This window comes from Camellia sinensis, chromosome 14 (genome assembly GCF_055761805.1).
Source record: "Camellia sinensis isolate YWXY chromosome 14, ASM5576180v1, whole genome shotgun sequence".
In the NCBI taxonomy this organism is placed as follows: Eukaryota; Viridiplantae; Streptophyta; class Magnoliopsida; order Ericales; family Theaceae; genus Camellia; species Camellia sinensis.
In genome coordinates, this window is record NC_138974.1 from 46,146,505 (window position 1) to 46,290,683 (window position 144,179).

At 36.5% G+C, this 144,179-nt stretch overlaps 6 protein-coding genes and 1 long non-coding RNA gene across 23 annotated transcripts in view; 4 read left to right on the forward strand and 3 right to left on the reverse strand.

Moving 5' to 3' along the window:
• Positions 1 to 5,872: 5,872 nt before the first annotated feature.
• LOC114322885 (Leucine-rich repeat protein kinase family protein) lies at positions 5,873 to 12,013 on the forward strand. Of its 2 annotated transcripts, none has more exons than XM_028270330.2 (16): positions 5,873 to 6,466; positions 6,850 to 7,390; positions 7,468 to 7,922; positions 8,006 to 8,123; positions 8,236 to 8,304; positions 8,405 to 8,473; positions 8,563 to 8,631; positions 8,798 to 8,869; positions 8,990 to 9,058; positions 9,135 to 9,373; positions 9,453 to 9,658; positions 10,175 to 10,301; positions 10,400 to 10,468; positions 10,597 to 10,786; positions 10,867 to 10,999; positions 11,583 to 12,013. In XM_028270330.2, the coding sequence occupies exons 1-16, from the start codon at positions 6,385 to 6,387 to the stop codon at positions 11,796 to 11,798; spliced, it is 2,724 nt and encodes a 907-aa protein (XP_028126131.2). In that variant the 5' UTR covers positions 5,873 to 6,384; the 3' UTR covers positions 11,799 to 12,013. The 2 variants fall into 2 exon arrangements, with proteins under 2 accessions (XP_028126131.2, XP_028126132.2); XM_028270331.2 differs by having other exon boundaries at positions 5,876 to 6,466; positions 8,012 to 8,123.
• A 12,344-nt stretch (positions 12,014 to 24,357) lies between these two features.
• Positions 24,358 to 33,575, forward strand: LOC114311404 (phosphatidylinositol/phosphatidylcholine transfer protein SFH9). 6 transcript variants are annotated; one of them, XM_082905710.1, is made up of 16 exons: positions 24,358 to 24,500; positions 25,237 to 25,281; positions 25,384 to 25,684; positions 27,600 to 27,699; positions 28,895 to 29,161; positions 29,259 to 29,336; positions 29,466 to 29,567; positions 29,650 to 29,699; positions 29,794 to 29,893; positions 30,079 to 30,168; positions 30,251 to 30,307; positions 30,867 to 30,948; positions 31,749 to 32,140; positions 32,270 to 32,344; positions 33,066 to 33,234; positions 33,347 to 33,575. In XM_082905710.1, exons 2-15 carry the CDS (start codon positions 25,275 to 25,277, stop codon positions 33,117 to 33,119), a joined length of 1,755 nt encoding a protein of 584 aa, XP_082761836.1. In that variant the 5' UTR covers positions 24,358 to 24,500; positions 25,237 to 25,274; the 3' UTR covers positions 33,120 to 33,234; positions 33,347 to 33,575. The 6 variants fall into 6 exon arrangements, with proteins under 6 accessions (XP_082761836.1, XP_082761839.1, XP_082761838.1 ...); XM_082905713.1 differs by having other exon boundaries at positions 24,377 to 24,500; positions 31,752 to 32,140; XM_082905712.1 differs by having other exon boundaries at positions 24,416 to 24,868; positions 31,752 to 32,140.
• Positions 33,576 to 36,416: 2,841 nt separating this feature from the next.
• LOC114322882 (Homeodomain-like superfamily protein) lies at positions 36,417 to 40,456 on the forward strand. Of its 2 annotated transcripts, none has more exons than XM_028270327.2 (2): positions 36,417 to 37,625; positions 39,833 to 40,456. In XM_028270327.2, the coding sequence occupies exon 1, from the start codon at positions 36,625 to 36,627 to the stop codon at positions 37,621 to 37,623; it is 999 nt and encodes a 332-aa protein (XP_028126128.2). In that variant the 5' UTR covers positions 36,417 to 36,624; the 3' UTR covers positions 37,624 to 37,625; positions 39,833 to 40,456. The 2 variants fall into 2 exon arrangements, 1 of the variants encoding a protein (XP_028126128.2); XR_014350586.1 differs by having other exon boundaries at positions 36,428 to 39,695.
• Positions 40,457 to 43,550: 3,094 nt separating this feature from the next.
• On the reverse strand, positions 43,551 to 63,074 carry LOC114322883 (chromatin modification-related protein EAF1 B-like). Of its 9 annotated transcripts, none has more exons than XM_082905724.1 (23): positions 62,669 to 63,074; positions 59,903 to 60,103; positions 59,688 to 59,742; positions 59,470 to 59,567; positions 57,821 to 59,372; positions 57,588 to 57,707; positions 57,213 to 57,368; positions 55,726 to 55,917; positions 55,442 to 55,522; positions 53,319 to 53,376; positions 52,706 to 53,217; positions 52,574 to 52,621; positions 52,112 to 52,160; positions 51,796 to 51,992; positions 51,627 to 51,680; positions 51,452 to 51,532; positions 51,110 to 51,247; positions 50,824 to 50,940; positions 49,428 to 49,528; positions 49,028 to 49,243; positions 48,549 to 48,930; positions 44,516 to 46,231; positions 43,551 to 43,971 (listed from the first exon to the last, which is right to left on the reverse strand). In XM_082905724.1, exons 2-22 carry the CDS (start codon positions 60,043 to 60,045, stop codon positions 44,600 to 44,602), a joined length of 5,982 nt encoding a protein of 1,993 aa, XP_082761850.1. In that variant the 5' UTR covers positions 60,046 to 60,103; positions 62,669 to 63,074; the 3' UTR covers positions 43,551 to 43,971; positions 44,516 to 44,599. The 9 variants fall into 9 exon arrangements, with proteins under 9 accessions (XP_082761850.1, XP_082761847.1, XP_082761849.1 ...); XM_082905721.1 differs by having other exon boundaries at positions 44,516 to 46,240; positions 52,103 to 52,160; XM_082905723.1 differs by having other exon boundaries at positions 52,706 to 53,232.
• Positions 63,075 to 84,022: 20,948 nt separating this feature from the next.
• Positions 84,023 to 88,315, reverse strand: LOC114322881 (Pentatricopeptide repeat (PPR) superfamily protein). Its single transcript, XM_028270326.2, has 3 exons — positions 87,737 to 88,315; positions 85,488 to 85,894; positions 84,023 to 84,957 (listed from the first exon to the last, which is right to left on the reverse strand). The coding sequence occupies exons 1-3, from the start codon at positions 88,133 to 88,135 to the stop codon at positions 84,243 to 84,245; spliced, it is 1,521 nt and encodes a 506-aa protein (XP_028126127.2). The 5' UTR covers positions 88,136 to 88,315; the 3' UTR covers positions 84,023 to 84,242.
• A 42,031-nt stretch (positions 88,316 to 130,346) lies between these two features.
• On the reverse strand, positions 130,347 to 131,948 carry LOC145806716 (uncharacterized). Its single transcript, XR_014350186.1, has 2 exons — positions 131,812 to 131,948; positions 130,347 to 130,559 (listed from the first exon to the last, which is right to left on the reverse strand). It is a non-coding gene; the product is annotated as an uncharacterized LOC145806716 (long non-coding RNA).
• LOC114300289 (UDP-glycosyltransferase 87A1) overlaps positions 131,813 to 144,179 on the forward strand; it is a 13,719-nt gene continuing 1,352 nt past the window's right edge. Inside the window, exons 1-2 of one of the 2 annotated variants that reach the window (XM_082904404.1) lie at positions 131,813 to 132,282; positions 135,461 to 136,407. In XM_082904404.1, coding sequence (XP_082760530.1) covers positions 131,814 to 132,282; positions 135,461 to 136,344 — 1,353 coding nt within the window. In that variant the 5' untranslated portion in view covers position 131,813 and the 3' untranslated portion in view covers positions 136,345 to 136,407. Of the gene's footprint in view, positions 132,283 to 135,460; positions 136,408 to 140,353; positions 140,872 to 144,179 lie in introns of those variants that run through there. The other variant, XM_028245160.2, reaches the window with a different exon arrangement.

Here is a 144,179-nt window from a genome sequence, read left to right on the forward strand (position 1 = left end):
CCATTTTCCAATTTATAGGTCGGCCAGGAATTTGAGCTTGAAAATCCTCAAAGTTCCCAGAGACCCAAAAGAAATCATCATCATTAAGATCTTTGTCCGGAGTGTGTTTAATTATCTTCTCTCGGCGGCGGCGAATTCTAAGGTAATAGACCCACCCAGCATTCTTTGAGCCAATAGAGTATTGATGAAAGATCTCGGCCAGACCAAGATTTAGTCCGGTTTGGTGGTTTAATACGGCTATTCCCATTATAATACGATATGTATTGGTGGACAGTTGGGTGGGGCACAACCTAGTCTGTCTAAGAAATTCGCAGATTAGCGGTTGGACAGGAAACCGTAGTCCGGTTTCTATTATGGATTGAAGGGTAAAAGGGACGAAGCCTTCATTGTCCCAGGGAGTAGCATCTTTCTTGGCCAACACCAGTTGGACATCATCAGGAATCTGGTAATCTTGCCTAAATTCGGCCATGCCACCAGGGGTTTCGACTAAATATCTATACTTGCCCATTTGTTGTATAATTTATGAGTAAATTATTTCGGTACAAAAATTAGGCTCAGTAGCTCGGTTGAGCACACGCAGGAATGCCTGGGCAACCTAAGTCTGCAAGGTAGAAAACAAAGGGGTTAAGCACAGATCGTTGGACCGCGCTACAAATTATAAGCAAGATATGCAAATCCTACTTCGGCTTAGTGAGCTGGTTCTACCTCGGTTTTATCAAAAGGTTTGTTAGCTCGGTCTTGAGCAGATTAGACCGGTTTATCGTCTAGGGGCAGCTTTCTGAGTTCGGTCTAAAAAACTAAGAAAGCTGGTCTAGTCCCAAGGCCTAAATCAGTTGTGGAATGAATAAAGTTACTTCGGTTAAGCTTCTAGGGGCGGCTTTCTGAGTTCGGTTTAGGAACCAAGAAGACCGGCTTGGCCCCGAAAGCTTAGTTCGGTTGACAATCGAAGTTCCTAGTTTCCTATATTCAAAATGTGGTGGTCTTATTTCGGCTAAAGTGAGTTAGGCTCTGGTAACCCATTGAAGTTTTTAAGTTCTAGTTCGGTTATTGACTACGGAGATCTACCTGTGGGGGCAAACAGGATCCTAGTTCGGTTACTATGTGATTTTGGATCTAGGGCTGGTTTTCTACATAATAGTTCATATATACATGGAGTTCTACTGGTTTCTTCGTAAAAGTACAAAAGCAAAGCAGACAAATGGAGAAAAATGTTTGCAAAAAGCATACAAAACAAAAACAGATGAAAAAACAGGCAAAACAAGAGGGATAGGCGTGTTTACCCGTATAAGAGAGAAGCTAGAGATGGAGACGACAGCAGCAATGGAGACACGAGCACAGCAAGAACACAGAAAGGAAATGAAGAATGGAAGGTGAAGTGATTCAAGGAAAAGAGAGGTTGTTTTGTGAAAGAAGAGAGAGAAAAAGGCGGAAAGAAAAGGCGGGAACTGTTTCAAAATCACGAAACACGAAGACGGCGTGACAGCCGTCCTTAACCAATCAAAACATGCCACGTGTCATAAGAATGGGAAGCGTTACAGACACTATGATTGAAGAGACGTTTTTGACCGGACAAAACAGGGCCCGGAGTAAAATTTAGCTCGGCTGAAAAATTCGAGGATTTTTAGCTCGGCTGGAATAGCTTAAAACGACGTCAGCTCGGCTGATGGACTGGTAATCCCAATCATGCTATGCAGATGGAATTAAGGGGCAATTGAGAGGGTAATTTTTGGGAAAAATTGGGCCGAGCTGCGAGTTGGGCATTGAGGCCCAAAACGCGAAGGACTAAGTAAGAAGACCGCAATAGATACTCCGGCCCAGAAGGGCAAAATTACTTCGGCCCAATGAGGTGAAATTACTTCGGCTCACGAAGGGTAGAGTTACTTCGGTTAGAAGATTGTAAATGAACTTCGGTTTGGGAGCAACTTGAAGTTATACCGGCCTTAGAGGCATACCGGTTTGAGAGTTATACCGGTCGAGTCGTTGGTTCGGTCCGAACATACCACGGTTCATGTATGAGAGAACCGAGATATGGTGTAGCATGAAGAAGAACCGAACAACTGTTAGTACGGCCTACTTTGTGGCTCGGCATAGCCATTTTTACTTCGGTCAAATGGAAGTTCGGCCATAAAGAGAACCATCCCACTTGGTTTAAGCAGTGGGGGAGGGTGTGAAAGGATAAGCATTATCCTTAAGAGTATGAATCCTAGGAGGACTCTGCATGGAGAAATACAAGTCCTACTAGGATTGAGCCATATGAAACTTATAAAAGCTCACAAGCATCACCTTGGAGGAGGTAATTGAACACAATTTTTCTGAGAATTTAGAGCTTTGTCTATTTGTCAAGTTTTCTGACTTAGGCATCGGAGAGGTTTCCGGCACACACCCGCCGGCTAGCTCACGTTTGTGTTTTCAGGTGACAAAGCGACGTCGTACGGAGGAGCGTGGACTTGGTCAACAGGATTATACGAGGAGAATTATTTCCTCCCCGTACAGTTTCTATAATTTAAAATTTGTGTCATTTTGCTCCATGACTTTTTAATTGTGATTCATTTAATTTTAAATTTTGAATATTATTTTAAATAAGGACAATAAAAAATATTTCTCTTACAAACATTCTATTTTAAGAGAAAAGTCGTCATATAACTTATATAGTTTCAAAGTTGTTTAAATTTCTATAAGATTCTCTCATGTTCCAAATTCTTCTAAAATATTCTAAAACTTTTTGGATTTTCTTAGAATTTTCTAGAGTCGTCTAAAATTGTCCAATATTGTAGAATTTGGTAGAATACTCTAAAGAGTGTGTTGAATCTCAAGTGTTAAAAAAAGAAAAAGAAAAAGAAAGAATGAGTAAATAAATAAATAGACAATTTTTAGTAGCATAACCCAGTCAATATGGAACTGCTGACTGACGTTGCTGCGACTTTTCTCTTCTATTTGTTTGGTGTGAATTCGGGTAGCTCATTTGTGCTAATGTGGTGTCTTTTGACGATGAAGAAATAAGTGAACTTTTGAAGTTCCAAACAAATTTTTATAGAAAGTGTTTTGTGAATCTTCATTTTTGTTGGTCAATTTTAGAGGAGAGTTTTACCTTTAATAATTTTGTACATAGCTCTGTTTTGTCTTTTCTTACATTGGTGTCCGATTAATATTTTTATCCAATAATACATTCAAACAAAGACATCACTTTTGCATTTGAGTATATTTTTACAACCTGATCAGAATATGTAACATATATGATTATATTGTCGGTATTTTTTTTTAATAATATAAGAAAAATATATAACATAAAAATGAAAAAAAAAAATTTTATTAAAAGATGAAATACAGAATAAATGACACGACTAAATACAGAAATAGATTACATTACATTACTGAAAGAATAAATTATTAACATGGATAACTAAAAATTAGAACTCGTTAAGGTAAACTAAATTCTAAAAAATTAAATAACAAATAATAAGAAAAGAAGTAAATCGAAACCTGTATGATACTATAGTTTTCTTAAAACAGATTTACCGTATCTCGATGGATGCTGGAGGTACACTAGCGTCTGTCTCTCAAGATACGACGATCAAAACCAGTTAAAGCATAAGCACTTTTTGAATAATTTTGACAATCTTGACAATGACTGCACTCTCTCTAACAAGAACTAAAGAAGATAAGAAAAATTTTATTTGGTGTAAATCATCTCCAACTTATTAGTTCAAACATCATCTCATTTTCCACCACAAAATCTCTCTAAAAACAACCTATTAAGTTGAAGGTAAACGGTCTCTATTTACACTAGTAGGAGAGAGCCTGTGCCATAAAAGCTAACATCAATGGAGTCATCAAATGTCATCAACTCTAACCATTAGGGTTAGAGTTACAAAACTTCAAAACTTCAAAACCATTATATAAATCATAACGTGTATATAATGTAAAAGTTTTGAGAATTAAACTAACAACAATGATTCATCCCCCCTTTTCCTCCCACCCCTTTGACCCCCTCTCTCTCTCATTGGTTACCTTTTCTTTTTCTTTTTCTTTTTTTTCCTGCTCCTCCAATCACCACCCGCCACGTGGCAAAGGGGGGTGAGGGGGTGACCCCCAAAAGGGGGTCCCAAGCATTATTCTTAAACTAAATAGGTTGAAAAATAGATGCAGGTGTTGGGTCACAACTTGATCCAAGTCCAATCTTAAACACAAGCACAAACTAAGCTCAGCCCAAAACTCAAGACTAGGTTCAAGTTCAAGTCTAAGACCAAACTCAGTACATGCACAAGAACAAGTCTAGACTCAGTCCAAACTAAGACTAAGTTCAAATTTAAACCCAACTTTATTAATACCCATTTTATGAGACAATCCTCATTCACAATTCAATGGTTTCGGCTTATTATTTTTGTATTATAATGTTTTCACTTAAAAGAATACAAAATCGTTCAGACATACATGACCAGCAATTGGGTCTCATTTTAATTTCTAGTTAAAATTGCCAAAAACCCATTATTTTCCAACACTTATCACCAAAATTTCAAACTTAAAAAGATGCAACCATTAATTTAGTTATTCACGTAAAACACAAATATGACTATTTTTATCTTGGTTATTTTTATTGTTCCTCTTATTCGGCACTCTAACAAAAGAGTATAATTTCAAAAACTAAGAAAGAATTTTTTGCGTTTGATAAAAATTTAAGGCCAATGATAATTCATAGTGATGCATGACAAGGAGATCAAATCTCCACTCTAAATGTGAAATTTTAGATAATTTTTTTGGATGGATAGACTAATTATAATTTTTTTGTTACAGTGGACTAATTATAATTACTACCTCCTAAGTCAAAAAAGTAAAAATAAAAAGCTAGGAAAGAAGCTATAGCTTAATCATGGATGGATGCTAATTGGTAAAAAGTAGTAACAAGATTGATTATGTTCGTGTGTTCTCTAAGATTGATGATTGGGAGCAATTTATTCCCTTCATGAGAAAGATACAAGCAATGGATAGTTAGAATGAATTTGAAAGCAAAGTTAAAAAAATGAATGAATCATTTCCGGAATGCTTTGCTGGTCTTATAAGCACCTTAACTTTATGTCATATATTATTATTATTTCTAATTAACCTCAATCTTATAGAATTATGAATTTCAAAGTACTAAAATTTTAGTCCCTATATCATACATAGCCTAAGGCACCGTTTGGGAAGGTGGGTTGGAGGTTTTTTTGGCTATTTTAGCCACAAAAAACAAAATAGACTATTTTAGTCATAACAAACAAAACATCACATCTAACCCATAATCATTACATTCTTCTCTCACAAAAAAACTCAAAAAAGCCAAAAAGCCAAAAAGTCCTTCCCAAACCAAGCTTTTAAGCCCAGGCTAAAATAGCCAAAAAAGCCAAAAAGCCAAAAAGCCGACCCACTTCCCAAACGGAGGCTAAGTTAAAATTTATAGTAGACCCTCTAAATCACTTAGTTATTATATATTTTAAGTTTTTATTTAGAAATTTATTCATAGATATTAATGCATGAATTAGATTTATTCAAAAAAAAATAATTTAAATATTAAAATTTATTATATTTTGTGTATATATTGTGTTGTGTTGTGTATTGATATATCATTACTCATATATAAATAAATAAATTTAAAAAATAATAATAATAATTTTTTTTATAGCCAAAATTGTGAAGAAATTATAAAATACTTTTAAAATATTATGTGTTCGTACTCCTTAACCAACCACCATTAAATATATCTCTTAATGTTTTTAATTATCCAGCATAATACTTCCCTCACCCACCTTTTTTTTTGTCAACTATAATATTATAAAATATTACATGTTAGCCGGAATTGTGAGAAAGATGTTAAAAAAACAACTTCATTAATTGTTTTGAGTTTTTTGAACTCGGCCGGCTCGGTCTCCATTCTCCTTAGAGAGAGAAAAAGCGAGAGTGTAGAGAGAGAGAGAGAGAGAGAGAGAGAGAGAGAGAGAGAGAAGGTGGAGGAGGAGGAGGTTGGCGGTGTTCTTGATTGCAATCACCAAGTCGACCATTTTTTTCTTTTCTTTTTGTATCACTTTTACTTTTACTATCACCTAACGAAATACAATCATGATCATGATCATGATCATTACTCTCACTATCCCTTCATCATCACCACCTCTCTCTCTCTACTCAAACAATTCCATTACAACCCATTTTACAGCTCAAAACAGAGTCCAATTCTCGAGTTACTTAATCCCCAACCCATTTTGTCTCCGTACCCATTGCTTCTCTTTCTCTTATTCTAATCTTCTTTTTCAGTCCAGCGCTTCACACCCATTCAGTGTTTGTTTGAATGGGTCTGAGAGGTTGTTCCATTTTTTAACCGAATCGACACTTGGGTTTTCTTGAGCTGTCCATTTCATGGGTTTGTGCTGCTGGGTTTTCTGGTTCGGGTTCATTCTGTTCTGTGCCTCCAACGAAGTTGTTTTCAGTGATCAAGATGGTATTGCCATTGTTCTCTTTGTTCTTTCCTTTTTTATTGCATTTCTGGTCACTTAATAGACATGAAATTATTAGCATTTGGTACTTGAACTGCGTACCTATTTGAACTAAAGCCTCTCTAATTTCTGTGGTCTTGCCTTTTATTAGTCATATCTTTATGTGGGTTTAACTCCATTTTTACCATCATCAATTCCCTCTGTCGCATAAACATGTATGATAACCATCGAATTATGCTTTCATCAGCCTCTTATATGAATATATTAGTGCTTTCCTTATTCTATCAGTGCTATCTTTTTTTTCTCTTTTCTTTTTATTTATTTTTGCATTAATGTATCTAAATAGTGTCAAATGTAAATGTTGCTTACATGATGGCAATTGGAACAGGTTTCTTGAGTTTATCTTGTGGTGGAACAACCAGTTTCATCGATTCAACTAACATAACATGGGTCGCAGATAGTGATTATATTAGTACAGGCAACAGTGCATCTGTTAATTATGTTGAAGGCATGTCGTCTTCTCAAGTTCCCGTCCGTTTCTTCCCAGATTCTCCAAGTCGAAAGTGTTATAGGTTACCTGTAAAGAATGTCTCATCCTCAGTTCTTGTTAGAGCCCAGTTTGTGTATAAGAACTATGATGGACTCTCAAAACCCCCCAGATTCTCTGTTTCTCTTGGGACAGCAATTAGTACTACTATAAACCTTGCTAATACTGATCCATGGACCGAAGAGTTTGTGTGGCTGGTTGATAAAGACATTCTCCCGTTATGTTTGCAATCAATCCCAGATGCTGGTTTTCCTGTTATTTCTACGCTTGAAGTCCGGCCACTTCCTGAATCAGCTTACAGAACTGGATTGGGAGATTTCCCCAACAAGTTCCTTCGAAAAAGCTATCGAATCAATTGTGGATACATTAATGGATCACTAAGGTATGAACTTTCACCACTCATTACTTTACATAAATGTTCAAATATGTGTAAATTGTAACGGATTTATGTGAAAACAGGTACCCTTTGGATCAGTATGATCGAATATGGGATGCTGATCAGGACTTTTTGCCATTTCATATATCATCTGGGTTCAAAATACAAAGAACCTTCAATTTGTCAAGTCTGGAGGAGACTCCTCCAGCTGCTGTTCTTCAAACTGCAAGAGTTTTAGCTCGGAAGGAGGTCTTGACTTATAATTTGCCTCTTGATGATACTCTAGGAGACTACTACATTATCCTTTATTTTGCTGGGATTCTTCCTGTGTCCCCTTCATTCAACATGCTGATTAATGGGGATGTAGTTCAATCAAACTATACTGTGAAGAGCTCTGAAGTGAGTGCTCTGTTCATTACAAGGAAAGGAATCAAGAGCTTAAATATCACAATGAAGAGTATTAGATTCTACCCTCAAATCAATGCGATTGAGGTGTATGAGATTGTTGACATTCCTTCAGAATCTTCCTCAACTACAGGTGCCCTTATCTTTTTACTTCTGCATGCTTTATGTGTGTTTGTCAACTCCAGTTTACTCCTGACAGTCGATATCTCTTTGCAGTTTCAGCCCTTCAGGTTATTCAGCAATCCACTGGATTAGATCTGGGATGGCAAGATGATCCATGCTCTCCAACACCATGGGATCATATTGGATGTGAAGGAAATTTTGTTACTTCATTGTATGCCAGTATTGTGAAGGCGATTTGTCGTGTTTTCTTTTTTCTTTTTCTTTTTTTTTTTTTTTTTGTGTCCCCGGGTGTCATTGATATTGGCTTTTCCACCTTGTCTTAGGGAGCTTTCTGATATCACCTTGAGGTCAATCAGCCCTACATTTGGTGATTTGTTGGATCTTAAAAAACTGTAAGTTCTTCAAAAGTAGAACATTGCTTTGATATGAATAGTTTCTTTCATACTTCATAATCTGTTCCTTAGATTAATATTTTCTGGTGCCATTTTTCAGGGATTTGCATAATACCTCACTTGCTGGGGAGATACAAAACTTGGGTAGCCTGCAACGTCTTGAAAAACTGTAATGCCTATCTCCTGACTAGGGTAATTAAAGAACTTTTGTTCTTATAGATTACATTACTCAAAAGATTGCATAATGGAACACTGCAGGAACCTGAGTTTCAATCAGCTAACATCTTTCGGTTTTGATTTGGAAGACTTGATTAGCCTCCAAACCTTGTAAGTTCAGTTCTCTGAATATCCCAAGAGAAACTTGGTCTTTCAAGTTTTATTACATTGTCACATAGTAACATAGTTCAAGACATGTTCAATACCTAAAGACGTACTTTTGTTCTTGTTCCAGTACATGGACCTAGGTAATACTAATAATGCCTTCTTTGTTTAGGGACTTGCAAAATAATAGTTTACAGGGAATAGTTCCCGATAGCCTGGGGGAGTTAAAGGAACTTCATCTCTTGTAAGTGAGCTCAATCGGATCATATGATAATAAAGAGAAAATTGTTCTTAATAACAAACTTGATTGAGAAATTGATGGATCACCAACCATTAATGCATTTCTTTCCTCCACAATCTTCAGGAATCTGGAAAACAATAACTTGCAAGGCACTCTCCCAGAGTCACTGAACAGAGAAAGTTTGGAAGTTCGGTATGACATCGGTATTTTTGTTGTTGTTGTGTCCATGCCTTAGATTTCAGCATCTTGAAGCGTTAATTCTCCACAGGACATCTGGGAATTTGTGCCTTTCCTTCTCCTTATTGACATGCAATGGTGTTTCAAACAATCCTTCCATTGAGGCACCGCAAGTCACCATCTTTACCAGGAAGAAGAAGCATGATGTCCATAATCATTTGGCAATTATACTCGGTGCATTTGGGGGAGCTTTACTCGCTCTTTTCATTATTTCTATTTCAGTATTCTTGTATACAAGGAGAAAGAAAACTGAAGCCACATATACAGCAAGTACGAATACTTCAAAATCTTTTTCACCATGTCAAATCATTGCCTTACTCTTATGAAGCACTAATTTAATGATGGTTAGGAGCCGAAACCGAGATGCGAAACTGGAATGCCGCAAAATTCTTTTCCTACAAAGAAATCAAAGCAGCTACAAACAACTTTAAAGAGGTGATAGGCCGTGGTAGTTTTGGGTCTGTTTACCTTGGAAAGCTTCCAGATGGTAAATTAGTAGCTGTGAAAGTGCGGTTTGATAAATCCCAACTTGGAGCTGATTCTTTTATCAATGAGGTTCGTCATCTAACCTTCTTAGCATATTATTTGATCCATTATTTTCACGAAGTATTCAAGCTGAAAGATCTCCTCAAGAGTGCTGAGCTGTCATAGATTAATGTAATTGTGGTTTCTTTCTCAGTCAGTTAGGTGCTATGAACCTTTGAAGCTTAAAGTTAAGGAGATCCTCATTATAAATTGTTGTTAATGAATAGCAATCAGTTTTAAGTTAATAAACATCATTTTATTTTATTTTCTTGGTTAGTATTATATTATCCTCAGTGATCCCAATATAAATTGTACATCCTTCTTGCATCCATGGTCATATATTTGTATGATTAGATATCGGTTCATCAATAGTCCAAAGGAATTGCAAATACAAGGGATTAAAAGTGAAGTGCAAGTCACATTGTTGGGAAATTTTATGTATTTTCGTGAACTGCTGGCTCATTTATGAACTTGTGCGTTAATTTTTGGATGATAGAGTCAATTGTAAAATTGCTTTTCTGTTTTCATTTTATGGATTATTTATAGGTGTCTCTTTTGTCACAAATTTGTCACCAAAATCTTGTATCACTGGAAGGGTTTTGTCATGAGTCAAAGCAACAAATACTGGTTTACGAGTATTTACCTGGCAGATCCTTGGCTGATAACCTTTATGGTATGTTATGCAAGGCCAGAAAACAGATTTTTTTTTAAAAAATGTTTTCTTAATTTTGTGAATCCTCCAATTTATTGATTATAAGTTTTTCGCTTCAGGAGCAAGCAGTAAAAGGGTAACCTTAAGTTGGGTTCGCAGACTGAAAATTGCTGTTGATGCTGCAAGAGGTATTCAACGTCTAACCAAAGGTTACATAGGAAAAACTTGAAAGGAAAGCTAGGACAGGCTAGAAATTCATTGTTTTTTTAAAGAGAAAAACAAAAATACGAAAAAACTGAACCTCATTTCTCTGAAGGGTTGGACTACTTACACAATGGGAGCGATCCAAGAATCATACACCGTGATGTGAAATCGAGCAATATCCTTATGGACATTGAAATGAATGCCAAGGTCTGTGACTTTGGACTCTCTAAGCAAGTAACCCAGGCAGATGCAACTCATGTGACCACCGTTGTCAAGGGCACTGCTGGCTATCTTGATCCCGAGTAAGCCTTTGAATTTTGCTTTTACATCTTATTTTTTAATGATTTGACTCTTGTTCTCACCCTTTCGCATATGTGCACAGATATTATACCACCCAACAGCTAACTGAGAAAAGTGATGTCTATAGTTTTGGAGTTGTTCTATTGGAGCTCATTTGTGGTCGAGAACCACTAAGGCACACTGGAACTCCAGATTCCTTCAACTTGGTCTTATGGGTAAACTTCAAATTTCTTTATATTATGCTTGCTAATCAATAGTTTGTCAATATAAAGCTTTATCAGGAAACATATAGACACTTTTTTGTATAAATCCTGGTTTGACATATTATCTTCGTTGACTTGAATCAAAGCCTTCAGTTGTCCCATAACTACTTGTCTAAACAGACATTCCCTTGAAATGAATAACCCTTAACAAGAACCCTTGCTCTAAGTTATCAATTTCTTGTGCAATTAAAACAAATATGAAAAACCAATTGGAAATAATCCATATCCTTTTTTTTTTTTTTAAAGGATTTCTATGTTTGGGGATATTGGATAAATTTACTGGAGTATGTCTTTTTACTCGGGAAACAGTAACACAACTATTCTTTTGTTCCTTTATTAAATAAAGTTTGAGATAGATTTGTAGTGTGTCCTCCATAGAAGTTATGGCTTGATGGCATTATTCGTGGAGACGAATTTTATTGCAATCATGTTGCACTTCTACACATTACCTGTGTTTGCTTATTCTTTTCTAAAAGATTTACCGAAATCCTTTGGGATGAACTACGTATATCTGTGTTTCTATTGGCAACTGCAGGCAAAGCCATACTTGCAGGCAGGTGTTTTTGAAATCGTGGATGAGAACTTAAAGGGAACATTTGACGCCGAGAGCATGAGAAAGACAGCATTCATTGCTTCGAGGTCTGTAGAGAGAGATGCTTCTCGGAGGCCTACAATAGCAGAGGTATTGGGAGAGCTGAAAGAAGCCTACAACATTCAACTTTCTTATCTTGCTTCTACTGGGGACATTTGAATGAAATCCAGTCAATACCAACATATTTATTTACCAATATTGAAGCTTTGTGCAAGGTTTTTCATTGGAGTATCTCAAAAAGAAAGTTGGTCTCTCAGCATAGTTGACAAATATATTTCAGAAAATGTTTGTTTGATGATGGATATATAATTAATTTATGCAGATGTATGTATATGTATTTGGTTTACTTTTATTTAACTGAAGTTAGTACCTTACCCAGGAGCATATATATATATATATATTTATGGAAGCAAAGCAAGGAGCATGTCTTGTGAAGTTTTGTATGCCACAAACCCAAAAATATATATATATATATATATATACTTTAAATTTTTTTTTTTTTCCTGCTTAACACCCACCCACAAAAGAAGAAATAAAATAGTGTCCATTTGTTAGTGGAAGAGACCAAATTTTGGGATATTAAAACCATGTGAGCTTCTTGTTCAAAAAAAATTCCTTCTTTTCTTCAACATGGGTTGTCCTGGAACGTCTCCAGCATGTTAGACAAAATGAGAGTAAAAGAAAGTGCTTTTTTTTAATTTTATTTAGCTGGTTTTCATATAAACTTGGCTAACATTTTTTTCTTTTCTTTTTTTATAATTTTAACTAGTAAAATATAGAGTACACTGCAAATTTATAGTAACATATAGAGAAGCAACAACAAAATATAATTATACAAAATTTTGAATAGTCAATAGATGGAACAATTCTCCAAAATAAAATAGGGTTGGAATAAGTTTTTTGCAATAGATTAGTCAGATTAGTTAAAATATGAGATAATTATATCGTTGGAGATGATCTTTAGGCTGTGTTTGGATTTAAGACTTTAGAAAAAATTTGTGAAGAGAAGAAAAAAATAGAAAAGAAAATGTAATAAAAAAATAAATTTTATTTTATTTTATTTATTTATTTATTCATAAATCCATTCTCAAAGCTAGCTGGTTCCAGATAAAATGCCTTCCTTGGCTTGATTCAAACTACAAAACAATAGGCAAAACATACAAAATTATTCTCTAATTTATCTTTGCTAAAAGGGCATCTAATTAGCAACACCAATCATGTACTTTCTGATGTGCTGAACGGTGTAGGGATGGCAATTTAAATCCGGCCCGACGGGAACCCGATCTCCCGACCTCGAAATAAGTGGTTTTTCCCCGAAAAATATTCCCGCGGGGACGGGAATGGTATTAAAAAATCACTCCCCGATCAATTTTGGGCCGGGGACGGGGATAACTGTTCAAGCCCCATACCCGGTCCCGCCCCGCCCCGCCCCGTCCCACCCCACCCCCGACCCCGGTTTGTTCCCCGAATTAAAATTACAATTTCACCCCTATATATACATATAAAACCCAGACCTAAAACATTACCCTCACTCATTCAAACTCACTCATATGCTGCTGCTCTCTCCTCTCTCTAACCGAGGACGCTCTGCTCTCTTCTCTTTCTCACCGACGAGGCTTTGCTGCTCTCTTCTCTCTCTCACCGACGATGCTTCTCCCTCACCGCTGCTGTGCTCCCTCACCGCCGATCCTCCCACTCTCTCTCACACATACGACGGCGACGAATCATCCTCTCTCACCGGCATCGCGGCAGAAATTCCTCTCCCTCTCACGAAATCTCCTCTCCTCTCTCTTACGGTATCTCCTCTTCAATTGTGACTCTCTCTCTCTCTCTTTGATTTTTGCTTTTGTTCTACAGATTTGGTTCTTCAGATCTGGAAAATAATGAAGCAGATCTGTTTTTTTTTTTTTTTTGGATAAATAAACTCAGATCTGTTGGTGATCTAATATATAAGACGAGATGAGTTATTTTTGTTGTTGTTGTAATATGTAAGATGATCCAGATGATGTTGTTGTTATTGTTGTCAATGATGTTGATGTTGTGGTTGATGAGATGAGTTGATTTTTTTATTTTTTTTGGTCGGGGAGTCTTTGGGGTCGGGGAAACCCGATCCCCGTTAGGGGCGGAGGCGAGGGCGATGGTTGGTACCCCGTCGGGGATCGGGGCCGGGGACGGGGAGGGTGATCCCCGGCCCCGCCCCGCCCCGTTGCCATTCCTACTTAGTAGAGCACACTTGGATAGAGTTTAAGATGATTTGAATTATTTATTTGCGTAAATTACACTGATACCCCTGAGGTTTATGTTTATTATAATTTTTTTCTCACCTTTTGAAAATTACATCTCCCCCCTGACATTTAAAGTTTCATTACAGATTCCCCCCTCAGCCCTTTTAATTTTTTTAAATATCAATTTTACCCTCATTGGATAAATTACATTGACACCCCTCACATTTTAGAAATTACAATCCCCTCCTAAGGTTTAAAGTAGCATTACCAATTGCTCCCTCGGTTAGTATTAGTTGGAAAAAAAATTATTGAAAAAAAAATTAATTGGAAAAAAATTAATTGAAAAAAAAATTAATTGGAAAAAAAAAATTTGTTAGTAAAATTTCAAATTTTTTGTTTAAAAACCAACGTAAACTCATTTTTTGAATTTTCGTTTTTTCTTCAAATTTTCAAACTTGGACAACTATTTATAAACCAAAAAAATTATCAAACAAGTTTTTATGACAGTTTTTTAAAATTTTTGTAAATATAAATTGAAAATTGAAAACTGAAAACAAAATGGTTACCAAGCAGATCTTAGATGGTAAAAATGTCATAAAATTAACAAATAATTAAATAAGTTACCAACGTAAGAAATGACTTATCAAAAGATTCTTAAGCGATGTATGGTTTGATTTTTAGAAGAAAAAAAATTAAAATTTAAAATTAATTTGGTTAAAAAATAAAAAATAAAAAATAAAAAAATATATTTTTAAAACGAAATGAAAATTATTTTTTTATTTTTTATTTCTTAACCAAATTAATTTTTAATTTTTTTTAAAAAAATTCTAAAAATCAAACCATAAAATTTTTTTGATAAGTCATTTCTTATGTTGGTAACTTATTTAATTATTTGTTAATTTTATGACATTTTTACTATCTGAAGCCTGTTTGGTAACTATTTCGTTTTCAGTTTTCAATTCGTATTTATAAAAATTTAAAAAACTGTCATAAAAACTTACTTGATAAATTTTTTGATTTATAAATGGTTATCTCAGTTTGTAAATTTAAGGAAAAAATGTAAATTTAAAAAATGAGTTTACGTTGGTTTTTAAACAAAAATTTAAAAATTTTACTAACAAATTTTTTTTTTCAATTAATTTTTTTCCAATTAAATTTTTTTTTCAATGAATTTTTTTTCCAACTAATACTAACCGAGGGGGCAATTGGTAATATTAATTTAAACCTTAGGGAGGGAATTGTAATTTCTAAAATGTGAGGGGTGTCAATGTAATTTACCCAATGAGGGTAAAATTGGCATTTAAAAAAATTAAAAGGGCTGGGGGAATCTGTAATGAAACTTTAAACCTCATGGAGGAAATGTAATTTCTAAAAGGTGAATGGGGGAACTGTAATAAATATAAATCTCAAGGGTGTCAGTGTAATTTACCCTATTTATTTTATTAACAAAAAAAAAGAAATAGAAAAATTAGTTTAAGGTCTCTCTCATATTTTTAATAATAGAAGAGATCTACAATATTATTTTTTGATGCCTAAGATCTCTAAACCCACACCCATATGTCAGATTAGAGAAATTTGATTCTCTCTCTCTCTGATCTTCATTCTATCCAAACCAAACCCTCTCTTTTTGTGTACATTCCTCTCTCTCTTTCTCTCTCTTTCCTCATTTCTTCTCTCTCGGTCTTCATCTCCGACGCCGCTGGCTTCACTTTTGCCTCTGTCTCTACCACACCGTCGCCGAAATACCGCGACCTGAGCCGAACCACCGCGGATCTGAGTAGCAAACCACCACTATCTAAGTCGGATCACCGCGATCTAAGTCGCGAACCACTGCGATCTGAGTCGTGAACCACCACGATCTGAGTTGGACCACTGCGATCTGAGTTGAAATCAACGCCAACAGTCGAGTTGCAGACGACGACACGGCTAGACAGCACCAGTCTGTTCATCTTCATCTTCTTCATATTTTTGTTCATTTCTCAATACCTATTTGTTTCTCGATAACATTATCAAGCAACAAACGAGTTCTTCTTTTGCGGAGGTCTCGAAGATCGAACTCACCTGGGAAATTATCTTTGCTTTTTAATGAGATTATCAATTGAATTATAGCAGTCAAATTTCACGAAGGTGTGTATATAGAACTTTAGTTAGGATGATAGTACATTTTCCCTAGAAGAAAGTCACTTGAATATATATGTATGAGTTTTTTTCTTTTCTTTTTTTTTTTGACTTGCCAACTAAAGCTACTGAAACCAAGTTACTGTGTTGACTAGTGAAATATAATTTGGAGCAACTTTATTATCTTAATATGTGTGATATGCTCTGTATGTATCATTGAATTTTTTATATGTCATCGTTTAGATCTATTGGTTTGTCAACAATTTGGAACCTGCTGTGATATTTCCATATCACTTTTATTGGTAATTAGTTAGAGAATTGCTATGGGGCTGTAGAGAAGTGCTCGTAGAGAGATTGTTTGAAGATGATCAAGTTTGTTGAATTTCTCTAGAGTTGTGGCTGTGTTTTTTTTTTTTCTCTTTTCTTTGAGCTGTTGTTGACTCAAGTGAGATTATAGGTGGCTAGTTTGCACTTGTTGTATCTGCTTGTTGTCCAACTTATTCTAGAAGGGTCAAATCGAGCCATTGATGGGGTGGAGTTGATACTGTTATTGTCCCATGCTACCTTCAATTAATCATTTGTCTTGTTGTGCATTTGTGTTGATGTTATCAAAGTGCTGTTGTTTCTATGGCTTTCACGGTGCTGCTACAGCTTCTTATTTGATGTAGAAAGAAGAAGATGATGATGATTATGATGAATGCTATCAAAGAATTTATTTGAAGAAAGAATTTCTCTAGAGTGGTTTAAATTTTCTCTAGATCAGGTAAGAACAAAGTAGAGAAATTTTAAATTTCTCTGGAGTGGTTTGAATTTTCTCTGGATTAAGTAAGAACAAAGCAATGAAATTTTGAATTTCTCTGCAGTGCTTTGAATTTTCTCTGGATCAAGTAAGAACAAAGCAGAAATTTTTTGAATTTCTCTGGATTGGGTAAGAATTTTCTATGATTTTGATTGAATTTCTCTGGCTTGGACCTGAGAAATTCTCTGAGTTGAATTGAATTTTCTTTGATTTTGATTGAATTTCTCTGGTTTGGACCAGAGAAATTCTCTGGTTTAGAATGAAAATTCTCTGTGAAGTCCAGAGAAATTCTTTGTGAACCATAATTTTCCTGTGAAGTTTAGAGAAAATTCGATTAGAAAAATTCTCTGTGAACTATACTTTCTCTGTGAAGTCCAGAGAAAATTTGTTCAGAGAAATTTTCTGGATCGAATTTTCTCTAGATCGATATTGAGGGACCTTAGATATTATAAAAATATTGGGTGTCCTTTATACTATAAAATCTTAATACTAAATATCCTCAAAAAAAATCCCAAAAAAAAAATGATAAAAATTAATAGTTATATGATTCCATCACATATGTTTCAAAAAAATAAAAAATAAAAAATCTCTCAAAATCATATTTATTAAATTCTTTTAAAAATAAATATAATTGAGATGTGGTTTGGGAAGTGGGTTGGCTTTTTGACTTTTTTTGACTATTTTAGCTTAGGCTAAAAAACTTGGTTTGAGAAGGACTTTTTGGCTTTTTTGACTTTTTTGTAAAAGAAGAGTGTAATGATTATGGATTTGATGTGCTGTTTTGTTTTTTGTAGCTAAAATAACTTATTTTATCTTTTGTGACTAAATTAACGAAAAAAACTGAGTTTAACTATTCCCAAACGGAGCTAAATTATATAATTATTGATATTTAATTAATTTAATTTTTTAGACGGATAACTTTTCTAACCAAATCAACTGTTGAGATCATCTTAGCGAACTCGTTGTGGCCCCCACACAAAACACAGCAGGACCTGCTACATCAAGGTCAGTAAAAAGTAAATTGCAATTAAAATTGGCATAAACTTCTAGAAGAATGATGCCTCTGATAATTAGTGGTAATTTAGGGGCTTTAAGTGAAATCTTAAAGCTGTTTTTTTTCCCTAATATTATTGTGAATAATATTTATTAAAATTTTAAACAAAATTCTTTTTTTTTTGTTTAGAAAATTTGATTTCTTTATTAATGTTGTGCTTAAAGTTCTGATACTTAATCCATGTGTATTTGAGGAAAATATATGTTCTAGAAAACTTAGTGGCAGCTGTAGAGTGCTGTTAATTGCCCCAATTTGAGGAAGATTAAATTTAATAGATAAATGTGACAAAATATTGAAAGAGGGCATATGCTAAAAATACGTTGGGTACTACACCCCCTATATGGGTTCTTTCGGCTTGTTCTAAATAAAAATGTATGATGGACATTCCAACAATTAGATAGAATAGAATATGTTGTCCAATCCTAATTAAGTATTTAGTGTTTGGTTCGAAGTCCATGGCCTATCTAAATCCTCTTAGTTTGATGAATTTGAACCAAGTTCAAGTCTCAGTTCATATCTTGGATGGGTTTGCCTAGGCTAAATAAGGTTTGAATTTGGGGTTTGAAGTCGGTCCGTGCAAAATGTCTCATTGATCTTGTCAAAATGTCTCGTTGGTCTTGTCATGCGAGCCTCGTAGAAAATATTTATAAAAATAAAAATTTAAAAGTATAGACTTGAATCTCGGCTTGTTGAGTTGTCTATTGGGTCCACTCGTTGACCTATAAAATGTAGTTCGCTACTCTATCGAGGCTAAGTCCAATACATGAATGGTATTTATTTGATTTGATTTTTTTTATTAATAAGTAAATATTAATAACAAAAATATATCTCATTTGACTTTTCAATAATCAGTTTATTTGACTTATAAATCATAAGAATAAATTATACTAATTAGTTTAATATAACTATGAAAAGTTCCATCAATTGCATCAAATAGGGGCATAATGGGTTATTAATAAACTTAACTTCGAAGTTGCTCAAAGGTTTGGAGGTTTTAGGCATGTTGAAATTAATAAAAAATTTATGGTGATAAAAGGTTAGTGTTAGTGGTACCACTCTAAAAGCCAAAAAAAAGAATAAAAAATAAAGATGAATAGTGTGTGATGCGGTTGAAGTGGGCTCATGAATCTCATGTGATTCACAAAATTATAGGAATTAAAATTACAACAGTTAGATGATATGACCAACTTAATTAGTAATTTTTTTTTTCTGTTGTGTTTTACCACTATATCCCTATTTGTAAATGTTTTGTAACTGTTCATCATTTTGAGTAGTTAATAAATTTAAAATATTAGTGAGTGTGAAAGCATTTAAACAAATAAAATACAGGATTTGATCATATATACCCTTTCTCTTAAAAAGTCAGATTTTTGATAAGGCACGAAAAAAAATTTAAAAAAATATGACAAGTTAGGTATTGCATAATTTTCTTTGGTGATTTCTTCCCAAATAAATATTGTTTGTTTAGACTTGTATGATTTTGGTAAGTATTCAATTGGTTAAGAATGACCAAATCTAAGTATTAAATTAATTTTGAATGCTATATGATGTGTCACATTAGGTAAGACATTAAATGAAGGACGTGAAATACAATATATTAAACCAATGTATTGGTGTTATATCAGTAATATTAATATTATTATAATTTGTTTGTTAAGACAAACTTGTAATTTTTAATACAATGTCTCTTCTTTGATGCTACAAATTGGTGATTATAGTACTATTCTTTGACAACGGCATGATAATCATTGATATATATACACATAATCCAAATCGATAGTTTTATACGGTAGTCCAAAAGGGCTCATCCTCCAAGATAGATTAAAAATACCTATGGCCTAAACATTCTAATAGCGGTAAAGTAGGTCAGATTCAATGACTTATCTTGAGAATTAACGGACTGACCTCACCGAGCTAGTTGAGAGAGTATCGAGTTGGTTAGGAGGGCTTATCTCTAACTTGACTTGGTTATCATGGTTAGCTAGTTGGGAAAACTCACATTGCAATTTGCATAAGAGTACATTGATTATTCGCACAAGAAGAAGGATACATAGCGAGATCCAGGGTGTTTCCTTCCACTTGTAACCATCATTGACTAGTAGCATAACTTATGTTTAATTTTAATCTCTTAGAATGATAGTAATTCACGTGACACTCCCTCATATGAGGAGAGATTAACATAATTATTACCTCATGTGAAATACTACTCTTAGGCCATGTTTGTTTGGGCGGACTGGATTAACATTCCCATGACTAATAGTCCTAGGATTACGAATCCGTTGGATTATGTATCCGATCTTAACTAATAGTCAAGCTTAAAATAATTAATCCCTACTTTAATTGTTTAACCAAACATCGGATTAATAATTTTATTGGACTATTAGTCCAATCCCAAGCTCATGTCCACCCAAACAAACATGACCTTAGAGTATGTTTGATTGACAGGATTAAAGTATGGGATTGAAATTATTAATCTGTAGGCCCAATAATCCTGTGTTTGTTTTGAAATTTTGTTTCAGGATTATTAATTCAATGGATTATTAATTCAACAAATTTGTAGGATTATTAGTAATGAGATAAGGGTGCGATTATATATCCTAAATTGGGACATAAAATAAAAAGGACTCTTTTACCTACTAATCCAATGCAAATCAAACAATGGATAAAATGATAATTTATCTTACCAATCCAATTGGATAGTGTACCACACTAATTTGATGCAATTATTAATACCTTCACTATTAGTATTGTGAATTAAACATGACCCTATAGACTAGTCTATATATACACATCTAACTATACTATGAAAAACATATAATTTTAACTTGATCAATGGAAGACCTTTAAACAAGACAGTCATTCTAGTATTTTTAAGAGTTCATTTTCAAGTTCTTGCTAAGGAAAGAACCAGTCCATCGTCACTAAGACTAGATCCATCTTTGTCTCACTTGGACTATGAACTAGTTAAATACTGATATCATCAATCACATTTGGACACTAATTTTAGTTACAATCTCATAATTATATTAGTAACAGCACAATACAAAAGACTGCAAGTAATTTTTAGTGTTCAATTTTTTATTTTTTTATTTTTTGTTACAGAAAAATCCTCATATCCACTCGTAAGTTCAAAACAACGTCCGTGTCGAAATCACCAAAGTGTTCTATTGTTCGTTAAAGTGTTCAAATTTAATTATCATAACATTATTAATTAGAGAAAAGTGAAAAATAAAAATTTAATCTATTTAATTTTTTTTTAATTTTTTTTCTCCTAATTCATATAATTGATTCAAACACACCAGACCAGGCGTGTTTTTTAGAACAAATTTTTTTATTAGCACAAAAACAAATCACAAAATTAGAGGTAAGGGTTGTTTGGAATGATCTAAATAAGTATATTTTTTTATTTTTTTTATGAAATATGAGTTGAGTTTAAAGTGATATGATAGATAGAATATGTGACTTAAATAAGAAGATATAACTTATATAAAATAATAATTTTTTAATTTTTTTAAGAAATGTCAAACTTAACCTAAATAAGAGTAAAATCACCGCATAAAAGAAAGAAAAAATTACATTTGATTTCATTATCGGTTTATATATTATTACTTTTTTGAGGGAGTTACAGACTTAGGTCAAGTTTGGCATGTCTTGAAAAAGACAAAAAGTTAAAAAGTCATTATCTTATTTAAATCACATCATCTTATTTAAGTCACATCACCTCTCTAATACATCACTTCAAACCCAACCCAAACTCAACCCATATTTCATAAAAAATCAAAAAGTACACTTATTTAAATCATCTCAAACAACCCCTTACAGTACGGTGGCGGCTTCCCTATTAATGTGCTATTGAAGAGTATCTTTCCACATGTCATAAAGATTGATGGAATTAGGATTTCCTCATTGAATTTTTTTACTTGGGAGTTCATTGGGTCTATTTTTAAGTTTAATTTTAATAATTTGAATGGTTAATATTTTAAGATTTGATCAGTATATTATATCTGTAAAAAATTAAATTAATTAAATATCAGAAAATATGTGTTTGAAAAACTCGAATTAAAAATTATTTTTTAAAAATATTTAATAAATAATTTTCCGAACACATGCTTTCTGATATCCGATTTACTTGATTTTTTAGAAGTATGATATAATGAACAAATCTTAAATATAAACGGTTCGAATTATCAAAATTAGGCCTAAAAATGAGCCCTATGGACTTGAAAGTAAGAAATACAATAACGGGATCCTGCTTCTCTTATGAGCTCAAAATTTTCCCACATGACACACTTGCACTAACACCAAACACCCCAATTGCCTGTGCCCTATTTTGAGATGGATTAAAACTACTTCTCATTTTCACTTTTTTCTTTTTTTTTACAAAAAAAAGTTAAAAATATAAATTAGTTTAATAATGATTATTTTTTAACCCACTGAAGAGTATTTTTCATCAAATTTTAATAATGATTATTTTTACTTAAATCTGATAAAATTAAAGATCAACTCTTTTTTTAAAATATAAATTAATTATTTTTTAAAAGATTTGATTCTCATTCAACAATATTATCCAACAAATTTTAATGAGAGAAAGGGTAAAAAATTGAATATGATGTTATGGCATGGTGGCGTTGCAACACCTCCACTTACAATAACTCTCGTTCGTTAACTGACGACGACACCTTTCTCACCAACACCACATTTAAATAAAATAAAATAAAATAATTATAAATATATTTTTAAAATTTACTTAAAATACGTATTACTTTTGTAATTTTAAATTCTTTTAAATATTTCATTGCCAGAATTTGTTATTTAATTAAATTAACAGAAAAAATTAATTTCCTAACTGCTATTATATATAATAATAAAATTATTTGAATTGTTAATTAAAATATATTTAAATAAATATTAAAAATTATTAATTAATTTAATAATTTATTAATTGAGAGGATAATTTTTGGGAAAGAATTGGGCCGAGCTGTGAGTTGGGCCCTGCGGCCCAAAGTGTGAAGGAATCGGTAAGAAGCCGTAATGTTATTTCGGCCCAGTAGAGGTATAGGCACTCCGGCCCAGGAGAAGTGAAGTTATTCCGGCCCGGGAGGGATGTGGTTACTCCGGTTCAAGATGGTGTAAAGCTACTCCGGTCTAAAGGTAACTTGATGTTAGTCCGGTCTCACAGTTAGTCCGGTTGCGGTGTACTATTGTTAGATCGGTCGGAGCTTGCTACTCAGAAGCTTGGTCTCAGCATACCATGGTTGAACGGGAGAAAACCGAACTAAGGATAGTTCGGCCTACTCTGTGGCTCAGCATAGCCAGTGTTATTTCGGTCACATGGAAGTTCGGCCGTGGTAAAAACCATCCCACTTGGTTTAAGCTGGGGGAGGGTGTAAAAGGATAAGCATTATCCTTAGGAATATGAATCCTAGGAGGACTCTGCATGGAGAAATAAAAGTCCTACTAGGATTATGCCACTCGAAACCTATAAAAACTCACAAGCACCACCTTGGAGGAGGTAATTGAACACAATTCTTTCTGAGAGCATAAAACTTTGTCTATTTGTCAAGCTTACTGACTTAGGCATCGGAGAGGTTTCCGGCACACACCCGCCGGCTAGCTCACGTTTGTGTTTTTAGGTGATAAAGCGACGTCGTACGGAGGAGCGTGGACTTGGTCAACAGGATTATACGAGGAGAATTATTTCCTCCCCGTACATTAATAAAAAATCATTTGTTATGTAACTAAATTTCTTCTGACTTGTTTTTGGGATAAATTATAAACACATCTAATATTTATTTAAAATATGAATTATTTTTTTAAATAAAATAAAAAAACAAAAGAAAACTCAAATATAGAGAAGTGTAAGTAAGATTTATACCTCTACAATTTTTTATTTACACTCACAAAAGCACTCACACCTCAATATTTATATATATATATATATATATTTTTCTATCCACTCCTGAGCTATGTTTAGTTATGACTTTTTGATTAGACAAAGTGTAAAAGATAAAATTGGTTACATAAGAAAAAATATCACATTTAAATTATAATTATTATATATTTTTTTTCATAAAATTTAAAAAATTGAAAATTAAAACCAAACAAGACTAAAAAAATTAGATTAAAATAATTAAAAATTAAAAAATAGACTATTTTAAGAAATTATTTAAGATAATTTAAATAAATATATTTTTGAATTTTTATGAAATATAAATTAAATATGAGATGGATTTAAAGTAGAAAGGTGATATAATTTAGGGCAAATTACATATACACCCCTCCAGGTTTGACAAAATTACAGATACCCCCCTGAGGTTTCGGAAATTACATCCCGCCCCCTGAGGTTTGTATTTTCATAACAATTTACCCCCTGAGGTTTATATTTTATAACAAATTACCCCCTAATTTCTTATGCAAATATAGCATTCAGGGGGGAATTCGTAATTTCTCAAACCTCAGGGGGGTATCTGTAATTTTGTCAAACCTGGAGGGGTGTATATGTAATTTGCCCTATAATTTAATGCCTAACTCTTAATTTTTCAGGCCTAAAGTATCCCCCTTCTAAAATTATATTCCGTCCAAGAGGCAGAATAAAAAACAGCTGACCGAACAGAAACAGCCGACGGAGTTCCGCAACTTGGACGGAACACTCTCTTCCGCTTCAGGTAAAAGCGGCCGTTGTACGCTACTTCGTTTTCTCTGTCTCTCACTCTCGCACTTTTTAAACCCTCCCTTGAGAGCGACGATGCCCTCATAGATACCCCACCTGCGATCTTCCTTTACGAATATAGGCTATGATATTTATATATTCTTATTTTTATAGAGAGAGAGAGAGAGAGAGAGAGAGAGAATGTATCGCCAGGCCCTCTCGTAATTCCAAAGCTAACATCACAACTGCATTTCCACCGGCATTGTAGTATTCCTAGAGAGAGAAAGCAATCTCAACTACGCCTGGTTGCATAACACAATTGAGAATTTATTCCATCTCCTCATTTCTGTTTATCTTCCTTCTGCGAATGTGGGATCTTCTAAGGTGTTTGTATTGGATTTCTTATCGATTGTTGATTGCATGAGTATGTGAAATGGCTAATAACTAATCTTGATTTTTTTTTTTTTTTTTTTTTTTGACGATTGTTGATCTTCGTTGGATGTGATAGTTCGGTTCTTGATCTTCGTTTCTGGATGTTTACGTGAACGCGTTTACCTTTTTTTTTTTTCTTTTTTTCTTTTTTTTTGTGCGGTGATTATGCTGAATTTTGTCATTTTAAGTTCAATCTTGATTGAATTTGACTCGTTCAACTGCTTCTAGCTTCAATTGAGAATCTTTTAGATCTAAGATATTTTCCTCTTCAATTCTCATTGTTGTTGAAAACTCACAAGTTTTCGTCTTGTTTGTTGCAGAGATATTGCCGATTTGAATTGCTTTTGTAGGAAATACAATGCCAGGTAGTTTTGAGTTTAGACTGATCTCAGCTGTTTTGGATCGAATTGAGTTTGAAAGATTGCGTTTGTTTTGAATTTCATCATATGGATGGTTGTTTTATTTAGGAGAAGTTGTACTTATTGAGGAAGAAGAAAGGGCAAAGAGATCTGAGATCGAGACCTCTGAGGACGAGAAGAGAAGAACTCGGATCAGATCTTTTAAGAAGAAGGCCATGAATGCTTCATCGAAATTTACGCATACTCTTAGGAAACGCAGTAAGCGTGTTTCTCCTTGCCGATTTGCGTCAATTTCAATTGAAGATGTTCGAGATGAGAGGGAAATGGAGGCGGTGAATGCGTTTCGCCAGGCCTTGATTGCGAATGATCTCCTTCCGGCTCACCACGATGACTACCATACTATGCTGAGGTCAGTGAATCGCTTTTCAGATAATTAATCGTATAATGAAAAACATCAACCACTATTATAACAGTAATTATGAAATGAAAAATGGACCGACTCTGTTGCAAATTGCAATTCTGTATTACCTTAGTCCACGATATATATATATGTTCAGTATGAAAATTGGATAAGGTTTGCTTCAATGCTTTGTCCATTTTATTTTATTTTTGATGCACATCATTACAAATTGGTCGTATTTACGCAGTTAAGATCTTATCATTGTGCCCTCTCTCTAATTTTCTCTGGCTTATATCAAAGGTTGTACATCACTCTGTCAAAGTGTCACCATTTGGGCCTCTAATGTTTGCAAACCCTGATTAAGACAATGTTAATATTCTTAATTACGTGAGGTTGAGAGCATCTAGATAACCTTTTCCTGTTCATGGGAACATGGACTTGTATGCTGGATGAATGTCAAAATCCTGTCTTAAATAGTGAAACTTGACAACCCCCAATGTGGCAATATGTATATATATATATATTTTGATACCCGAACACCCCAAGGCAGTACCCTATGAATCCACCCTTACAAGCCAAACCGGGGGAAGCTAGCCGATCCACCTAAACCATCGGACTTTCACTTGAGTAGTAGGGGATTCTACCCTGATCAATAAGGTGAGGAGCATACTCCCTTACCAACTAGGATGACCCCTTGGTGGTCCCAATGTGGCAATATATTAATAGTTTAAATACTGAAATCATCAAGAATTCTCTTGTTGTCTCTGTTTTTCTTTATGAAATTGTGGACCACTTCACAGTTATGAACCGTAACTTAGCTTGATACCACAATTAAATAAAGTTAGCCATCTTTGTATCAATATTTTTCAGTTAATCTCTTGAAGAGTGCACATGTTTGGCTGCAGGTGGTTACCTACCTCTTAACTAAGGTTTTAAATATTATGGAAGTACAACCACATAACATATTAGCATGTTATGGATTGAACTTGTCTTGAAGTAGCTAGGCATTTTGTTGGAAGTACAAGTTTACAAGCAACTGAAGGAGTTTTGCATAGCATCTCCAAATGAGTGCAAATTTTCATAAAGAAATGCAAAATATTTGTGAAGTTGAACTAAATATTGGTCAAAGGTGGTGCCTATGTTTCTAAATGAGGCCTTTGTTTAAGACCTTTCAATACTTTGACTCCTTTAGAGTCTTCTTCATGGAGATAGTGGACTATTTAGAGAGTCCCTTCCCTTTGCAGCTCTAGGATATTTGGGTAAAGTTCAAGGTCTAGATGGCAAGGCAACCATTTTCTAGATTTTACTCCTTTTGTCCTTCTCTCTATTTGTGTGTGTGTGTGTAAACTGGAGAGGCTTGAGATTGGGAAATGTAGTGCTTTTCAGTGACTTTTAATTTTTTATCATACACTGAGTGGAAAGTGCACATAAGATCAATTTGGAGGTGCTCGCAAATTGAAGAAAGTGATCAAATAGTTTTTGTCTTCGTTTGGGAGTGGATATGGTTGAGGCACAAATTTGAGAGTTAGCTTGTTGTATTCTATATATTGAAGCTAGACAGAGAAGCAGGTTTTAAAGGTAGTTTGAATAACTACAGGAATTCGTTTAAGTCGTTTAAGTCATGATCTCCGTTGGCCTGAGTGACTATCCGCAATATATCTTGGCATTGTCTGAAATACAAGAAATTCTTACAGGGAACATGTATGCATAAAAAATTGAACTGAATTATAGTACATGGGGAATTGTTAAGTTGATAGTTTCAACTAAATATATGGATTGTGTTTTTGACTAGGCTTAATTGTTCAAAAAAGCTTATCTCAAGCAGTTTGAATTGTGAAATTTGGTAGATTATCTTCTGTTAGAAACTTCTTTTTCCTATTCTATTCTTTCATCGCGTTGTTACAAGTAACATGCATTTTTACAGATTTTTAAAGGCAAGGAAGTTTGACCTTGACAAGACAGTCCATATGTGGGCAGAAATGCTCAACTGGAGGAAGGAGCATGCAGTAGACTCTATTTTGCAGGTAATAACTGCAATCATGGCAATGTTTTCACTTTACTAAAAGCACTTTATTTCAGTGCATAAGACCATATCCCAGTCTGGACAAGGACCTAGGAGGGGCAAAATGAGGCACCAAGACTTGTTTGGGATTTGTTATTGTTTAAACCCTATCTTATATGTATGTGCTACATGCAGCAATTCCCTACTTTAAGTCCTTATAGCATAAATCCTAAATAAAACATGGGATCTCTGGCATGCTACTCTGGTTTCAGATAAACACACTTATGCCAAATTTTGCTGTGTTGAATAAGTTACTTGCATTTTATGCGCTACAGTTATGTAAGTTACCATACCAATATCATGTTTTTATGTTGTGCTCTGGACTTCATGTTTCTTTTTTGAAACCGCATGGTAATAGTTAAGAAACTTGGCATCATCCGAATGTTTAAAAGAGTGAATTATTGATTAGTTCTTGATGAATTATCTCCTCTAAAATGTTGTGGATCTTTCTGTTGATCCTCAATCTGTCGAGATAACTCTGTGCTGGCAATGCCCCTGTAAATATAATTTTTGGATGTTTGGGGGGAGTACATTTCCTAAACCAAGGGAAGAGTTGCAACCAAATTCCAAAATGTAGGCACTGACCAGAACATATGGTAACCTGTCAAAGTTGTAAAATGAAATTTTTTAAAGGAACCAAAATTGGGGTTTGAATTAATTTAGAATCTTCCAATCTTCATTATGATTCTGAACAAACCACTTTGTTGTTTAGCCAAGTCTAATAGATTGGAATGAGGCAGCTTCATTTACAACAACTTGTCAAGTTGGAAAGTGTGATATTGTCGAGTTAACTTTGCTCTTCTTTTGTAAGGGGATTTTCACAAGTTCCTATCTCACTTTTTCTAAAAGTCAAGCTCTTCATTTCTTTTTTTCACTCATACCTGCTTTATCTGGCAACTTCATGTATTACTCAAAATTCTTATATCAATTTGTAAAACAAAAACCTAGACAACCCCCCCCCCCCCCCCCCCCTTCAAAAAGAAAAAGCATATTTCTGATTAGTTTTGATTTTTAGACCATTTTTATGAGCTCTTTCTGATTGACAAAAAGCATCTACTTTGTTCTGCTTGTTATTTAAGCATATATATCTGTCTACTTATTAAAAAAATTAAGCATATTTTTCCGACATTCTAACAGATGCCATGACACATGTTTAGGACTTCGTATATGATGAATATGAAGAAGTTCAGCACTACTATCCTCATGGTTACCATGGTGTGGACAAAGAGGGACGTCCTGTTTATATTGAAAGACTTGGGAAAGTTGAAGCCAGTAAACTCATGAGCACCACCACAGTGGAGAGGTTCTTAAAATATCATATTCAGGGGTTTGAGAAGACTTTCGCTGAGAAGTTTCCTGCATGTTCAATCGCAGCCAAGAGGCATATAGACAATACAACAACGATACTTGATGTGCATGGGGTGGTTAGTTCTGAGCATGACAAGATATCCATATCATTTATGAGTTACATTTCCAGTCTGAAAATTTTACATGATTCTTATTATTTTATTGATTGTGCAGAATTGGATGAATTTTGGCAAAGTTGCACATGATCTAGTTATGCGCATGCAGAAGATAGATGGTGACAACTATCCTGAGGTGCCTTAAATACTATAAGAAACTAAATTGAATAGCTCCTCCTCTTTCTTTCTTTTTTTCTCTCCTTCTCCCCTCCCTTCTGTTAATGTTTGCTGATTCTTTTTCTGATTATTTGTTCATTCACTGCAGACGTTGCATCAGATGTATATTGTTAATGCTGGTAGTGGATTTAAATTGATATGGAACACAGCAAAAAAATTTCTTGATCCGAGGACAACAGCAAAGATACATGTAAGATGAATTTATATATTTTTGTACACCTTTTAGACTATCATATGACACTATCATGAATGTTTGTATACCGATTTCACAGGTTTTGGGCAACAAATTCCAGAATAGGCTGTTGGAAGTCATAGACTCAAGGTGGGTTTCTGTTTTGTGTTTTGGTATCTTTTACATGATTAGAGGTCGGATACTAGGCCTCTCATTTGTATTTTTGCACCTTTGTTTTAAACAGCCAATTGCCAGATTTTCTTGGTGGAACCTGCAAATGCCCAAACGAAGGTGGGTGTCTTATATCTAACAAGGGACCGTGGAGTGATCCAGAACTGATGAAGGTAAGTCATTGTCATTTGGCAACTCCTATTATGTCATAAAAGTGGAAGTATTATTGGCACAATACGGATATGACTCCCTTCTAAAAGTATCGGTGCTTCATAGACTATGAACTTTATGTTGCTATAATTTCTTTCAAAGTTTATTATTTCACAGTACTAATGGTATATGTAACTCTTGTTCCCAGTTGGTACATTTTGGAGAAGCCATAAATCGGAGAAAAACTACTAGTTTTTCTGATGGTGATGATCTAGAAGCCAAGTGGTTTGCTTCTAAGGTGACATTTTGATAATTTAACTACATATGCTAACTTTCAATCACCTTATGCCAGTAAACAGAAACTTTGCTTCTTTGTACAGGTTCGAAGTAATGAAATAGTTTCTCATGTCATGCAACCAGTGCCACCTCAAGACAGAGTATGTATTACTGAATTGTCCTTTGCCCCCTTGTAACTTTGTAAGCCAGATTTAGTCAGAATATTATGTTGAGATGAGCTCATTAACTGTTGCAAGTGTTATATGACCCAACATCATCATTTCTTTTAACTAGGAGTAAAACATTAGTTGTAGTCACTATTATTCTAAGAAGCATGGACACTTCTAACATGGTGTTGTGTCAAGTTGGGCACCAACACGACACTCATTGGCCACTTCCCAACACATATCCAAACATGTTCTACTATTTTTAAAATGTTTCTAAACTGGGACATGCTTGAGACACTTAGAGAACACGTGTCTATCGCTTAAACACACATGAAACACATTACAAGTTTGAATAAATATTTGGAATCTAATAATAAATGGTTCTGTTTGAATTGGTTGACTTATTGATTTATAGGCAGTTCAAGGTAAGAAATGTGCTCAATAGGTGTGAGAATTGAGCTCCACATGATCTTCGTATTTTTATGTACAGTAATAAGATGGAAAGCATTCATTCATTTTTGTAGCTTCTTGTTTTGTCCCTTCACTGTTTTAGGAAAGGGAGAACCTTACTTCCATTTGCAGCCCAAGTGAACCAGTTGGTACAGGAGCTAGAGTTGAAGATGTTCGTTCACAAAGTAAGTTATTGCGCTTGTGTGCTTATGAAAAGAAAATGAAAAAAGGAGCAAGTGATCACTTTGCATTTGCTATTTGTTCCATATCAAATGGTCTGACAAATGTAGCATCTATCATGGTGGCTGGAAAATCCAAATAGATTTAACTGGCTTTCTAGTTAAAACTTGGGAGTGGTCAACCCACCCACTTGCTAGAATAAAGAAATGGAAGTAAGATTAGTTAAATAAAAATAGTAGGTAATAGCTGTACGTTTTTAGTGAATGCAATTGATGTTTCTTCCTAACGTTTTCTAATCATCAGAATTAAAGTTTTCCCTCTGAATGGAAAAGGTAAAAACAAAAAAACAAAAACTGCCGAATCACCTTGGATATGCCAAAATCAGAAGGCATGTTTGTTTATCAGAGGCTTTTATCTCCATTGCTGTCTTTAAGTTGCATAGTGGTTCTCATTAAAGATCTAAATGGCTTTCATAGTTGACAGCAAAGAATGGGGTCTACAATCTAAAAGGGGGAGGGGTTGGATTAGGGTTTTGTTTCATACAACTAAAAAGAGCAGGTTCAAGAATGTGTTTGACATTCAAAATTGAGACCAATGTATCATAGTGAGGCTTATAATTTTTTTAATCCCTTAATTTTCTTTAGCATCTATGTTTGAGGCCCCAATGGATTGATCTGTTATAAAGAAAGAATAAGGATTAATTGATACCCAACCGTGCTATAAAATTTTGTTGACTTCTCATTATCATTTAGGTTATCACAATGAATGCAAAGCATTTACGTGTTCATGGCTTTGGCCCTTTCAGCAGATGATTTAACCAGTGACATTACACAAAGAAGACGGCTGAAGAAATTCGTAACAAGTTTAGCGGTCAACTTCATATTCAGATTATTTGCATGTATACATCTTTTAATCCCAGGGTTCGGGAAAATTTTTGTTGGCCATAATGCGGATAAGCAGTCAGAAAAGCAGCACAAACCTGAGTTGCCACAGTCAAGTTCCCAAGAACAATGTATTTCTCGGGCTAAGGGAGATGACTTACTCCATCCATGCTGGCAGAGGTTGCAAAATTTAGAAGCCAATGTAACTGAGCTGCTTAATAAGCCTACAAGAATTCCTCCAGAGAAAGAGGACATGCTTGTCGAGTCCTTGAATCGTATAAAATCCATAGAGTATGACTTGCAGAAGACAAAGAAAGTAAGATGGCTTCTTTTATTGCTCGTAAACATCGCACGATGCTAAGATCTCTTACTATTGTCCTGATTTTCAACTGTTGAGTAATGGAAGTAATTTCCCCCCCCCCCCCCCCCCCTCCTCTTTCTGTAGGCACTACTTGCCACTGCATCAAAACAAGTGGAGCTTGCTGAGTCGCTGGAAACTCTGAGGGAGAACAGCATGACTGTAAGTTCCTATTGCCCGTAGGAAAATGCAAGGATTGTTCACTTTCATTAACGCTGTGTTTGATTGAGGGATTTGGGAAGGAATTTGAAAGGAAAAAGGAAAAAGTAAGTGAAATTCGAATAAAATATACCTACGTTTCATCTGGTTTCACACTCTTTTCTCTTTCCTTTTCCAAATCACTTTCCAAATCCCCCAACCAAACACAACGCAAATGTGGACATTGAGCGAGGATTAAGCATTTATGCTATGTTTGGTTCACGGGAATAAAAGTGAAACGGAATGGAATGTTCATTCTTTAGCCTCTTTGCAGAATGTTCATTCACTTACAGTGGTGAATGATGATTCCATTTGCAATGTTTTTTCATCATTTTTTAGTGAACCAAACATGAGAATAAACATTCTAATAGAATGATCATCCATCCTACCTTCATTCCAATGAACCAAACACTACATTACTATCAAAGAATATCTTCATGCCACTATCACTACGGTCATTATCTCCTGAAAAAGACAAGATTTGATATTGCAAGTTATCTCAGATTTTTTTAAAAATATTTTTGGGTCTAAACTTTTGACTCTTGCTGTGTGCTGTTTTTAATACTAATAAATTGCTTTATTTTATTAGTGTGGTTAGGGTAGATTTCAAATTTGAGAACCTGTTCTCAGCACCACCTTACATCATTACATGCACATTCTGATAATATTCCTTGCTGATAAACAGGCACCAAACTCATGTTTTATAAGAAGTTGCAAGTCTTATTCCCATAGACAATGACCATCATCGACTTGGATTGAATTTTTGCTGAAATTGTTTGGCAATGCCCCTTACCTCCCAAAAATGCTTGGCCTCCTAACTTCTCACAGTAATTTGAGATGCAAATTTTGCTGAGGTAAGTTATTTTCTTCCCATCTAAAAAATAAAAATAAAAAAGAAGTTAATTTTATCCTCTACCTTTCTTGCTTTCTGGCATCTCATATCATTAAATTTTTATTTTTTTTCAGGTCCTCAAGATGGCGGTTGCAGATGCTAGCTGCCAGGTTGTGGACTCGTTTCTCTCAGAAAGTTTACGACAGCGTGGGTTGCTTCTTTGTGTACATAATATGATATACTTTGACCTCATTTGTTTCTAATAATGGAAATACAATTTACAGAGCTGAGGCTGTGGATTTCAACAATTTGATATGAGACTAAATTTGTTGGCCATAATGTTTAATTTCTCATTTTGGAGCATTACGTGCATACTACTTTTCTCATTTATGAAATCTCTAAAAAATGTGATGATTTCTGTTCTTTCTGACTACTGTTGGATGACAAATTCCATTAAGCATCAAATTTTTAATCACATGGAATATCCAAATTGACAATGGGTCAAGTCTATATAGTTGAAATTTATATTTACAAATTCCATTATGCATCAAACTTTTAATCATGTGGAATATCTAAATTCACAATGTGTCAACTCTATATAGTTAAAATTTATATTTTCATGGTTGTCTTGTCTAAGACCAACTTTAGGGTGGTTTAGAATGATCTAAATAAGTGTATTTTTTAAATTTTTTATAAAAAAATATTTAGAATAATAAAAAAGTAATATAAATTAAAAAAGATAAAAGATAAAAAAATTATATATTTATTAGTACATCCCAAACAAAGCTATATGAAATAAAATTACTAAAACAATGATGTGTTTTGTTTTTTTTCACCTTTAGTTTAGTTAGTGGTTAGGAGTGATTTAGTACAAAAGTCAATGCTGTTGTGGTTTCGGTTGGGTTTTAGGTAGGTATTTATTTTGTGGGTCATGGCACACCATAGATCATATAGGCCACATCAATTAGATATTTTTTTTCCGTTTTAACACTTACTTTGTGGCCTATAATCTTTTGTTGCAGCACAGAACGCTTTGCTCCAAAGGGTTTACCTTGGTGACAGTGGATCTGGTTGGCTCTTCTTCGTAGGGCGTTCGTGGTTTAGTTGTGATTGGAGAATTTTTAATCTGTTATTCGTCTGTTAGATTGATAAATTAAAAAAAATTAATTTGTATTTGTATGTCAAATTGGTGTATGTGAGTTGAACAGATTGACGGATTGATGTGAATCAGTTTGATAATTTAAACTTTTATAAATTTTGAATATAATACAACAATTTGTCAATTTTTTTTTTGAATAATAAACCAACTCAACATAATCAAAAGGTTATCAAGTAAATTATCAAATATTAATAATAAATACATATAAGAAAACTATGCGTTATTAAAATTATTTCATTATTTTTTTTTATTCAAAAACTATTTAATTTGATTTTTTTAAAAAATAACAAATTTAAGCCTTTTATTTTTCACACAAAAATATCAAATATCAACACGTGCCATTTGATAAAAGGATTCCCAAATTGAAAACACAACGGAATATCTAGACTCTTTTTTAATTAAAAACGGAAACAAAACATCTAAACAAATTAAAAACACAAAGTCTTATAAATTAATAGGAGTGCTTACAATTTAGCGGTTCGGTTGCGGTCAAAGAAACTTCAAATCTACTATCCGTAAAAAACTAGGCGGATTAAAAAAAAATCAATCCGCAATCGTCTGCTTATCATCACGTATCTGTTCAAAATGCGATGAATCAATTGGCTCAGTCAATTTGGGCGAATTGAACTATCTGCTAAACGCTCCTACTTGTTTGTTTGTTTCCTTTGTTCTGAACTGTCAACTTTGTAAATCTCTTCTCTCTTTTTAGATTGTTTAATTAGTTGTACTGTCTGCCAATGATTTGTTATCCTTAAATTACTATGTTTTTTTGATATCAATACAATTTATTAGATTAGGTAAAAATTTTAAAGAACATAAATCTGAGACATAATTTAATAATTAAAATTGTACTAAAATAGAGAGAGAATAAATCCCGTACTTGAAAGTAGGCTTTTTGCTCTGAGTCAAGAGCCTCTCTTTGCATGCTTCTAGTTGCGTCCGTCCTTGCAGGGCTTTCGGGCCTATTTTTAGGCCTAATTTTGATAATCTGAATCGTTCATATTTTATAATTTATTTAGTATATCGTACCTGTAAAAAATCAAGTTGATCGGATATCAGAAAGTATGTGTTTGAAAAATTGAACTAAAAACTATTTTTTTAAAGAATTTAATAAACAGTTTTCCGAACATATGCTTTTTGATATCCGATCAACTTGATTTTTTACAGGTACGATATACTGAATAAATTATAAAATATGAACGGTTCGAATTATCAAAATTGAGTCTAAAAGTAGGCCCTACAAGGATAGGCGCAAATAGGAACTTGCCAGGAGAGGATCTCATACTTTTGCTCTTGGCCTTCGCAAAAAGTGTAAGAAAAAGAAGATGATTTTGATCAATCCAAAATCCCACCATGTGTTAAAACTTGCACTTGGATGGGTACTTCTAAATACATACACAATTTCTTTGTACATCCAACCTTTTGAATTCTGTTTCATAAATAATGGGGTAGAGGAAATTTGTGAACCTAACCTGAATCTCATAAGTTAATGTTAATATTTATGTTAAGATACATTATCTCTATTAGTAGAAAATCATAATGAAATTTTCAAAATTCAGTGTTGGAAAAACACTTCTCTATTTTATCATTGCTCCAATAAAAAAAAATTTTCCAATAAAGAAAAAAATTTCATTCATAAAAAAACAAGAACTACAATCGTGTAGGTAACACAGCACAAGATCTTTATCTTTAAATTTTTATGTTCTTATATTCTAATGTACTCTTAATTATTGAATTATATTTTGAGATTTGTGTCTCAAAATTGTCACTATAATTCAACGATTGTAGCTATATTGATCGCAAGTGATACAAATTTAAAAAATAAAAGAATCATTTACCATGCTTTAAGTCTTGCAAGATTTAAAACTATATAGTATATATTGTTTTGCTTGGTTTCGTTTGTAGAATTTATTTTAACACTGTATATCCGACGAATAATTTTAAATTATTACTATTATTATTATTTATCAAATTAATTATTATTTTTATTATTTTAAACAGGAGGCCAAACATACATAATAATACCAGCTGCAGGAGCCCAAACCCAAGCCTGGGCCTGTTTACAATGGGTTTCCCGGACTTGGGAATTCGCGCGTTCCGGGTCCATAAACTCCCCCTCCTACTATCTGGTCTGGCTCACCAACTGCCAACCACCACCACCGCCATCCTCAACCCCCACCCACCGCCCAACCTCAACTCCACCAAATCCTTCTCCTAATCTCTCTCACACCCAACACAACACCACTCCAATCAATGGCGGCGACACCACCCTCCTCAACCCCAGCACCACCATCACCGCCAACATCACCATCACCGCAGCCACAAGACCAAGACCAAGACCAAAACCACGAACCCTCCTCCTCCCCATCACCAACACCAACACCCTCAAACCCAGAGTCCCCAAAACCACTCCAATCCATCTCTCCTCCAAAGAAAATCCAGCCCTTGCCTTGGACCCACCCAGAGACAGTCAATCTCATCCAAGCCTACCAGGAAAAATGGTACTCCCTCAAGCGCGGTCAGCTCAAGTCCAACCAATGGGAAGAAGTCGCCATCACCGTCGCAGCCCGCTGTGGCTACGACGAACCCTCCAAATCCGCCATCCAGTGCCGCCACAAGCTCGAGAAACTCCGCAAGCGATTCCGCGCTGAGAAACAGAAACCCTACCCTCACGCTTGGGAGTACTTCGACCTCATGGACTCCATGGAACGAGGTCCTCTCCCTATCTCCGCTCGCCCCATGGCCATGGTTCAATTCCACAAATCCAATCCCAACGACGAAGAAGACGATGACAATGATAACGATGAGGAAGTGGTTAATGAAACTAATTGTATTGATACAAGCAAGAGAAATAAGTCTAAGAGCATTAATCACCTTGTTAATGCGCCTTCAATTGATTGGAAATTGAGGAGTGGTAGTGATAGGGTTTCGGTGATTCGGAAGCCATGTGAGAGGTTTGAGGAGGAAGAAGAAGAGGAGGAAGGAGAGGACGAGGAGGATGTGGTGGTGGTGGGAGGAGGAGGGAGGGAAACGGTGGTGGAATTGGCGGCGGAGATAAAGGCATTTGCGGAGAGGCTTGTTAAGATGGAGAGTAAGAAGATGGAGATGATGAGGGAAACCGAGAGGTACCGAATGGAGATGGAGAATAAGAGAATAGAGATGATACTCGATTCCCAGCGCAAGATTGTTGATACCATTGGTAGGGCTTTTGGCTCTCATAATAAGAAGTTAAAGATGGCTCAAGATTTTTGAAGGTTCTTTGACTCACTTTCTAATTGTTTTGCAGCAATAATTAGTATTTTTTTAATATTATTATTATTATTATTATTATTATTAATTGCGGCATGGAAGATTTTGATCTATGTTAGTCATTTTTCATTGCTTTGCTAAATGTTTGTACAGTCAAGACTAGATAACTCATCTTGAATATTGTAGTTGATCAAGATTTCAATGGAAGTAGTTCTTTGGTTTTCTGATCTGCTATGTGATCTTTATTACAATGTTTTGAGTACATCAATATATATATATATATATATATATATATATATGTATGCCTTTTGTTTACAATTTTCTATTTGGATACTGAAACTGTATCTTTTCACTAGATCATCCTGTGCCGTGCAATGCAACAAAATCATCCAAGTTTTGTCACCTTCTGCACCTCATTTGAAAAAAATAAACAAACATTTTTTATGCATAGAAATAAAATGTTGGTACAAGTTTTCTTTCTTTTTTTTGACTAGGTAAAATGTAGGTAAGAGTGTATTATTTTGTCGACAGAATTACTCCTGTAAATCCATCAAATCCTCCCTAGAGATTGTTGAATTTTTTCTAACGTAGCCAAAATTCTTCATTGGTTGTCTGTATATCTAGAAGTTGAACTAAGCATAAGCGGATTTTGCTGAACAGTTGCTTTGTTATTGGTCTTTGGATCCAGTTCACCCGTTAGTCTTTTGTGCTTTGTTTAATCAGGGCATATGTATGTAGCCAAGCTGGGCCCAACTTTTCTGGTTTGATCATGGTATATTTACATGCTTAGTATCTGACTCGTGGATGAGGGAAAATAGTATGGCAGTAGTATGAAGTTTGTGTCTCATGAGGGAGGCTGGCTGGATGTGACAAAGGGTCTGAGGAGGTTCCTACCTCCTTCCAGAGGTGGGAAGTCCTTCAAAGAAATGGATGAGTTCCTGCCTTGACCAGACTTCCTCCTCAAGGTCTTGGTGAAGAAAGATAGGAGGTAAAGCGGGAAGGCCCTTCAATGCTTTAGTGAGACTTGCACTGGAAGCCACCTTTACATGTTTTTCAGAGAAAAAAGGGCTTCGGCAGCGACAAGTCGTTCAAGAGTCAATGTTGACTGTGATGGGGGAGAGCAGGTGTTGTGGTCTTGAGCTTGCAAGAATGAGAACAACGCTGGTAAATGATCCAACCAGTTAGGTTGTTGCTTTGAGCCTTTGTTGTGTTCAAATGTAGGTGGAGCCTGGTGGCGGTGCAAGTAGGTCAATGGTGTTGCTTCCATGGCCTGTGAGGATCTAGAGAATTCGTGGACTGTGGTGGTGGGGAATTGTTGGCTGGGCAAGGGAGAGATTAACAGATAGAGGGTGTTTGATTGCACGGAGATGTGCTGAGAAGGTGATTCAGCACAAGAGGGGTTAATAGAAGTTGCAGGGATGGAGGTGGAGGCTGTGGAACCCTTGGTATGTACTCCTGTGTCTGTTAGCTCTTGGAGGGGCTGACTTTGGGATACTGCCCCTTCAGAGGATAAAGGGGGAGTGCAAATGAAGTGGTGTGTTGGAGTTTGTCTAAAGGTAAGCAGAGGAGGCAACGTTTTAGGTTAAGTGGAGTGTGTCAAGGTGTAGGACTAGAGTTAGAAGGGTGAAATAAATCAGTTGAGGCTAATATTATAGGTGAGGAGTTGGTGGTTCGGAAGAGAAAGACACCTATTAGAGGAGTAATAGAGGAGGTGGGGAGAAAGGACTGAACCATCAAAGTGGGTAATGAAAAGGTTCAATGGACTTGGTAAGTTTCTTGTGTTTCTATTTAAGGACTTAAGGATCAGACCTTGAAGCCGTAAATGGTGATCAAAGCTAAAACAAGGCCCATAAAGGGATAATTTGACAAGAAGGCTCAATTGCGAGCATAGCTAGACATGGAAGGATGTTAAAGAATTTGGTTAACACCTATACCATCGGTTATGATTGTAGAAGAAAGGGGTTTTAGTGGAGGGAGGTAGAGGAATTGATGTAGGTTGCCCCTGGTTTTGGTTAGAATCTTGGATAGTCTAAATTTTGTGGTCTTCATGGCTTGTGTGAGGCTTTGAGCTGATGGTGAGGGTTTTTTATTTGCTTTGTGCTTGATTTAATTTAAATGTCATTTATTTGTCACAATATATATATATATATATATGCATGCATGTATATGTATGTGGTTAGGCATTAAATTTTTTTTTTTTTGGGTACACCAGAAGTTTAAAGACAATAAAGGAACACAGATGTTCAACAACAACACAAAGCCTTTGATACTCCACACGCACACTGCTTGGCTTCTAACAGCATCTGGGGGGTCCTCCATCACAACTAGCTGGTCTTGTTGGTCCGCTTTCATCTTGGTAAGGATATCTGCACTTTGGTTGCCCTCTCTCATGATATGGCAGATTGAACATCTACACCTCTGAATGATGTGCCTTGAATCTTCCACAATGCTACGTAAAGGAAACCCTTTCGGGGAGCCTTCAGTCAATAGTTCCTCTTCCACAATGCTACTGTGGTTAGGCATTAATGTTTCAACTGTTGCTGCTTATACTTATTTCTGATCTCACCATACACTTACCTGGGACCTCACCTACGCAAGGATTGTATCATCTTGTTAGCAGGGATCCCTTCCTTGAAAAATTGAATAGCAGAAGTCTGTTAAGTTGAATGTAATTTTAACCCCCCCCTTTTTTTTTTCTTTTTTTCTTTTTTTCCAGATGCTATGTATCCAATGTTTTAAATTCCTTTAAAATGCTTCTCCAACTTCGTGTTCCCACTAACATTTCGGAAAGGTACTTTTTCTTGAGAGCCACAGACAATGTGATGTAGATTCCTTACTTTCTTGACTGGTTTTGGAGGCTTGTGCTTTTTAATGATGCAAAGTTATCTTAGCTTAATTCAACTAAATATTACGTCCTACAGCAAAAGAAAGATGTGTAGTTTGTTGGATACATTTCTTTCTAATCTCCATGCTATATGAATCAATGCCTCTTGGAGTATAGATTCTGTTGAACCACAATTGATGAAATTCCTTACAATTACTCGTGAGATACAGTCTTTTCTGCTATCAAAGAAACAAAAAATCCAGTGTGTTTCGTATGGGCTTTACATGTAAACTCAAGCTCTTTGTGATGTTGATTGAGGAGGACAAGGGTTGTTCATGATTGCATTTTTGCGGGAAGACCAATTCATTGCTTTAATAGAATTTCTAAATGGTGACAGTTATCCTGTAATTTTATTTTTAGGACATTTAGGAGAAATACACGAAATACATAATCACACAACTCACTGGCACTACCAAGCCAAATGGGGAAATGATTTAGCAGGCCTTCGCTTTGGACATCTTGGACAAAATTGGAAGAATGAGGTGATTGGCTCTGCAAGTCAGTAAGGTCTCACTTTCTTGTTGGCTATTAAGTCTAAAACGTTGATGGTATTCTACCAAGAAAAGTATTTTGTTCGACATCTAGAAACAAATATTTACTATGGTTCTGTTAGTTCTTCTTCTTCTTCTTCTGGTTAATTTTAGAATACTGTATATATGTATAGTGCTGAATTTCTGATGTAGTAACCAAAAGTCTGCAGTTACTTTTTTAAATAAAATTTCTGTTTAAAAAAAAAATTGTTGCCGGCTCATCTTCATATAGTTATTTGTTCTCTATGCATTCATTTGTCCCCTCGTCTTCTTTTTCCTAAAGAGCTTAAGTTGTATTTCTTCATATTTTTTTGTGAAGAAAATATTTGTTATTGACAGTCTTTGCTTTGTTGCCCATAAATCTGCCAATCTTCAACTTGTGTGCAAATGTAAACAAGTGAGCAGGCTTATGCTATAGCATTGCATTGCAATGCAAATGTTAGAACCATTGGAATGATAGATAACATGTGTCACTGTAGAGCATACTTGGGTGGATTTTTCTTATTTGGTTGCACTAGTGTTGTAAATTGTAATGCTTATTGGGCACACTTGTGCAAGTGATTCTAGGTTATTCAAATATTAGAAATTTGAGATAATGGAGGTTTTAGTTTGTTGACAACTAAGGTTGTTTTTGGTATAGCTTATAAGTTGATTTTTTTGCTTATTACAAAGAGGCATGATAAAAAATAGAAATGTTGTGACCTAAATAATCTAATAAGCTAATAAGTTGGCTTTTTTTAGTTCATGAGTTTTCATTTTTAATATGTGGGCTAGACTTCAGTTATTTGCAAGATTAGTTCTTTCTTTGTAGCTTAAGCACTTTAGTTAGTCGATTTTGTGGCTCTCTCTGCGCAGTTCAGTGGCATACATGTATAGTTCCCCTTCAACATAATGCTAGCATATCTGTTGCGTTGTTGAAAAAATGCATAAATATTGGTTTAGAGCTACTGTAATTTCATAATCCATTAATTTTCTTTTGATGTTTCTTGGTTTTCTTGAACCTTTTTCTGTAATAGCTGATATCAAAGTAAATGCACAATGCTAAGAACTCCATGAAATTCTTCTATGCTTACAAATTTCCAATCATGAGTTGGTCCAAGCATCCAGCAATGGTTCACTATGCAGGAATTTTTTCTACTTCTTGACTAGTTTTTTATTTGATAAGGTTTTAGCAATACCCTTTTTGATTGAAGCAAGAATGTTAGAAATTAGGGATTTTTTTTAAAGAAATAAAATTAGGAAAAGCTAGGTAGCAGAAATTTGGTGTCAACATCCAACTCAAGTGAAGAAAATTATTGGCTTGTCAGTCAGTATTATGCTTCTCTTGCAAATCATTATATATATTGGTTCTACTGATATTTTAAGAGAGGCTGGTGAATCAGGTCTTGCTTGCTGCTGATGAGCTGTTCTGTAGCTTCTTTTTGTTAAAAAAGAAGACAAACGCAGTATGCATTTTCCATGGAAGAGCCTCTCTCTCTCTCTCTCTCTCTCACACACACACACACACACACACACTGCATATTCATAAGGAGTGCAAGAAATAGCAACAGTATGTATTTCTCTCTGTGCATATTCATTGGTAGTACAAGAAATGGCAACAGTACGCATTTTCCATGAAAGAACCAATCAAGGAGAAGCTCATTAACGAAGGACTCCGGCAAAAGAATCAATCAAAAAGAGAAGCTCATTAACATAATCAAATTCAATAAGATGCGTACTGTTGTCATGTAAGAGCATCTCCAATGATAGTAGGCATTTTACCTATCTAAATATTACTATAAAGTATGTATTTTATTTTATCTATCAACTGTTTTATGTTTTTACTTCAACCATGCTCTTTATTTTAGCTATTTATCAAAATACTATTAATTTTATAGAATGCCACGTCAACAACAAAGATGGAGGGAAATAATCCTAATGATTGAATACATTTTGCCTAGCGTTGAAGGCTAGCTACATGCAGCTAGTGAATATGAGTTGAGCCAAAATGTCTAATCATATGCTTAGTGCATTGGAATTGAAAAAAGTGAATCACACTAGGCATTTTAACTAACAAGTATTATATGCCTAGTGCATTGGAGATGCTCTAATAGCTTAGAAAACACCAGCACTCAATTTCATTTCCAAAACACTTGGGCAAAATAAATAAACATAAAGAAAAAAGAAGAATGAGAAGAAACACAACCAGAGACCAAAATACTGCGAATAGGCCCACTACGGCCATGGATTTGGAAATCTTTAATTTTCCTCACAATTTTCCAACATAAACAAACCACGACAAATGAAATACCTTGTTTCCCTCCTAGTTTCAACGTTCTAAAGAGCCTAAATGTTGATATGCCTACACACTTTCTTCCTAGTCTGTCTTTGAATTCACTGCTTTTCTTCTCTCACTCTCTTTTTTTTTTTAATTGAGAACTGATCATTCGATATGTATCAAATCAAACCTGTCAATAGAAAACCTGGCCCATTCCCCATTCTCCACAAGAATTGCACAGGTGCCCAAAACAGTGACAGATGGAAATTGTTCTACATTGATCAGGGTATGCACCAGAAAATTTGTATTCACAAAATTTCCCAAAGGCTTCTGGCCAGTGGCCATAATAATGATGGCTACCCCCTTAAATCCAAAAGGGAAATAATACAAAAGCTAATCTGGGGGCACCAATAGATGAGGCCCCTCCATTCTGAACAGGGGAACCAATAAAGGGAAAATCTAAAAGAATATTAAATAAAAAAAAACCTAACACAAAAGGAGAGATGAGACTCCTGTACACGTCCCTCTATCTCCGTCTCTATCTTCCTGAGGTTTAAGGCAACAGTAATATACATCATACCAAAAAAAATTGACCCTGCTAGTAATTCTTCAGTAAAGTCACAACTTGAACGATCCCCGCCTGTCATCTTACATTTCCATGATGGGGAGATGACCTTGGTCTGCAGAAAACACCATTCCAAATCAGCCTCTTTCATTACAATCAATGTGTAAGAAAATGTCGAAGCCCCCTAAATCATGCTAATCCTACAGAGGCAAGTATATGCAATAAGGCCAAAAAAGCAAATCTCTTCTTTAAATACAAGGGATTTGCCAATTAATTTTTATGAAGAAAACAATGTCTTATGCAAGAGAAGACAACTAAGAGGTCCGGAGAGATTCAATTAAGCAATAGCACCGGTCACTAGTGAGAAAATAAGTAAATCCCATATATCAAGGTATTATTGCCAGGTTCCAAAACTCTTTCTTTTCTTTTCTTCTTCTTTTCTTTGTCTTTCCCAAAAGAGATATTTTGATGATCTTAAAAAATATATGAATATTAGTTGATTATATGAACAAACAGAAAAAGGACATGTCAAAAAGGCCTGCATATAACTTGCCCCAATAAAATATGCCCACGTAACACCAGCCTATGCAAAGTAAACCAAATATGTGCATGCCAGGCGACAGTTGCAGGTATCAAAAATCAAGGAACCTCAAAATTACCTGTACAAAGCTATAACAAGGGCATGCCAACCCAACTCAGGCAGATCATCCGGTCCAGGTATTGCCCAATCCATTGAAAGCACTTCATTCTATTCTAGAGTTAGTTGGTCTGATATACAAACTGCCGTTCCCTGCTTGCAGATGCTGCGTCTGCTGCTGTGACTGCAGTTGTTGTGGCATCTGTTGGCGTGGTGATTGCTGCTGCTGCTGCTGCTGTTGTGGTGGTGGGGGTAGAGGTGTTGAAGGTGGTTGTAGCTGTGACTGGTGCTCCGGCCACCGTGCACCACCGTTATGCCCAAGAGGGGGCAAACTACCCGATGACTGTCCCTGCCCTAGCCCTTGGCTGACCATCGGCATAGGTTCACTCCCAGCAGAATTTGTCAAAGGCGGACTCCCATTAGGAGCCAACTGCATTGCTGAATTTGGCATACCAGAATCATGCATCTGATCTGGTGCTTTCCATTGAGTGCCCGAAGACGAAACAACTGGTTTTACAGTAGTTGTATCAGTAGTGAATTGAGGCATTGCTGTTGCTGTACCCATCTGAGGTGAGTTGCTCACAGGCTGCTGGTCAGGTTGAGCTTGACCAGCTTGCAACTTGCTTGGTGGGTCAGAATTCGATTGGCGATTTTGTTGAAACACTCTTTGAACAATCGGTTGAGTTTGATTCACTGACTTTTGGTGTGGCTGTAGTTGCTGGTGGTTTGAAGAAGTCACAACCGAGTGTGAAACTGGTAATGTTTGACCAGAAGTGGCCGGTGCAGCATGTCCTTGATTGCTATTATCTGAATAAGGCATCTGCTGAACTTGCTTTGATGAAGGGATTGCTTGGCCAGAATACATCTTTTGCTGATGAGGAGGCATTAAAGATTTAGATGGTTGAACGGGATTTAGCCCTGACCCAGGATATAAACCCTGGCCTTGCATCAAATGCACTACCTGTTCTTCTTTCTCAGCAGATTGGCCAGCTGGAGTTGTGGAAATACCATTCAGAAGAGAGGGATCGATTGTGAGGTTCTGATGCATTAGCACGTTCCCTCTACCTATTCCCTTAATAAGTTTAGCCTGCTGTTGAGACTGTGACTGTTGACGCTGCTGAGGGTGGTGCCTGCCAGATTGTTGAAATGACTGCTGCTGCTGCTGCTGCTGTGGTTGACGTTGCCGTTGCTTTCCCATCTGATTAGTCAACCCACTACCAGCAGTTTGAGGGTTCCTGTTTTGCCCATGAGGCGGCATGTGAAGCTTCTGCTGATGCTGTGACATAGGAGTCATTGAGGATGAATGAGTCGAAGGCAGTGATACTGGGGCAGAAGTAGTTTGAGGTTGAACCTGGGAACTATTTTGCATAGAAGATGATATGGGCAGTTGAGACTGAGATTGTACATGTGGCATCAGAGCATTGGATGCAGCAAATTGCTGCTGATGTTGCTGCTGCAGCTGTAAACGCTGCTGCATTTGCCTCTCCTTTGCAATGCGCATTGCATAGGCTTGATGTTGGGTGCTCGCGGCATGATTTGGTCCTTGAAGGTGAGGATGATGAGAATTGCTGAGCACATGAGCCTGCTGTGGGTGGAGTGGATATGTCTGAGCAGGTGGAGACGTCTGATTGGAGAAAGCAGAACTCAGCCCAACAAAAGGAGGGACTCCTTGGCTGTTCCCTTGGGCAACCTGCATCTGAAGCTCTGGCACCATCATTTGCCTTTGATGCTCTGGATTCTGGCCAGGCTAAATGACCATATAATCAATGTTATCAAAGAAACCAAAAGTACAAAATGCAATTTTTAACTGTAAATTGTTAGAAATGCATTCTTACTTGTAAGATGACTGTTTGGCACCACGTAAGGGTGAACATGAAGTAGAAAAGAAACACCAAGTACACAACAATCATTTATTCTACACCTAGACCATTATTTTGACAGTTGCGAGCATACAATATTAAGAAAATCCACATTTACATGAGGTATGGAAGCTATGAGAAAACACTCAAGTTATAGCAGTAGCATGAGTGCAACAGATGGTCTAGAGTTGTAGAACAACCAACACTTGATTAAGCAATTTTCAGCATGCTTGGACTGCCTGTTCATAATCTAGATCCTGTAGACAGTATCATAGTAGCACAATCTACTATTAAAAAAAAGAGAAGCTAGAGGGGTGGGGTGATTGGGCGAGGGGTTTGAGGATTTTTTATCTCAATCTATGATTTGACGATGTCAATCCACAATTACAAGTTGATTACACTGGACCGCCCAGCAGGATAATAACATTCATTCTCACTATTGGAATAGGTCGGTGCTATGGATCTCAATACAATTATGTTCATATATAGATCCCTACCTCCTATTAACTCCTATGATTAAAAATAGGCATAATAGACCAAGAAGAAGAAACATATCATCCACTCTTCCTCATTGCACATATAATTCAGATAATATTCTCTTCATTGAAGTAGAACATCAACAAGAAAATAGGTAGGGACAAATTTCCCATCATTTGTCTTTTTTACTTCCAGAAACACAAAAATCGGAATCATTGAAATCTCTATTGGATTAAAAGAGTATTACTCACTGGTCACTAGAATAAAATGGCTTTTAAAAATGAAGATATTCTCATTGCAAATATTAAAAACACATAGCATAACGATCTATAAAACAATTCCTTACCCACTTGCCAACACAAACCAATCATCCTGTATATGGTCAAGATTGACGTTCACAATATTCCATACCTGAGGGTGACTATATTCAATAAAATTCAACCATTTGTGTCCCCCACATTACTAAAATGCAATGAAAGTAAGCATGTGGCTATGATTCCACACTCATGGTACACACCAAATGCCTAAACCACACAAGGCACAAGACTCGGGGGAGTCAAATCTCCAATATTTTCCAGCCACACCATTCAGTAATTATTTTCATGTAATTAAAGGTTTCTCAATCCATTCAAAAATCATGTTCACTCTAAGCATGTTTTAGATTGGTTTCAAAGAAAATTGAAATCAATGACACGTAATATAACTATCTAACTACTTTGAGGTTGTTTCTACTTCAGCTTTTCACATTTGAGCACCCACAACGCAATAAGTTTCATGCCCGTCAACCTCATCACAGACAAGCCTCGATTGATGATACACCAATACACCTCAGCTGTTGAACAATTATAACATCATATTAACATTACTATGTTGTCACTAAATAATAGTGTTAGTTTGATATACATTGTTGAACTTATTTCTAAACAGCTCAAGCTTTTGGATGATTAATGATCTAACATGGTATCAGAGATTTGATTCCAGGAGATCTTGGGTTCAAGCCTTCTCAACCCATTATCTTTGTGTGCACTCTATTATATTTGTCTTCGTGCATTTTATTCTCTTAGTTTGCTTGCCTCTTGACATTTGACACAGAATCACACATGAGGGGAAGTGTTAACTCGATATATATTGTTGAGCCTATTTTCAAACAGCTTAAGCATTCGGGACAATTAGTGATCTAACAAGAATTTAAAAACCGGATGAATGTTGGGAGTAACTTCATATTGTCTTATTCCTTTTGATGTTAGAGATGAGGCCTGATTGCTCACATGTACAACGTTTGTTATAACCAACCTAAGACACCCCCATCCCTACCATCAATGCGACATGCATCATTGATTCTGATTTCTGAAATTGGTCCCTTCAAAGAAATATCTACTTGACTGCTTGAGGAGTTTAGAGCAATTGATGACTTTAAATGTCAGCATATTCTGCCAGGAATATTAATCACTACTTATTACTCTGAAACCTAAAAAAAGCAACCATCATTAAGGGGGCAAAAGTGGTTTTTAATATTAACAGCTTTGTCCAGGCATCTGATTTATTATTTATTTTTTTGACCAGCAAGTCCAGACATCTGAATTGAATTTAAAACCAAATACAGCATTAATGGATGACAATGTAAGATTTTTCATAGAAGCCATTTCCTCTTTTTAATGAATAAAGATGATTTGTTATAGAAGTTCTTAATCTAAAAAATGAAAATAGTAGAAAACTTACCCGCATCATATTTAAAGCATCCCGAGGTCTCAACATTGAGTTCCCTTGACCAGAACCAACTCCAGAGTGCATATTAACAGGGCTCGGCATCACTGCCATACTGGAAGAAAGCAAACCCCCAGAGTTCAATATTGATGATGGGCCAATTCCTTGAAAACTGGGCCTTGCCATTGGCATGTTTCTATTCGTCCCACACATAACGCCCATGCTATTCCCACCAGGCAACATGCGAACACCACGATCAGTTCCTGGAAGAGCCCCAGAAACAGAAAGGCCAGGCTGCTGAACGTTTCTACCAGATAACATCTGATTATATTGCTGCATTCTCTGCTGTTCATCGATGGCTAAAGATGCTGATCTAGGAACACCGTATCTACCATCCCTAAGTGAAGTACAGTGCCACAACATATTTGACAACAAAATCAGAATCTGATAACAAAGACAAAATCATAATCTTGAGCTACAAAATATTATCTTACCTAACCGGGGCATTAAGGGGACCAGATGGTGACGGAAAATTATTGCCAAGAACAATGTTTGAAGATCCTTGTAATGAGGAATTTGCACCAGAAATGGGAACCACAGATGCAACAGTGCCCTGATTTGGTATTGTTAAAACACTAGTATGAGAGCCTTGGTATCCAAGGGAAAGAACATCGGGGCTTGATGTAGTTGTATCACAGAGATCAAGAGGCCTTCATTGAAACATTTGAAAGATAAGAACATTCAGTAACAATTTCTGAGCAAAAAGAAAAGAAAATAAAACTTAGATCCAAAGAAAACAGGAAAGAAGGAAGGATACTAAATTACAGTACTCCATATGAGAATGAAAGAGTACACAAAAGAGACACTATAAAGCACAGAAGCACCAAAACTTACGTGAGTGGAGGCCCTCCATTGAGGTAATTTGGGCAAACTTGGGAAAGAGCAATTGTATGAGAATGGTGTGGCTGGATTGGTTTTAAATCCTGGTTATCATTCTTCAAAAAAGACAAACCAAAACATAGCATCATAATCATGAATAAATTCAAAAATAGCGAGCTTAAGAGGTAGCTTTTGGACTCTTATCTATTATTTCCACCCTTTATGATGTTCAAAGAACATTTTATTTTATATCACTACTTTTTATTTCTACTTAATATTTTTTCCGCCTATCCCTTTTAAAACTCTATTAATCCAAGCAAGGAACATTCTCCATAATGCCAATCTCAAATAATAGTATTTCTGTACAAAGAAATAAATCAAAATATAAGTTCAGGTTCAGTGTGACTAATAAAAAGTTTTGGATTCATGAAAATGCCTCTGCATGGAAGTGCACAGATATCAGGGGTCAAGAGTTTCAACAATTTACATATACTGTATAAAAATTTTATTCGATTCCAGTTCGAGTCATCTTGAGATCTTTATGACTTCAGACATCAACCTTTGCCAATACAATTTCAATATTTTTAAAATTTAATCTCAACCGTGGCCAAGAAAACCATGAAAGAGACTAATCTACAAGCAATGCATACAATCAAATAGTGTTTCCCTTTGCACAATGGCCTCGTTTGGGAAGTGGCTATTTTAGTAGGCTATTTTAGTTTTTGGCTATTTTAGTAGGCTAAAATTTTTGTGTTTGGGAAGATGATTGGATTTTTTTGTGGTTGGATGTGATGTTTGTGAGAGAAAAAGTGAAATGATTATGGGTTTGATGTGATATTTTGTCTTATTAGTTATTTTAGCATATTTTGTCTTTTTGTGATTTTTAGCCTAAACTAGGTTATTTTTTTTCTTCCCAAACACCCCCAATGTTTGTTTCTAGTTCTGTTAAATACCTCAAGTAACATAATGTGAAATTTATTATTATTATTATTATTATTATTATTATTTTTTTTTTTTTGGTACTTTTAGACAACGGCATTGAAGAATTCATCAACTACTGGGTAAGCTAGGAAACAGCAAAACTTTGCACACAACTGGGCAAAGTAAGCTCTAAATTCAAACACGAGTCAAATGGAAATGATGTGATATAAGAAGTTCAATAAAATGCCTGAGATGCAATGTAAGCTTGAGATATTCAGAAAAATCAACAGAAAATTACAGAAACAGAGTAAAGCACCACACTGAAGAAATAATGTGAAAAATGCTGAGACGCACCAGTTTGACATGACATAAATTAATTAATTGAAGGAAAAAATAGGAAACAGGGATAGTTCAAACATATGCAACTGAAATCCAAGATCATAATTGGATCTTAATAGATACTAGAACAATTCTTAAAACACAGATGTACCTTTATCCTATGGTAATGCTGCTTTTGCGAAATCGTTATGATTTTCCCAAAATGAGATTTGATCATATCTTCTTCCATTGGCCCCTGCAAACGTTGAAACAATTGTCTGGCACTGCCCTGTATGACATGAAGCACCAACAACCAACAAAGCAGTTAAAATAAACTTGAACTCAATGGTTGATGCATCGTGCCAAAAAGCAGAGATAATTGATGTTAAGTTTAACTTGACAGGAATGATGGGGAAAACTTTTGAATAAGATAAAAGGAAGATAATAAAGAATATTGCCTTAGGAATGCCGGGTAAGGTAGACGGATAGGGTTGAGAAGACCCTGAATCTTCAGCACTATCAGCCCCATCACCAGCAGTTTTATCCATTAAAATTTTATGGCGCTCCTTACATTCCTTGGGCTTCCGGCATATACACTGCACATATTAACAAGATAAGCATATCAAATGCAAAGCAACGTTAGATGTTTATATAAACACACACAAATGCACATATACACATAACAGAACAAACAAAGAAAACAGAATTGCAAAAAAATAATGGATAATACTTTTTTTCATGGCTAAAAGCTGGTTTAGAAGGCAGGTTAAATGGCACAAGGAAATTCATAGTAGATTTACCTTGAATTGCAAAGTACTGTTGATAGCATCACTTACAAGCTCCCAATGTGGACCCATATCATGTACAAGGACAACAAGGGCCTAAATTGTCAAAATCATAAAATTTCAGATCATGACAATATCTCCACAAACAAAGACAGATTATGAATTCAGGGATGAGAAAGAAACTATTAACCTGATCTTCAAATAGTGACCATGGACCTCCTGACCCTGGTTGCCCAGTAGGCATCTGCAAAAAGAGAAAATGCTCAAAATTCACAGATAAATTACATGAATGAAGCTAGAGAAGGGGCAATGGGGATATGATAAAATCATGTTGTCAACTAAGTCATCCCCATATGTACCTTCGACGATTTGGTTTTCCTTCCCCGATCCCGGCCACCAAGGATTTTAATGAGCTTATTAGGGTTGGACATATTACTCATCTGGGAAGCCACAGGAGAAGGAATTGTCCCGGACATTGGAGTAAGATTGTCAAAAGAATTATCCAGTGATTGTTTTGTCATCTTTGGCTTCTTCATAATGTGTTGGCCAAACAAACCTTCAAATAACACAGACAAAAGTTGTAAAGATAACAAAGAATACCAAAGGCAACGCATACATCAAACAAACCACTATAGTGTATATGAGATGGGGAGAAAAAGACTTTACCACTCCTACCATTAGACTCAAGTTGATGACTGTCCATTCTCCTTTTTGAATGATCCCTCTGCATTTCAAAAGGACATACAAGGAAATTGATTACAATTCTAAGGAATAGTTGTAAAGGATATCACCCTTGTTTGGCTGATCAAATCATTGACTATGGAAGAGAACATCAATCAAGCTATAGCAATAACAAGTACTTGGGAATACGAAAGGGCCATATGCCCCCTCCACTGAGAGGGGAGGAGAGGTGTTTGTAGGATAACTAGCACATTATTCTACAGGATTACTATTAGCATAGTATTCAGTTGAATAATCTAGGAGAAAGAAGAGAGAGAGGTTTCCCAATATGTTCCCATCAATAAAAATTGCCTTTCTACTTCCTGTTTCTTAACTTCAGATCTAAACAGCATGTTCATATTTAAAGCACTGCATGCATCACGCATAGCCTACAATGATAAATAAAACAAACATTACCTGCTCAAAATTGTTATCAAACTGCCATCTGTGCTCATATGTGGAACCCTGCAACCATAATGAGAGGAAAGTCAATATAAATTTGAAAGGATAATGAAGTCCAAGCATATGTTGGAAAACATAGACCAATACCAGATGCTTTGCCTTCTTTTTCTTTTTAGGTTTTGATACTTCTGTTGAGTCAAATGGTAATTGCTTTTCAAGGTCACCCACAGACTCAACTTCCAAACTATTCCGGATCTGGAATCCACCATGCATAGTACTCTGGTCATCCTGAAAAGAATTGGTATCACCACTGGAAGCATCTGTCTTGTTTGGACCCTGAACACCCCCAGAAGTGCCACCACTAAAAGGATATAAAAACCTCTGCCTGGAAGCTGTCCGAATACGTTTTGTAGGAATTGAACCAACATTAAGAATGTTGGCAGGCTGTTTTCCCATTAACACAGACTGCTGAGTCCCAACTTTATTTTCCAGGCATTGCATGATTGGTGAATTAGTTCCCAGATCATATGCTCTTGCATCATTAGATTTTGTCAAGTTCTTCCTTTTCTTCTGGCCAAACTTTGATGGCGTGTTACCTTCAAAGCCTCCAGGCAAATAATAAGTGCTTGTTTCACCTTCATCCTCTTCATATGCACCACCTTGAGATACAAAGTCTAAAAATTATGGAACTAAAGTTACTGAGTATACAAAATTAATCAACAAGAAAAGCAGAAAGTTACCATAAAAGTCAAAGCAATACCTGCCGCAGCATCATACATAGAAGTCTCTACTTCTTCTTGGATGCAACTGCCAGTTTTCTACGAAGAAAAAAAAAGAGAGAAGAGAAAGATTCAAATGAATAAACTAAAGGAACTAGGGGGAGAACGATAAAAATTTAAAAGCATAAAAATAAAGAAAGCAACCAGTAGCATAAGTTTTTGCCCATCAAACAGTACCAAAGAACATGCTATATGAAGAATGATATTCATGTCATCTCCAATTATATATATTTTTTTCCATAGAATATAGTAGGTAGAAGAGGACTGAAGACCTACAATATCATAGGTCAAAAGACTCCTAAAATGTTTAAGGAACAATAGCCTCCTGGTACCTGTTTCATGTGCATGATTCTCTTGACTGGAATTTTAAGTTAAAACAACAAATATTTTCACTAATTCCGCTGACATCACTCACATTAACACCACTCCATCTAAGCTAGCAGTACACTCCACAATCTTTACTCATCCTACTCGCCTATTCAGTAACAAAATGAGGTAATTCATGGGCCTTGAAATACTTTTTTGACAAGTAAATTTACATTAGAAAAGCACCCAAAAAAAGAAATCGGGGATGCCCTTGAAATAATTTTCAAATACCTGATCTACCAGATAATATTGGCAATTTTACTCACGCCATAACCACTGGAACAAGGATCCTAAAATCTCATGCCAAAAAAGTTGCATGTTACATCAAACTTCAAAGATATTATAAATGAGTTCTAACCACCAAATTCCACTGACGAATGTAAAAAATGTATACTCAACTCTTATTGTTCTTAAATCATGGAAGCATCATCAAAACCCAAAAGTATTTATTTTAGAAGCAAGTTTATATTCCAAATATTTTTAGGTTGTTAATTATGCCTGGACACAGACTTGTTCCTATTTGCTGTTGTCCAATTGTTCTCTATTTGCAGAAATATCTAACTGATTTTTATGCCCATTCCACCTTGGCCGTTGCTATCTAGTTTCTGGAACAAAGTAACCTCCATTTCAGACAAGGACTAGAGCAGAATTGCAGAAATAGATTTAGTAGTATGCTATTGAAGCTCCACTCAAAAAACTGATTAGCTCCTAAAGAATATCTGGTAAGGAACATTAATATCTAACCACCTTCCATCAAGCTAATTTAAGTTGGACCTCAAGAAAGGTAGTTAGCATGCAGTTTTCAGAATTCAGAACCTCATGAACTTATCAAGCCAAGATCAAGCCTGTTTAAAAAATTAATTAGCTCAAAGAAAGGGATTTGGCTCAACTCATCTATCTCACAAATGATCTTAGGCATGCTTGGAAGTAAGCCAGTCTCAGCAACATTCAAGAAGCTAGGTCTATCTGAAAGCCCTAATAGTGAAGATTTCTTGCCCGACAAGCTTACTCGATCTCATTTTCCATTTATAACAAAGAACATTCATCAAAATCGTCAGAAGAAGTGAGTGCTTTTGGAAAAATAGAAATATAAAAACAAATGTCAACCCCTCCAATAGCATTGGCAGTATGCCCGTGCTCCATTTCACACACAATCTCTCCCTGCACCATGAAATTTCTTAATTATTCAACTTAAGTGGGAGTACAGGATGATGTGGCAAGATTTACTTTAATCATATTTGAAAGACAGATGGGGGGATTAAAATTCAGTCATGGGAATAGAAAGAGGGAGCGAGCGCAGAATGGCCTCTTTTTCTCTAAATATCAAGAGAGAGCTGCTGACAAAGAGCAGAGAGATATTAAAATCGCATCAATGATGTACATTTAACCCTCCTCAAAAACTTGAGCTGCTTCTTCACTAATCAAAGTTTCTCATGGAAACTCAAACATAATATCCCGGTAGTTATTTTTTATTTTTTTTTATTTTTTTTTAAAATATATGAATCTATGATCATTGAAAAACTATATTGTAGACACTACCTTGACAGAGTGGTAGAGTTTTCTAGAATAACATAAATTCTTATTTTGACTAAATAGCTCTACAAAAGAATGGATCATATAGACTTGGAAAATGGAAATATTTGTATAAGTTATACATTTTTATACATTTTGTCACCACTTGGTGGAAAATAGTTAATTTATCCCATATAACAAACACAGCGATGAGCAATATGTTTACCTCAACTTTTGCTAAATGAGATTCTATTGAATTTCTGTATGTTTCCATTGCACCAGGGGACACCACGTAGAAGAGGTTTTCCTGCAAGGAAAAAAACTCAATGTCGAACTTTAGAATGAAAAGACAAAAGTACAACAAAAAGGAATACAAAATTTCTCTCCCAGGTATCAAATTCAGACATCCTAAAACAGTTTGATCAACTCATGAGAGTGAGAGAGAGGTTTCCGGGGTCAAATTTAATTGTTTAACCAATAGGGCAAAAGTATGCAATTGTCAATCCATACTTCTGTAAGGTGATCCTTCCACGACATTTCTTGAATGCCCAAATCAGATACCCTGTCAGGCGTTGCCGGAGCTTCAGCCAGGCCAAGCAGCACAAGGGAGGTATTATTCTTCAGAAACCTCACTGCATATCCGTGAACAGCACATACAAAATCTCTTCCAGAACATTGCAGATCTACCTCTTTGCTCATTTCCTGGCCGCCACCACCACCACCACCACATACAGATGAAGAAGAAAATTATAATTCATGATGTAAATAAAAAAATAAAACAATTCAGCCTACAAAAATCAGTAAAATTAGCTGCAAAATGTGCAATTTCACCAGAAAACAACCACAGACAAATCAAATGATCACCTAGATCAAATTTAAAGTTAGAGCTCCAAGTACGTGACAATTCAAAAAATACTGGACATATTAGTAAAACTCAAAACATCCTTGAGGGCGTCATTCCTGGATACTAGAACTGAAGACCTTCAATTTAGAAATATTATGGTTGTTGCCCACAGAATAGTGTTAAACCCAAGTACCACTATGTGCCAAGTCCTTATAAATGCTTCTTCAACCTTCCTCTGGTATATTGTAGGTCAGCCAAACTATTATTCATAACATCAATAACAATAATAACTTTAAAGGAAGACTTATCCACACACATAAAAAATAAAATAAAATTACAACAAAAAAAACTTGTGGTTTGGGGTTTGCTTATTTAGTGAGTTTTTAACTTTTTACGAAAAGATGTGCAGAAAAGTAGAGAGGTGATGTGACAACTTATAGTAAATAAGCAAATAGGTGCACTTATTTAGTGCATTGCCAAACAACGGCAGATCCGCACAGGCATGCCTTAGCAACATTCTGTTCTCGTAATATTGGTGAATAAAACTTTGACTATTAGTCCCCTTGAGGAATCTTCTTTCATTTTAGAAAATAAAACTAGTTGCTTTGTGCAATGTATAGAAAACTACAGCAGAGCAATATTTCCATAACATCCATATTCAAAATAGAACTATTCTATTAGTTCTAATTTAAAAGGCTAAGGATTGAAATTTCTTGCTATTATTTTAGCAAATAATAAACAGGTGCATGTAATCAGGAATCAAACTTCTTAAAACCTCATGGATGGACAAAAAAAATCACGAATAGATACTTCTATATCTGTCTTTTCACTGCGTACCTATTTATCAAACAAGGATACATTGTGCATGATAGACATGGTTTAGAAAGAGGAACGGGATAAGAAAAAGGAAACGAATTGCACCACTTTCAACATGTAATAATTGAATGAGATAGAAAGATTAAAGCAACAACATGAACCTGGTACTAAAATCAAGCAAACTAAAAACCATTAAAAAATGGAGTAAAAAACCACCACCTTATAGATTCTTTAAATGTGTTCTCAGCAAACCCATTACCACCACCCTCCTTGATCAAGATAAATAGTACTTGCAGGTTTCAAGAACAAATACCAGGATATTACTATTTAAAAGTACCTCTGCTGAACGCCAGAAATCCATTATAGCTTGTGCTAAGGTGTGGGCCACTTTTTTTTGCTTCCAACGTAAATTTTGTTCTTCAAATCTTAATCGATAAGTAGAAGCAATTCGATGGCATACTTGAGCAGCAGCAGTAATCTTCCAAAGACGCTCCTATTAGAAGAGGGATTGTTGTAAATTAGGAAGGCAGGTAAAACAAGAAATTAGTACTTGAAATAGATTTCCAAAACAGATACTTGTACTTAACATGGCTGGATAAATCTGCAATTAATATACTATACAGATTAGAGAAACTGTACTGGAATAAACATCCTAAAAAGCAACAGGCAAATGAGGGAAAAAAAAACTCCAGAGTTTGTTTAAAAATCAAACCTGAGCAAAATCATTCGCCAGCCATGCCATTTCTTCAAGGACAAAATCCCAGTGAGATTTCCGATGATTTTTAAAGGGCAAGGTACCAACCGATAACTCAGCAATCCTTTTACGCTTCGCCTGTTTACTACATTACATCAGACCTTAGGGCCTAATGATGAAGGCAACCATAAGGTTCCTTCAATATTAAACAATTAAATATCAGAAAACAGACTGAGAGGTAAGAAGATAACCTCTATGATCCGAGCCTCTTTTAAAATAGAATCTTCATGTGCCTTGTTTGTCAATTTCAAGCGGGTTTCAGAACAAGTTTGTTGCTCAGGAGCACCAGTGGAAACCCTAACAGATAATTTAGTCTCCGAAAGCCCAGAAATATCCATAGAACCCTGAAGTCCACCACAAGCACTTTCCTTTTGGGGATTGGAATTATCATGAGCAGATGAATCAGCAGAACCTCCAAGTCTACCAGTGCAATCAAATTCATTTTGAGGATTCAAATTATCAGTGAGTGAATTTCCAGGTTTTCTTTCTGTCTCTGATGCAGTATTGCCATCTACGTCCATCCCATGAATGCTGGTAGGACACTTTACCTCATGTTGTGAGCCAGATCCATTTCCATGTAATTCTTCCTCAACTCTGAGAATAAAACCATTGCTTTGGTGGTTTTGGTGGACAGAATTGTGCTCATCATTTATGAAAGCATAACTGTCATCAGCTTTCGTCTCATTCTTTTCATTTAACATTTTATCATCACCTTCCATATCTAGTGCACCTGCAAACACTAAGGTTTGTTCCTTAGCATTTCCATTAGTATCAACATTTCTTAAATTATTATGCGGGTCACTGTCATTATTTCCATCTAAGCTAAGGTTGGCTTGGGTGCAAGAGGATTCTGAGTCTAAACCCTTTGTGCTGAATGCAGCACTGCTATTTTGACCTTTAATTAGTATGCCTTTTCTATCTCGCTTGGCATCGGTAAACCCATTCAGTGGAACAGAACTAGTTTGATTCTCAGCTTTTTCTGTAGTTACACAAGGCAAACAGTCAATACCAGCTGAAACTACCTGTTCCCTTCCACTGACAGATTCAGGCCCTCCAGAAATCATAGCAGAAGTTTCCTGTGTATCAACTTGTGAGTGTTGATTATGTTGGATATCCTGCAAGTTTTTGGAAGTATTAAAATCAGACAGCGGTTCAGGCAGACCAACTTTGGTCAGTCCAGTAGTTGATTCAACAGCCTGTACATTATCCAACGCCACATCCACCCAACCATCAGAAGGTAAAGCCTTAATAGCCAGATTACCATTTGGACTTGTAGGCTTTGAATTACAAGTCGAAGAAACATTCAGGTCCTTCTGGTTTTTTGTATCAAGTAGCGACCCCGTCCCATCCTTTGGACCATGGCGTGAAGGCAAAGAACAGACATTACCACCTCGAGATGGAACCATATTGGTTGAACTTGAACGAGCACCATCACGATTTGATCGAGACCTGTTTCTTCGCTTATATGCTTGATTTTTTGGGAGGCCAAAGGCATCTGATTCCCCTGATTCTTTAGCATTTTGACTCCCGTCCAACTGAGAAGACTGTTCTGATGGAGCAATGTTACTCCGGGAATGATGTACAGAGTTTCTTTCACCTTCAAGAAATTCACTTTCACCATCAAATAACAAGAGATTATCAGCACAATTGGGTTCACTAACTGTATGATCCCCCAATCTACCACTACTTTCAACAGAATCTCCATGTGGTGAAGCAGTCAACGCAAAACTACCTTTCGCTTCACTGTGGTACCAAAATAGAACATTAGCCAGCCTATAAAAGGGAAAAAAAATAAACTGGGAGGATCATTAAGACCAAATAAAGCAACCAAAGATGAAACCTGGTCAAAAACTGTTCGGGAGGCTGATCAGTCAGAGAAGTAGATTGGACACTAACAGAAGCTCCATTTCCAAATTTGAAGTCCAAGGGATTGCCACCCTGTTGAAAAGAAGCAACTAATCACCCAGAAGTATTAAACTTGTACCAGATCCATATATTTATAATAAAAAAAATTCAGGGAAAGAGGTAGAGAGAGAAAGATGGGTCAATTTGTCATACTTTCTCCAGAAATTCTAGCTCTCTTCTCCTTTCCTCGCGCACATCATGCTCCTGCCTGTTATCAACAATTACCACAGTTTGTTTAATTACACAGACAACAAAGAACTAAACCAATAATAATAACAAATAGTAGTAGTTATTGTTGTTGTAATCTTGTAGTAGTAATAATAATCTAAGGAGTCAGGCAGTAAAGCAGAAGGGGTATGCAATATTACCTAAGCTCTGTTTGAGCCTTCTCAATTGCTGCTCGCCGCGGAGAGGCTTTGGTACCAATTCCAACTCCGCCGTCAACAACTCCCCCCATGGAATTAACCTCAGCATTGACTAGAAGAGCAGATCCTAAGCTGCATCCATGCATACCTAACTTGATACCTACAAGTGTCCCCTCTCATTGATTCATGACTACAATCAAATTCCTAGAAGCAGAATGATAAAGAGCAATAAGATCACAATGAACGCTAGAAAAGGATACTACAAATAAGAAGTTAATGGCCATACGTAGACAAATATTTGTCCTTCATTAAATTGAGAAAATGGCAATAAGATTCAGAAAAAAAAACAGAAACAGCTCAAGCTCGTAACATACAAAAATATAGCGGTTCCTCTACAATTAAAGACTGCATAGTTTCCAGTCTGCCATCACTAGCTTGAACAATAGGGAGCAAAGGTGTTGTAAATTAAGATGAGTTCAATGATAGTCTACACTCTGTTTCACAGGTTTGCCACCTGAACATAACTTTCCTCAGTAATAACATCAGACTAACATTGGAAACATGCAGATGACATCAAATTAAGTCTTTTTCCAAAATCCAGCATGCAAATACAGAAGGCTTGTAGAAACAACATTAAAGAAGAGTACAGAACTTGCAGATATAAGCCCCGTTTGGTAGAGCTGTGGGAAAGTGATTATAACTTATAACCTAACATCTTATAGCTTATAACTGTGAACATAAGCTGATTTTTGACTTATAAATTAAGCTTCTCCTCCCCCACTCAAAGAATAAGTTGATTTTTGACTTACAAAAAGTTATAAGCTGTATTGTTAAACTAAACCAAACACATCAAAATAGCTTAAATTAAGCTAAAAGCTGAAATAAGCTGGAAATAAGCCCTACCAAATAGGGCCATAATCATATAACCAACTATAATTTTAATTTGTGTGTGTGTGTGTGTGTGTGTGTGTGTGTGTGTGTGTGGGGGGGGGGGGGGGGGGGGGGGGGGGGGGGGCTGGGGGACTTGTCTAATAGCATTGCCATCCAACAACCAATATGCATCAAGCAAATATAAACTACACGATAAAAGCATGCATAAACAATTCACAGCTGAAAACACCATCCATAACACACATATATGTGTGAAGTCTTTTTGAGTTCCCAAAGTAATTTAAAAATAAAAAATAAAACTATTAGCCACAGCCAATACTAACTCGTTTGGCAAGTGGCTATTTTAGCCAAAAAGTCAAAAAGTTACTAAAAAAAGTCAAGCTAACAACCTATACTAAAAAGTCAAAAATTCCCTTTTCACTCTACTTTTTGCACATCTTTTCGTAAAAAGTCAAAAAGTCATCCCACATATACTAGTTTTTTTTACATCATATTTTAGCTAAAAAGCCAAAAAGTTACTAAAAAAACATGTTCCCAAACGAGGCCTAACTAAAAGATAAAAAGGAAAACAAAGAAAAGAAGATTGTCTAATGCCAATGTTAGGATATTGACATGCTAGTTGTATGATTAGAAACAGCAATCAAATGAGCATCCAACTATTGAATTAATTTAACCATTCATATACAACTTTATATTCTTAAATAGATTAGTTTCCAGCCAAACTATTGAATTAAGAAAGATTTTATACATGGATTATTTAATGCAGCAGCATTAAGGTAACAAGACAGCAATATACTTTGGCAACCATGAATAACATCTCCTAAACTAAACCTTTATTATCTCCTAAGATGTGTGCCAAATACGGCAAGAGTGATAATTATTGCATGTAGGATAGTAACAAATACAAGGTGACATTAGAAAAATCACTTCCAATAAAGTTTCTAGTTTAAAATTTTATCACCGTTGAAAAGAAAATATATATATATATATATATATGACCACGATAAGGACAACACAGCAATATACTTTGGCAACCATGAACAATACCAATGTTACCAAGAAACTGGTAGAACACTTATAATAAATATAACAAGACAGCATCAGTTCTTGTGATTGCACGCAAGTGCACATGCACCAAAAAAAATGTCATTTACAACCCATTTGGATGATAAGGCTTCAAGAAAATGCAAAAAATACAATGAAACAAAACAATAGGTGAACTATTCTATTACATACATCTATATTCACATTAAAATTTTATATTATCAATCTTGTATAACAGTGACTAGTAAACATCCAATCTACTAATCTTAAACCCATTCATTATCAATCAACTGACCACGGAAAAATCAAGTCAAAGGGCATATAAGTAAAAGACAAAAGACCGCTTCTTTATGATATTGCAAACTGCATAAACCAATGCCCACCCATCAGTAAACATAACAATTACAACAATAACATTTTAAACTTCACAATCCACACCGATGTGCACTGTGTAGTGTGTACTATACATTCTGTATATCAGTGCCTCTAATATCCTTCAAATTCCCACATGGGCAGCTTCAATAGATCGACTAAAATTCAAAAAATCTAAGCTTTCAATCAAACCCACATTACTTAGTTCACACAAGCAAGTTCCCGCATTTAATCACACATTAATTAAATAAGGTCCATGCAATGACACAACTAAGCATGCAAACCTCAATTAAATGCAAAACAAAATCAAAGTTACCATAATTTCGCATTCATTGCCTCAAAAACGAACCATAAAAAGCAATTCGAACAATAGGTCGAAATTCTAGGGTTTACAAGGCAAGCACATTTAGTCCAAAATTCTAGGGTTTGTAGCACTAAAGTTTGAAAAAACAACAAAATCACCTGAATTGCAAACAAAACTGGGAAAATTGCCAGCTAGGGTTAACACTGAGCACTCCTCGTAACTTCCTCTCTCTTCTAGGGTTTTGGGTTGACACAACGAACCTCAATTCAAAGCACACGAATTAGCCCTAGAAAAATGTCAGCCATGGAAGCATTGAGTCCCTTGTGAAACTCTTCCCTCCTTATCTCTCTCTCTCTCTTTCCCCCCTTATATGTACGCATATACGTATATATATACAGACTATAATGAATTTCGTTTATGGGTTCGTCTTCGTTCTCTTCCCCTGACTCTCTCTCTCTCTGCGTGTTTTTTTTTTTTTTTTTTCTCTCTCTAGCTTTGCGTCCTCTGCGAGTAGCGTGGGCTGGACATGCAGGCGACGAAGAACAGGCCTTTCCGAATTTGGTCCATTTGGGTTTTTTATTTTTGTAATTTTATTTGTATATTTTAATTTATTTTTTAAACATTAGAAGAATATACTTACACTAATCTATACCCAATAAAGTAAATTAATAAATAAACTAATCTATACCCAACAAAGTAAATTAATAAATAAACACATGTGAAAATATAATGTAATTTGTTTAGAATTATTAATATTCCTTTTTTGTCACATTTTCAAGTTTGCTTTTTGTGTTAATTTGTTTTTGAAGCTAATGAAAAGTTATGAAAGTAGACATAACAACCTTTTAATAATGTAATTAGTGTAGGTTCTTATGGCACACATTCATAAAATTTATAGAACAGTATATTTTTAATACACATATTTTTATGAATAATGTATACTTTTTAAATTGTCATAACATGTGCCCTAATAAATGTTTTTCTTTTGTTTTTTTTGTTTTTTTAGTGATTGGATAAAACAAAATTACAATTATAAAATGACAATATCTCCCTATGGATCTATTTAAGATGGTGTAAATAATGTTTTAAACTTCATTGTTTGATAATTTTATGTTTAGTTGTGCAGGCCAATCAAAAAGAATTCGTGCTCCCATACCTCGTCGTCCTAAATCCTCTAAATTGATCTTTGACATTACTGCTGGTAAACGCAAGCGAGAGTCACGGATTGAAGATTCCTACTCTCATTCCAGTGTTTTCAGGCCACCTCGGCGTCGAGCTTTTGGACTAAGCTAGGGGACTCTTTTGTTGGTGCTTGTTTATTCTAGTTTTATTTGTACTCGTGATTATTATAAAGGAAAATTAGTCTAAGATCCCTCTTCCATTTTTAGTAATAAAAAAGGTCCACAATATTATTTTTTGATGTCTAAGGTCCCTAAACTCACACCCATATATCATATTAGAGAAATTTGACTCTCTCTCTCTCTCTCTTTCCGATGTTCATTATATTCAAACCAAACCCTCTCTCTTTGTGCACATTCTGATTTTCACCTTCGCCTCTATCTCTACCGCGCTGTCGAATCAGAATCATGGCTAAATATTGTTGAAAATTAGTGGGTGATTTTATAGTCAATTTTAATAACCTATAGGTTGAAACAATTGAATCAAGCTATTGCAAGAAATTTAAATCTCAAATGCAACAAAAACCCAACTACCTGTCCTTCATACGGAAAAGAACTCTTCCAGCTTCTTTTTTTGCCTTTGATTCGATAATTCCTCTTGCAAAATCCTCCAAACTCTTGAGCATCTTATCCTTGGTTTGTTCATCCATGTCAAAAGAAGAAAGTGTTGCAGATAATCCAAAGACAGCTAATTTCGTCTCATGGCGAAGAAGTTTCCTTATTGCTGGCCAGGTATCATCACTAGTTCCGTCTGAAAGAGCATCCACAAGTCCTAATAATGCCTCATTCAATTTTTTATGCAAAATTTTAGTATTATATATAAGTTCCTTACAAAGAAGACTAACTAATAAAGGGACAAGATTCTCTAAAGTTTTTGAAGTCCCTAGATATATCCAACTTTGCCATTTGTATGTATAACTGCACTTGACTACAGTTGATCAAAACAATTAGCAAGTAATGATAAGCGATCACATAACCACTGTGTATGGGATCATATCGATGTTTGTTCCTATTTTGACTCAAAATTTGTCATCATAAAAAGACACTTTCTAGATGAATTAAGCAATCCAAAGTATATAGATTAAAATACCTCATACTAGGCTGTAAGTTCAGATAGCTTGGCAGCACGAACTGTATCAACATGAGCATCTATATCACGCCGAAATTTATCCCGCACTTTAGATGAATCCCAGGTGGCCTGTTCAATGATGGCATCTGGAGAGAATGTCTAAGGTCCCTCAAATCAATCCAGAGAAATTTCAATCCAAACTAGAGAATTTCTCTGGACCAAACTAGAGAAAACTCAGTCCAAACCAGAGAATTTCTCTAGACTAACCTAGAGAAAATTCAGTCCAAACCAGAGAATATCTCTGGACCAACCTAATTTTCTCTGAAACAGAGCACTAGTCCTCATTGTTGTCCAGACAAATTTGAAATTTTCTCTATGATGTGTCCAGAGAAATTCTCTGGATCGAATTTTTCTGGATTGATATTGAAGGACCTTAGACATTATGAAAATATTGAGCATCCTTTATGTTTTAAAATCTTAATATCAAGGATCTTAAAAAATAAAAAAAATCCTCTTATTATAACTTGTAATGCTATTATTTTGCTTATTAATATATGGTGATTTCATCATCCTAAAAAAAAAAACCTTTTAAATTTGTCAATACATAATTTGTTCAATTCAATATTTAAATTTTCATCAAATGGCTACACCTCTTCAAAAACATTATCAACTAATCCTTTATAATAATTTAAATATTACTTTCATGTTTATTTTAAGTTGGCCCATATCAATACAAATTAGAGGAAATTTTAACTTCAATTTTTCCTTCGAATCCAAAATTAAAATGATTAAAATTTTAATTTCATTGTACTCTTTAAAAATATTCAATTAGAGAACCAAAAAAAAAAAAAAAAAAGTCAGAGACACTGTACATGGATATAATAAAAAGTTCAAAAAAGTACTTAAAAAGGCATGGAAACAAAGTCCAAAAAACTCTTCATATTGTCCCAATTATTGAAGATGTTCAAAATTTGAATAACTATTTGTCCATCAAGCAATCCTAACAGTTTGGCTATGTTTGATGTATTTTTACAAGTTAAAAGTTGGTAATTAAAGAATGTAAGATAAAATCATTAATCTAAAATTAGAGTGCATAGTTACAAAAAATAAGGTTTAGGTAGGGATAATAACATAATAAATTGGGAAAAGATTGTGCATAAAAGAGAAGATGGAATGGACTGAGATGAAAAAAAAGGAAAGAAAGAGGTAGGCTTTGATGATTTTTTTTTGTAAATATTAGAAAATTTTGAAGAAAAAAAATTTATAGCATATCAATCAGTTATTCAACATGTACTAATCAAATGCAACATGCCCTATCAAATGTCGGTTCATTTTTGTACAAAAATAGCAATATAACGTATTAAATAACTAGTACATTCGGACCATCTCCCCTCTAGATAAATCATTTCCATTATAAAAAAATTAAACATTTAGGTAACGTTTGGTAACGTTTTTTTTTTTTTTTTATTTATGTTTACAAAAATTTATATAAATTGGTGTTTGTTTATTTTTAGAAAAACATAAACTACAAATGCGTTTAGTTTGAACAAAATGTTTGAAAAATTTTAAAAACATAAACTAAAAAATATATTTGTTCAGGCCTAAAATATTTATATTTATTTTTTATTATTAATGACAATGGAATCATACACATTATAATTGAAAAAAAAAATAATTGAAAAACAAATTATTTGAAAAAAAAATTAATTGAAAAGGAATATTTGTTAGTCAAATTTTTAAATTTTTGTTTAAAAACAACGTAAACTCATTTTTTGAGTTTACATTTTTTCTTCAAATTTATAAACTAACACAGCCATTTATAAACAAATTTTTATGACAGTTTTTAAAATTTTTATAAATATAAACTAAAAATTAAAAACGAAATTATTACCAAACATCATTTTTTCCATTAGCTTTTATTTTTTCCAAATTTTTTTTTCTTGATCTACCCTTCTTTGCTTTTCAAGTGATTTTACTCTTTCTCTTTACATTTTACATGGACTTGTAACCATCTCTTTCAATTTAAATTCTTACCATTATCTAAAAGTAGTAGTAATATACAAATATAAAAAATTATACAAAACAATACGCCTTATTGAGGATCATTCACTTAAAAACATAAGATGCATCGTTGCCATTATAACTTATAAATATGCCATTGTCACATTATTCTGAAAACAAATTTTGTATTAAAATTATGGCAATTTAGCATTTTGCATTACCTACAAAAGACAAGTAGGAAAATGGTTGTTGATGCTTATGCAAAGGGGAAATACATTAAGGGTTGTTTTTTGCCAAACATAAATATTTATACTCTGTTATGTAATACAGGCTTTAAAGGTAAATTTATATTTTTGTATGTTCATGTTGGACACAAGGGATAATTGATCTGATCAAACTTGTTTCTCCTAATGAGTGTTTAATCTTCATTAGGAACAATAAGAACAAGGAGAATTTATATTTATATATATATATATATATATGTATGTATTTATTATGTCTTAATAGCATTTAATGTTCCAAAATATGTTGGCAGTTTACCAACTAGTCTTGCATTGTTGAACCTTTGGTATGATATGACCATGATTAAGTACTTAACAATAATTAATTATCCAAATTGAGACTTGTTTGAACTGGAGTCTGGACTTGATATTGACAGAGAATAGACTGAATAGCAGCATAAAAAAGTTACACAACTTGCACTTAAATTTTATTCATTATCATTAATGATTTATTTTTGTGTCTTACAACACTCTTTTATATTTTTGTTTTCATAATAATCCATGGGAAGATAATAGGGAAAGCGGAAGTCGCATCACGCAATTACTTTGCCTTCGACAATTATGATGTTTCTCAATCTCGACCCTCCATTGTTTTGGGTATTATCATTTTTGTAGCTGGTTATGACAATCTATATGTATATATATATATATGCATATCGATCATATTTTTTCTTTCTTTCACAGTTTCAGAAACCAAACCATGCACGAGGCGGAAACTTTTCTACATTTGTATATTTTCCAAGAATTATGAGTGAGAACTGAGTGTATGGACAATCCATAATAGGCCTTTTCCAGTTTCTCTCTCTACTCGGGGCAAATCAATTATAGGAAAATCCAATCTGGATCTGGGTATAGTTATAACAAAACAACACAAATATTTGATATTTGGCCAAGATGGCAATGACTCCGCATATTGGTGAAAATCTGAAGCTTATCAAGGGAGATCAGGGAAAGTGGTGTTCTTAGAATACTCACATTTTGCTTACTATACACAGTTTCATTCTCATGATACTGTTAAAGGTTTCAAAAAACCAAGTATAGTGATCACAAATAATTTAAATTATTCCAACTCATAACTTCAAATCCACTGCCTACCAAATACATTATAGGTAAAATAAGTTACCAGATGGAAGGATAACTAAATGAGAGACTATACAATATAGAAGCATGCATATATATATTGATGAAAGGAAGAGTAACAGCACCAAAATGCATAGATACAACAGAATCGTTCTACAGCACAGGCATTGTATAAATGATTCAATCACAGAGAAAATCAAATGAATTTGTACCAAGTTTTTGTGGGGACATATTTTGAAAATAACAACACGTGGCTAAGGTGATGCCGAGGTATCAGTCGAGGTGCCACGTGGCTTGGTCATGATGCCGAGGTGATCTCGGCTAGGCCGAGGTTATCTAAGTCGATATCGGAATCCAAGATAAACGGATAAGGGACAAAAGTCCTAGAATAGGGGAGGATCTTGGATAAAGATAAAGCTCTTAGGGAGTTTATTCCTATCTAGTTGGGAGTCTAAGATAAACATTGAGCCTGAGTCCGTTGGGGTTAGGTCTCTACAGGAATCAGGTCAAGTGCTGGCTATAAAAGCAGGGCACCCCCGTGGGTCTGAGGTATGTGTAAGATACTGGAAGCTGTAAGTTCTTTCTTGTGAGTTAAGCATAATTGGCTATCTTTGAGAGATAATTACTGATTTGATCGTCAGAGTACCCCCGGGTGGACGAACCACCGCCAAATTCTTATCTTTCTGTGGTAGGTTATTCAGGCTTAGTCTATTCTACCGGTGCTCTCCTACTGGGTTTCCCTGTTTGGTTGTGTGGTCAAAAATCAACACCCATAATTTGGCGCTGTCTGTGGGAAAGTAAGGAGAATAGATGACCAACGACGAGAAGAAAGAAAAGGTCGAGGACAATATCCCTAGTGGGAGTGGCAAACACATCCTAATGTGGAGGAAGAGAACTGCAATGAAGGACCTCGGGATCATAATCCCGGGAAAAAGGACATCGGCCAAGAGGGAGACGCACCAAAGAAAGCATGTCAAGGTTGGTATTACAATGAAAGCGACCTCCAGGTATGGAAAGATAGATACTTGAGAAGGGACGATGAGATGAAGGGAATGGCAAACAAGTTGGCAGACCTACAATCGGTTGTTAACTTCATGATGCAAAACAACATCATGCAGCCACCGTTTCCATTGAAGGACACGTCGATTCCAGCGGCCAAGAACGATGTCCAGAAAGGGGGACAGAAAGCCGTCCCAACAGTCCCTCAACATGACAGGGTGAAGAAACGCTCATATTGGCCTTCACGGGATGCCGGACAAGCGAAGTCAATGAGGGAGGAGTCTTAGAGGACGCCTCGTACCAAGGGAACTAATGTCAGGGAACATCGGCACGTTCAGGGAAAGGAACTTCGTTTTAACACGGTGAATGAAGAGAAGTCCAAGAGGACGCATAACGACACCAAGAGTAACGCACCAAAGAGGCTGAAATTCATTGACAATCGAGCTCCTAATCGGACTAAGGAGGATTTGAGGGACTACCTCCAGAGAAAACGACAAAATGCCAAGGTCGCATTACCCGTCAAGCTGAAAACACCGTTCTCAGTAGAGTTGGATAGGTTTAAGACCCTAAAAAGGTTCCATATGCCGAGGTTCCAGATATATGACGGTAAGTCAGATCCGAACTTTCACATCAGCTTATACCTAAATTCAATGGCCTTATATACTGGGAACGAACCATTGTTGTGCAAGGTGTTCCCCTCATCCTTGGAAAAAATCGCATCAGATTGGTTTCACAAGTTACCTAAAGGAACTATGAAGAGTTGGGAAGGCCTGACCGAGATGTTTGTGGCCAGGTTTGTTACGAACAAATTGCAGTTGTTGAGGGTAGACTCCCTGATGGCCCTGAAAATTGGCGAGGGTGAAAGCCTCAAGGCTTATACCAAAAGGTATTACGAGGTGTTCAACTGAATACTAGGATGTAACCAGGAGTTAGCAGTCGTGTCTTTTAAGAACGACCTGGAGGATGACTGCATGCTTCGAAAGTCACTGACAAAGACTCTGCCAAAGAGTATGGAGGAGCTCATAGCAAAGATCGAGAAATATGCTAGAGCAGAAGAGGATACACCAGGAGCAAAGGCACCGAAGCAAGAAAAAAGAAACGTCTCGCCGAAGCGAGGCCGAGGTAATACTGGATTTAATAGACAAGAAATAGGACTAAGGGCTGCACAGAAAGTCACCACTGTGTTTCGAATTCCGGTTTATAAAGTTCTAGAAAGGATTAGGAACCAGTCGTATTACAGAGCGTTGGAGAGGATTCTTAGGGAATTTATGGGGAAAAGTCTAGGGAAGCACTGTGCTTATCACAATGAAGATGGACGCCTAACGCAGGGGTGTAGAGCCCTAAAAGCGCATTTGGAAGATCTGGTTAGACAAGGTCACTTAAGGGACCTAGTAGATTAGACCAGAACAAGGGCAGAACAAGCAAGGCTAAGCACCGGCAACACCACCTCCACTAGCACCACAACCGCAAGCAGATGGACCTTGAGTGATCAATGTGATTCACTCAAGGGTCAATGAGAATAAGGTATGTGGGGACACTTAAAGGGTGAAACACTTACAACATGTGTATTAGGTCCAGCAAAAGAGGCCTAGGACAGACGAGTGGCGGGGACCAATGGTGTCCTTCACTGAAGCAGACCTGAACATGGTGCAGCATCCACACAACGATGCTCTGGTAATGACCCTCAAGATTGAAGAATATTAGGTAAAGCACATTCTGATCGACTAAGGCAGCTCTTGTGACATCATGTATGTCAGATGTTGCAAGGAGCTCGGCCTACACCGAGATAATCTGGAACAGTCTAACAACCTAATGGTCAGGTTCAATGGAGCGCCGATCTAGCCGCTGGGAGCAATAAATTTGGAGGTGCAGGCAGGTACCAAGATGGTAAGCACAGAATTCACAGTAATTAACACCCCCTCCCTTTACAATGTTATCTTGGGAAGGCCATGAATGCACGCAGTGAGGGATGTTCCCTCAACATTGCATTAGCTGTTGCGGTTTGTAATGGAGCATGGAATTGAGGAGGTTAGATGGGATTAAGTGTACGTAAAGAATTGCTCAATGACAACAATGAAATCCGCCTGCAACGTGTGAGAAGCAGAAACAATAGAGATTGAGGACGAGAACATAGAGGCCCTGGATGATGTCGGCAAAGAGCCGGCTGACAAAAGCGAGGAAGCCTTAAAGAAAATTCTGGTCCAACAAGGTGATGAAGAGCGCTTCTTCTTTCTCGGCTCAGGCTTGGCCAAGGAGGAGGAAAGAGAGTTAGAAGCATTCTTACGAGCAAACACAGAGGTGTTTGCCTAGACGCCCTACGAGATGCCTGGCATTGACCCCAAGGTCACATGCCATAGACTAAATGTAGATAGGTCAGCTAAACCTATCATTCAGCGAGAAAGGAGGCCGACGTTGGTTCATGTGGAGGCAGTAAATGAGGAGGTGGACAAATTGTTAGAGGCTAGAGCCATTCAGGAGGTAAACTACCCAACTTGGTTGTCAAACATAGTTGTTGTGAAAAAGAAGAATGGGAAGTGGAGGGTTTGTGTGGATTTCACCAACCTGAATAAGGTTTGTCCCAAAGACAATTTCTCACTTCCCAAGATCGATCAATTAGTGGATGCCATTTTCAAGGCATGGAATGATGAGCTTCCTAGATGCTTACAGAGGATACCATCAGATAGCAATGTATTCCCCTGACGAGGAGAAGACTGCATTTATCACTCTAAAAGGGCTATATTGCTACAGAGTGATGTTTTTCGGGTTGAAAAATGCATGAGCAACCTACCAGAGGTTGGTGACCAAGATGTTTAGACACCTGATTGGCAAAACAGTGGAAGTGTACATTGATGACATATTCGTGAAGACCAAAGAACCTGAGAATCACTTGGCCGACTTAAAAGCAGTTTTTGATATCCTTAGAACATATCGGTTCTGACTCAATGCTTCGAAATGTACATTCGGGGTTAGGTCTGGTAAGTTCCTGGGATACTTAGTTACCAGAAGGGGCGTTGAGGCAAGCCCAGATCAAATCAAGGCTATCCTGGACTTGAAAATCCCGACATTGGCAAAACAGGTGCAGATGTTGACTGGAAGGGCCGCAGCCTTGAACAGATTTATAAGCAAAAGTTCAGATAAGTGTAAACCATTTTTCAGTTTGTTGAAAAAGGCCATAGATTTCTTGTGGACAAAGGAATGCGAAGTCGCCTTGGCCGATTTGAAAAAGTAATTGACAACAGCTTCGATTCTGTTGAATCCAGTACCTGGAGAGGAACTATTTTTATACTTGGCCGTTTCAGAGCACGCAGCGAGTGTAATGATAATTAAAGAAGAGAAGGGAGAACAAAGGGCAGTATACTATGTGAGTAAAACCCTAGCAGGCACAGAGACCAGGTACTTGCCCCTAGAGAAATTGACACTGGCCTTAGTGATTGCTTCCAAAAAGTTGAATCATTTTTTCCAAGCCCACAAGATTGTGGTGTTGACTGAGCATCCCTTGAAGTCTCTGTTACAGTAAGAAGATCTGACAGGCAGGGTAGCCAGGTGGGTGGTGGTATTGGGCCAATATGACTTAGAGTTTAGGCCCAGAACAACAATCAAAGGCCAGGTTCTGGCCGACTTTGTGGCCGAGTTCACACCTAGTGCCATCCCACGTCGGGCTCTGATAAGCCGCGGTTTAGGGTGTCCAGGGCAACAAGAAGAGACCCAGCTGGAAATGAAAAACCCCACAACAGAGCAGAAGAAAGAAGAAAAACTAGAGCCCTGCGATATCTACATCGACGACTCCTTCTGCCTGTTTGTTTATGAGAGTTCAAACCGTTAAGGAACGGGGGCAGGAGTGGTGTTGGTATCACCAGATGGGCGAATTTTGGAACAATCTATCCGTTTGGGGTTCAGAGCCTCAAACAATGAAGCAGAATATGAGGCACTAATCGCAGGGTTGAAATTAGCAACAGCAATGGAAACCAACGAAGTAGTAGTCTTCTGTGACTCCCAACTTATTGTGAACTAGGCAACATGCGAGTATACAGCCTGAGATGAAAGAATGATAGCCTATGTCAAAGAGGTTGTCAAACTGCTAGCCTTGTTTCAGGATTGCTGACTACAGCAGGTTAGCCAAGATGACAACAGCCATGCCGATGCCTTGGCTAACCTGGCTAGTGCAATGAAATCAGAGGAGGCAATGACAATAATGGTTGATTATTTGTCAGGCCCAAACCACTAATCACAAAGTATGAAGCAATGTGTGTGGAGATGGGTCCAAGTTGGATGGATGCAATAGTGATGTTTCTTAGGGACGACAAGCTATTGAATGATGGCAAAGAGGCACACAAGACCAAACTGAAGTCTGCAAGGTTTAGCCTAACAGTAGAAGGACATCTCTACAGAAGGTCTTTTACTGGCCCCCTTTTGAGGTGTGTTCATTCCTCCCTAGTTGAAGACTTCTTGTATGAAATACATGAAGGGGTATGTAGCAGCCATGTTGGGGGCAGATCACTTACTCATAAGGCCATTACTCAGGGGTACTGGTGGCCTTACATGTAGAAGGATGCTAAGGCCTACATCAAAAAGTGCGAGAAGTGTCAGAGGTTTGTACTTTTGATACATCAACCAGCCACAGATTTGAACCTAGTAACCAGCCATTGGTCATTTGCCCAGTGAGGCAGGGACCTAGTTGGACAACTGCCCCAAGCAACTGGGTAAAGGAAGTTTCTACTAGTAGCAACTGATTACTTCACAAAGTGGGTAGAAGCTGAATCCCTTGTGAATATTCGAGATATTGATGTGAAGAACTTTATATGGAAAAACATCATCACCAGCTTTGGAATTTCAAGGGAAATAATAGCAGACAATGGTACACAATTTGATAGTAAGCTAATCAAAAGCTTCTGTGCAAAGTACAAAATCAAGAATTACTACTCTACTCCAAGTTTCCATCAGAGTAATGGTCAGGCAGAAGCATCCAATAAGACTATCTTAGATGTGATAAAAAAGAGGCTGGAAACAGCAAAGGAAAAATGGGTGAAAGAGTTGCCTAATATAGTCTGAGCATATCAGACTACGCCAAGAAGATCAACTAGGGAGTCTTGCCATGACTTATGGCATTGGAGCAGTTATCCCACTAGAAGTCGGCATTCTAGGGACCAGAACCCATGGAGTGGAAATGGTACTAATAAGGCATTTCTAGCGCGAGATCTGGACCTACTGGAGGAGAAAAGAGAAAAAAACAGCAATTCGACTGGGGGCATACTAGCAACAACTTGCTAAGGCTTACAACAAGAAGGTCAACCCAAGAGAGTTCAACGTTGGGGACCTTATGCTGAGGAAAGTAGTCGGCAACAAGAAGGATCCTAGGGAGGGCAAGCTAGGCCCAAATTGGGAAAGACTCAAATTGGGAAAGGCCTTATAGAATCATCTCGATCACCGGCAATGGGACATATCAGCTTGAGAACAGTGATGGCAAAGAGTTGTCAAGACTCTAGAATACTTACAATTTGAAGTTTTTCTATCATTAGATTTTTGTTTTTTATGTCATAATTTTATTAGCCGAGGTAATAATAAAATTTTAGTTTGATGAATTTGAAATTTGTGTGAAAGGATTGACCAGTCCTATGGCGATGTTTCTGAATGAAACATGACGAATAACTTAGACTTATTATATGGCAGAGTCAAATTTTACTTGCATATAATAGAGTTGAACTAAGTTGGCGATGTTTCTAAATGAAACATGATGAATAACTTTGACTTATTATATGATAGAATTGCATTATACTTACATATAATAGAGTTGAACTAAGTTGGCGATGTTTCTGAATGAAACATGATGAATAACTTAGACTCATTGTATGGCATAGTTGAATTATACTTGCATATAATGGAGTTAAACTAAGTTGAATTAACCTGGACTTGCCATATCGGCAGAGTCAAACTCAGAATGGAACTAAGTTGATTAACAGAGAAACCAAGGTTAAAAAACCTCAAGAAGCCTTTGTTTGAATCTGACTTTAACAAAAGACCATAGTCACATGCTTAATGTGAACTTAAGTAGAACTTAGGTTCACATTAGAAGGCAGGGAGCTGAAGTGATGAACAAACCTAAGAGTTTGACACTTGTTGAAATTTTCAGAAATGGGCTTAACAGTTGTTAAAATTTCGGAGAAATTTACAAGTTGAAGTTAGCCGATGTTAGAGGTGAAAGAATAATCACTGAAATCGAACCGACCGGCCAAACCGAACAGAACCACCGATTTACGATCTGTTTATTTTTTATAATTCAATCGATCGGTCAGATTTTTATAAAATTTTGGTTTTCGGTGTGCAGTTTGGTTTACATGAATTTCATACCGAACCGAACCGAACCGAACAGAACAGCACCGAACCGAATGTTCAAAGTGGTAATGTGCAAACACAAACTGTGGGGGAGTCATCAAGGGCAATGGATTTGGATGAAGAACATGACATGGATGTTCGGGCAAAAATGAAATCCAAGTATAAGATGCGTTTGGAGAAACAAAGTAACATGGTTAACAAATCTGAGTTGGAGAAGTTTTTGGTGGATGATTATGAAGAAGATAAAGATGATTTTGATATATTGGGTTGGTGGAAGGCTAATTCCACTAAGTATCGCATCATCTCTCTCACAGCTCGAGATGTTCTAGCTATCCCCGTGTCTACAGTTGCCTCAGAATCTGCTAGGTCGTGTGCTTGATCCATTTCGTAGCTCTTTATCACCCATCACGGTAGAGGCCCTCATTTTTACACAAAATTGGTTACGTTCCCCATCTCAAATCAATCTTAGAGATCAATTGGATGAATTGGAAGATATTGAATTAGGTACATTCCTTGATCAACAAATATTTCTTATTTTCTTTCTTTTATATTTTTTGAGAGTTATTTGTTTAACACTTGAATTTCTTATGTTTTGCTTCTTTTATTTTTTTTAGTGCTTATGGAAGGATCAAGTAGCAAGGATGTCAACATCATTGATTGATGTTAGAAAGCAATGGTAACAAGTTGAATATTTGATCTAATTTTTTTATTTTTTTATGTATCTATGTTAAATTCATTTCTTATAAGAATATTTTTATTATTTTTGCAGGACTTCTTTTGTTTTGTTGGTTGGAAAATATGCCAAATTTCTGCACATTTCAATTTTTGATTTTTGAGATTGAATATTAATAGTTAGAAAGGTAAGAAATTGCATAATTCATTTAGATTTTTTTTATGTTAAATTCAATTATGATGATAACAATTTTTTATTTTTGATCAGATGATGATAACAATTTTATTTATTTATTTTGGCAGGACCACTTTTGCTTGGTTTGTTGGAAAATGCATACCCTATCTATTTTATTTTCAGTTTTTTAATATTAATAGTTTGTAATATTTAGCCATGGATACATGGTTCTTTTTTTTTTTTGGGGGAGGGGGGGGCTGAATATGATATATGGTGCTTGTTGGATAGGTTTGTTGGATATGTTTGATGCATGGTGCTTGTTTTGAACAAAAAATAGTTGCTGGATATATTTTGATAAATTTTGGTATGTTTGGTTTGTTGGATAGGTTTGTATAGGTTTGTTGGATATGTTTGTTTCAACAGAAACATTTTGGATAGGTTTGTTAGATATGTTTGATGCATTTTCATTTTTTAATTTTTTAGCTCTTACTAGACAAGGATTTCAAAGCCCAATTCAATTTTTTTTTGGGTAAATAAAACCTAATTTAATTTGATAAAGCATATGTAAAAATTATGTTTAGGTGTTGTTGGACTTTAGTTTCCAAGGCCCAAATTCATTTTTGTAATGGATAAAAGTAGGCCTAAAATGTGAGGCCCAAAAACACAAAACCGTAGCACCGCACCGCACTACACCGAAACCGCATATAGTGGTTTGGTTCGGTTTGTAGGTGTCTTTCGGTCTGTTCGGTTTCAAAAAAAATAAAATCGATTATTTCAATTCGGTTTAAAAACTACGAAGAAACCGGCGGAACCGCACCGATTTCACCCCTAGCCGATGTAATGATGAATAAAGTATCCAAGGTACATGTTACTCGAGGTGACCAACCAGGTTGTCAAAACTTGGAAAGGGAGAAGTCTTGATAGAAGACAACAAGTGGAAATGAAAGAGCAATAGTTGATTGAATAAGTCTAGAGAAACAACACTTGTAAAAATATTTCAAAATATTTTTAAGTGTTGGCTGAGGTATTCAAATTGTTGGCCGAGACAAAAGAGAAGGTTTGCATCCAAGGTAATTTACCTCGGAGTTATTATACAATTAAGGTATACTTTGAAGAAATGCAAAAATATTCTAAGTATGAAAACATGCATAGAAAAAAAGAAGGCATACATTCAACACCTAGAAGAAAAAATAAGACTTGCATTCAGAAAAGACAACTTGTTCAAGTACAAAAAGGCACATCGGCCAAACTGAAGTTAAAGCATTGTCCAAAAGATTACAATGACTACAAAGGAAAAAGTATGAAGTACAAAAAGAGAAAAAGATTCTAAGTGGATCGCTTTACTTCGGCGATTGGCTGTGTATTGACCTCGGTAGACAGCTGGAAAAGCTTTTCGGCAGTCTTCTCCGCCTCGATCTTGAGAAGAGTCTGGTCAAGGCTTTTCTCGACTGTCTGTACCTCGACTTCTGACATGACTCTTTTAGAAGAGGCACTTTTGGAGACCTCGTCCTCCTCATCTTGAGTCAAGTCAAGGACTTGCCCATTCAGAGTAGGGAACTTGGCCCCAACAGTAGTCCCATCTTCATTAGCAACCTCCTCCTCGGCCTCATCCTCCTCGATATTGTCATCGGATTCTTATGGAGCTGGAGGGAAAGGCACTTGGAGCTGGTTAATATCACGGAGTGGGAAGTCCATTAGGACAGACATCTTATTGAGCGCCGCCGTCCAGCCAAGGTAGTAACCTCGGTTGCAAGCCAGGTTAATTTGCCCTTTGTATTGATCGCGGACGGCTGACTTCCCTTCTTCGAAAGCTTTTTCATTGGTTGCCTTTACCTCGGCATCCTTTAAGTCAAAGGCCTCTTGGAGCTTGGCCTCTAACTCAGCTGCCTTGGCTTTGGTAGCCTCAAGGTCAGCTTTGGCAGCTTTGGCTTCAGCCTCAGCCATTTTTGCTTTCTCTTCAGTTGGTCTTGAACAGCCCTTGAAGCCTTGGCTTGATCCCGCAAAGCTCTATTGTTGGCTTTGGCATGATTGAGCGAGGACAGGAGCTTGGTAGCTTCTTGAGTTTTCTTTACCAGCTCCTTCCTTGTCATCTCAGTCTTGACTGCGTACGAATGCGCATGCTGGATGGCCTGCAAGGATTGAAACAGATTATGAAAAATTTGACTAAGTGTTGAAAGACTATGAAAGAGTAAATAAAGAAGGCTTACCAAGACTGAATGTTGCATCATCAGGCTAAAGTTCTCATACTCGTGGAGGTTGGCCATTTGATTCAAATCTTCTAGTAAGAGCACAGCCGTTGATAAGGTGGTGCCGACCTCCACATCCTAGATTGCGCTATCACCAGCTATCAAAGGCCTGTCCCTTACCATGACCTTGGGCGCCTAGATCATGTTACGAGAAAAGCTGCTACCTTTAGGATGGTCAGACCTCGGCTTCTTAGCAGGAGGGGCGTCGGACGACTGGGCCTCGGTTCGCCTCTTTTCGATAGCAGGAGCATTCTTTTCAGACTCAACTAGTTTCGAGATCGGTATAGTGTCCTCAGAATCAATCTGAGTCACTGTAGCCTTGGCCTTAGCCTTTTTGACTTTCTTAGGCTTTGGCTTCGGTTGAGAGGGAGAAGAGAAGGACTAGACAGTCACTACCCCAGGGATGTTAGCTAGAAGGTCCTCGATGACGGTTGGTTTGCAGCCCATTTCGTCGACAATGGTGACAAATGTAACTTTGGTGCCGAAGTGAATGGCGGGAAGGGCAATGGGAGGATTGGACAGATCGTAGGCCGATACCTCAGAATCTTGTCGTTTGCGGCTACAAGTTCGGCTTGCTGGTACTTTTGGTAAGGGACGACGTCGGCGTCGGCGTCGGCGCTGCGATGGTGGGATTAGTTGAGCTAGAGCAGAAGTTGAGGGTTGCTCTACTGGGTCTAGGGCTGCAAATGAACCGAGCCGAGCCGAGCTTTGCTGAGCTCGAGCTCGGCTTGTTTACTTATCGAGCTCGTTTATTGAGCTCGAGCTTGGCTCCATAAGGAACTGGGCTCGAGCTCAACTTGGCTCATTAATTGTAATGAAACTCGAGCTCAGCTCGGCTCGATAAATTTTTTTAATATTATTTATATTATTTAAATATAAATATTTAAATAAAAAATATTATTTATATTATTTAATATATAAAAAATGTATTTATATTATTATTTTTATATATATTTATATGTTTTTATTTATATATTATTTAATATATAAATAATATATTTATTATATAATTTAAATAAAGATAAATGAGCCGAGCTTATGCGAGCTCGAGCTCCGCTCGTTTACTAAACAAGCCTAATATTCGAGCTCAAGCTCGGCTCGTTTACTAAACGAGCCGAGCCGAGCCGAGCCCTTAACGAGCCGAGCCGAGCTTGTTCATGAACAACTCGGTTCATTTGCAGCCCTAACTGGGTCTGAGGAAGAGGCCTGATCTGGTCTTGGCGATGAAGCAGCTATGGGAGTTATTGCTGATGGGGGAGTCCTGTTTCGGCGTGGACGTCAGGTAATATGGACTTGTAGGTAGGGATATAATTAAACAGCAAAAGGGCTTTACGCTTGTTAATATCCAAACCTAAAAGCCTTTTTAGGTCGGGGTTGGGAAAAAAGGTCTGCTGAAAATCCTTTGCTGGCTGGGGAAGAGATACAAAAAAAAAGTGAGAAGAAGAACATTACAAACAATTGATGTATACTGACAAATCCTAGTCGAAATATGATTAAAAAGATAACTCAGCTCTTACCATCACCCTCTTTAAACACCGATCGACGCAGAGGATAGAGATGAAGGTCGTCGTCAGGTGCAAATTCTCAGTTGCTTGAGACGATGAAGTAATCATCTCCAGCACCCTTGTTAGAGTCTGGGAGGTCGGCTATTAATTTGTAGGTAGTGGACCTGGGCTTGTGGCAGTATATGTAGCCTTTTTCAGACTTATGGTTACACATGGTATAGTAGAATTAGATGTCGGCTAAAATGATCCTAGCTTTTTCTCGGTGTGCTAGTTTAATTGTGCCATTGATGACTCTATATGAGTTTATGGCAAGTTGCATGGGGTTAAGTTTGTAATAATGGAGGATTTCACGAAAAAGGTTATCAAGGGGAAACCAAAGTCCACATTCGATAAAGGCAGCCACTGGAAAGGGCATGGAACCCTTATTCGACATAATAAAGTCCTCCTCCCCAGCTAGCCTAAGTTGGACGTCGGCTGGGATAGAAAATTCTCTCCTAAAGTGCTCAAGTTTTTCTGGGGAGTCTACCCTCCACCTAAACATACCCATTATCTCGATTTAGGGTGTTTTGGGAAGAACGTCAGAGAAAAGAAAATGGTGGGGATTGGGAACCTTGGCTAAAATCTAAGTTGGAACTGGGGTAAGAGTTCATGAAGATTTAAGGGGAATTTGTTTCAATTTTCCTAAAGAATGTGGTTTCTATCAAATCCCAAACCTAAGTCTATACGGAAACAAGAATCAAAGGCAAAGAATCTGGAAACAAGTCAAAGAAAAAATAGAAAAGAACATAATTCAGAGTCAAGACAGCAACATTTTTCAAGAGACACTGAGTAGGTGTGTGCAGATGTACAAAAACCAAGAACAGTGGCAAAATTGTTAAAGCTTCAAACTTATGAACACTATGTGTGTGTGGGAATCACGAACAAATGTGAATAGACACAAGGATATGTTATACAACGAAGATTCAAGAACAAAAAACTGATTTGCAATAGCAATGAACAACATGTAAACAGGTAAACAGATACGCAACAAATCAAAAATAAAGGACAGAGATTACAAGACTAGAAATCGTAACTTACCGAATAAAGGCTGGAAAGAAGTTCGCCGAAGTCCAACGTTGGTATTGTCTAGAGCCTGGTGGTAAAAAGCTCGCCGGAAGCGGAAGTTAGATGAACGCAAAAAGCTCGAAAGGACAGTAATGGAGGTTTGAGGAAAATTTCGTAGATAGAGAAAACCTTGAGAGAGAGTGTGAGAATACGAAGTGAAAAGACAAAGAGAGAGAGAAAGTGTTTTTATTAAAACGTGAAAAGGCGGCAAAACATAATTAAAACACCTTGGACGACCTGCTTGTCAGGCGGCGTACGCAGAAGCGACATGACCTGATAGCGCGTGTCGGGTACATACTGATAAGGAAATGATGTGTGGCAGAAACGGTTGAAAAAAACCATGCGTAACAGCTCATGAGCAAATAAAACTCTTGGAGTTCTTGATTTAATGAAGCAAAAACCTCGGCTAAAGGAAATACCTCGGCTGGAATATCTAAAGAACTTGATTCTTGGTTCTTGACCCTTGATAGAAATGGATAGTTAAGTGCTGGGTACTTGAAACCGATGAGTAATGATCTCGGTTGATGGGAATGAATGAATTTTTAGCCAACATAGTATTTGAACAAGCAATGTAGGTTTCATCACCTCAGGATGCCGAGGTAATAGAACTTAAGGGACAGTTGTGGGGACATATTTTGAGAATAATAACACGTGGCTAAGGTGATGCCGAAGTATCAGCCAAGGTGCCACGTGGCCTGGTCATGATGCCGAGGTGAACCTCGGCTAGGCCGAGGTTATCTGAGGAGATATCAGAATCCAAGATAAACGGATAAGGGACAAAAGTGCTAGAATAGGGGGAGGATCTCAGTCTGGATAAAAGATAAAGCTCTTACGGAGTTTATCCCTATCTAGCTGGGAGTCCAAGATGAACATTAAGCCTGAGTTCGTTAAGGTTAGGTCTCTACAGGGATCAGGTCAAGTGCTGGCTATAAAAGCAGAGCACCCTCGTGGATCTGAGGTATGTATAAGATACTGGAAACAGTAAGTTCTTTCTTGTGAGTTAAGCATAGTTGACTATCTTTGAGAGATAATTACTGACTTGATTGTCAGAGTACCCCCTGGTGGACAAACCACCACTGGATTCTTATCTTTCTGTGACAGGTTGTTCGGGCTTAATCTATTCTGTTGATACTCTCCTGCTGAGTTTCTCTGTTTGGTTGTGTGGTCAAAAATCAACACCCACAGTTTCCATGTTTAATTTAACAAGAAAGGATTTCAGTTTGTTGTTTGCAGTTCAAGTTCAAGTTACTATGTGCTAAACTTATGCTATTTCTGAGTATATATCTTTTAGTTACCTCTAAAGACTACAACTAAAAAATTTTGCAGCTCCAATGTAGAGCTCATGTGCAAATCCATTAGTACTTGTAAGTACCGAGAACCAAAACTTCCATCACCTGTTTCTAAAGTTACTGCATGGCAGTATAGAGAAGTTACTGATTTATTGTGTCCAGGTTTGTCTTCAACCACCAACATAGAGCAATAACCATACTCTATTTAGTTGTATGAAAGGTGTGTCTTAAGAATTGCAAAAGCAAGCTGGTCCAGAGTTTTATCAGACATCCTGTCCTTGGTGAACCAAAATTTTCCCTTACACATTTATAAATGTATTTGAACCAACTAGGCCTCGCCTAGTTGGCCACCATGATTTTCCTAAGGGCTTAGTCCATAGGGGAAGTCATAGGTTCAACTCATCCTAGGAGGAGTTGAATTAAGGGGCAAACATTTTGTGCTTTGCAAACGGGGAGGAGGTTAAATCCAATAGGTGCTAATTTAACAACTAATAACTCAATTTCGCCGATTAAAAAAAAAAATTATAAATGTATTTGTGTGTGTTGTTTTTCTTGTGGAAACCACCTCTCCTGGAATAAAGAACATTATACCAGAACTACCATTAGCAAGAGCTAAAACTCAAGGGTAGCCTAATAGAGAATGTTTAATTTTGTTATTTTTTGTAAATTACAGGAGAGCGTCTTTCACTTGTCAGCACAAGGGTTACTGCTGAGTGATGAGAGGGACTAACAAATTGCCAAAAATTTACCAACTATTGTGAGGTAGAAAGATGGTTCCAATTTCTTGCCTAAAACCAAAGTGTGGTTGGTTCAACGGATGGGTTTCGGACTACCTTGCTCAATGCTTGGGTGGTTCGACTCTCCGTAACCACTCGTTGGAGTCATCTCTATTTCACAGTGCTCCCCGCGCATGAGACCACCGACACACTTAGTGGCTATCATCGGTCCTACAGATGCCTATGGGCGTTATGGGACAATGTGCCCTAATGGTGAGGTTGGAATAATCTATTTGCTTCACCATTTTTCTAACCCAAAAAAGTTTTTAAAAAAATCTTGCCTAAAAATTTTAGTAACTATTGGCTTTTATAGGTAGAAGCCTAGAAGCTTGAGGGGTTGGTTTTTTCATGGTTTACGACTTCGTGGGAAGTGTTCCTTATGATTATGCCCAAAACCCACTTGAACAATTTGCGATTTTCTCATTGATTCCTACTAATATAGGAAACTTCTCTGCAAAATATGATTTTACTACGTGGCATGTGGATATGTTGATTATTCAGTATAGGCCTTTCACGCAAAAGATGTCTAATTCATGGTCTGATTCCAAAATCATGACTATTTCCTGCCTAATGAATCCTCAAGCTTTTAAGTGTTTAAGAAATGATGCTTTATGACTCGTGAGCAAATCTCATGGATGGAGCCCGAGTCTGCTTTTTATTTGAGAGTAGCTTAAATCTTTATTAGCAAATGACAATAATCTCTCATGGGGAAGAAAAAAAAGAATTCCGTAATATACTTTCAGAAGATACCCTAGAGTAATTTTCAAAATGCAAATAATAATGGAAAAATAGAAAGAAAAGAGAGGCTTTCTGAGCAAAATGTCAAGGCTGTACATGATTATTTGGTCCACTGAAAAGTAAATCAACAGGATTGCTGCTTGTCATTTGTTTCATCATAATTCACATACAAAGTAAAAAATTGACCCCCCCAAAAAAAATTTAAAATAAAGATAAAAGATAACTATACATTATGTTGTGGGGTCATACATTATGTTGTAGGGTTGCTGTCCAACCTTGAAACTTCTCGTCAATGAATGTGCTTCTCCATATCTAGTGAAGTCTTCTTCACTGAGACAAAAAACTCTCGGAGCTCCTTCGCATGGCTAGTCATTCCACTGACCGTGTATGCTTTAATCATGGTTCTATATGTGATCTGATCAGGCTTACATCCTTTCCTCTCCATCATCTCTAACACTCCTTTCATCTCTGCAAAGCATCCCATCATCCCATAAGCATCCACGAGGCAGTTGAAAAATACGATATCAAGTGTCACATCCGAGTTCTCAATAAACCGCAAAACACCACCAATTTTTTCTGCTTTCCCAGTTTGCCCGTAAGCCCTTACGAGTGAACAAAGTGTAACGCAGTTTGGTTTTATCCTCTCTGATTGCATCAACCTAAACAAAAACTCCATCTGTTTCAAATCTCCTGCCCTTCCGAATGCGTCTATTACTATATTGTATGTTACTAGTGTCCAGGAGAAGTGGTATTTCTGCATGTATTCCATTACGGCACTCATTTTCTTATAATTCCCTGATTTTCCATACGAGTCTAGAAGTACATTGAAAGACTTGATGTTGGGTTGGATTCCAGCACACTGAAACTTCTCGTAACATTTCTCCATTGTTTCTATTTGACCGCTACTTCCAAATGCTCTCAATGTGGAGTTCATGGTCCAGACATCAGGCTCACATTTCCCTTCACGGAGCATTTCCACAAGTGTTGATTCCATCTTGGAAAACCTTTTGAGAAATGGAAACAATGAATCAGTGATAGTTACAACATCATGATAATTTCAGATAAACAAAAGAACATAGCCCTTTTCTAAATTTTATTTTTATGTTCAGTTGAGTAACACAAAGGGCAATTAAAATGTTATGTTGCTACAGATGACAAAATGAAAGTGACTGGCAAATGAGATTGCTGTGGCCATGGAGGTCATGGAAGGGCAAGCAGTGGTGGTGGCAATCTTGACGATGGAGAAGTAATGGCTGTAAAGTCATTCTCCACCTCCCACTGCTCATTTAATGAAACAAAATCCACCAGAAAGAGAATAAATATTATATCTGTCGTCACTTGTTTTCCACATTCTTCATGACCAGACAATGAAAACATTGTAACAGTTTCACTGTTATCCTGACACTTGCATGGAATCAGAAATTTTTAAGGGGAAAGGTGACACTTTTTTTTTTTTTTTTTTTTGATTAATAAACAAATTTTATTAAGAAAGCATCAAGATGATGCAAAGAATACAAAAAAATGTGACACTTACTTTTTTGCTTTCCCATAGGCATCGATAAGGGTATTGTATGTAATCGTATTGGGCTTGATTCCCTGAGACACCATGTCAGAAAGCAAATTCTCCACTTTGTCAAAGGCAAAAAGCTGGAGGCATGATTTAATTAAGATTGAGTATGTGTATACGTCAGGCTTGCAATCATGGCTGTTCTTCATCTGATCAAGGAGAGAAAATGCTTTGTTGAAAAGGCCACTCCTACTGTATGCAGATAAAAGAGCAGTGTATGATTCATGATTCACAGCACAGCCTTCGTCAATCATAGCTTGAAATAGGGAATGGGCTTTCTCTGGTTGCTTGCATTTTCCAAGCATGACAATCAACTTGATGTATATACCAGAGTTGGGCCTGTACCAAAGTTGCTCACGCAGTAGTTCAAAAACCTGAAAGAACAAATACTTGGGCCTTGAAGACAACAGCCCCAACTGAATAGACATTCTTTTACTTGAAATTTTAACTAAAAAAAGACAATACTGGAGCAGAAAAATAGATTCACAGTAAAAAACAAAGCAAACAAGAAGTAAAAGATCAATTGATAAATGAGAAAAGGAGAAGACCAGGCCTTAACAAGCAAAGAAAATCAGTTACAGTGCTTCACCATGATCTAGATTTCACGAATCGTAGAAAACTATGATCTATAACTACCTGAATAAGAAGATAAGAAGAGAATGAAGAAAGAAACATTTGCATAAATTAAAGTATACATATACAAACCCACATACATGAATCCTCGTGGTGGGAGGTCAAGGTTGATGGAGCAGCACATCAACTCCCAACCAATCGATTATTTGCCCAAATTAATATCAAATTATATCGTGGTGCGAGTAAACCCTGCCTGGAATAGGCCAAACTGACTCCAAGCTTCACAGCACAGCCATTCCACCATACTTTCATAAAAAAAGAGAGTTGAGCTGATTTATTTATTGGATCCATCAGGACTGAAGGGGCTCAAACCCGCAGCTGGAGTCTGACACCTGCCCAGTGCTGCAAGGTTAAGGCAGTTGGCAACCTGATGACAAGGGAGCTGACTGAAATTGTTTTGAGGCAAGAAAGGGATGGACAAGGAAATCAATGATCATTCAATCACACATAGATTTTGTTTATGTGGACTTTTCACAAAGTTTTCTGTTGCATGACTCCTTGAGTAGAGAATATATATGATAATATACCTGTAACACCATCTTTTAATTCTCTTGTATGGGCATAATTTGACAAATCTTACATAAAACAGTTGTGTTGGATCAGATCACCATGAATCCCCGGGCAGGAGGAAGTTGGTGCATAAATTCCGGAAAAGCTAGACACGAAGGGTAATTTTCTCTAGGTCACCTATTCTCATCAACGTTAGAGGAGGAAACTATAATTTAGGCTTATAAATGTTAAAGAATCATCTAAATTCTACAAATGGTTAGATTATGTTCTGTCAACTTCGCATAATGATCTTTTCCAATATGAAGTTACATAATCTAAAAACTGATATCTGAAAATTGAAGCCAAATATATCTTGGAAAGAACTGCATGATTTCCAGCTCTGCAGGGGAATTTCCTTTTCCCCTCAGAAAGCACATGTACAGACATGTCACAGTAATTAAAAAGGTGCACAACAGAATTTTTTTATAAATCCATCATTTTAGCAACCAAAACATTTATATTCTGGGTCATTAGAAGAAGGCGAACTTTTGGGTCTTTCAACCAACTCACTTGGGATATGTATGGAGTAATTGTTTTTGAGCAAGAGAAGCATTGTTTTCAGGGTTGTGTTCAACTACTAAACTTTTGTCTTGCCATCCCACTTCATAAATTATTGTGGTTCAACTTGCAGCACATTCATTAACCTTTACTACATATGGGACAACATCTCAAGCAACTTCCTCTCACCTCATCCCCGCATAACTGTTCCAACCTTCTTCTTTTTTCAATATAGCCACCCATTAATCTCAACATCCTTATTTGCATGACACCCATATTAATTCATATCATGAGCACAATTTAAATAATGTAAATCCTTCACTCCATTCAATCTGTTTCTAATCAACCTCATAAACCCATACGCCAATAAAAAGCTCTTATGTGCATCTAAAGCAAAAGTAAACTCACTCAAACAATTCCTAGACCATAGCACATTCATAGGCACATTTATACAAACAGATGGTCTACAAGCACATCTATATAAGTAAATAATTGAAAATGAAGATGAATTGAATTGAATTGAGAAATCAAAGGACCTTGAGAGCGGACTCCCAACGCAAGGCGGTGATGCGCTCGTGAAGGGCTTCAAGAACGGTCCTGGGCAAGAGCTTCTTGGAGTTATTGGGTCCCCTCTTCTTCTCAATGACGGCCTTCGTGGCCTCGCGTCTCAGTATTATGGATATGGCCTTCTGGGAAGCTATCTTGGAGTTCACTTCCTCTTTCCTCTCTCTTTCCTCTCTCTCCTTCAGCTTCGCCATGTCAATTCTGCTCGGAGCTCTCTCTTTTACAGTCAGTGCAGTCGTTCGCTCTGTCGGAGGTTCGAATTTGGATTTTGGGTCTGGGTGTGTCCGTACGCTTACCGGCTTAGTGTTCGGTCGCCGGTTAACCGGCGGTGGAAATGGATTGCTGGGACCGGAGAGGGATGCGGATGCCATTTTGCTGTCTTCGTGCCAAACACTTACAAGTGAAACATCACTTACTTCAGAGGATCCTGATACATCTGGAATGCAATCCTAGAGGATGATAATAATATTTTTTATTCAAAAAGTAAATATAGAGGAGGTTGCTATTGATTCAAACTTCAATCACAAACTTTCATTTCTTTCATTCAAACTCTATTCAAAAAGTAATTTTTATTCATTAATAAATATTTAATTTTAAAATTTTTGTAAAATATATTTAATATTATACTCATTTTAAAGGTATGATTTTATACTTTTTAATGATGTCAATTTTATAAAAATTAAATTTATAAATTAAAAGTTATTTGTAATATAATAACAAATTTATAAATGAATAGTATTTTGGAGGATCCTTCATTTTTTCATCCTCCCTCCAAATATGGAGGATGAACTCATTTTCCTCCCAAATGGAGATGAATTTGAAGGGTGGGTTGGAGGAGCAAATCCTCCATATTTGAAGATATGGAAGATGGGTTGGAGATGCTCTTATCGACCATGCTACATCTCCGAAACGTGTTAAAGGCACCACATTAATTATTCGACAAACATATGTTTGAATATTGTCGTTTTAAAATTATAAATTTATTTATTATATAAATTATAAATATTTAAAAATTTAAAAATTATATTATATAATTTATTAGTATATTAATTAATATATCAATTAAAACATATAACTTTATTGTACCTTATATGACAGCTCAAGTCTATTTCTAATGACGTGGAAAAGAGTCATAGCACTTCTAATTTATTTTTAATGACATGGCAGAGAGACAATAGAGATAGAGGAAGGGAGAAGTTATTAATTGGTCTTGGATACCATCACCTGGTGTTCCAACAGTGTTATGATTAGTAGAGGAGATGAGATTCACGAATTTGTATTGAATGATCGAAGAACATGAGGAACATAATAAATTATGATTGGTGAGGGTATGACCACGCGCACGCGGCGCTCCTTGGACCAACAAATAATTTTCCAGAGAGAGGAGTGTAGACTTACCCCTTTACATAATTCATTCCATGTCATTAGGAGTAAATTGATGGTGCCAAATTAATACTCCAAAACATTTTTTACTTACTATTCAGTTTAATTAAATAAAAAATAAAAAATAAGATTGATTGACTTAATAAATAAAGTAATATTTTAATTTACATAACATTTAAATTTATTTTTATTAATAATTAGCTAGTCATTTAATTAGAGAAAAAAAAAATGATATTGTATATATATATATATCTGTTTCATGCTTAGCCACTTTTCTATTAGCCCTTAAAGTTTGTTTTTTTCTCACTTAACCCTTCAAGTTTCAAATATTTCTCAGTTTACTCTTAAAGTCAATTTTTGTTTAAAGTTAGACAGAAAATGCTACTCTTAAAGCCAATTTTTGTTTAAAATTAGTCAGAAAATGCCACGATAACTGTCACATAATGTAAAAAATATATTGAGTTTGTGTTACAAGTGTGAGTTACAAATAATAAAATAATTTTATGTCACGTGATTGTCAGTGTGGTATTTTTTGTATAATTTTTAACATAAGTTAGTTTTAGAAGTAAATTGAGATTTTTTTTTTTTTTTTTTGTGGTCAAAATGAGAAAAAATAAACTCTAAGAGTTAAAGTAGAAAAGTGGTCAAATATAAGGGGGAAAAGTGTAATTTACCCATGTGAAATAGGACTTGCTGGAATTTTATCAAATTCTTAGGGAGGTCAATGTAATTTATTCAACAACAGTGTTATATACATACAATTTTCTTCCGCACAATCTCCACAAATAAGGCGATTAGCAAAATTTCGAAAGTTAGCCCAGGCTCTAATTGATATAGAGCTTGTATTATATCTTGCTACCTCATTTATAGAAATTATGCCGAGAAAATTGTATGAATCAAGTATTTTTCTTTATTCAAAACTTTATAAATTTATAGGGTAAAGTTCTCTCCGTGAGGCCTAATTGTTGGTCTATTTTAGCAATTTAAACGGTCCGATTGTCATAATTTTTGCTCACATTTTTCTTTTTAATACTTATTTGTGTCATTTCTTGAACTTTTTTAAATTTTGAGTCAATTTTAAAATTTTGAATTAATTTTTAAAAAATTCACTAAAGATGAAGCTAAATTTTATCAAAAAAAGAGCTCACGAAAATTTATTATTTTATCATTTTTTTAATTAAAATTTATACATTTTGTAACCACTTTAGTGGGGATGAAATGAATCTATGAAAAATAAAATTGCTGCAAATAAAAAAAAATGAATTAAAATTGCCAAAAAAATAAAACTCCGAAACCAACGTGAGGGAGACTACAAACTTGATTCACGTGATTCGTAAATCAATGAAAATGTTCAGGATGAAAGCCAGTGAGAATTTTGTTTTATTGTACTGTTTCAGAAAGAAATAAATGATAAAAAATAAAAACAATAGAATATAAAATAAAAGGCAAAAAAGAAGAAAAAATAATAATTTTTTTTTATAAGAATTTGATTATCATGAAATTTTTATAAGAAAATAGAAATTCTAATTATAAATAACTATTTTATGACAAATTTAAGCTATATTGTATTTTCTTATTTTCTTTGCAAAAAACTAGAAATTAGACCTACTTTCTACACCAAGGAGATGATTGGTTGATATTCTTTAATTATCAATCAATCATCTTCTTGACACATCACTGAGTTTAGAAAGTAGGTCTAAAATGTGGATTTGTATATAATTTTTCTTTAAAAAAAATAAAATTACTCTATCTAACAAAAATCAAATTAATGATTAATTTTACAAACTTTAATTATTAAGGATATAAATTTTTTCTTGTGATTAGTAATTATTCTTGAAAATATAATTAATCGAAGCTACTGGGTAGCTTTGTTGGACAATCTTCATTGTATTCCGAATAAAATAAGTTTGTGTACTTAACAACAAACAAAAGAAATAAAAGAAATGAGGGAGAATGTTTGATAACAAAAATCAAACTAGAAATAAAATCAATAAATAAAAACAGATTTTATTTTGTTACAAAGATAAAATCAAAATCTAATATAAATAAATAAAATAGAAAATAAATTAATAACTTACTTGATTAATTTCTTGAACAATTCTGATCAAATCCAATGTTTGACACTGTGTCCTTAAGACAGATTCATCCTCTCCACGATGCTTGCAAAATATAGACGTCTATCTCCCAGGATAAAATGATCAATCAACGAAAAAATTACAACACTACAAATTTTTCGTACAACGAACACACTTAATGTATATACTCTTTCTCACAGAAAATTAATAGAATTAATGTAGCAAAATGCAGAGATGAATTGCAGCAGACAAGAACGAAAAAAATTGGAGTGAGAACCCAAATGAGGGCTTGTCTTATTTATAGATGAATTTGTGGCTTTTCATTTTGAACTCAACAGGTGCAGTACCTATTCGGACAGATACAAAATCTGTTTAGATTGAATTAAATAGGTGAGGCACTGATTTGAACAGATACAATCTGTTCAGTTTGAATTTGAACAAATAACTGAATCTGCTCAGTTTCTTTGGACAGATATAGACCTGTTTGGATGTAGGGAAAACTGGATAGTTTTTTCCAGAATTAATTTTGAATTCTGGACAAATTTTATTTTACCAACAAATAAGATAAAATTCAAATATTTTTTGCCCAAAAAGATAGGTATTGGACCGGACAAGCCCAACCCAACCTCACACCCGCGCCCAAGCCCAGGCCCAGCCCAGCTCGACCAGACGGACGGCAGTGCGCGCGTGTGGTGATTTTTGGTTCCAATGGGTCTAGCCCATTTTGTCCATAACCTTCCTCTCTACAAAACTTGGGTGCCCCTTGGGACCTACCCCAAGTTCCAATCCTATACCTTATAAACCCACTCAAAACTTGTCCACCAAATCAATGTGGAACAAGCTTTAAACCAAACTTTTAGGAAATTTCACCAAAAACACCATTTCCATGGAGCTCTCTTTGGCTTCAATTTCCCATTCACTTAATAATGGTTTTGAGCAACCAAATATAACACATGAATCACAATGCGGCATAGAACCCGTTACCACCTAGACCTGCCAAATTTGGCGCATGGGTCCCACCTAAAAATTAGACCAAAGTTTAGGAAAAATTCTATTTTTTCCAGATTTTTTCAAAAACCATTTCTATCAATCCCCCATATGAATGGAATTTGATGACAACGGAAATGCAACAATATGCATAATTTGTTGAAAGAGTATAAATTGAAAATATCTTGCATCAGGATAAGTAGCTTTCGGCCTTGAACCTTCCCTAGTAATAACCTATCAGACTTACTAGCTAACTAATGGACGCGATGCCTTAAATTGTTCAGCCGTTTATGTAAGCCAAGACAATAGATTTCACACAAAATATCTTCTGACACATCGTGGTTCTCACAGTTGTGTTCATTTTGGCCTTGAACACTCCTGGTTTTCATGAGTGCTTCTAGAGAATTTAGCCTCTTTATTCTCATAGAACCGGCCCCAGTTCGACACTCATATAGGTGATTCTTATTGTGAGTATCTCTTATACTCGTCTTGATTTTATGCCTAAATCAAAATATAAGTAACCATTAAAAGCTAAGCTTATCCTTAGACCCCTGCATACAACACATGTTGCAGATATCACTCTCATCATAGGAATGGGTAGGAAATTTTAAACCCTTGGTGATTTCTGGCGAGCCACACGTTAGTTGTCCCTTTGAACCTAGTTCTTGGGATCTCCAGTCATATAAGTAGGGTTACCATTATGATGACTCTTATGTAATAGGCTTTAATCTCATCCCCTTCGATGAACTATACATGTGCTCTTTTGTCAAACCTTTTGTTAACGGATCCACAATATTCTCTTTAGATTTTATATAATATATTAAGATTATTCCATTTGAAAGCAATTGCCTTACGGTATTATGTTGACGACGAATATGTCGTGACTTACCATTATACAAATAATTATGTGCCCTACCTATTGCAGATTGACTATCACAATGAATGCAAATAGCTAGCACAAGTTTTGGCCACATTAGAATGTCTTTTAAGAAGTGATGAAGCCATTCTGCTTATTCTCCTGCTTTGTCTAAAGAAATGAATTCAGATTCCATTGTGGATCGTGTGGTACATGTTTATTTCGTGGATTTCCAAGAAACAACAGTGCTTCCCAGAATAAAGACATATCCACTAGTGGATTTTGAATCTTTAGTATCCGATATCCAATTAGCATCACAATAACCTTCGAGCACTGCTGGATATTGAGTAAAGTTTAAACCATGATCACGGGTAAATCTTAGATATATAAGAACCCGAATGATCGCTTTCCAATAGTCTTTTCCAGGGTTACTAGTGTACCTACTCAATTTACTGACAACATAAGCTATATCAGAACGAGTACAATTCATTAGGTACATTAGGCTTCCAATCATCTTGGAGTATTTTAATTGAGACACCTCATCATCTTTATTTTTCGATAAATAAAGACTGATGTCTACAGATGTTCTAGCTACATTCATATCATCCTTGATAAATTTATCAAGAATTTTCTCAATATAATGTGATTGAGATAATGCATATCCGTCAAATGTTTTAGTAATTTTCATTTCTAATATTACATCTGCGACCCCTATATCTTTCATATCAAATCTTTTGTTCAGCATTTGCTTAGTTGATTTGATCATGTTTTGATTGCTTCCAATGATAAACATGTCATCCACATAAAGACAAACTATGACATATCCTTGGTCAGTGTTTTTAACCTAGACGCATTTGTCACATTCATTTATCTTAAACTCATTAGTAAGCATAACATGATCAAATTTTCCATGCCATTGCTTAGGTGCTTGTTTTAATCCATAAAGAGATTTTACAAGCCGACAAACTTTTTTTTTTTACCTCGGCATTATAAACCCTTCGGGTTGCTCCATATAGATCTCTTCATTTAGATCACCGTTTAAGAAAGCTATCTTAACATCCAATTGATATATCTCTAAATTATACAATGCTACTATGGCAATAAGCATGCGGATGGATGTTATTCTTGTCATAGGAGAATATGTGTCAAAATAGTTTATGATGAGGCAGTTCGTCCTAGGTGGACGGGTCGGGCTGGTCCAAGCTCCTCAAGTTTCGATCCAGGCGGATGGTTCCACCAGATGACCTGCAAGCAAGTCCAAAGGGGAACGGGGTAGTCCCCCAATGAACCCTCTGGCGAGCAAATCAGTAATGGAAGAGAGAAAAGTATAGAGAGAGAGAGAGAGAGAGATAGAAAAGCTTAACCTTCCTCTTGCCTTTGATTCTTGCTTATATCCTTTGGTAATCATTTCACTGTCCCTTGCGACGTGCCCCCTTCCGCCGAAAGCCTGTGTCGTAGCTCACCTTGTTCAGGGTGAGGGGGCTCTGTTCCGACGGGGAGGTGTTATCGTAATAAATGTTGTGATGGGCTGCATTAATGGTGATGTGTTGTGGCAATAACTCTGCAGATCTTTGTCTGCTGATGTAGCCTGTGTTTCACCTGCCATGTGCCCGAATGTCATTGGCCCTCCATGCCTAGATAGCCTTCAGCTGTCCTGGGCTTTGCCAACCGGGTTTTGCTATGGGTCCCGAGCGATGGGTTTGGGGTTGTTTGCTGTGGGCTGCAAGCCTTATGGGCCTATCCATATGGGCCTATCCATGTCAGTAGTCCCCCATTTCCGAGTGCAGCTTTAGTCCAACGAAGGGAATAGTAAGAAGGAAGAGAAGTGCAAACCGAGTGGAGAGGCCGACCGTTAAGCGTGCCGACCGCGGGGCGTGCCGACCACAAGGGTGGCCGAACGGGGGGGAGCTGGCCGTGAGGGTGGCCGAGCGGGAGGGGTCGACCATTAGGCGTGCCGACCGCAAGGGTGGCCGAGCGAGGGGGAGCTGGCCGTGAGGGTAAGGGTGGCTGAGCGGAAGGGGTCGACCGTGAGGGTGGCCGAGCGGGGGGGAGCTGGCCGTGAGGGTAAGGGTGGCCGAGCGGGAGGGGTCGACCATTAGGATGGCTGAGCGGGAGAGGTTGACCGCGAGGCGTGCCGACCAGGACGGCGCGGGGCTCAAAGAAAAAGGGGGGGTGGGGGCGTGCCATGTGATGATGTGAAATGGAAAGGACAGGGTAAGGGGAGGGGACAGTGCATCGTGGCCATACACGTGGCAATATCGTGGGGGAAGTGAAGCGTTGGAGCAGAAATGAAACGATAAGTCACGAAGGGGGTTTTAAAAAGGCAGTTTTGGCGGTTGATTTGAAAGGTTTTTAAACGGGCGAAAATTAATGTGGATCCATGAAATACGGGTAAACCGTGGATTTTTGGTATAATTCGTTTCACCTACCTTTTTTACAAAAACTCAAAATACCCAAGTGTTAATTCCTTCATTGCACACGACACACCTGTGTAACATTTTCTCAACATCCTTGCTCCTGCGTCAGAAGTGATTCGTAAGCAAACCCTAGAAATGGCACAAAAAGAAGTGGTGAATGTGAGGGTGGACCCTCTGGGAGACGATGATGCAGAAGAGCTAGCAGCGCGATATAGGACGGAGACACGAATGGTGGGGGTGGGGGAACCGGTGGGACAAGCGCGGGCATCGGCCCTGATGTTGCCTCCAAGGCCAATAAGCCAGGCAGAACCGGATTAGTGGCACACTAAGGCTGACAAATCCACAATTACTGCGGCGGATTTGGAGGCTATCAGGGAAAAATACCAGATTCCGACTGAGGTGGAGTTATTGCTGCCAACATCAAGGGAAAGGCCGTCTGATGCTAGGCCAGGGGAGTTTTCCCTTTACGAGGAGGCGCTAAAAGGTGGGTTGAGGTTGCCACTGCCCCAAGTGGTGGTTGACGTACTAAACCCTTTGGAGGTAGCGCCAGGGCAATTGATGCCCAATGCATAGAAGATTCTGCTGGCCTGTGCTAGCGCGTGGCCCAAGGCGAATGGAGGGGAAGCCATGGCGGTAGACGAGTTCTTTTCCTATTATAAGGCTTCGGGGCAGCAAGAGACGTGGGTCACCCTTCAGGTAGTGATGGGAAGGGGATTGGTGGCGGAGCTGCCGACATCGATCAAGGGGTGGCTGCCACGGTGGTTCTATGTGTCTGTCAATGGGGGATTGGGAGTGCGCACCATCTGGAAGGTGCCCATTAGGTCGATGGAGTCAAGACTGGGGGCAGCGGCGGAAGAGAGGGTGAAAAGGGTGAAGGAGTAGAGGGAGAGAGAGAAGGCCAAATGGGACGAGCTTGTTCAGCCGTCCGCATTGTTTGAGGCAGGGTTGGGACCGTAGCCGAGGGGTGGGGACCTCGACCGAGCAGAATTGGAGGCGAGAAGAGAAGTGCAGGAGGTAGAGGATCAGACCATATTTGCCAAGGCCACGAAGTTAAAGGAACCACGAGGAGACCGACCGCCTCAACCGATCGCGCGGGAGAGGATCCGACCGCGCCCAAGGCCGTTGGGGGGGAAGGACTTAAGCAGTTTTGAGCCACGACCGCCCCTAGTAGATCCTGTAAAAGAACAGGCCAGAAAGGAGGGGGAGGCTCTGAAGAAGAAGAAGAAGAAGAAGAGGAGTGCCCCAGAGAGAGCTGCAGATGAGCCTGGGGCCAAGAGGGCTGAGGTGGCCCCAGCTGAGGTGGAGGTCCCTGTGGCCAAGGATACCCCAGAGGTGGTGGAGGTCACCCCAACACTGGAGGTTGTGGAGACTGCCCCAACAGTGCAAGTAGGAGTTGGGTTGACTGAGGTTGCGCCGAGTGGGAGGGAGCAGACCCAGAAGGGCCCTGCCCCCCAGGAAGGAGGGGTCCGTCTAGCCACGGCAATCTATCACGCTCGCGCGGTAGCTGGAAGGTTAGAGGGAGAAAAAGGCCCAGCCAGGGCGGGGGCAGACCGCTTGGTGAAGATTGTGGAGGAGACAGCCCTGCGCTCGGCATCGGGATTCAATAAGGCTGACCTGCTGAGGGGGTTATGCTCCGCCCAAATGGAGGTAACCACCTTGGCAGGGGCCCTTTTAAGGAAAGCAGGGGCTGCCAAGATAAAGGCTGAAGAGGCCAAGGCCCAGTTAGCCAAGTTGAAGAAGGAGAGTGCCGGCTGGAAGACTGCCCATGTTGAGCTGCAAGCAGTCAAGTTGGAGCTAGAGGACACACGCCGTAAAGTCGTGTCGCTCGAGTTCCAACTGGCTGGCGAACAAAAAAAGTTGGAGGAGTCTGAAAGAGCCTGCACCGTTGCGATCGAGCGGCATGAAGAGGCCATGAGCAGCAATGAGGAGCTGGTCAGGCAAAAAGATGAGGCAGATGCCAGAATTGGAGATCTGTTTAAGGAGTTGGAGGATGGGTGCGTCAAAGCAGAGGAAGAGAAGGGGAGGCTCGTGAGGGAGTTGGAAACAGAGAAGGCGAAGGCGATGGCAGAGGTGGAGAGCCTGAGGAAGGGAATGGAAGAGGAAAGGGCGACGGCGGCTGCTGAAAGGGGGGCCCTGCAGAGAGAGCTGGACGAAGAGAGGGCAAAGGCGGCTTCTGAGAGGGCGGCCTACCCTGATCTGTGCGTTGCAGCAGTGGAGCAATACAAGGGGTCTCCCGATTTTCAGATGGCGGTAGATGCCGCAGTCGCCAGGAATCTGGCTGGGCAAGAATCTGGGAGGGTGGGCCCATCAAGGACGACTGCTGGAGGTAGGACAGAGGCAGAAGTTATTGAGAGCTTCTAGCAGTCAGACTTCTACAAGCACGAAATGGCTGAGTTCTGGAACAGCGGTTGGAAGATGTTCAAACGCAGAGCTGAAGAGCTGTTCCCAGACTTGGACCTGAGTAGTATAACGATTGGTGAAGAAGATGTGGCCCAGACCCCCCTGGACGAGGGCATTGAAGAAGAAGAGCTTGTATCCAGCGAGGAGGAATAACCAAGGGAGATGAAGAGCCCCCTCTCTGTGTTTGTTTTTTTTTGTTTTTTGTTTTTTGTTTTTTATTTTTTGTTTTTTTTTTTGTAATGAACTTGTGTACACATTGTAAATGAATAAAATTTCGTTAATGTTGTCAGTTGATTGTGTTGGCCTGTATTGTCTAAAATGAATGAAGTCTTGTCACAAAAATTGGTCATAAAAATTATGCAATAAAAATTTCGTGCAAAGTTAAGTTAAAAGTGCCTCCCTGCAGAGTGAGATTGGATTTGTATGAAAATTGAAAGGATGATAGTGGTTGATTGGAAAATTGGATTGTGAAATGGTAGAACATAATATTCGAATGGGGTTAGTACTTCTAGTTTAATAAGTACGGATGAAGAATCCATGTAGGTTGCAAATCATAACTAAACGGTTAATTGTAAACTTGTAAAGAAGAGATTGAAGAAACAAACTGGATGGGATGGGAGATAATCTGATTAGTAAATGAAATACGTGAGAACATCTTTGGAATCTAACTAAGTAAAAACATGGTCTGGGAATTGTGAATAAGCTTCAAAATGTGATAAGTGTTAAAAATGTGGTCCTACTTGGCTTTGAAGTGCTTAGTCTGGCTGAGGCCTTGAAATGCTCAGTCTGGCTGAGGCTTTGAAGTGCTCAGTCTGGTTGAGGCTTCGAGTGCTCGGTCTGGCCGAGGCTTTGAAGTGCTCGGTCTGGCTGAGGCTCTAAAGTGCTCAGTCTGGCTGAGGCTCTGAAGTGCTCAGTCTGGCTGAGGCTTCGAGTGCTCGGTCTGGCCGAGGCTTTGAAGTGCTCAGTCTGGCTGAGGCTCTGAAGTGCTCAGTCTGGCTGAGGCTTTGAGTGCTCGGTCTGGCCGAGGCTTCGAGTGCTCGGTCTGGCTGAGGCTTTGAGGTTCTCAGTCTGGCTGAGGCTTCGAGTGCTCAGTCTGGCCGAGGCTTTGAAGTGCTCAGTCTGGCTAAGGCTTTGAAGTGCTCAGTCTGGCTGAGGCTTTGAGTGCTCGGTCTGGCCGAGGCTTTGAAGTGCTGCAAGTGAAAGTGTCATGGGAGCGACATACAGACAGTTGAATTATAAAAGCTGAGAACTTTAGTCGGAATTTGCATTATGTATAAAGAGGGGGGAATACAATAATGTTGACAATACAAAAGTGTGAACTCATTGATAGTAACGCTTCAAATGTTCCGCATCCCAGGGATGGGGAAGGTCGCGGCCTTCCATATCTTAAAGTCGATAAGTGCCTGATCGTGGTCGGGCTCTCACAACGTAGGGTCCCTCCCATTTGGCTGCTAGTTTGCCCTCAGTTGGATTCTTTGTGGCAAGAGTCGCTTCTCTCAAGATAAGGTCGCCTATAGAGAACTCTCGTGGTCGAACTCTGCGGTTGTAGTGTGTTCTCATTTTCTGCTGGTACGAAGCCAATCTGACGGCAACAGTCTCTTTGAGCTCTTCGATGAGGTCCAGGTCTGTTCGATGGAGCTCTTCGATTGAGGCGAGATCCGGATGTAAAACCCTGGGGGTGGGCAGACCGACTTCTACCGGAATAACCGCCTCAGCGCCATATGTTAAGCGAAAAAGGGTTTCCCCAGTGGGAGTGCGAGCAGTGGTTCGGTAAGCCCAGAGTACACTTGGTAGTTCCTCAGCCCAAAGGCCTTTAGCAGCTTCTAGCTTAGTTTTGATGATTTTCAAAAGAGAACGGTTGGTGACCTCAACTTGGCCATTTGCTTGGGGATGACCGGGGGAAGAGAAGCATGGTTGAATCTGGAGATCTGCACAAAATTTTCTATACTTCGCGTTGTCGAATTATTTGCCGTTGTCGGAGATGATGGCTTGGGGGATGCCAAATCGGCAAACGATCGATTGCCAGATAAACCTGGTGGTGTTCCGCTCGGTGATTGTGGCAAGGGGTTCGGCATCGACCCACTTGGTGAAGTAATCAATGGCGACAATCGCGAACTTGGTCTGGCCTCGACCGGTGGGAAGTGGACCAACCAAGTCGATCCCCCATTTGGCAAACGAATATGGGCTGCAGAGTGTGATTAACTCTGTAGGAGGAGCATGGGGGATGTTGGCGAAACGTTGACATTTATCGCATTTGAGCACGAAATCGGTTGCATCCTGATTAAGAGTTGGCCAAAAATACCCAATACAGAGTATCTTGTGGGCAAGGGACCTGCCGCCTGAATGATTACCACAAATTCCCTCATGGATCTCCTGCATTACATAAGTTGCTTGAGCTGGGTTGTGGCACCGTAGATATGGCCGGGAAAAACCGCCCTTGTACAATATACCGTCGACAATGATGTAATTGGATGCTCGGGATCGGATTTTGGCTGCCTGCTGTTGGTCATCTGGGAGTGTCCCTGTGGTCAAGAATAGAAGGATGTCGGATGCCCAAGGGACGGGTTTGTTTTGGATGAACTGTACAGCTTGCAGGTCGGGTGAAATGGCCGGGTGGTGTAGATATTCGAGACGGACATCATGGCTGAGATTAGGATGGTCAGCAGAGGCCAGCTGAGCCATCTCATCTGCTTTGGAGTTTTCGGCCCGAGGTATGTGCCTGATGTGGAAGGTATTGAAGAGGCGAGCGAGGGGCAGTGCCATATCCCTGTAAGCTCGCATTGTGTCTTCCTTGGCGTCGAAGTCCCCCGTCATCTGACCGACGACGAGCTGGGAGTCACTGAATACTCGGAGGTAGCTGACCCCAATGTCCTTGGGAAGGCGGAGTCCTGCTATCAAGGCCTCATACTCGGCCTCATTGTTGCTTGCTTCGAACAAGAAACGGAGGGCACATTTGAGATAGCTGCCCTCGGGGGAGGTGAGGATGAGGTCGGCCCCACTTCCTTCTTTGCGAGACGAACCGTCGACATTGAGAGTCCAAGAATGAGGATCTTCTGGCTCTGTTGGAGTTGGTGGGAGTGGTGGGGTAGTGGTTGAGGCCGGATTGGTGAACTCCAGGATGAAGTCAGCTACAGCTTGCCCCTTGATTGCTGTCCAAAGACGGTAGGAGATGTCGAACTGGCTGAGTTCTACTGACCACTGCATTAGTCTGCCTGAGAGTTCTGGTTGCTGCATGACCTTTTTCAGGGGTTGGTCGGTGAGGACCACTATGGAGTGGGCTTGGAAATATGAGCGGAGTCGTCTGGAGGCAATGACCAAGGCCAGGGACAGTTTTTCTAATAAGGGGTACTTCTGCTCTGCTCCCTTGAGAGCCCGACTGATGTAATAGACCGGCCATTGGATTGAGCCATCTTCTCTGAGGAGAGCTGCACTGACTGCGGTGCTCAACACTGCTAAGTAGAGGAAAAGGGGCTCGCCCATGATTGCCTGTGAAAAAAGGGGAGGATTGGCCATGCATTGCTTTAACTGGTGGAAAGCCTCTTCGGATTCAGCTGTCCATTCAAAAGTCTGCCTGAGAACATTGAAGAATGGTAGGCACTTATCTGTTGCACGGGAGATGAAGCGGTTGAGGGCCGCCACTCGGCCGGTGAGTCTTTGAACTTCTTTGACCGTCCTAGGTGACTGTATCTCAACCAAGGCCTTGATCTTCTCAGGGTTAGCTTCAATACCGCGCTGACTGACCATAAAACCCAAAAACTTCCTAGATCCTACGCCGAAGGCGCACTTATCTGGGTTGAGTTTCATCTGGTACTTGTGCAAGGTGGCGAAGGTCTCTCGTAGGTCAGTGAGGTGATCGGAGGAATATTTGCTTTTGACTAGCATGTCGTCGACGTAGACTTCCATATTCCAGCCTATTTGGTGATGGAAAACGGTATTAACCAGCCGTTGATAGGTGGCCCCAGCATTCTTCAATCCGAACGGCATTACACAATAGTGGTAGGTACCTCGGTCGGTAATGAATGATGTGTGTTCCCGATCAGATGTGTGCATCAGGATTTGGTTATACCCAGAGAAGGCATCCATGAAGCTGAGCATTTGATGGCTGGCCGTGGCGTCGACCAGCAGATCTATGCGGGGAAGGGGGTAGCTGTCTTTGGGGCAAGCTCGGTTCAGGTCAGAGTAATCGACATAGAGTCGCCATTTGCCATTGTGTTTGCGGACGAGGACCACGTTGGACAACCATCAAGGGTAGTCCACATTTTTTATGAATTGGGCCTCGAGGAGCTTGTCAACTTCTGCGGCTATAAGAGTGTTGCGCTCCGGATGGAAAATGCGTTGCTTCTGGCGGTGGGGTCGAAAGTGGGGTTCGATGCTGAGGCGATGGGTTATGAAGGAGGGGTCAATGCCTGGCATGTCTGAATGGGTCCAGGCGAAAACATCTCTGTGCTCGGTCAGGAGGGCGGTAAGGTCGGCCTTGGCTTGGGAAGGTAGTTGGCTGCAGATTTTGGCAGTTTTGATGGGGCTGGTGGGATCAATGCTAACTTCAACAAGTTCCTCCACAGGTTCTCCTCTGACCAGCTCGTCCTCGTCTCGGACGTCAAGCCCTTCAATGATCATGGCCTCTTTCAGCTTGACTTCTTTGAGGGAGGCGACATAACACTCCCTGGCCACGGTCTGTTCTCCTCTGACAGTTCCGACGCCGAGATCGGTAGGGAATTTGATGGCAAGGTGATATGTGGATGTGATGGCTTGAAAGGCGTTTAGGGCTGTGTGGCCAAGGATGATGTTGTAAGCAGAGGGGCAGTCGACCATAAGGAAGGTGAACAACTTAGTGGTCTGCCTCAGGTGTTCGCCAATGGTTATAGGTAGATCGATGGAGCCGATGGAGGTCACACGATCGCCGGTGAAACCGACCAGAGGGGTTTGGAGAGGAGACAAGCTTTCTTCTCCAATCTTGAGCTGGCGGAAGCAATTGAGGAAGATGATGTCTGAAGAGCTACCGTTGTCTATGAGAACTCGTCTGACCTTGTAGTTGGAGAGGATGGCGGAAATGACAAGGGGGTCATCATGTGGGTAACGGACTCCTGCACAGTCGGTGTCCGTGAAGGTGATGAGTTCGATCCACTGTTTTGACTGTTTGGAAGGTCGGTCCACCGTCGCCACTGCTTTGTCTGAGCCCTATCTTATTTTTCTGAGCTCTGCCTTTTGAGCCGAGCGGGATGGTCCCCCGCAAGCAAGGCCACTTGAAATGACTCTGATGTCTCCGACTGGTGGAGGGGGATTACCTGGAGGTCGAGGCTGTGGTGGTGGGCGATCATGGCCTTGGTTAGGTGGGGCTTGGTTCCGGGATGGTGTATGTCGGCGATTGTTCCTGGGAAGGTCGGTTCTTTGCTTCTGCTGAGGGCGAGTGTCTGTGAATCAACTGAGGTAGCCCTGACATATGAAGGTCTCAATCTGATCTTGGAGGTTAATACACTCGTCGGTGGTATGGCCATGGTCTTGGTGGAAACGGCAGTATTTGGACTGATCTTTGCTATTGGAAGGGTTTCGTGAAGGCAGGGGCCACTTGAGGGGGTAGTCCCGCTGGATCTGATTGAGGACGTGTTCCATGGGAGAGTTGAGTGGTGTGTACCGCTCGAACCGATCGGGCGGTCGGGTCGGAGCCGACCCGTCGGCTTGGTGGGGTCGGTCATTATAGTGGGGTGTTTGGCTATTATACTAGGTAGTCCTGGGTTCTGAGTCTTTTCTCTTGTCTCTGGGGGTCGGATTTTTAATGATCGGCTCTTGCCGAGCGGCCAGGGAATCTTCACCATTCATGTATTTCTGGGTTTTGGATAGTAGGGCTGCCATGGTGGTTGGAGGGTTTTTTGAGAGGGAGAAAAGAAAATCGGACGACCGTAGGCCGGCCATGAAAGCCGTGAGGATGACCTTGTCGTTCTCCGTTACTTGAAGGGCTTCGGTGTTGAAGCGGGTGACGAAGCTGTAGAGCGACTCCCCTTCGGTCTGACGAATGTTAAGGAGTTGGGTGGCTGGGCGTCTCTGACGCTGGGCTCCGATAAAATGGCTCAGGAATGAGTCACTGAGGTGTTGAAAGGTGGAGACGGAGTCCGCCGGTAACTGGCTAAACCACAACCGAGCTGATCCCTTCAATGTCACGGGGAAAGCTCGGCACATGATCTCGTCAAGGAAAGCATGGAGGATCATGAGGGTGCGGTACGTTTCCAGATAGTCGACTGGGTCCGTCGTGGCATCGAAATAGTCAATGGTGGGCATTTTGAACTTGGCAGGCAACGGTTTGTCCCGGATGGAGGTGACAAAAGGCGAGTTGGCGGTGACTGAGGGCTTGTGCTGAATGTTCTGCATGACCCCTTCTAGTTGGAGCTTCATAGCTCGGAGTTCAGCGTCCCAGAGGGGAATATTGTCGCCATGGTCAGTCAATGGAGGCTGGACGCTACTGGCTTTCCCCTCAGGGGCTAGTGCCACGACTGACGGGCGTGGGGGTGGAGGTGGTAGGATCATATGTGGAGGAGGAGGAGGTTGTAAACCGTCAGGGTTGAGCGGAGGGGGTGGTGGAGCAGTGTGGACCGGGGTTCTTTCTTGGTTGGATAGAATATCTGGAGGTGGAGCGGGGAGGTTTCTTTGGAGTAAAGCACTAATCAGGGCCTAGTTTTGTTTGGCCATGCGGTTAATGCTGTTGGTAAGTTCAATGATGTACTGTGGTAGGTTGTTTGGATAGGGAGGGTCTGTTTGATGATCGGCAATATTAGGGTGAGAAGCCATGGACCTTGTCGTGACCATACACCTGAACGGGTGAGAGGAAAAGGTGATGGGGAGAATGGGGGGCGCCGGCGATAATGAACACAACTAGCGCACGGATAAACCACAAGTTCCCACAGACGGCGCCAACTGATGAGGCAGTTCGTCCTAGGTGGACGGGTTGGGCAGGTCCAAGCTCCTCAAGTTCCGATCTAGGCGGATGGTTCCACCAGATGACCTGCAAGTAAGTCCGAAGGGGAACGAGGTAGTCCCCCAGTGAACCCTCCGGCGAGCAAATCAGTAATGGAAGAGAAAAAAGTATAGAGAGAGAGAGAGAGAGATGGAAAAGCTTAACCTTCCTCTTGTCTTTGATTCTTGTTTTTATACTTTGGTAATCATTTCACTGTCCCTTGCGATATGCTCCCTTCCGCCGAAAGCCTATGCCGTAGCTCACCTTGTTCAGGGTGAGGGGGCTCTGTTTCGACGGGGAGGTGTTGTCGTAATAAATGCTGTGATGGGCTGCATTAATGGTGATGTGTTATGGCAATAACTCTGCAGATCTTTGTCTGCTGATGTGGCCTGTGTTTCACCTGCCATGTGCCCGAATGTCATTGGCCCTCCATGCCCAGATGGCCTCCAGCTGTCCTGGGCTTTGCCAACCGGGTTATGCTATAGGTCCCGAGCGATGGGTTTGGGGTTGTTTGCTGTGGGCTGTAAGCCTTATAGGCCTATCCATGTCAGTTTAGATCTTCTTTTTGTTTGTAACCTTTTACTACAAGTCTTGCTTTATACTTGTCTATTGAACCATCTGCTTTTCATTTTTCTCTTGAATATCCACTTATATCCAAGAGGTTTAGAACCAGGTAGAAGATCCACCAATTCCCAAGTATGATTTTGCATGATGGATTCAATTTCATTATTAACAATCTCTTTCCACAAAGGTGCTGCAGGACCTGTCATTGCTTCCTTAAAGTTTTGAGGTTTATTTTCTAACAGGTATGTTAGAAAATCTAGACCAAAAGATTTTGATGTTCTCGCTCTCTTACTTCGTCTTGGTTCATTATCAGTTAAATCCTATTGGTTGAAACCATTGCTAGTCTCTTGTGTTTGATTGTCATTAGTCTCTTGATTTTGTGTACAATCATAAGTTCTTTTCGGTGAACTTAATTCCTGTCTTTTTTTGTAAGGAAAGATATGTTCAAAAAATACAGCATTCCTTAACTCTATAATAGTGTTCACATTTATATCAGGTATTTTTAATTTATAAGTCAGAAACCGATATGCACTACTATTCTGAGTATAACCAATAAACACACAATCCACTTTTTTTTGGTCATATCTTCGTCTTTTTAGGAACAGGAACTTCAATTTTTGTCAAACACTTCCACACTTTTAAGTGTTTATAGGAAGGTGGTCGACCTTTACATAATTCATAAGGAGTGTTGTTGGATTTCTTGTGGGGTATTCTGTTAAGAACATGATTTGCAGACAATATTACTTCCCCCTACAAGTTCTGCGGTAAGCCTGAACTCAGTAACAGGGCATTCATCATTTCTTTAAGGGTTCTATTCTTCTTTTCAGCAATCTCATTTTGCTGTGGAGAATAGGGTGCTGTAGTTTAGTGAATAATGCCTTGTCGTGCACAAAATTCATTTAATGGTGCATCATATTTACTACCCCTATCACTTCTAGCCATTTTAATGGTTTTACCAAGTTGATTTTCAACTTCAGTTTTGTAGAGTTTAAACATTTCTAAGGCTTCATCTTTGTTTCTAAGTATACATAACAATATCTTGTGCAATCATCGATAAATGTTATGAAATACTTTTTACCTCCTCTACTTTGAACAAATTTAAGATCACATACATCAGTATGAATTAATTTTAGAGGTTCGGTTTTTTTTTTTCAACCGATTTAAATAAAGCCTTAGTTAGTTTTGCTTCTACACAAATCTCACATTTGTGATTAGGATCAATTTCAAACTTTGGTATATAATCCAAACCGATTAATCTACACAAAGCATCAAAAGTCACATATCCTAATCTACCATACCATAAATTCGACTCAAGAATATAAGCAAAAGATGTGTTATTCTTATTAATAGTAAGTTTTGGTACAACCGTCATTACATTCAATTTGAAGAGACTATCACTCATGTATCCCTTACCAACATACATACCACTCTTTGATAATACAAATTTATCATAATCAAATACAAGCTGTTAGACTTATTTATTTTGATGATTTATTTAATTATGCTTTAATTTATTTGAAAGAGAAAAATAGAATCCAAAATTTATTTTGATGATTTATTTGAAAGAGAAAAATAGAATCAAAATTTATTTTGTCCCATTATTTCTCACCTAAACCTTTATCCTAAATGTTGTAGAATATATTTAATATTTGATTAAATTAGAGTTCAAACTGCTCAAAACAAAGGTTCAAACAAGCTAGTAAAGCAGTAGGCCAAAAGGTTCAAAATGTTCAAGTGAAAGATATTCAAATTAGTAATGATGAAAGTACGACGGCTATAAAGGTTCAAAAGGCTAAAAAGTTCAAAGGGTTCAAGTGGAAGATATTCAAATTTGTAATGATGGAGTGGAGGATATTCAAATTGATAATGATGGAAGTACAACGGCTATGAACGGCTATAAATTCAAATAACTAAAACGACTATAAACGGCTATAAATTCAAATGACTAAAACGACTATAAATGGCTATAATTTTCATTATATATACCAAAGCCTCTAATGTAAACAAGTTACAAAAAATCTGAAAATATTCTTTGATCTATAATCACTCACATCTATTCTCAAAAATTATACACTAAGCCGTATAGCTTTAAACTCATTTTTCCTGTGTGAGATTTACAGAAAAATCAAAGCTTCATTTTATATATCTATCTTTGAGAGATATTTATTGTAAGCTTTCTTTGAAAGCAAAAATACCATTTCATATTGTAAAAGTGTTGCAAACACTGTGTTCTTGAAATCTTGAGAGTGATTGTGAATCACCTAAGATTTGCAAGGGTTTGGGCTTGTGAAGTTTGTGTAAAATCCGTGGAGGATTGCTCCATTTGTAAAGAGGGTACTAGCACCCCTGTGAAGCTAGAAGATAGTGAAAAATCTCAAGTGAAGCTTGAGGAGTGGACGTAGGCTGAGTTGAAACCGAAACATTATAAATTTGTTTGCCTCTCTCTCCCTTATCTCTTTATTTTATTTTAAATTGCCATAGTTATATTTCACATTTTTACTGTGCTAAAATCATTAACTGACATAGTTGTTAAGACATTTGTTTTAATTATTTTTATTTCATTAATTATATTTATCTATTGTGCTAGTCATAATTTTTATTAGGGTATTATTAATTTTAATTGTAAAAACTTAATTCACCCCCCCTCTTAGGTTGTCTTTTGGGTAACACAAGCCTAAAACCATTTTTACTTAACAAAGAACCGGAAACTAAATTCTTCTAGATATCTGGTACATGCAGTACGTTGTTGAGGGTAAGTTCTTTCCCTGATGTCATCTTCAGGATCACTTTTTCTTGTCTAGCCACATTAGAAGTAGGAAAATTTCCAATGAAAAGTTGTTCGCCATTTGCAAGCTCATTGTAAGTTGTGAACATCTTAATGTCTGCACAAATATGTCGAGTTGCTCCAGTGTCAACCCACCATTCCTTGGGATTTCCAACCAAATTAGCCTCAAACACCACAGCAGAGAGATTGATGTCATTTACCCCGTTAGAGATGTAATCTAATTCTGTCACATTGGCCTGATTGGTGGTCTTCTTGCTTGTACTTCCGCGATCCTTCTTAGGGCGGTGGCAATCAGAAGCTCGATGTCCAATCTTGCCACAATTATAGCATTTACCTTTGAACTTTTTATTACTATTGTTGTCGCCTTGTTTAGGATCATCTCTAGTAAACTTCCTCTTTTTGTTATGTGGTTTGTGCACTTGTTCAACCACATTAGCTTTAGACTCAATGGGATTTTTACCATTTCTCTTTTCAGCCTTTCGGTTATCTTCCTCAATTCTCAATTTTACAATCAATTCATCCATGATCATCTCCTTGTGTTTGTGTTTTAAATAATTTTTGACATCTTTCCAAGCCGATGATAACTTTTCCACTAAAGCAGCGACTTGGAAAGATTCGCTAAGAGACATACCTTCAAAATAAATATCATGCAAAATTATTTGAAAATTTTGAATTTGAGAAATTACCGTTTGGGAGTCTACCATAACGAAGTGAAGAAATTTACCGGCAACAAATTTTTTTGTGCCGGCATCCTCTATCTAGTATTTTTTTTCCAAAGAATCTCATAATTCTTTTGCTGATTTCAGAGGACTGTAAACATTATACAGCATGTTATCAAGGCTATTGAGGATGTAGTTTCTACACAGGAAATCAGAATATTTCCAAGCATCTACAGCGGCAACAACTTGCCGATCACTTTCATCCTCTCTCAATACTGAAGCCCCTTCACGGAGAAACCAGGCCAAATTTAAAGTTGTAAGATAGAACAGCATTTTCTGCTACCATTTCTTAAACTCAGTGCCGTTAAATTTTTTCAGTTTTTCTCCATGATTTATTGGAACTTGAACATGGTTCTGGATAAGGACCAGAGTCATTGTAACGATCAGATTTGGAGTATTACTTTCCGCAGCTATTATATCTGATTACAAAAATCAGAAAAAATCAAAACACAAATTAATTTTCTAGTTACTAAAACCAGAAAATAAATTATAACACAAAATAATTTTATTTTTCCTTGTTACTAAAACTAGAAAAATAAAATACCACAATAATTTTCTGTAACACAAATTAATATTTTGTAATTGTTAATGACACCAGTATATTACTATTAGTTGTCAAATAAAATAAACAGTATATTACTATTATTTGTCAAACAATATATTAGTACTATTTGTATTTTCCAATCAGAATATCACTTCGTGAAAGTACAAAAAAATAAATACAATGAAGACACAAAAAATATTCTGTCTTAAGATTGTTGGATAATCTTCACTGTATTCCGAATAAAATAAGTTTGTGTATTTAACAACAAACAAAAGAAATAAAGGAAATAAGGAATAATGTTTGATTACAAAAATCAAACTAGAAATAAAATAAATAAATAAAAACAGATTTTATTTTGTTACAAAAACAAAATCAAAATCTGATATAAATAAATAAAACACAAAATAAATTAATAACTTACTCGATTAATTTCTTGAACAATATTCTGATCAAGTCTAGTGTTTGACACTGTGTCCTTAAGACAGATTTGTCCTCTCCACGGTGCTTTCAGAATATTGCAGCATTACAAATTTTTCGTACAACGAACACACTTAGTGTATATGCTCTTTATCACAGAAAATTAATGGAATTAATGCAGCAAAATGTGGAGATGAATTGCAGCAGACAAGAACAAAAAAAATTGGAGTGAAAATCCAAATGAGGGCTTGTCTTATTTATAGATGAATTTGTGGCTTTTCATTTTGAACTCAACAGGTGCAGTACCTGTTCGGACAGATACAAAATTTGTTTAGTTTGAATTAAATAGGTAAGGCACTGATTTGAACAAATACAATCTATTCGATTTGAATTTGGACAAATAACTGAAACTGTTTAATTTCTTTGGACAGATATGGACCTGTTTGGGTGTAGGGAAAACTGGACAGTTTTTTTCGGAATTAATTTTGAATTTTGGACAGATTTTATTTTACCAAAAAAAAAAATAAAATTCAAATGTTTTTGGTCCCAAAAGATAGGTATTGGGGCCGAACAAGCAGATTTTATTTTACCAAAAAATAAAATAAAATTTAAATATTTTTGGTCCCAAAAGATAGGTATTGGGCCGAACAAGCCCAACCTAACTCCACACCACGTACCCACGCCCAAGCCCAGCCCGCTCAGACGGATGGTGGCGGCGGCGCGCGCATATGTGGTGATTTTTTGGTCTAATAGGTCTAACCCATAACCTCCCTCTTTACCAAACTTGGGTGCCTCTTGGGGCCTACCTCAAGTTCCAATCCTATGCCTTATAAACCCACTCAAAACTTGTCCACCAAATCAATGTAGGACAAGCTTTAAACCAAACCTTCAGGAAATTTCACCAAAAACACCATTTCTATGGAGCTTTCTTTGGCTTTAATTTCTCATTCACTCGATAATGGTTTTGAGCAACCAAATATACCACGTGAATCACAACGCAGCATAGAACGCATTACCACTTAGACCCGCCAAATTTGGTGCACGGGTCCCACCTAAAAATTAGACCAAAGTTTAGGAAAAATTCTGTTTTTCCAATTTTTTTAAAAACCATTTCTAACAAGCTCAAATAAGGAGTGGCCCGAATGACCCGAAATGCCAAAACGACTTTTTTTTTTTCCCCATTTCCTCTTCTTTTCCCCTATCTTTTTCCTTCATTTTCTTCCTCTGTTCTTCCCCCTCTCTTTGGCCGGCCAGCCATAAAACCATTCGGCCGGCCAAAAAAACTGTCGACCGGCAAATTTTTTTTCTTTTGACAATCTGAAAAATTAGAGGAAAAAGAAGAAGAAAAAGAAGAGATTCATCATGATTACATAAACAAGAAGAAGAAGAAGAGATTTATCATGGTTACATAGACACATGTTTTTACAATTACAATTCTCAAAACTATATTCAATAGCAGTTTAACAAAAAAATCAAACAAGAAAAAAAAAACCAAAATCTAAAATCAAAATCAATTTTAGCAGCAAATTCAACACATATAAAAAAACAACAATTTCAACACAAAAACAGCACAAATTTCATCAACAAAACAACACCAAGTTCAGCACCAAAACAACAGCAAAACAATAATAATTTGAGCAAAAACAAGACCAAAACAACAACATTTTTTTTTTTGAGCTAATCTGAGATGTATTTTTTTAAAAGAAAATCAAATCCATTCTCCTTTTTTGTCTCCGATATGGCTAAATCGCGGCTTCCCATTTAGTTGGCGAAGCCATCTTCTGTGTTCTCTCTTCCTCTTCCTTCTCCTCCTCCTCCGCTGTTCCTCCTTCTTCTCTATTTCTCTCTTTCTCTCTGTTTGTTTGGGTTTGGTTCTCAACGTTTGAGAGAGAAACGAGAAATGGAAGGAAACAAAAAAAAAATTCTCAAAACAAGGTCATTCCGGATATTTGAGCCATTCGGGGTAATGAACTTTGAGTTACTAAGGTAGCGTTTGGTAACGTTTACGTTTTTTGTTTATGTTTACAAAAATTTTATAAATTGATTTTTGTTTATTTTTAAAAAAACATAAATTATAAACGCGTTTGGTTTGAACAAAATGTTTAAAAAAAATTAAAAACATAAACTAAAAAATATGTTTGTTCAGGCATAAAATATTTATAGTTATTTTTATTATTTATGACAATGGAATCACACATTATAATTGAAAAAAATTAATTAAAAAAAATAATTGGAAAAAAAATTAATTGAAAAAAAATGAAAAAAAATTAATTAAAAAAATTATTGAAAAAAAATTTAATTGGGAAAAAAAATTAATTGAAAAATAAGATTAACTGAAAAAAATTATTTGAAAAAAAAATTAATTCAAAAAAAGTTTATTTGAAAAAAAATTAAATTGAAAAAAAAAATTAATTGAAAAAAATAATTGGGAAAAAAAATATTTTAAAAAAAATTATTTGAAAAAAAAAATTGAAAACTGAAAACATAAACTAATTTTTTGAGTTTACGTTTTTTTCTTAAATTTATAAACTGAGACAACCATTTATAAACGAAAAAAAATATCAAATAAATTTTTATAACAATTTTTAAAATTTTTATAAATATAAATTAAAAATTAAAAACGAAATAGTTACCAAACAAACTCTAAACATTATTCATAATTAATTTGTAAGTTTTTCTAAAGTCAAATCCAAATTTTAATCTCACTTTACGCTCGAAAAAGGTGAGAAAATAATCTTTTAGGCATCTTTTGACCCGACAACACAAAGAATCTTTTAGACTTTTATAGAGGAAATATGTTTTCACTTGGAAAACAATGACACTGACTAATGATGGAGATTTTAAAATTTGATAAAATTTTTGGAATTTTAAATATTTTCTGACCATTTTACATTAGCAATGTATATATTTTTTTTACAAGAAATGTTAAAAATTAATAATTTATAATCAATAATTCAATCACAATAACATTAAAAAAAATTATGTGTTATATAATTAAATTGATAATAAATTAAAATTTTGCATGTAACAAAAAAAAGTCTGAATTTGTTTTAAATATATAAATTCGTTCACAAATTCATTTATTTTTTAAATGGAGAGCATGCGCATGGTTAATTATATCCACACCAACCAAAAAAGAATTGAGATACTTATGTGTAGTTTTTAATAAGTAGATTTATTGTATAATAAGTTATATGATAATGAATAATATTTTTCATCAAATATTAAAAAAATTATGAATTATTAATTTTTAATAACAATTTAAAAAATTTTATTATAAAAAATATTATTAATTATAAGATGAATTTTGTTATACACCACCACAACCTCTCATAATGTGGAATTTGAAACACACTTCAAAGAAGTTTTGAAACAACAGTGTGTGTAATTCACGCACTACCCACAGGGAAAAAGAATTGTTCTCTCTTTCTCACTCTCTTTGGCCCATTTATTTTGGAAGATAGAAGGGGATTATAATTGAGATGAAGGTAAAATTCATTAATATTGTGTTTATTTTGGGAGATAAAAAGAGAATTCATAATCCCCTTTGGATTTGGATGGGCCTCTTGGAGAGAGGGATTACGATGGAGGTTTCGAACTTGGTATTAGAAAATAATCCGTTGGACTATTTTATTTTTTTATTTTTTACATGCTGGGCATTTTTTATGGATATTAATGTTTAATTTTTTGTATTTTTTGTTAAGGAAAAATTATTATTTTATTTGTTTTATTTATTTATTTTTATTTTTTACATGTTGGGTATTTTTTTTTGAACATTAATGTTTAATATTTTTGTATTTGTTTTATTATTTTACATAAAAATAATTTAACAATTCCTATACCAACAACTATTATCAAAACAAACACAATTTTACTTAATCCCTTCACTACAAATCTCCTCTATTCTACCTCCGAAAATAAACGGGCCCTTAGACTTCTCTCTTTCTCCCTTGAGCATCCTCTGACATACTTCCTCTCCTGCATCTTTCCTTTTATCCCTCTCCGGCAATGCCCTCTCTTCACCCACCAGTGTTGCCATCACTATCGCAAAACCCATCCCTCTTAACTGTGCTCTTTTCTCGGTCTCCGACGACAAGATTGAACCTCTTTTCTCCTCTCAAATGATAAAACTAAGCAAGCACATTCTTCAATTACACAAACCCACTTCAAAAGCAGAACTCAAACACAATATCATGCATCGCTGACGGGAGCTGCAATATAAGAAACATCGGAGAAATAGAGGGTCGAAGAACTTTTTCTCCAGTTAGGAAAGAACTTCTCTTCCGAATACTTCTTCAAAGCATCAAAACTCACAATCTGTGCTGATAACATAACCAAGAAAATCAATCAAAATCCAAAATATATATATATGTGGGGACATAATTTTGAATGACGACACGTGACCGAGGTGTCACCGAAGCGCCAGCCGGGATGCCACGTGTCCTGGTCATGACGTTGAGGTAATCTCGGCTAGGCCGAGGTTATCTGCGAAGATATCGGAATCCAAGATAAGCGAATAAGGGACAAGAGTCCTAGAATGAGAGAGGACTTCAGTTTGGATAAAGATAGGACTCTTAGAGAGTTTATCCTAATCCTACTAGGAGTCCAAGATTAGTAGTAATCCTAAGTCCATTAGAGCTAGGCTTCTATTGGGACTAGGATTGTGTTGGCTATAAAAGGGAGGCACCCTCATGGGTCTAAAGTATGTCTTTTACGCTTTGTCTAGTGAGTTAAGCACTTTTGGTTATCTTTGAGAGATATTTTACTGACTTGATTGTCGGAGTGCCCCCGGGTGGACGAACCACCGCGTGATTCTTATCTTTCTGTGACAGGTTGTTTGGGCTTAATCTATTCTGCCGGTGCTCTCCAGCTAAGTACTAGTTTGGCAGTGTGGTCAAAAATCTACTCACACAATTTGGCACCGTCTGTGGGAAAGAAAGGAGAATAGATGGCCAACAACGGACAGAAAGAGAAGGTTGGGAATGACATTTCTACTGGAAGTGGGAAACATGTAGACCTTGACGTCGAAGAAGACAACTACAACGAAAAGACTCGTGATAAGAATCACGGAGAAAAGGACGTCGGCCAGGAGGGCGACGTGCCAAAGAAATCGGACCGAGGCGGGTACTATAACAAAGACGACCTCTAGGTATGGAAAGATAGATGCCTACGGAGGGACGACGAAATAAAAGGAATGTCGGACAAATTGGCGGACTTGCAAACGGCCGTCAATTTCATGATACAGAACAACGTTATGCAGTCATCGTTCCCGTTACAAGATACGCTGATTCTAGTGACCAAGAAAAATGCCCAAAAAGGGGGGCAGAAAACTGTTCCTATAGTCCCTCAGCACGACAGGACTAAAAGACATTCTCACCGGCCTTCACGGGAGGTCGGGCGTGGAAAATCAATGAGAAGAGAATCCTAGAAGACACGTCGAATCCAAGAAGATTACACCAGTGAACATCGCGATGTTCAGGGAAAGGAACACTGTTTCGACATGACTAATGGAGGGAAGTCCAAAAGGACTCACAATGACACTGGAAGTAGTGCACCAAAAAGGCTGAAATCTGGAGATAACCGAACTCCTGGACGAACCAAGGAGGATCTGAGGGGTTACCTCCAGAGGAAGCGGCAAGAAGCCGAGGGAACTTCTCCGGTCAAGCCGAGAACGTCGTTCTCGGTAGAATTGGACAAATTTAAAGCCCCGAAAAGGTTTCACATGTCGAGATTCCAAATATACGACGGTAAGTCAGACCCTAACTTTCACGTCGGCTTGTACCTAAACTCGATGGCATTATACACTGGGAATGAGCCGTTGCTCTGCAAAGTGTTCCCCTCGTCCTTCGAGGAAATTTCATCTGACTGGTTTCACTAGTTGTCGAAAGGAACTGTGAAAACCTAGGAGGGCCTGGCCGAGATATTTTTGGCCAGGTTTGTGACGAACAAACTACAGCCGTTGAGGGTAGATTCCCTGATGGCTTTGAGAATCAGTGAGAATGAAGGCCTTAGGGCCTATGCCAAAAGGTATTATGAGGTGTTCAACCGAATACCCGAGTGCAACCAAGAGGTGGCAGTCATATCTCTCAACAATGGCCTGAAAGATGATTGTCCACTTCGAAAGTCATTGGCAAAGACATTACCAAAAAGCATGGAGGAGCTCATGGCCAGAATTGAGAAATATGCCAGAGCCGAGGAAGACATGTCGGGGACAAAGGCGTCCAAACAAGAGAAGAGAAACGGCTCGCCGAAGCGAAGCTGAGATAACACTGGATACAACAAACCAGAGCGCAGATCTCGGATTCCAGATCCCGGATCGCAGATCCTAGAAGATATGATCTCGGCCTAGATGATTAGGTCCGAGAAGACAAGGGCTCAACCTAAGTGAGCAGATCCCAGATTTCAGAAGACAAGATCTCGACCTAGATAATTAAGTCCGAGAAGAGAAAAACTCAGCCTAAGTTAAAGAATTTTTACATAAGGTCCACAAAGGAGTATGTGGAAGCTATGCAGGGAGTAGATCCCTTGCCCATAGAGCAATATCGCAGGGATTCTTTTGGCCTTACATGCAAAAGGAAACTAAAACCCTATGTAAAAAAGCATGAAAATGTTGTTGAAATCCACTTGCGACGTGCGATAGAACAGTAATTCGGCTAGGGGCATACCAGCAACAACTTGTTAGGGCTTACAAACAAAAAGGTCAGCCCAAGAGAGTTCAAGGATAGGGACCTCATCCTAAGAAAGGTTACCGACAATGGGGCATATCGGCTGAAGCAATAAAGTGCTAGTTTGATTTTTGTTGATTTGAAATCTGTGCGATAGGACCGACCAATCCTATGACGATGTTTCCGAATGAAACATGACGAATAACTTGGACTTATTATATGGTAGAGTTTTTACTTGCATATAATAGAGTTGAGCCAAGTTGGCGATATTTCTGATTGAAACATGATGAATAACTTGGACTTATTATATGGCAGAGTTTCTACTTGCATATAATAGAGTTGAACCAAGTTGGCGATGTTTCTGATTGAAACATGACGAATAACTTGGACTTATTATATGGCAGAGTTTCTACTTGCATATAATAGAGTTGAACCAAGTTGGCGATGTTTCTGATTGAAACATGACAAATAACTAGGACTTATTATATGACAGAGTTCTACTTGTATATAATAGAGTTGAACCAAGTTGGCGATGTTTTCAGATGGAAACATGACGAATAACTTGGCAGAGTTTCTACTTGCATATAATAGAGTTGAACCAAGTTGGCAATGTTTCTGATTGAAACATGACGAATAACTTAGACGTATTATATGGCAGAGTTTTTATTTGCATATAATAGAGTTAAACTAGGTTGGCGATGTTTCTGATTGAAACATGACGAATAACTTAGACTTATTAAATGGCAGAGTTTTTACTTGCATATAATAAAGTTGAACTAAGTTGAGTTAACCCGGACTTGCCATATCGGCAAGAATCAAGCACATATTAGAACTAAGTACATGTCAGTCAGATAACAAAGAAACCAAGGTTGGTAACCTCGGCCAGTCTTTGTTTGAATTTGACCTCGGCCACAAGATCAAAGCCACATGCTTAATGAGAACCCAAGTGGAACTTAAGTTCACATTAGGGGGCAGAGGGCTGGAGAATAATGCTTGGGAGTTGAAATCTACAAACTAAGATTGGTTTAACACTTGTTGAAATTTTGAGAAAAATTTACAAGTTAAAGTTAAGCCAAGGTCATTTTGAAAGAAGATTGGTTTAACACTTGTTGAAATTTTGAGAAAAATTTACAAGTTGAAGTTAAGCCGAGATCATTTTGAAAGAAGATTGGTTTAACATTTGTTAAAATTTTTGAGAAAAATTTACAAGTTAAGCCCAGGTTATGTTGAAAGAAGTATCTACATACTTGCTGAGATTACTATGTTGCCAAAACTTGGAAGATATTTGAAGATAGAAGTCTTGGTAAGTAAAGGGTGAAGTATCGAGTTGTGAATAACACTTGTGAAAATATTGTAAAAAATATTATCAAGTGTTAGGCCAAAGCCGAGATAAACTGTTAGTGGGTATAACCAAAGTATTCCACACCGAGAAAATTACATAGTTAAGGTGTACATTGAAGACATGCAAAAAATTCTAAGTGTGGAAAAACAGAGAAAGAAAAGTACCAAGTGTTAAGGGCTTACTTGTACGGAATGCTGCAGCATCAAAGCGAAGTTTTCATATTCGCTTGCCTCGGCGTTGCATTCGAGGTCTTTGGGCAGAAGTAAGGCAATAGAGAGGGCGACGCCGACTTCAATGTCAGCCGCACTGTCACCGGCTCTGACTGGTTTATCCTCTATGGTAATTGGAGGGGCCCAAGGGGCATCAGACTTCAGAGAGCCCGAGGTTGTTGCCAACAAAGACCTCGGCTTCTTTGATCTGGTTAATTCGGAGGGTTTAGCCTCGACGGGCCTTTTTTCGGCAGCAGAGGCACTTTTCTCTGCCTCGGCCATCTTTGAGATCAGTAAGGCATCCTCAGAGTCGATATGGGTTACCGTTGCCGTTGCTTTGGCTTTCTTCAGCCTTTTTGGTTTTGGCTTTGGCCGCGTTTGTAATGGTGAAGATCGTGCTGTGACAGTATTGGGGGTGTTGGCTAGGAGGTCGTCTGCAACAACTTTCTTACGACCCATCTCGGCGGTGATTGTAGTTCGACGTCGGCGTTTGCGTTGAGATGGGGGGATTAGTTGTGGAGCCAAGGTTTATGGTTGTTCTGTTGGATCAGAAGTTGATCCTTGATCTGGCCGAGGTGATGAGGTTGCAGGAGGAGATGAACGGAGAAGTTGCAGAGCTTGAAAGCTTGGAACAATGGAGGATTTGAGAGAGAGAGAGTAAGTACGAAGTTGTGGATGCAAAAGTAAAAAGACGAAGAGAGAGAGATGATTTTGATCAAACGCTTGAAATGGCGGCAAAATGGCAATTATGGTGCCTAGGACGACATGCTTGTTACACAGCGCACGGAAGTGCGATGCAACTTTATGGCGCGTGTTAGGTACGGCTTGGTAGGGGAAAGAAACGTGGCAGAAACGGTTGAGATACTGTGTGTGCCAGCTCATACGCATGTTGGAACTCTTGGAGTTCTTGATTTAATGAAGCAAATACCTTGGCTAGGAGGACGGTTTCAGCTAAATAACTTTGAACAAACTTGGTTATTGGTTCTAAGGCATTGATAAAAACTGACTATAAGTCTTAGTCATATTAAGCCGATGAGTTTTGACTTTGGCAATAGATGATGGAGTTAGCTTAGCCGATGTGCTAAATGGAAGAAATGATATAGGTTCCATCACTTCAGGATGTTGAGGTAATAGAACCTAGGGGGAAGTTGTGGGGACATAATTTTTGAATGACGACACGTGGCCGAGGTGTCACCGAAGCGCCAGCCGGGGTGCCACGTGTCCTGATTATGACGCCGAGGTAATCTCGGCTAGGCCAAGGTTATCTGCGAAGATATCGAAATCTGGGATAAGCGGATAAGGGACAGGAGTCCTAGAATGAGAGAGGACTCCAGTTTGGGTAAAGATAGGACTCTTAGAGAGTTTATCCTAATCTTACTGGGAGTCCAAGATTAGCAGTAATCCTAAGTCCATTAGAGCTAGGCTTCTATTGGGACTAGGATTGTGTTGGCTATAAAAGGAAGGCACCCCCATGGGTCTAAGATATGTCTTTTATGCTTTGTCTAGTGAGTTAAGCACTTTTGGTTATCTTTGAGAGATTTTTTACTGACTTGATCGTCGGAGTGCCCCCGGGTGGACGAACCACTACGGGATTCTTATCTTTCTGTGATAGGTTGTTTGGGCTTAATCTATTCTGCCGGTGCTCTCCAGCTAAGTACTAGTTTGGCAGTGTGGTCAGAAATTTACTCACACAATATACACATACATAGAGAGAGGAGGGAGTTGATTAAATTACCAGGGAAGAACTTTCCGAAGATACGAAGGATGTTGTGGCTTCGTTTATCTCAGCCTTGGATCTTGAAGACGTCAAGCTTCTATATCATAAGTTCTTGATCAAATTGAGAGGTGTGAAAAGACATGGTTTCTTTTATCTTGCTTCGGTTAAAGAAATGTATGATCTTGCTTGTGCTAAATGTAGAGGGAATCGATTCTAAAGGGCAAGGAGAAGGGGTTGAGATTGAGATCAGACATTATCGATAGAAATGTGCTCAACAAATTAATGGATAACAAGACAAAGAGTGTTTATGTGGTCGTGGTGGGCGAAGAGAGAAAGAAAGGAGAAACAGAAAGCAAGGAAATGAGAGAAGCGGGCGGGAAAGGATAGAGAGGGTACCGTCGGTCATCAATAGGTGAAAGGGGAAGGGGGAGCTGCTGCTGCCGACGACGATGGTGATAGGTTTAACAATTTATAAAGAGAGAAAGTATGAGGATGCCGGATAGGGAGAGACTCGCTGAAGATGAATGTAGAGAAGATGAGAGAGAGAGAGAGAGAGAGAGAGATTGAAGGGTTTTGAGAGAGAAAGTGGAGCGTGAGTATCATTTCACATGGGACTTTTCATGTTAGTGGTGGTGTTATTAGGGGTTCTCAATTGATGGGACGAAACATTTTTCTTAAAAATTCTAGGGCACAGTTTAAAATAATCGTTTCAAAAAAATGTTATTAATTTTTAATTTTTAGTAATAATTTAAAAAATTCATCACAGAAAAACGTTACTATTTATAAATTTTAGTGATAATTTATAAAAATTATAAAAAAAAGTTTATTAATTGTCAATTTTTAGTGATGATTTTATTATGACTAACTTTCAATAAGACTCAGGCCTCCTTTGGCAATATGTCATTTTAGTAACTTTTTGACTTTTTGATTAAAATATGATGTAAAAAAAATTAGTATATTTGAGAGAAATTTTTTACGAAAAAATGTAAAAAGAAATAATATAAAAATATAAAAGTGGCTAACTTGGCAATTTTGACCTTGGCGTGTTCAACCCGTGACATGCTTGTGATGTGGCAGACTGCTGCCAACCTGCAAGTGCATGTTGGTAGTTGGCTTTCTCTTTTTTTATTTTTATTTTATATTTTTATAATTTCGAACAAAAATAGACTTTGACTTGTAAAAATTTATTTCAATATATACTTTATTCGTCCCAAAATAATATTGTGTAATGAATAATTCACCTTTTTTTTATAGTATAATAATTGCACTTGAAAAAATAAGATTGTAAAAAATTATCGTTTGATAATACAATTTTCTAAAAATATTAATTGTCGCAATTATCCTTTATTTGTTGTTAATGTAAAAAAAAGGCAGCATGACAAGTTTATAATATTTTATTTTTTTGCAATTTTTGAGGAAGAAGTAATAGTTTGGGATAATAAAAAATAGAATAATGAACTAGATGGAAGGAGTTACAACTTCTATACATTTTATTTATATTATGATAAAATAGTGATATGGAATGTAATTTGTGTGCTATAATAATGTTGTCAAATTTTTATTTTAAGGCCTCGTTTCAAGTCACAATTAAACTATTTATACAAGTTTGCATTCCAATGTCATCAAGAAATCATAATTAAACTCTATACAAAAGTTGATTAATTAGAAAGAAAATTCAATAGAAATACTGTACTTCACGAAATTGTAATGCGGAAAAAATTCTCATGACTAGAAAAATTGTTAACAAGTTTTGGGATGAAAAATATGTAATTGTTATTTGTCACATGTAAGCAGCTAGTTTGGTTTTACGGATAAAACTTTTTTAAGAAATTTGAAATTTTATTAAAGTGGGAAATATTGTAAGCAATTTTTTTAATTCTGAAATACATCTTTTGTTTTTTTATTTTATTTGTAAATCATTGATTTTATTTATTTTTAGTTTGTAATTGTTGGAACAATCTTCTGTATAAATAAAATAAATTGAACCTAATTCAAACAAAATAAAATAATAAACTTACAGAATTTATTTTGTCGAACCAAATGAAAAATGAAAGACTAAGTCGAGTGTGTGACACTCTATCCTTAAGACAGATTCGCCCCGCTACGGTGCTCACGGTTGAGTGGCGTCTATCTCTCAGGATACAATAATCTTCACAAATTTGTAGTAGCACTTCAAACAATTTGTTCGGCGAATCAAACCTGTGTTCTAACTCTCTGAAATTTATTCTAAAACTAATATGAAGAATAATGCACTAAAGACAAAAGTTTGGACATCAAAAGAATTATTTTTAGACTAATTTTCAAATTGGTAAAATGCTGGAATATGGTATGTATTTATAGGCACAACAAGACTTGTTTGAATAGGTGTGAATCTGTCCAACAGATTCAGATTTGAATTTGAACAGGTGCTAAAGTTCACTTTATCCATAACTCCTCCCTTCTACAAACTTGGGTTGCCCCTTGGGGTCCAACTCAAGTGTTGTAGGCTAGAACTTATATACATATAAAAGCTCTCTTAAAGTTTCAATGTGGGACAACCCATTAAAAGGAAACCCACATTTAAATCTTTAAATGTCCATTCCTCGAACCTGAAAACGACGTCAACTTCCCATTCACTCATAAATGGTTTTGACGAACCGTCTTCACCGTGTGCCTTGCCACGCGGCAAGGAACACTTCACCTCTTCGAACCCACCCCAAAAGGCGTTTGGGGCCCATTCAATTTGGGCTCAAAGATGGCCCACAATAAGCCTTATAAACCAATTTTTTCAACAGTAATAATTTTTTTTTATATTTTTTCTTTATGTGATCTAGTTGGAGACTTACAAACTACACCTTAATGGCATAGTATCCGATTGTTACAAAAAAAAAAAAAAAAAGAAAGAAAAAAAATAGAAGAAGAAGAAGAAGAAGAAGAAGAAAGGCCTCTCTCATATGAGCTGGTTTTGTAAAGATTTTTCTTATTGTTTTTTTTATTTTCTTTATACACCTATTTGACATAAATGAGGGGTAAACACGAAATAAAGACACATCAATGAGGGGTAAAAAATGTTTTTTTACGCTGAATCTGGCACACTTCACTTGAAGGCACTGTGTTTAGGTTTGTAGGGTAAAAATTGTAGGTTTTTTGTGACTTTTTAATTTTTTGACTAAAATCACTAATTGTCAAACGAGGCCTTAATGGGAATTAAATCAAATTATTAGAACTTATTGGTAATTTAGCCAAAAGAACTTCCTTTCTTCTCTTTTTATTTTTTTATTTTATTTTATTTTTTCTAGTGAAAATCAACCCAGAGATGAAAAATTATTAGTTAGTTCTGGGTATCACATGGCTATACCCTAAGATAATTGCAAACCCCCTACCTCCTTATATTCTTCAATCACGTAATATAAAATCATTCATCTTTTTTTTTTTTTTGGGAGCAACTTGCCTCTAGTTCTTAATTGGACTGGACAGTGCCATTCGGCCCGTGGGGGCCTACCACGGGTCCCTTTTTGATAATTCAAACCGTTCAATATGTAGAACTCGTCCAGTACTATATACTTGTAATAAAATCACGTTGATCGGATATCAATAGCTATCTCATCTTATTAGTTTTTTGTCAATCGTTAATTTATTTGTCGTTTTTTTTTTTTATACAAAATTGATTTGATCATATAGCTATCGATATCCGATCAATGTAATTTTTTACAAACATAGAGTACTCGAAGAGTTCTACACATTGAACGGTTTGAATTATTAAAACGGGATCTGTAATGAATCTCCACGAATCAAATAATACTGTCTAATTCGATTAAGGACCGGAGACAAATTGCTATTGTTGTTGTTGTTGTTTTTTTTTTTTTTTTTTTAAATTTTTAAATTTTTTTTAATCAGTTATAATACATGTAAAGTCTCACATTGGTGTTGTTTGGTGTATCTGTTAAAATAGATTATAGATTATAGATTATGACTTTAATCAGAAGCTGTTAATATGTTTGGTATAGCTATTGGATTATAGATTTAAGTTGCTGAGTAGTGTTTGTTAAATAAGCTGTGAAGTAGCTTTTTTAATTAACTTTTATTTTTTATTATTCACTATTTGTCTACATTTCTCATAAAAAATAATAATAATATTTTATAATCTATTTGTGTCTTTTTCTATTTTTAAAAAAATAAAAAATAAAAAAATTTAAGAGTATAACCGTGAATTAATACGTCCACAACAGAACCTGATAATCAGAAGCAAGGGGTGAGCAGCTTCTCAGAATTAATTTTTTTCACTTAAAATAAGTTGTTAGAATCAGAAGTTATTTGAAATAAATTTAATCAAACAGTCCAAAATAACTTTTTAAAAATCAAAAGTCATAAGTTGGCTAAAAAAAACTCTACCAAACACCCATTATCATGAACCAACCGATACTTCTCCCAACACGTATAGGTCAGTGCTGAGCTCACACATCATGTGGAGGTGTCAAAAGCGACCCACCCTCCTCGAAACATGTTTCACCGTATTCAAATTAAGGGTTGACTTCCCTCCCGTCCATCACGGATTGAAAGGTATTGTTGGTTTTGTAACGGTTCATCCCGAATCTTATTTTGATAATTCAAATTACTAATGTGTATAATTTATCGAGCATTATATAGTTGTAAAAAATCACGTTGATCAGATATCGATAGTTATGTGATCAAGTCAGTTTTGTATGAAAAAAATAGACGGTAAAAAATAAATGGCTTACAAAAATCTGATTTGATCACATAGCTATCGATATCCGATCAACATGATTTTTTACAAACATATAGTACTTGATGAATTCTACATATTAAACAGTTCAAATTATCAGAACGGGACTTGTAGTGGACCCCACGGGCTCAACAGTACCCTCTAATCCGATCACGTATTAGAGGGAAGCCATTCCCTTCAAATTATTCCCTCTATCCCAAAATAATAATATTTTTTAAGGAATTTAACCTTTTTTTTAATAATACAATTATTGTACATTATAAATATTTAGTGTGTTTGGTTTCAGTTTTATTAATTTAATTTTTTAAATACCGAGTTTTTTTATTTTTCGTGTTTTTTTGTTTTTAGTGAATGTTTTTAAAATTTTAAGAATTTTTTCACCATTTTAGATACACCTTACTTAGATGTATCTAGAAAATAAAACATTTGTAAAATAATATTTTTAAAAATAATAAATACACAAAAATATGAAAAATATATTGAATTTTTATATTTTTTTGTATTTTTGATATTTAGTAAATTTTTTAAAGATTTTTTTTACGAAAATTATACTTTTTAAGTGTATTTATGTTAAGTGTGTCTAAAAATTAAAAAATTTTCTTAAAATATTAAAAAAATTCAATAAAAAAAATGAAAAACAAGAAAGTAAAATTTTCTGAAAATTATTTTCAAAAAACTGAAAACAAAAATGATGATTGATTTTCTAAAATTATCTTTTGATAGTACATTTTTTAAGGAATATCAATTGTTATAATTATATTTTTTGTATTGTTAATGAATTTAAAATAATGACAAAATAAGAAATTGATATTATTTTAGTTATTGATTTTTGAAAATAAACTAATATTTATTTTGAAATAATAAAAAATAAAATAAGAAGCTAATATTTTAAAAGGGATGGACTATGCTCTATTGGGTTATTTCTCAAAAATTAATATAAAAATAATACACATCTTATTATTTTGAATACTCGTAAAAATTAAATAACAACCATACATGTAGTTATACCAAAATCACTCTCATCGGTTTGATTTTTTTTTTAAAATTAAATAACAACCATACATAAAATTATACCAAAATCACTATCGTCGGTTTGATTTTTTTTAATTTTTGAAAAAGAAGTAATTTAATAAAAATAAATATTAAAAACATATTTTTTAATTTTTAAAAATTATTCTTGACATCTAAAAAGATAAAATTATAAAAGAAAGATAAAGGGGTATTTTTTTTAAGGTCCCTGATATTATGATTTTATAGTAGAAAGGACATCAAATATTTTCATGATGTCTAAGGTCCCTCAACACCAATCCAGAGAAATTTCAGTCCCAGAGAAAATTGGTCCAGAGAAATTCTTATCCAGAGAAAATTTAGTTCAAAAACCAGAGAAATTTGAAAAATCCAGAGAAAATTCCCATAACCCTCAAAGCTTTCAGTTTCAATTGTTAATGTATTGGCAGTTGTGGAGTCTTATGATGAGATGAAAGATCATGATGATCATACTATTAAAAACCGTAAGCCACTGGATGAAGTGTAAATGGAAGAGAAAATGCAAATTGAAGATCATGCTGAAATTAATTGTCCAGCCATGGATGATTCACCAGGTAATGTTGTGTAAAAACATATACACTAATATTCAGCTGTTCCTTAATTCTATCAGAATGTCATTAACAATTTTAGAGGTTGGATTTTTAATCACAATTGCACAAGTTATGCAGAATGTTTTCCCTGCAGTATTGATTTAATTTTATTACATAAATGTTATTAGCAAATCCGTCTTTGGTTGTTAAAACCAGAGAGTTGAACCCAGAGAAATTCTGAATTTTCTCTGGGTTGAACCAGAGAAATTCTGAATTTTCTCTGGAACTATGAAACTTTGATTTGATCAATTTGTCAATTGAAATACCTGGGGGACTCTTTCTCTGGATATTTTTTTATTTTGCGTACTGCTTCAATGCTTAGAAAAAATTTTAATATTTCAAACCAGAGAAATTCTAGACTTTCCAAAAAAAATTTCTGGATTCAAACTAGAAAAAATTCAAAACATTCAATTTTCTATGAATTTCTCTGGTTTGAAAATTTCAATTTCTCTGAGCCTAGTACAACTCTATGACTCATCTAGCTTGGCTTCTTCCTTCCCCTTCCCTCTCTCTCTCTGTTTCTTGTTTTATATCTTTCTTCCAAGATTCAGAATCAGAACAAGACATAGCATAAGACTAAAAAATTTTCAACAATTTCCCTTAGTTTTGGCAGCAACTAAACAAACAAACACAAGGCCAAGGGAATTAAAAAAGAAAAAACAAGAACAACCTGATATCAACACCACCATTAATGATATATCTGGAAACATTAAAATTTGCTAGGATTTAACCCAATTTTCAAGTCAGAGAAAATACTAGGATTTAACCCAATTTTCTTAGCCTGCAGAAACACATCAACTGTTCAAGCATTAAAATTTGCTGGCATTTGTTCTTGGAACAACAATTTGATTAGCTACACAAATCTCAACACTTGGGTTAGAATCAAACACTGTGCCATCTAGTTTGCCCATATTTCTCTGGCTTGCAAATTTCTCTGGATTGCACAAATTTCTCTGGTTTGCAAACTAAGCCAAAAAAAAAAAAAAAAAAAAACTTACTGGGTTAGCACCATTTGAATAGAATCCACATTCCGATTCAACTCTCAAGCAAGTCATGCAATTCCAAGACGCCGCATCTAAAGCAGTTAGAATCCACATTCCGAACATTGATATAATATTTCAACACCACCATTTTCAACTCCAGGAACTCTCTCTCTCTCTCTCTCTAAAAGGATGGAGGACAGTTCGTCAAGACAGGGCACCGTGACATATGCTTCGTGGATTAGACGGCCGGAAACGCCCATCTCGTGGAGGTGGGAAAGGCCAGGCATCGTGATCAACCCTCGCTCATCGAGATCTTCTCCTTTGATTCCAAGACCTCCTTTTCTCTCTTCCAACTCCTCGGTCTCTACTCTAGCCCCCACTGAGACTCTTGTTTCTTCTTCAACAAGCTTCACACGTGATTGAAGAAGGGGAAGGGGGCTGAATTTCTCTGTGATAGATGGGAGGGACTTTAGACATCAAAAAATAATTTTGTGGATCTCTTCCATTATGAAAAGTGGGAGAGGGACCCTAGACCAATTTTCCCAAAGATAAATACTTTATATTTTTTTCACAAAACTAATTTTAATTTAAAAAAAATTATTTTGTTAAAAAAAACCAAACTAAACATAGCCAATATAATTTTAAAAAATAATTTGTAAACAGAATTTTTATACACATCATTATACCAAAATAATATGTCAATAACGATTTCAATAAATTTTTTAATTTGAAAGTAATGAATATAAAGTAGACACATCATTCTTTATAAATTTTTTATTTATATATCACTAATTTATTTATTTATTTATTTTTCAAATATCCATTGATCGACATTGGTCCATCAATCCCTACAATTTTAAAACAAAAAAGTTAATAGTCTTAGGAAAATGTTCAGAAAGTTGCCATGACTTTTAGATCAATTAATGGTATATATTGTACGACAAATTTTGTGATTCAAAAGTGGCTCAAATGGTCAAAACGAGGTCGTTTTGAGTACAGAACAACATAAAAATGGCAAAAACGACGTCGTTTTGGCCATTTGAGCCACTTTTGAGCCACAAAATTTGAGTTACGAGACATTTTCCTATATCGTAATAGAGTGTTGTGGGGTCACATTATAATTGAATTTTGAGTATTGTTGTGATATTTTGGTTATTTTAATTTTTATTTTTTGTTATGAAATAAGTTTTTCTTTTTCTTTTTTTATTTTTAATGCAATGGTGATACTATTGTCTAATAATTCCTCATAATTTATCCTCTCATGTGTATGTAGCACTTAGATTATGTGGGTATTTACGAAGTTGTTATTTTAATATGCTATTTTAATTTTTGACTATTTTAGTAGATTAAAATTTTTGTGTTTGAGAAAATAATTGAATTTTTCTATAGTTAAATGTGATGTTTATGAGAAAAAAAATGAAATGATTATGGACTTGATATGATATTTTATTTTATTGATTATTTTAACTTATTTTATCTTTTTTGTAGATTTTAGCCTTTGCCAAACATCCCCTATATTTAGTTGGAGAATTTGACAAGAGAAATAAAAAGGTCTAAAAGGTAAAAAGTGAAATTATATTTCCCTCTTACTTTTTGTTTCTTATACATTTTATTATAATTAAACAAAAAATAAAATTATATTTACTTTTTTCTTTTCATTTTTCCCAACCAAACAGAAAGTTGATGTTGATCCTCCACATCATCAATATGACTGTTGTACGGGAAAGAAATAATTCTTCTCGTATAATCTTGTTGACTAAGTCCGCGCTCCTCCGTACGACGTCGCTTTGTCACCTGAAAACACAAACGTGAGCTAGCCGGCGAGTGTGTGCCGGAAACCTCTCCGATGCCTAAGTCAGCAAACTTGACAAATAGACAAAGCTCAATGTATTCAGAAAACAAAATTGTGTGTTGTGTTACCTCTTCCAAGGTGATATTTGTGAGCTTTTATAGGTTTCGAGTGGCACAATCCTAGTAGGACTTTTATTCCTCTATGCAGAGTCCTCCTAGGATTCATACTCTAAAGGGATAATGCTTATCCTTTTACACCCCCACTGCTTAAACCAAGTGGGATGATTTTTACCATGGTCGGACTACAATTTGACTGAAGTACCCATGGCTATGTATAGCCGCAGAATAAGCCGAACTAGTTCTTCCTTTCATTTCTCTTACATCGGCTTCTCATGTACAGCACATAGCATGGTTGGACCGAACTAACAAAACGCGACCGGTATAACTCCAAGACCGGTCTAACTCAAAAGTACCGCTAGATCGACCTATTCAGAATACACCATGACCGGACTGACTCTGAGACCGGCCTAGCTCCAAATTGCCCGGACCGAAATAGCTTTACAATTCTTCAGCCGAAGTAACTTCATCTCTTTCGGCCGGAGTAATCTTTATCTCTCTTGGGCCGGAGTAACTTCTCGGTCCTTTCTACCCAGTCCGTACTTTGGACCATAAAGTCCACTTCATAGCTCGGCCCAATTTTTACCAAAATTACCCTCTCAACTGTCACAATAAATTTTTTCTGGTGAAATGATAGTATTGTTGATTTTAAAAACAAAATTCTAATCTAATTCTAATCACCAACAAAATGTGAGTAATTAGGTGGAAACAGGGGAAAGGGTCAGATTTATCCTGACGGAAACAATAATAAAATGTTAGGAATTATAAAAAAATATTATAAAAATAATTATGAAAGATTTTTTACTTTTAAATTACATATATAATAAAACACTATACTTCAATTAAAGAAAATAAGAAATTTTCATGACGTATTTCATAATATTTTTTTTATAGTTTCTAATATTATTCAATATATAATGTTACAGCAATAGATATAGTAAGCAAAATCATACTTAAAAAAAAGAAAAGAAAAGAAATACAAAATAACCATAGCAATCCATCAAATGGATGTCAAGGATTGATATTAACCCTCCAATAATTTAAATTTATTCTACAAAATTCTATTCTAATTGCAATCAAAAAAAAAAAAAATGTAAATTTAATTTCAAACTCACTCTTATCAATCAAAATTTTCATGTTGTCACATGAATTCTACTCTTCACAAATTTTAATTTCCACTTAACTCTTGTTCGAGAGTTTTCCAAAAAGAGAAATGCTATCATAAAATTTTTTTATGAAAATGATCATAAAAGATTTATGATTTTTAAATTATCTTGATTAGTGTGTGGTACTTTATTCTAAGTGTAATTTATAGATCACAAATCTTTCATGACCATTTTCATGAAAGACTTTTCATGACACCTACCATTGCTGTTCCAAAAAATCTCCCACCCTGCATGGTGGTTGGTTTCAAGTTGTCCACTACATATACAGACAGATATACACACGCATATGAAAAAGACTCCATTTTCTTTCAGATCCACACAATACAACTCATGGCTCCGGAAGGCGTTGGACCTGTTAAAACACATGTATTATTGATTGATTTGTTGTTACAAGATTGATGTATATATTGATATTTGTATCTGTATATTACAAGTCCTATATATAGAGAGGTTTTGGGAGTAGTAGGTGTAGAGTGGGTGGTGGTAGTAGGTAAAGTGGAGGTGGTAGGTGGAGTGGGTGAGGAGTAGTGGAGGTGTGTAGTGGTAGTGGTAGGTTTTAGTGGTGTAGGAGGTGTACATTAACAGCCCCCCTCAAACTCAAGGAGGTTAGACACTAGCCAACTTGAGTTTGGAGAGAGGAACAAAACAGAAAAAATAAACTGAAAAATAAAACAGGATAGGAGACACGGTATGGTCGTGTCAGACCGTTGTAGCAGACAGTTTACGGGGTCATGTCGGACCGTTGAAGCAGACACTGTGTGGTCGTGTCAGACCGATGTAGAAGACAGTTTACGGGGTCATGTTGGACCGATGTAGCAGGACAGTTTACGGGGTCATGTCGGACCGATGTAGCAGGACAGTTTACGGGGTCATGTTGGACCGGTGTAGAAGACAGTTTACGGGGTCATGTCGGACCGATGTAGCAGGACAGTTTACGGGGTCATGTTGGACCGGTGTAGAAGACAGTTTACGGGGTCATGTCGGACCGATGTAGTAGGACAGTTTACGGGGTCATGTCGGACCGTTGTAGAAGACAGTTTACGGGGTCATGTCGGACCGTTGTAGCAGACACTGTGTGGTCGTGTCAGACCGTTGTTGAAGCTTGTGGTGGTGCACCAAGGGGGCGACTTAGGGAGTGCGCCATGGGGTGACTTGAACATGATACATGATACTGGTGACTTGAACATGATACATGATACTGGTATAACCCCCCCTCAAACTCAAATAGGTGTGAAGATAGAAACCTATTTGAGGTTGAAAAGGGAGTGATAAAGCTGACCGGTGTAAAAGACACTGTATGAGTGTGTATATAGGCTGCCCAAAAAATATACATGGATGTAGATATCGAGCCCTCAAAAGTCGTATTACAAGTTAAAACACATGTATTATTGATTGATTTGTTGTTACAAGATTGATGTATATATTGATATTTGTATCTGTATATTACAAGTCCTATATATAGAGAGGTTTTGGGAGTAGTAGGTGTAGAGTGGGTGGTGGTAGTAGGTAAAGTGGAGGTGGTAGGTGGAGTGGGTGAGGAGTAGTGGAGGTGTGTAGTGGTAGTGGTAGGTTTTAGTGGTGTAGGAGGTGTACATTAACAGGACCAATGGCCACATGCCACGTAGTGGCCATGCCTTATCCCGGAAGGGGGCACATCAACCCCATGATGAACCTCTGCAAATTACTGGCTTCCCGGAGCGGCCACATACTCGTCTCCTTCGTCGTCACCGAGGAGTGGCTCGGCTTCATCGGCTCTGACACCAAGCCGGACAACATCCGATTCCGCACAATCCCAAACGTCTTGCCCTCGGAGCTGGTCCGAGCCGCCGACATGGTCGGCTTCGTCGAAGCTGCCATGACAAAAATGGAAGAGCCGTTTGAGCGTCTCCTCGATCGGCTAGAGACGCCGGCGAGTATCATCGTAGCCGATAGTTTTTTGAACTGGGCGGTTGAAGTCGGGAACAGAAGGAATATTCCGGTGGCGTCGCTTTGGCCCATGCCGGCGTCGGTGTTTTCGATACTTTACCATTTTGACCTCCTCGTCCAGAACGGCCATTTCCCGGTTGAATTATCAGGTACGTCAAAGCATAGCATAACTGTCTGCACTACATCGCTGCATCTTCAAATGTGGTTACTCCTACTCATATTTCAATTTAGAGATTTAATGAAAAGTTTCATTTTGATTTTTTTTTTTTTTTTTTTGGAGAACTAGTTTCATTTGATAGGTAATGTTAAGTTTAATTATCATAAATAACGTCTATATCTATATCTATATATAAGAAAAAGGGGATTTCTAATCCCCAAACTTTGGAGGAGTTTCAATATCTCAATCTTAATTTTTAAAAATTTTTTATTAAAAAATAAATAAATGTCAGTATTTATTGATTTGGTCAAAATTTTTTGATTAGTATTTATTAATTTTTTCCAATCCACATGCCTTTTGAGAGTTTTGGTCAAAATCACCTCATAAAAATAATTATAGATACAACCCGTGCATAGTTACAGCAGCACCCTTTTCAATTTCTCTGATACATTATAGTTAGTGATAAGATTATTAAATTATTTTTATAAAAAATCTAAAACAAATATTTTATATATTAAAAAATATCTAAAATAAATATAAATATCTATAATTATTTCGTATATAACAGGAGTGATAAGCTAAGAACTGGTACTTAAAAAAAACTAACCAAACACTACAAGAAAATACACCTTTGGCGATTTTAGTCGCCAAATGTCAAAATTTCACTTTTCCCGACAAAAAAGTTTAGTCGCCCGTGTTGTCGCCAATAAACGGTCGCGAATGCCTTTGGCGACTAAAACACTGTTAGTCGCCAATATATATGTCTTCAGCGACTAAATATTTCGTCGCCAATAGTCAATTTCTGTATTGGAAATTATACCTTTGCCGACTAAACTTTTAGTCGCCAATAGTTCATTTTTATTTTATTATTAATACCTTTGGCGACCATTCACTTTAGTCGCTGAAAGTATTTTCAGAAAAAAAAAAATTTTCGCCTCCGTTGCTCCCAACAGGTTTCGAACTTGCGCACCCTTTGCACAACACTCCCTCCACTATGCCAGTACATCATCACATGATCATATATGCAATATATATTATTTATATACTATATTAACCGCAATTAATACAAAATAATATTTATAAATATAATTTTTTTAATTCAATATAATTTTTGTCAAAAAATAAATTATTTAATAAAAAAAAATTAGGTGACTTTTGGCGACTAAAACCATTTTTAGTCGCTAATTGTATTATTTTGGGCTACTAATTATTTATTTGTCGCTAAAAAAACAAGTTCTCAATTAAAAATCAGCACTTTTGGCGACTAAACAGAAATTTCGTCGCCAAAACCACTACTTTCGGCGACTAAAATGGATTTTCGTTGGCAAAACCTCCACTTTCAGCGACTAAATTGCTTTTAGTCGGCAAAACTGCTATAATCAGCGACTAAACCTGTTTTTAGTCGCCAAAACCCTACCTTTTCGCTACTAAATTATTTTAGTCGCTAAAAACCGTGACTTTTGGCTACTAAACAAACTTTAGTCGCTGAAAACCGTATATTAGGCGACAAAACTTCCTTTTAGTCGCTAAAAACACGCTGTTCGGCGACTAAACCCTTTTAGTCGCTAAAAACCTGCTTTTCGGTGACTAATTCCATTTTAGTCGCCATTTCATGCACTTTCAGCGACGAATTTTTTTTTTTAGTCGCCGTTTGTGTTTTTTGTTGTAGTGAAATGACTATGATGCATACACGCTCTATAGAATTTCCGCATTTGATATAGTTTTACGGTTAGTTTGAAGAGTAACTTTTTTAATTATTAAAATATGAGATAAAAAAATAAAATATTTAAAAATAATTTTGTGACTTTTTATAAAAAAATTCATGTAAAAGATAAAAAGAATGAAGATGTATGTTATCTTCTTCTTTTTTGGGGTATGATTTGTAGTATATTTTAATGACCAAGTTCATATTTTAAGTCTCTATTTGATTTCCATTTTACAGGGAAAAAAAGTCATTATACAAAATTATTTCTTGTTAAGAAATTAAAAGTTAATAAACTAACTTCAAAGTTGAGTGCGAAGCAAAGGTAAAGTAAAAATTTGATGAGTGATTGGGCTATAAATTTAAGGGTAATGCTACATATCATGAAATAAATATCATGAAAAACTTCATGAAACTAATCCAATGGTGAATGCATAACATACAATAAAACACTACAAACACTATAATCTAATCCAAGGATGGAGAATCTTCATGAAAACTTTTCATGACATTATTTTCATGATACCTAGCATTATTGTAAATTTAAAAGATGTCAAGCCACCGTAAAGTAGATATTCTCTAAATTTGAATAAGTAAAAATGTCTCCTTCAATTTGAATTAAAATTTAATTTATATAAATTTAAGTATAAAAACCATAACAAAACTCAATTCTACTTTTGTTTCTAGCCCAAATTAAACTGCTAATCGGTCAACTGCCTACTCTCTAATATTTGATAGGGTAAATTTCAAACACACCCCCACACACCCCCGAGATTTATTTAAATTACAAATAGTTTCTTGTGATTTTAGAAATTACATTATGTCCTCCTAAGGTTTCTAATTTCATAACAAATAGATCATTTTATTAATAAATCATCAAGTTAATTAACGGTATTTAATAATTTTAAAATTTTATTTCAATTAATAATTCAAATAATTTTATTATTGTATATGTGAACAGTTAAAAATTTTACTTTTTTAATTAATTCTGTTAAATAAAAAATTCAAACAGGGAAGTATTTGTAATTTTTCAAATCACAGAAAACAATTCGTATTTTAAACAAATGTCAAACCAATTTTACTTGATTACAATTCGATTACACCTTTTTACATATTTTTACAACATCATCAACAACAACAACAACAACAACAAAAGAAAAAAAAGAAAAATAAAAAAAATCATATTTCTGATTATTTTATTTTTGTAAGCATTACTATTTCCATTTATATGACATTGATGAAATTGACTTATGTGCTTCCATCCCGGAGCAAAGATCCTCTAGAGTGATTTTTCCCTAAAGTTTCCTAAAGTGCTACAGTGTATGGTTGAGATTTACTGGCAAGTCAAATCAATTTTTTTGATGTGACTTGCCAGTAAATCTCAACCAAACAATATAGCACTCTAAGAAATTTTAGGAAAATTTCACTCTAGAGGATCCTTGGTGTCCATCCCGTGCGTGCATGATAGAGAGAGGAGAAGAGCGAGTGGACTACATCCCTGGACTATCTCCAATCCGATTAGCAGACCTCCCTACCATCTTCCACATGAAGGGTCACCAACTCTTGTATAAAGCTGTTAATCAGATTTTCAATGTCACCAAAGCCCAATATCTCTTGTTCTCCTCTATATTTGAGCTCGAAGCTCAAGTCATCGATGCTTTAAAACCCAAATTTCCATTTCCCATTTATTCTTTCGGCCCCCTCATACCTTACTTCAATCTTGAACATCCTATCCCTCACACCATTGCTAGTCAAACCGATCATGACTATCTCAAATGGTTAGACTCTCAACCTCAGAACTCTGTTTTGTACGTTTCGTTGGGAAGTTTCCTCTCTATTTCAAGTGCCCAAATGGATGAAATTGTAGCTGGGTTGCGGGATAGTGGCGTGCGGTGCTTGTGGGTGACGCGTGACAAAGCGTCCAGGTTAAAGGAGGCTTGTGGCAGTTCAGGGATGGTGGTGCCTTGGTGTGACCAATTGAAGGTGTTATGCCATTCTTCAGTTGGGGGATTTTGGACTCATTGTGGGTGGAATTCGACTATGGAAGGTGTTTTTGCGGGCGTGCCATTCCTTACTTTGCCTCTGCTTATGGATCAAACTCCGATCAGTAAATTTATTGTGGAAGATTGGAAGATTGGGTGGAAGGTGAAGAAAGATGGGGAAATGGATAAGTTGGTGACGAGAGAGGAAATTACTGAACTTGTACAAACGTTTATGAATTCGGAGAATCCTGAGAGGAAAGCGATGATGAAAAGAGCAAGACAAATTAGAGAGATTTGTCGACAAGCAATTGAAAAAGGAGGGTCATCTGAATCAAACCTTGATGCTTTTGTCAATGATATTTCCAAATGAATAGTCCATAAACTTGTAGTACCATGTTAAAAAATCAAAATTTAACAATGCTTCATCCCTTCTTCTCCAGTTACGATTCAAATTTAAATAGATGTTTTCACTTGATTAGATGCACTGTAATAGTAATATTTTTTTGTAGATTTATATTTATATTTTTTATAAAAATAAATATATATATGTTTGAAATCTCAATTTTGTAGATAGGGAAAAATTTAAATTAAGCAAATATGCTATTAGAATATTTGAGGCAAGATTAAATTATTTGAACTCAACTCATGATGAATTAATTAAAATTTATTTAAGATCAGTCAAAATCTAAATAAATCAAATTTAAATACTTTTTTAAACTCAATAAAATTTTAAATTATTTAAACAAATTACTACTCAATTTAATAAAACTCATTTACAGCCGTATGCGTACTGCGAATTTGTATCCCATATATGATTTATGGTTGCTTTGGGGAGCATTGCACTGTATGGCATTGGTAACTTCATATATTGGTTCCATATTGCAGCATGTGATAACTTCATATGTTGGTCCATGCACGTGTCAAATTTTGACGCCATGTTAATCTAATGCAGTTCAAAAAACTAACTCCGTTTGATTTGATTTTAAAATTATGATTTTAGTGTGAAATTATATTTTGAATTTTAAGTTATATTTTAAATTTTGAAAAGAAAAAATTATGAATTTTGAAAAAAGTTTGGAAAAACATTTTGAGATTTGAAAAAAGTTTTGAGATGTATTTTGAAATTCTTTGAAATTATTTATTTTTAAATATTTAAGAAAATTTTATTTTTTTTAATTTTAAATATATAATTTTTATTTCAAATATTTAATTTTTTCAATATTTTAAATATTTTTTTACTTTTTTTAAATATTTATTTTTCTAAAATTTTAAATTTTTTTGGATCACCCATATATATCTAAATCATAATAAATTATTGAGAAAATTAGTCTAAAGTCCCTCTCCTATTTTTAATAATGGAAGAGATTCACAATATTATTTTATGACATCTAAGGTCCCTCAACCCCTGACACTCATATATTACAGAGAAATTTGATCCCCTCAAATCAAACTATCTCTCCCTTTTTTCCCCTCTCTCTCTTTCTCTTTGCTCTTCTCTCTTCGACGAACTCCACCTCCATCGCCGGAGTTCATCGTCATCGTCTTCTCTAACTCTCTCTCCACTGTCAAGCGAAGCTCAAAGCATCCTTATCCATGGATGATTTCACTAACATTGGAATCAAAGCATATCGTGACGAGAAGATAGCCTAATTGTGGGAGTGAACGACGATATCATCACTATCAAAGCTCATGATAGAAGTGATACTATCACTTTCATGTTTGAAAGTCCTAGTAAACTTCTTTTAGTTATTCCGACTCCGACTCCGTCCTCTATTGGTCCTAGAACTAGGTCTCTCTCTCTCTTTTTCACACACACACACACACATATATATATTATGAAGTTAATCTGATTGATAAAGCGCTTCTTAGAACTCCAAAACACATAACTGTGAGATTTGATTTGACAAAACTCTTCTTAGAACTATAAAATATATAACTGTGAGCTTTGGAGCTAACTTGTTTGATAAAATGCTTTTTAGAAAAACAATCACTAGGAAAAACAATCACGATTTTCTCTGGTTTGTTTAAAACACAGAGAAAATTGTGATTGTGATTGTTTTTGGTTTCTAAATAGCCCAATTTTTCTCTGATTTGTTCAAAACACAGAGAAAATTGTGATTATTTTTTGATTTCTTAGTAGCCCAATTTTCTCTGATTTGTTCAAAACACAAAGAAAATTGTAATTATTTTTTGTTTCTAAGTTGACCAATTTTCTTTGGTTTGTTTAAAATAATCACATGTGATTTTTTTGATTTCTAAGTAGTCCAATTTTCTCTGATTTGTTCAAAACATAGAGAAAATTGGGATTTTTTTTTTTGTTTTTAAGTTAGCCCAATTTTCTTTGGTTTGTTCAAAACGTAAAGAAAATTTCTCTAGTTTAGAGAGAATTTCTTTAGAAAGTCCAGAGAAAACTACAAAAATTACAAACCAGAGAAATTCGGGAATTTCTCTGGAGAGTAGGAAGTCCAGACAAATTATTTGAATTGAAATTTCTCTAGATTGATTTGTGAGGGAGCTTAGATATTATGAAAATATTGAATATACTCTATGCTATAAATTCTTAATACCAAGAACCTTAAAAAAAATCTCCTAAATTATTTGGTCAATACTTACAAAAATAACAAAATATTTTTTGGAAAAAATAAACAAAGTATTTTTTCAAAATAATATAAAATAAAAAATAATTTTAAAGAACAAAATAAAAAAATATTTTTTTGATCTTTTTTCAAATAGAATTTAAAAAAAAATTTAATCATAAATTTTGAATCGAGAGTTTGAATTACGTGGTTGGTTATGAATTTTACCCCGTCTTCTTATTATTATTAGGAAAATGCCTCAGACCCTCAGTGGGGCTGACCCCATCACCCTCACTGGTTTTTGATTGGTTCAAAATTTTTTTTTTTTTTCAGTCTTGCTCTCACAGCAAGACATGTGAAGCTGGGGTCACCCCCCACTGGGTCCCCAGCACTCTTGTTGTTATTATTATTATTATTTTGGGGTTAGAATTGCGATTATAAAAGTAAACTAAGGTCAAGTTTGGTAACTCAAAAATAATTTATTTTTTTATCTTTTTTCCATTATATTATTTCTCTACTTTTTTATATATATATATTTTTAAAAAGATAAAAAATACATATATTTAAGTCATCCGAAACAATCTAAAGGCGTCCTAAACCAAACCCCTCAACCGCCCACCCCCCGGCCCGGGGCGGCGGGGCACCCAAACATATGGTCCATGCACGTGTCTCTTACTTTGAAGTCAAAGTTAGACCTGGTCACGCACGTGTCTCTTATTTTGAAGTCAAAGTTAGCCTTCATTTCGCAATTATTTTAAAATTAAATTATCAAAAAAGATAAAATTAATTATAAAAGTTAATAAAATAAAATATTACTTTTTATTTATAATTATTATATATTTTTTTCATAAAAATTAAAAAAATTAAAAACAAAACTAAACAAGATTAAAAAAACCAAATTAAAAAAATCTTAACACAAAAACCAGTCCAAAAAAAAACATCCATTGATTTTCATTTCATTTTGCTTTTGTCAACAGAGTTAGGTAAGCTCACAATAATTAACAAACCTCCGTTGATTTTTCTGCTACGCCTCAATCATCAAAATCAATTGTATATTCCCAAAATCAATCACAAAATTAAGTATCTCTCGTTATTGATTTTTTTAAATATTTTTTTTTATAAATATTTTATTAAAAAATAATATAAAAATTTATTTTTTAGATTTAATAATATGTCAATAAAATAATTAATTGATGATAAAGAATAAATGAGAGAGAAAGAACTGACTTATATATTTTAATAAAGCGTCACATCATTAGATATAGAAACTGTAGTATTTTATTTTATTTTTTAAGTACATCTAAATTATGTCCATCTAAAATATAAAAATAAAAAAAAATTACTTAAAAAAATTCACAAAAAAAAAATGAAAAAAATTAATTTTTAAAATATCAATCAAATTGAGTAACTCTAATCACCAAGAAAATCTCTCACAGCGCACAGAAAATATTACATATTCATACTCTATTGGGAAGACTAAATAAGTGTATTTTTTGAATTTTTTTGTATTATGTGTAGAAAAAGTAGAGAGGAGATGTTGATTGATGTGACCCAAAAAAGATAAAAAGATAAAATAAGTACACTTTTTTCTTTGTAGCCAAACTTGACCTAATTATCATTTACCATACTTTTCAAATCCCTCAATCACCTAATATATAATTATAATACTATATCTTTATTATCAATTATAATACCGTAAAACCACGTAAATCCAATAATCACGCTGCAACAAGATGGTTCCTTTCTAGTTGTCCACTATATATATACAGAGACGTATGTGAATATGACTCCATTTTCTCTCAGATTCATACAATACAACTCAAAAGTCATGGCTCCGGAAAGTGTTGGACCAATGGCCACAAGACACGTGGTGGCTATGCCTTCCGCAGGGAGGGGACACATCAACCCCATGATGAACCTCTGCAAATTACTGGTTTCCCGGAGCCACCACATACTCGTCACCTTCGTCGTCACCGAGGAGTGGCTCGGCTTCATCGGCTCTGATCCCAAGCCGGACAACATCCGATTCCGCACCATCCCAAACGTCTTGCCTTCGGAGCTGGTCCGAGCAGCCAACATGGCCGCCTTCGTCGAAGCTACCATGACGAAAATGGAAGAGCCGTTTGAACGGCTCCTCGATCGGCTAGATACGCCGGCGACTGTCATCGTAGCCGATGCTTTCTTGAATTGGGCGGTTGAAGTCGGGAACAGAAGGAATATTCCGGTGGCTTCGCTTTGGCCGATGCCGGCGTCGGTGTATTCGTTAATGTACCATTTTGACCTCCTCGTCCAGAACGGGCATTTCCCGATTGATTTATCAGGTACGTCACAGCAATGCATAAGAGTATCTCCAACGGTGTAGCAAATGTTTCACCAAATCTGAGTCGAAAATGGGTCATTTTCTTAATTTTGATACTTCGCGCTCCAACGGTTCAACATCGAATCCATTTCATCAAATTTGCGTTGGTCAACCGGTTGGTTGACCGGCCGGTCAACCGGTAACGGCAAAAAATATATATATATATATTTTTTTACCTGTTTGAACCTTTTTTTTTGAATTTTTTGAACTTTTGGTGGTCGACCACCTAGGCAATTTTTTTTTTTTTTTTTTTGAATGGTTTGAACCTTTTTATGAACTGTCTGAACTTTTTCCGGGGCGACCGGTTGGTCAACCGGATGGTCGACCCGTTCCTCTCATCCCAACGGTTAGGAACAGTGCTTTAGTGAAATGCTTCGCCTGCACTCAGTTTGGTACCATTTTTGCTGAATTCTGGATTTGATATCGATTTGGTGAAACCGTTGGAGCTTCAAAAAGTGGCTTTTTCACCAAATTTTAAATTTGATGCCAGGTTTGGTTCACCGTTGGAGATGGTCTAAGAGCATCTCTAACGGTGTATTTTATTTTTTATCAAATCTAAGTTAAAAATAACTCAATTTACCAAATCTGATATCACTCGCTCCAACGGTGAACTTTCATCAAATTTGCGCCGGGACAACTGGTTAGTCGACCGGCCGGTCAACCGGTTAGGCGAAATTTTTTTTTTTTTTTTGATTGTTTTTTTTTGAACTTTTTGAACCTTTTAGTGATCGACCGGTTGGTCAACTGGCTGGTGGACCGGTAAGGCAATTTTTTTTTTTTTTTTTTTTTTTTTACTGTTTGAACCTTTTCTTGGAACTGTTTGAACCTTTTGGTGGTCGACCGGTTGGTCAATTGGCCGGGCAACCGGCTGGTTGACCGGTTGGTCTCCCTCAACGGTCACAAACAGTGTTTTGATGAAATCAGTATTCTGTCCTCAGTTTGATGAATTGTTTGGTGAAATCTCATTTTGATATCGATTTGGTGCAACCGTTGAAATACCAAACAGTAATTTTTTTATCAAATTTTAAATTTAATGTCAATTTTGATAAACCGTTGGAGATGGTCTAACTCGCTGTACTACATCGCTACATCTTCAAATGTGGTTAATGTACGGTTGGGCTAGTCATTTTTCAATTTAGATTTGATTAAAAATTTCACTTGATGTAGATGTAGTGAATTTTAATCACCAAGATAATTTTTTTAGGTCTTCGTTTGATTTCCCTTTTTGTGGGAAAAAAAAATTTAAGTCCTTTTGTGAATTTATTTTTCATCAAAAAATTAATTTTAATCGGTTAACATAAATAAGTGAGAGTCTAATAAGAAAGTATTTACATCATTGGAATAAAAGTAGGGATTTTTATTGATAAATCCTATTTAGAAGTGTACTAATTCAAGAAATTTATGAAGGAATTTTTTAACTCACTTATATTTATACTTTTATTTCATAAAAATCCTTTTTTTTTTATTTATATTATTTTCTTAGGCTCTTATGTCCTTATATTTAATACTAATATTTAATGTGGAGAGAGAAAAGAAAGGACCAAGACATAGAAAATTTCATACACAAATTAAATAACATTGATATTATTATATAATGTGAATATATTTTTAATTGACGACACATTAAAAATAATGTGAACATTTTCTCTCATCTGATGTAAATATATTTTTAATTGACAACGCATTAAAAATAATGTGAACAGTCTCTCATTTGATGTGAACGTTCAAAATATCTTTCCGAAAAATTCTCTCTCATCTAATGTAGTGATGTAAGAGCATCTCCAACCCTGAACCAAAGTTTTCATCAAATCTGAGTAAAAAAATGACTTTTTCCTCAATCTGATACCGAGTGCTCCAAAGGTTGATTTTCATCAATTTTTCATCAAATCTGTGCTGGGATAACCGGTTGGTCGACCGGTTAAGCCAAATTTTTTTTTTTTTTGGTTGAACTTTTTGAACCTTTTAGTGGTCGACCGGCCGGTCCACCGGCTAGTTGACTGGTAAGGCAATTTTTTTTTTTTTTTTTTTCAACTGTTTGACCTTTTTTTTTGGAACTATTTGAACCTTTTGGTGGTCAATCGGCTGGTCGACCGGTTGGTCTCCCCCAACGGTTATGCACAGTGTTTTGATGAAATGCGGAGCCTGTCCTCGTTTTGGTGAAACGTTTGGTGAAATCTCGATTTGATATCAATTTGGTGAAACCGTTGGAGTATGAAAAAACGTTTTTTTCACCAAATTTTAAATTTGATGCCAGATTTGGTTCAAGGTTGGAGATGGTCTAAATGTTCACAATATTTTTATTTTTAATTAACAACACATTCTTAATCACATATAGATATTTTGATTGAGGCACTTTGGAAATCATATATTTTTAATTGACAACGCATTAAAATAATGTGAACAGTCTCTTATCTGATGTGAACGTTCACAATATCTTTCCGAAAAATTCTCTCTCATCTAATGTAGTGATGTAAATGTTCACAACATTTTTATTTTTAATTAACAACACATTCTTAATCACAACATGTAGTGATGTGAACATTCATATTCGTATGTTTTAGTATAAATATTTATATCATGCAATTGATAACACAATGAGAAAAATTCATTTCAAATTAATGTGAATATAATGATGTGAATATTCATTTTAATTACATGATATGAATATTCACATCATATAATTCACAACACAATGACAAAAATTCATTTCAAATTAATATAAATATAATAACATATACTGATATATGGAAACTGCCAAAATATAATAAAAATTAATATTAAATATCAATATTAATAGGGGCATGAGAGATTAGGGTTGTTTTAATCTTCTTATCTCAAATAAGATCTAATGAAATAATAAAAAAAATTATGAATTGGATGGAATAAAACCATTAAAAAGAAAGTTTGTCAAAAAGGCTCCCATAAAAGCATAACGTAATGATTATTCATTAGAATATTTACCATTACGCTTTGTTTATTTAAAAAAAAAAAAAACATTAAAAATAGAATTATTATTCAATATTATAATTGAATGGTCATTCTGAAAAAGAATAAGAAATAAGTATTTCATTCTGCCTCACTTTAATTTTATTCTAGTGAATTAAACTTACAAAACTCAACTTTACTTTGTACTGTTTTGGCAATAGTCTAAAACATTCAAAAACCCAAAAAATATTATAAAAAATCAATTAGTTTTCTTATTTTTTTACACATCGTTTCATATAAAATCAAAATGAAAATCAAAATATCCAATTCTCAAAACAAAAATGT

Bases quoted from the DNA above. Each gene is read 5' to 3' on its own strand.
- LOC114322885 (XM_028270330.2), top strand. From the start codon at position 6,385: ATGGGTTTGTGCTGCTGGGTTTTCTGGTTCGGGTTCATTCTGTTCTGT. The intron at 7,391-7,467 runs GTATGAACTTTC...ATGTGAAAACAG, and splicing joins TACATTAATGGATCACTAAG to GTACCCTTTGGATCAGTATG. The intron at 10,469-10,596 runs GTATTCAACGTC...ATTTCTCTGAAG, and splicing joins TGCTGTTGATGCTGCAAGAG to GGTTGGACTACTTACACAAT.
- LOC114311404 (XM_082905710.1), top strand. The intron at 29,568-29,649 runs GTAAGATGAATT...CCGATTTCACAG, and splicing joins GGACAACAGCAAAGATACAT to GTTTTGGGCAACAAATTCCA. The intron at 29,894-30,078 runs GTAAGTCATTGT...TCTTGTTCCCAG, and splicing joins GTGATCCAGAACTGATGAAG to TTGGTACATTTTGGAGAAGC.
- LOC114322882 (XM_028270327.2), top strand. From the start codon at position 36,625: ATGGCGGCGACACCACCCTCCTCAACCCCAGCACCACCATCACCGCCA.
- LOC114322883 (XM_082905715.1), bottom strand. From the start codon at position 60,045: ATGCATGGATGCAGCTTAGGATCTGCTCTTCTAGTCAATGCTGAGGTT. The intron at 53,233-53,318 runs GTATTGCTTTGA...CATAATTTTTAG, and splicing joins TATGTATGATGCTGCGGCAG to ACTTTGTATCTCAAGGTGGT. The intron at 51,533-51,626 runs GTTAATAGTTTC...TTGACAATTTAG, and splicing joins GGTCACTATTTGAAGATCAG to GCCCTTGTTGTCCTTGTACA.
- LOC114322881 (XM_028270326.2), bottom strand. From the start codon at position 88,135: ATGGCATCCGCATCCCTCTCCGGTCCCAGCAATCCATTTCCACCGCCG. The intron at 85,895-87,736 runs GTCCTTTGATTT...TTGTTCTTTCAG, and splicing joins GTTGGGAGTCCGCTCTCAAG to GTTTTTGAACTACTGCGTGA. The intron at 84,958-85,487 runs GTAAGTGTCACA...ATTTCTCAAAAG, and splicing joins GCCTATGGGAAAGCAAAAAA to GTTTTCCAAGATGGAATCAA.